General features: G+C 39.7%; 1 protein-coding gene across 1 annotated transcript; it reads left to right on the plus strand.

Annotated features, from left to right (window-relative positions):
• Positions 1 to 56916: 56916 nt before the first annotated feature.
• LOC311187714 (RNA polymerase II elongation factor ELL2-like) lies at positions 56917 to 108673 on the plus strand (the record flags this gene model as incomplete). Its single annotated transcript, XM_084259038.1, has 3 exons — positions 56917 to 56939; positions 57888 to 58037; positions 106783 to 108673. The coding sequence occupies 3 exons, from the start codon at positions 56917 to 56919 to the stop codon at positions 108671 to 108673; spliced, it is 2064 nt and encodes a 687-aa protein (XP_084115164.1).
• Between the last annotated feature and the right edge of the window lie 35506 nt (positions 108674 to 144179).

Here is a 144179-nt window from a genome sequence, read left to right on the forward strand (position 1 = left end):
AGAGTAGAGAGCAGGCAAAGGAAAACTGAGGTAAATATCGAGGTAGATGCTAGGATGACAAAGCTGTGGGGGAAAACGAGGAAGGCATGAGCAACGCAGGCGCGCAATTCCTAGCAGACTGCTCCGAGAAAGTGACACTGGAAGCAAAGACTTGAGGAAGGAGCTCAAGAAGCTGCTGTCTCGGAGAATATCTCAGGCCTGAGGAATTCAAAGTCATGTTGTTCTAGGGCGATCTGAAGGAAAGCAAGAGGGGCAGGATGGCTGAAGTGGAGAGAGGGAGGGAGAGACTGATAGGACCTGCAGAGGGACTAGGAGGGAGATGGCCTCCGGCGTGTGAAACATCACAGTGACTTGCACTTTAGCCGAGCGGCAGGGAGCAATGGGAGGACTTTAAACCCTGGAGGGACAGGATGTGACTTACGTGGAAACAGCGTCACTGGCGGCTGTGATGAGGCTAGATTGAAGGGGGTCAGGGGAGGAGCGGGGAGACCAGGGAGAGGGGCGTTGGCTGCATCGCGGCTGAGAGAGGCAGAGGCTCGGACCACGATGGTCAGATTCTGCGCTTGCTCCCAGCCGAAAGGCCGAGAAGCGATCGATGGTCAGGTTCTGAATATGCTTGGAAGGCAGAAGTGACAGGAGCTGGTGACACAAGCCCTGAGAGTTCTCAGGCGCGGCTCTAACACTTGGGGCCTGGGCGCCCAGCAGGATCGGTGTAACGCAGGAATGAAGACGGCAGCTTCTTTAGCCAGACAACCTGCGTTTGTAACTTTGCTCGGCAGTTTCTCTGTGAACCTTGGGACACATTGCTTCATCCCGCGGTACCTCATTTTCCTCATTTGTTAAATGGGGCTAATCATACCTACCTGGTAAAGTTTAGTTGTGAGAAGGATCCAGTGAGTTAAGATATATACAACACCAGACACACTGTTACGGTTTTGTTTGTTTCTCTTGTTACTGAAGCAAAGAAGCCTGTACAATGGACAGATGTGGTAGAACACACGCCACAGGGAACATTTTATTAGGAACCATGCTGCTCCCCTCCCCTCCCCTCCCCTCTAGAACTCCCAGTAACTATGAGAATTCAAGCCCCTGTAATGACGTCCATTTGCTTACAATAGCTAGCCTGGTTTTCTCTCCTTCTCTGAACCCTGACATGGAGATGTTTCGTTTTAGATGTCTACTAAACATCCAAGGAAGAAGTTGAGGATGGAGTTGAATATACGTATCTTGAGTTTAGCGTGAAGAAACGCTGGAGATTTAATCTGGGAGTTGTCTGTGTGTTAGTGTAGGGTAAGGGAAAATGTCTGGCTTTTCTGCCCTCCCGCCACCAGGAGAGATGGTGGATCCTGGCGGTCCTGAACGCATGCCTGATGGCGGGCACCTGGAGTAGGGTGTGGGCAGAGGTAGATGGGATTCACCTGGGCTGAGACTGGGCTTTTAAGGGCGGCATCACGGGGACGCCAGGAGAAGCCGAAACAGAAGCCAAGAGAGAAGTAGCAGAAGCCGAGAGAGAAGGCCGGAGGGCCCAGATAGAGTGAAGGCTTGCTGGGGGCTGGGAGAACTGCCAGCCTCCCGCCCCCCTAGCACCCCTGCCTGCCGTGTGCCTGGTAAATCTAGATAGAAGACCTGCAAAAACCATTGAGGACTCTGACTCCTCCTTGACCCGGTCTGCTGGATCAGAAAACCTGCACCATGCCCATCCCTGCCCCTACAGTAAGTGGACTTAAAGTTACAGAATGATGCGATGGCCAAGGGAGTTGAGATTAGGCAGAGAACAGTTTAAGGATAGAGTCCTTAGGTTTTCTATCATTTAGAGGTAACATTCCACGTGAATGAAAAAATGCTTCACAATAAAGGAATAATTAACTTTTCAGCTGCAGGGAAATGTAGATAAGGCTGAGAATTGACTATTGAATTTAGCTTTGTGCAAATTATTGGTGAGTTTATCAAAAGAAATCTGAGGGAGTGGATGTGGGATGGCAAGTAGGAAAAATCGCGATTGGTTAGAAATAGATACAATGGCCTGGAAGCAGAAAGTCTTGCAGAAGTGACGGGGATTGACCCAGGGTCACTAGGTGACGCTGCACATGATGCGTCGTGGGTTGTACAGGCTTGTGACTCAAGGGTCAAAGCTGCAAGGATTGGGGCGGGTGGAAGGAAGAATGGTAGGGACGCAGCGATGAGGTGGCAGAGATCCGCCTTGCCTGTCAGCCTAATAGTGTGGTGTGAAGGACAAATTCGACACAACTTGAGGGAAAGAAACTGCAGCCTCAGAGGGATTTCTGATTTCCCTGGGAACAAAAACTGAAGGTGAACATTCGGTGGCTATTACTATCATTGGTCTATAAACAAGTAGCGAGATAAGAATTTCTAAATGTATACAATTATATATATATAATATATAAGAAGTTCATATGTAAAAATCAGTATTCCAGTTCAGTGAAGTAATATGGATTATTTATGAAATGGTACTGACAGAATTAGTCTTTAGGAAGAAAATAAAAATGTACTCCTATCCTGTACCAAATACAAAAGAGAAGACTCGATCCAAGTGGATTTAGACCTTACTGTTAAATATTAAAATGATAGAAACTGCAAGAATATTTAGGGGTTATTAGTTATTAGTATAATCTAGAGATAAAGAAAACCTTAAATAAGATTATAACTCAAAAGCTATGAGTGAAAAAGTGGACATATTTGTTATGCAAATGTTATGGAAAATTGTATTTAAAGCAAGTTGACAATAAACTGGCACAACAGAACTGCCACACAGAGTTCAGAAACAGCAGTTACAGCTGTAATATATAAAGAGGTCTTAAAAAAGAGAGAATCCAGCAGAAAAATGGGGCAACGAAATAAATACGTAGTTTACCAAAGAGGAGCACCAAATGGCTGAAAATGAATTCAACAGCGTTCAAGCTCATTAGTCAACAAAATGCAAATAAAGTAACAGTGAAATATCTCCACTATCAGACTGGCAAAAATGTAAACACTAGCACGTACTGATTGTGGACCCTAGCGATAAGCGAACCCTCAGACATTGTTATTAAACTGTGGACTGTTACGCTCTTTTCAGAAAGAAATTCATATTCATTTTAAAATGATTAAATTATATGATCTTTGACTTAATTCTACCCCTGGCGCATCTACCCCAGTTTATATGGATGCGTATATATGTGTCTGTTTAGAAAACAAAGTGAATCCCCTGCAATAAATCAATGCTCAAGTAAATTGCATGTCATCCACACTGGAGCATTATGATGCCATCAAAAAGAACAAGTTAGAGCAGGACTTAGTGATAAATTGGGGAGATTCCATGATTTATTTTGAAAAGAGACCATTAAAAAGCATATAAAATCACGTTTTATAAAATGGGGATTTAAAACTCTTCTCTGTATGATTATGCAAAGATGAAATTACAAATGATTACATGGACCTGGAGAAAATTACAGGATGACATGCATGTGCTGGCTTTCAGCCCAGGTTGCTAGTGGTGGAAGAGAACATGGAGCCAAACAAAGCAGTAAAAGAAAATGATACTGGATGGAAAGCATGAAGCAGCAAGACACCAGAGAATGTATTAATAAAAGAAGAAAAGGAATCGTAAATGGGACATGTATCCTTGACTATACATTTCCTGGCATAACATTTGCAAAGGCATCCTGAGCATAAATTGCATTATAGTCATTAACGGCCAATGACTTATTTTTTCCAATATCACAAGATGTTCTCCTTTTAAGAGAAGAATCCTCATAAAGTCTTTTCTGGCCACAGGTGGCAGAATTCTGTCCCTTTCTCCAGTCAATGATTTTATCTTTCCTGCTAAAGGTTATTTAGGATCTTGTCTTAAATCCCTTCAGAGGAAAAGAGAATTGTCAAACATAGAGACATTTCTGGTTTGCCTCACCTAATAGGAAATTTATATACTATTTAGTGTCACTGATGACAGATGCCATGTTTGAACTTTTCAGCCTCTGACATGAATCATAGTTTTTCCCTCTTGAATTATATAGAAAAATTACACTGTTGCAGGGATCAAGCCTGGTTATTTTGCTTTCAAAGACATTGGGATGTGTTTTCCTCTGTGTGTAATTTTCACCATGTGCATATATTTCACCATTCCTTACCAAGAAGTGTTAAGTATTATTCATCTGTTGTAACTGTTTTCAAGTTTCTTTCCCTTAGTTTACAGTATAATCTCTGAAACCTCCTTTTGCTAATTTAATATCCACATTACTATTTTACAACCCTGATGTACTCCAGGAAACATACACACGTATGTATGCACACACATTTACAATTTTGCTTTCCTTGTTTTTTTCTTTACTAAAATCACAGTGTTGCCATTTTATAAAATATTTAGTTTGAGCATTCATTAATCTGGTAAAATACTTTTACATAATCCTTGACCTTTGAGCTATTCATGAGACATCTTTTTTTCCCATTTCAGAATCTTGTATTGTTGTTCTTGCCTTTAAGAGTCTTCTATAGAGCCAAGTCAATTCACATTATTTTTTTTTTTAAGATTTTTTTTTTTTAAGATTTATTTATTTATACAAGCACTGGGTACAGTCAGAAGCGCGGGAGGGTGAGAGAATTCACCAGAGCCAGAGTGGGGAGCAGAGCAGGCAGAAGGACCGAGGCACACTGCTGAGGGGAGCAGCGGGCGGCAGGAGAGGTCTGCACGCCATGCGGGACCCTCCTCTGGTGGCCGGGGAGCAGCCGGGGATCGAACCGCGGGCAGCCTCGCAACCCAGCGCTCAACCGCTGTGCCACCGGGGAGGCCCTCAATTCACATTATTTTTGGTCAATCCTATTGAGGTATCATTTATAGACTTGGGTAACCATCACCATAATCCAGACACACAATACCATCTTCAAATCAATCAATTAGCAAGGGAAAGCTATGAATGGCATACCATTTCAAGAAAGAAGTAAAACTATCATTATTTGCACATTACGTGATAATATGCATGCAAAATCCAAAAACTCCAATAGAAATTCTATTAGAAATAGCAAACAAATGCAGTCAATTGGCAGGATACAAAATTAAAAGAAAAATCAACAACATTGCAACATAGGGAGAAAGTGGAAAACCAAATAATAATATCCAGTTAGAGAAAACTTAAGTCCACAAATACTCTGTTAAATGAGTGTCCTTGAGTAAATTTACAGGTATTTGCAGGATGGCAATTGAATCTATATTCCAGAATTATCATACAATTCTGACATTTAAAATACAGCCACACATTACCTTCTGGCTTGAAGTGAACAATTGCAATGGGGACCATTTGAAAGCTATTTATGAGAACTCTGAGTTCCTTATGCAATCATTTTTCTATAACCAGACTCCCAGAAAAAGTGAGATACTTTCTATAAAGGCACCTTGGTCATGATTTTTAACATACTGATTTTCTTTCATATGGAAAGTTTGCTAGATAGCCACTTTCCTTTCTACTATGTCTCTTTCTCACAAAGGAGCCCATCATCATTTGCATATATGGTAACTGTGTGAATGAATGGATTGAGAATATATGAATAATATATTTAAGGCTCTGAGTACACTTCTGGATATACTTCAATTTCAATGGTACAAAAATATTTGTCTTCATGCATACATGGCTAATTGTGTACACCAGTCATTAGATACAGTGAGGTATTAGATTAAGAACATGAGTCTCCTATTCTTTCCATATTCCTTCAATCAAATATATAAGTGGCTTCTCTGTTAAGATGGGTGAAAAAGAAATCCAGCAACTCCTAGGTGATTCTTTGCAAGTCACTCACCACCAGCCCCAGTAACTACTTCTCTGCTTTCTCTCAATTTCTCTCAATTTAATTCTTATGAAAAAGAATTTCATAGGAATGGTATCATAGAGTACTCTCTTTTTTCTGGTTTACTTTATTCATGCATTTTTTTTTTTTGAAATTCAGTTTGTTGCAGGTATCAGCGGTTCTTTTCTTTTTGTATTTGAGTAGTGTGCAGTTGCATGGAATCACCACAATCGACTCATGTACTGATAGGCGAACATTTCATTTGTTCCCACTCTTAGGTTATTTTGAATAAAACTGCTGTGGGCATTCATGTCTTTGGACATATATGTTCGTTTCTCTTGGAGAAATATCTAAGGGTGAAATTATTGACCTATATGTATGGTATGTTTATTTCTATATGAAACTGTCAAACTGTTTCCCATTACCACACTATGTAAGAATGCCAGTTGCTCCACATTCTCATCAACATTTAGAATTGTCAGTCTTTTCAAATTTGAGCTATTAGAGCAAGTATGTAGAAGTATCTCATTGTCTTTCTCTCATGGCTAGGGATGTTGAATATCTTTTTATGTACTTATTGATCAGCCTTATATCTCCTTTTTGAGGTAGCCATGCAAATAGTTTGCCTATTTTTTAATGGGTTGTTTGTTTTAGTGAACTATAGAGGTTTTTTATGTATGGTAGATACTAATTCTTTTTCAGAAAGATGCATTGCAGCTATTTTCTCCCAGTGTGTGGTTTGCCTTTTCACTTTTTTTTTTAAATAAATTTTATTTTTAAATTCTCCATACAATTGCAACCCCCTTATTTTGACCCCAATCCCTCCCCTCCCCATCCCCACTCCCCATAGAGTGTCTCTGGTTCATAGTTGTTTGTTGATTTTCACTTTCTTATAGTTATTCATTTTCCTGGTCCCTTATTTCAGTTTTCTAGATTCCTGCTATGAGTGAGACCATCCGGTATTTTTCTTTTTCTTTCTGGCTTATTTCGCTGAGCATGATCCCTTCCAGCGCCATCCATGTTGCTGCAAATTGCATGTGTTTATCTTTTTTGAATGCTGAGTGCCTTTTCACTCTTAACAGAGTCTTTCCAATACCAGAAGACTGCAATGTTGATAAAGTCCAATCTGTCCATTTCCCCACTTTGATCTGTGCTTTTTATGTTCTAAGAAAGATGCTTAGCCAAGGTTGTGAAGATCCTCTTTAAAGAATTCTTTAAGAAACTTTTATTTTGACTTCTACTTTTAGTTATATCACAGATGTCTATTATTTGTGCATATATTTTTGTGGAATTACCTTGACACCCTTGTCAAAAATTCATATGTGTTTACTTCTGGAATCTCTAGTCTGCTTTGTTGCCTTAGTATCTCTGTCTTTCATTGATATCATACTATGTTGATTAACGATACTTTAGAGTACGTCTTGAAATCAGATAGTGTAAGTCTTCCGAATTAGTTCTATTTCAAAATTAGTTTGGCTATTTTGGTGCTTTATGGCTCAGTACGAATTGCAGAATTGGCTTATTGATTAATGAAATATTTTTTGCATTTTGAATGAGATTATATTGAGAGACAACTTCAGAGTCAATTTGTATCTTAACATTGAAATCTTCTGATCCGTGGCTATGGTGTATCTTTATTTGTTTAAAAAAAATCTCTCATCAATGTTTGATAGTTTTCATGATACCATTATCAAATATATTTTGTTGTATTTTCTGTTTTTTGTTGTCACTGCAAATGTTAGTTCATACATTTTGTTTTCCATCTGTACCTTCTTTGTATAAAGAAATAGTTAATTTTTTCTATTAACTTTGCAAACCTAAGTTTTGCTGTATTTCCTTACATTTCTGGTAGTTATTTTGTAGATTCCTTATAATCTTCTACATAGGAAGTAATAGTATCTATGAGTAAAACCAGTTTTACTTCATCCTTTCCAATCACCATGCCTTGTATTTACTTTTCTTTCCTTATTTCACTGCATAGAACCTCTAGTACAATTTGAAAATTTTCTGGAGGACTTTTTTAGTGATGTTGGTTAATTCAGCCCTGTTGAAACATGTAGGAACTTAGCTATGGAGTCCTGCTATGGATAACCTCTCAATTAGTAAGTTGATGGTTTACCTCACCAATAATCAGAAATTAAAACAACTAGTTATTGTTTTACATCTATGAGATTTGCAAAAACCAAATAATATCAATGTTGGTAAGGATATGAGCAAAACGATGTCTCATTAACTGTCGGTAAACTGTGGTATCACCATTCTGGAGAAAAATCTGGCTTTCATTGTGAAATTAATCAACATTTGTCCCCATTAGCTATATGTCTTCTGGGTATTTCCTTCAGAGGAACTTATCCAATTACAAATTTGTACATGGCTGCGGGGAGTTGTAGACTAGATGTCATCACTGGGGGAGAAAGTATACATAATGGAGTGGGTGTGCAGCTTAAAATGCTCTGCAGTATTTAGAAGTAAGGAAGTAGGTTTACACATGGTGGCATGGATAAATCCTGACAATTTATCATTGAGTGAAATAAAAAGAAATAAAAGGCATTCTATAGTATAAAGCAATGTATGCAAATTAAAGGTAACACACGCCCCACAATATTAGACCTTTAGGAAGGATGCATACATATCTGAGAGGAAAGGCAGTAGGTATCAGGGATAAGTAGGCATGCTAGAGGAAAAATAAAAATAAAATAACACAGGGGCCTGGAACTTACCAGATTGATGAAAGTATTCTGTGAACTGAGGAATATAGTTAGTTCTCATCTTTAGTCCTGAGTTTAAAGCAATGTAAAGAAAAACTTCAATTCTTGTGAAATATCAAATGGAAAATAGGCTGTACATCAGGTTGATTTTTATTTTTTTAAAGCTTTCTACAGATGCATCTAAAAATTGCTGTGAGGAAAACCACAAATACGTCAACAGTGGTTATCATGAGAAGAAAAAATGTCTTTCAGTTTTTAGTTTTGCCATTATACCTTTCTCAGTTTTCCAAATTCTTCATCATAAGAACGTATAACTTTGATAATGAAGAGTATTGTTATTTTGCAAAACCATATAAATAGGAAAATTATACTTAATGAATATATATGCAAATTTGCACAATTACCATTTTTCCGTTGAGGTAAATAACACCTCTGTTCCGGGTCACAGAACAGCAATACTCAGAAACACAGTTTGAGAGCATACCTGCCCTCCACCTGGTTGAGTTAACTGCTCTGTTATTGACAGCAGTTTCTTTGCTTCCTGAGAAAGCGCTGCTTCCCCACCAGTGCTTTGTGCTTTGAGGATGGCCATTGCTCTGATGGGTGTGGGCTCTTTTTTCAGACCTAGACTATCATGGTAATATTTACAAACAGCCCAAGTTAAAGTAATATGTTCTAAAGTGGAGTAAAGCTAAATTACTAAGGTCAAAAACCATTAAGAAATAATTGAAAATATAAGCGCGCTAAGAGGAGAAGCTGAAACCCAAATAATGGACGGTGGCAAGCATGAGAAAATGCTGCTAGTGTTACAGAAGGAGCAGGAGTAGCCTCCAGAGTAGCAGAATAACACCACGTAGAGAAGAAGAAAAACACCATCAAACACTAATAGCGGCAGTGACATGGGAGTGATAAGAAAATGTGGTCTTAATTGCATGAAAGGGTTCACTGAGGGAAGGTTGGAGAACAGCAGCCTGACCTTTCAGGGCTGGCACAGTTCTCCAGCTCCCCACTTTGCCAGGGTTTATCTGGACAGTGTGTGGCAATTTCCTGGTAGTAACTGAGGGAGCCATGGTGGTCTCTGCATTTCCCTAAAAGCCTACACAAGAGAATTATGAATAATTCAATGAACAATTATCACTATTTTTGAACTAAAATTTTAAATATTAAAGGGACTGTTTTATAACTGGTATGGATGTCTTTAGGTTTTCTAGCATTTGAACCCGGTGTGTTCTCACCTCTGTAAGTCTAACACGAACTGCATGTTCATCAATTCTAAATGAAAAAGCTCCTGGGCCTCCCTGGTGGCCTAGGGGTTGAGTCTCAGTGCTATCACACGATGGATTGAGTTCGATCCCCGGCTAGAGAGGTGACACACATGGTGCAGCAGACCTCTCCTGTCACACCTGCTGCTCCCCTCAGCAGTGTGTTTCAGTCAGTCTGCCTGCACTGCTCCTCACTCTGTCTCTGGTGAGTCCTCACACCTCCTGCACCTCTGACCTGCCCCCCAGTTCTTCTATGCAAAAATAAATAAATCTTTAAACTAAGACAAAAACAGCTCCTGTGCAGTTGAAGAGCCTCCGTTTGGGCAGTTTGGAACTATTGAATTCCTTTGCTAGCAGGCCCTTCCCTGCCTACTTATTGCCTCTTTTCTTTTTTTCTGAGAGTGGGATCCTGGACCATGACTGTATCAGTCATGAAAATCCTCCACTTTCATGGCAAGAAAAGGAGGGTTGATCTAAATTTCTAAAACTCAAAGGCACTGATTGGTTTCTTGTAAGGGCAGGCGGAGACACTGTGCCTTGTTCAAAGGTCTAGGGAACTTGGATTCTTTTCACTTCAGTAACCGAACTGACTTTCGCTTGCATTTTGAAAGCAAAGCACAAGACTGGCTCTGCACAGAGATGTTTGTGAAGACAGGCAGCAATCCGTTTAGCCCCCAACGAGGCTGGCAAAGTGAACGGGGCAACGCTGCAGTTAAAGAACAGGGAAGGAATTTGAGGGTGTGCGGGATGTGAAGAGCTTGGGAGGGGGGAGATTGGAGACTTTGCAGTTCCAGGTCCACGGAGGCACTGGACAGTCCAGGTGACATGAGTTAAGGGGCAGCAATCAGCAGATGCTTGTTTTTGGTGGAACTAGCAACACAGAGAATATCATTAGGAATGTAACACAGTCAACTTTCCAAGGTCCCAGAAATGCAGGTGGAGTCAGTGAACAGTTAGTCATAGGAAGGGGTGGAGGGAAGAGTGGACAAACAGTGGTTAGAGTATAATTCTACTTATCCCTAATTTTTAGTCTAGGGAAGTGTTTTCATTGCAAAATGGAGGTTATAAGGGCATCTTGACTCTTCCTTGCCTTCTTCCTCACCTAATCATGAAGCTGTTGAGACTAAGAGGGGCCTATGACCAGCTCCCTTCAAAGCTAGAGGCCTTGGCACCATGCCCCTGTTGTCTATCTCCTGTTTTTATTTAGCCGTGGCTGTAGCCTTGATTAGCTGTACTCTACACGGCTAATCTACCAATCTTTCTCTTCTACCAAGATTGGAAACTCAGGTGTGAGCTGATGGCTTTAAATCACAGATCCCAAAGACCCTAGTAACCTCTCTGGCACTGAAAGGGAAGATATAAACTTGCCTTATGACACTGAAAAAGAGGAGACGATGTAGAACAGTTCCTTCTTTAACTTGTGCATCTGTGGATTCATTCAGCAAACATTTATTGAACATGTACTATGTGTCAGACACCACACTAACAGCCAGGACTCAAATAATGAACAAGTTAGAAACAAAATACAGACATGAAAGTAGATCATAAGCCTTTGACTAGAATTCTGGAATATATCAAGCGTGAACTTTTCTGATTTATCATCTTCATTGTGCTCAGATACATATTGCCACATTGTAGCTCTGCCATTAAGGTCCAGGACAAGGAAATTAATTGTAAGAGGTTTTGTTTGCCTTGTTGGGTTATCCTGACTTTCAGTTACTGGTGAAATGACTCATGTACCTTTAATTCATTTAATAAATATTTATTATGTATTCGCTATGTGATAGGGACTATCCCAAATTCATTCAATTCCTGCAACAAGTGTTTACTGAGTGTCTACTACTCTGTTCAGCACTGGAATAGCTGTGCACCCATTTCTCCAACACATATGTCTGGAAGAATTACGGTGTGTCAACCATTGTTCATAATGCAGTTGACCACGCAGGCCAAAAAACACTGCCATAATGGATTTTAAATTCTAGATAGGAAAATAGAAAGAAATTAAGCCATGAAACAAATGCATGTATGATTTCTACTTACGATAGCTACAAAGGAACCACAGCAGTGTGATACATAAGGTGAGAGGCAGAGGTAATTGCATAGTGAGGCTCGAAGATATGAAGATTCCAGTCATGTGAGAGGCTGGAAAAGAGTGTGGGAATAGAATGTGTGTAGGCCCTGAAGCATGACAGAAATCAGCATGATGGAGGGATTGAAATGAAATACAGAAGTTGAGAGTGGAGGTGATGAAAGGAAGTAGACACTCCTTAGCTAATATTAGAGCAAAGAGGTTTGTAGACATGGTTTTGCAAAGTTAGGTCCTTACCAACAGCACTCTCACCCGCCTGTTTTTGGTCTTTGTAGTAGGAGGTGAAGGCAGTGGGGCAGAGGAGTTAGGAGAATGTGCACTGAACCTGGCAGCCTGGGTTTAAATTTTGACCATCACTTTGTGAACCCTTTGACGTTAGGCAAGTTACTTCCACGCTCAGGGCCTCATCGCGCTTTCCTGGCAGAGTTGCCATGAGGATCAAATGAGTCAGTGTATGCCAGGTGGTTAGAATAACACCTAGCATGGAGTAGGCACGTGTGTGTGTGTGTGGGGGGGGGTGCATGTAAGGAGTTTGTGCAGATAAAGTCCCACGGACTTTTTGAGGGAACTTTATGGATGTGGACGCACATGTCTCCAGCAGAAAGGAGAGCAGGCGCGGCATGTTTTTCTGCTGTGGAGTAAGAGACAAGTGATGTAGCAGACAAGGACTGGGCACACCAGGCGTAAACAAAGTCATTGTGTCGCGAGCTCATTCACCTGGGTCTCTTTGGGTGAGGTGGAAGCTTCCTTCTCCCTCAGTCCGGATCAATTGGCAGGTAGTTTGAGGGAGGGGAAACCAACATATCGACGTTCCTGTTGGCGCAGCTGATTCCAGAACAGACACTGAGGTCTGTGTTGGGCCTCCTCCTCCTTCCTCCTCTAGTTTCATCTCCCCCCTCACCCCATGACAGACCTTGTAGCTGCTGGAGGACAAGTGCACGCCTCCCCCACAAAGGGGCAGAACTAGCCCCAGATAGCGCACTAACCCGGCGGAGCCTGCCAGGGTGCGGGGAAGAACAACAGGCACTGCCCGGAGACAGCGGCCTCAGGGAATGGGGCCAGCAAGACAGTGGAGGCTGCTGCACAGCGAACCGTTTCCCGGTGTCCCAGAGCAGGTAAGTCACTTCTCCAACTAGTGTAAGTGAGGGGGAGGCTGGAGGCAGGGCCAAGTTTCTCAAGCCCTCTTGAGAGCAGGATTTTGGAGGGGGAAATGCGATCTTCCCCAGCGCAGGGTGGCTTTGACGATGCACAGCCCTTCTGTTCAAGCAGGTCCAGGTAGACAAGTTCACTCAAAAGGCCGATCTTGTAAGAAAAAGGATCCAGCAAAGACTCCATGTTAAAAACAGTCTAATGACATGCGCTTTAATACACAATACAGCTCACCCACTTCAAGTACATGTTCAATGTGTTTTTCAAGTCAGTTTGCACAGTTGTGTGACCATCATCACCACAATCTAATCTAGAACATTCTAATCGCCCCAGGAAGAAACCCATATCCATTCGCCGTCACCCTTCATTCCCCACTCCCTAGCCCTGACAAACACAAACGTTAATCTATTTTCTGTCTTTATGGGAGTCTCTATTCTGGACATTGAAAGTAAAAATCAAAACATATAAAACTGGCCTTTTCTGCCTGGCTTCTTTTACTTCATGTTCACCAGGTTTATCCATGGTGTAACTACTATATTCATTCCTTTTTATTCTCAAGGAGCATTCCCTTGTATGGATATACCACCATCCATTGTGGTAGTCATCCGGTTGACAGATACTTGAAATGTTCCCACTTCTTGGTCATTTTGAATAATCCTACTATGGATATTCATAAATACGTCTTTGTATAGATATTTATCGTGGCTTTTCATTTATCTTGGGTAAATGCCTAGCAGTGGAGTTGGTTGACTGTGTGATGTTTATGTTTAACATTTTTAAAAAGTGATGAACTGCATTCCAAAGTGATTGCACCATTTTACATTCCCACCAGCTTTGATTTCTGCACCTCCCCACTAAGAGGGCACGAAAGGACAGGAATGAAGAGGACTTTAAAATATATTTATTATTAAGGTCATTCCAGTGGGCATGAAGTGGTATCCCATAAGATTTTGATTTGTATTTCCCTAAAGACTGTTATGTTGAGCATCTTTTCATGTTTTTATTGGCCACTTGTGTAGTGAGAGCCTTCGCCTATATTTTAATTGGGCTATTTTTCTTTTTATTGTTACTGGAAAGAGATCTGTGCATATTCTGGACACCAAATACTTATCTCATATATGCTTTGCAAATATTTTCTCCCAGACTGTGATCTGTGATTTGTCTTCATTCTCTTAATGATGCCTTTTGAAAAGCAAAGTTATAAATTTCTGGTGGAGTTTTTTCATTCTCTTAAAAGTTTCTTTACAAGACTCAAAAAATTTAATTTATCAAGAAAAAAAACCTTAAGGATTGTGGCTTTGGTGTTGTATGTAAGAACTTTTTGCCTAACCCAAGGTAATGAGGTCTTTCTCCTATGTTCTCTTTGAAGAGTTTTATAGTTTTAACACCTCCAATTAGCTCTGTGCTGGATTTTGAATTAACATGTATGTAAGTTGAGAGATAAAGGTCCAGACTCATTCTTTTGCATGTGGAATTCCAGTTCTTCCAGCACTACTTGTTGAAGAGATGATTCTTTCCCCTATTGAATGGCTTTGGTACCCTTGTTGAAAATCAACTGATCATAGCTACATGTGTTTATTTCTGGATTCTTAATTCTGTTCTATTATTCTATGTAGCTAAACCTCAGGTCAGCACCACATAGTCTTGATTACCATGAGTTTATAGTCAATTTTGAGAATTAGAAATATAAATCTTGTGTTTAAGAGTCCCCTTTTTAATGGAAGGGTTCCATACACTTTGCTGACCACTTTGTGAGCAGTGTTGATTTTGAGCCTGCTTTATAGTGTTTTCTGATTCTTTACTAACGTTAGAGTTTTGAGCTCTGGTATGCTCCTGAGCAGAATAAATATTGTGGGTGACATAGAAATCATTTAAAGGTAGAGATCATATAAAATGTATTAACACAGATTCCTGAAGACAGCCTTGAAGAAATCCTATGGTATAGCAAAAAAAAAAAATGAAGATAAGCAATACACCATAATCATTTTTTATTGAGGCATAATTGACATGTAACATTATATTAGTTTCAGGTGTACAGCATAATAATTTGACATCAGCATACACAGCAAGATGATCACCACATTAAGTCCAGCTATATTCCATCATCATACAGTTATAAAATTTCAAATCTGTGACAACTTTCACATATGCACTGCAATATTATTAACTATAGTCACCAAAACCACAATCATTTTAAAAACTGATAACCTTTGTGAATATGTATAGATGGATCAGGACATGCAGGTTACTAGAGTTTTTTTAAATAAAAAAACTAAATAGTTTTTACTAGTATACACTCATATTTTTCTCCCCTAACATATTTTGCTCTGGGATATTGGAAATAAATGTCAAATCATATCCATTAAAGTCAGTAAAATAGATTGCATTTTGTATTGAAATGACATGTTTTAGATGAAGATGTCAATGGATTCTTTATACATTTTTTTTTCAAATAATCATTCCCATGTCTCTCCATTGTGGTGAACCATCTTGGGTGAGAGATTTTATTAGATGATGATAAAAGCCTAGCGTTTGCAGGGGAGGGGCAAAAGAGGATGAGAAGTGAACAATCAAAGACAGCGAAAATAGATAATTTTAAGTAGTTTCATTTGAAAAGAGGGTAAAGAAATGGGACAGGTGCTGAAAAGCGATGGGGGCAAGAAAGTGCTTGCTCTTTTAAGATGGAAACTCTTTTCTGCATACAGAAGGCTATTATCTGGTACATATAGTAAGTTCGTAGAAACTATGACTTTAAGTGAAACTGTGATGAAACCAGGTCATCAAATGTTTCATTTAACACTAGTTGGGATTGCTTTTTTCTCATCAATATTATAATGAAACAATGTTGTAACATTATTCAAGAATCTGCCATATAGTCAAATATCGATGTTGCAGGACACTGGAATTAACTGCAAGAGAAAAGTCCTTGAGTAGGTAAGAGGGTATGAGATGCCAGTGCACTGATGGAAGTGTTACTTTCCTTAGGAAGCAGAATAAATCCTCATCGAGGTAGAGTTTACAGGGAAAAGTGAACTTACTAAGGAAATATGGTTAGATTCTTGAGCAATGGTGAGTATAATATTCGTGACCCTAAATGTCATGGAAGAAGACTCAGTAGCATTGCTGTATTCCCTATGGGCAATGAAGAAAATATTATACATCAAAACTCATGGGACACAGTGCAAACAGCACATGTAAGGACATGTATAGTAAAGTTATAAGAAGAGTAGGATTAAAATGAAAGAGCTAAAAGTCCCAAACAAGAAGTTAGAAAAAACAAAAACAGAATAAAGAAAATCAGAGGAAGGGATTATTAAGTTAAAGCAGAAATGTATTAAGTGAAAACCTAGATAGGCCAAGATTTGTTTTGTGAAAGGACAACAAAAAGCGATAAAACTGACAAAAGTGAGCAAGTGCAAATAAAACAGGAGATATAATGACAGATACAGTAAAATTTAAAAGGCTAAGACAATATTATGAAAATTTTAATAACAAAATATTTGAAAATGTATAATAGACACATTCCTAGAAAAAGAAACATTAAATTGACTCCAGAATAGAAAACACGGTTTGTCTCAAAGGTGTTAAAGAAATGGAATCTATAGCTAGAAATCTGTCCACAAAGAAAATATCACTTCCAGATGGTTCTATGATGGATTTTTAGAAATCATTCAAAGGAAGGGGTAACGCTAATATTTAGAAAATATTTCAGTAAATGCAAACAAAGATAACACCCCCCATTCTTTTCATTAGGCTTCGTGGAAACATGATACAAAGCAAGCTAAGAGTAATGTAAAAATGATAAGCATAAGCCAATCCGACTCATAAATATAGACGCAAAAGTCTGAAAATACTGAAGTAGATGTTCAAATATATCCACTAATTGGCCACTTCTCACTATCTCCACCCTACCATCCTGAGACAAGCCATCCCTACGCTTTGCCTAAGTTAGTATGATAATAATATCCCTGCCGCTACTGCTACCCCACATTCAACACAGCAGCCAGAGGGATCCTATAAAATGGCAACCCAGTTATGTTCCTCTGCTGCTCAGCACTCTCCAAGACTCATCTCAGTCACTAAAAGGGGTCTTCAAAGGACCCTAGATCAGGGTCTATAAACTGTCCCCTGGGCCAATTCCAGCCTGCTACCTATTTTTGTTGGGCCCATGAGCGAAGAATTTTTTTTTTTACATATTGTTTACATATGTTAATACAGTGCAAATGAAGAGATTTTATGCCATGAAAATGATACAAATTTCAAATTTCATTGTCTTTAAGTAAAGTTTTATTGGCACTCACTCGGCCACACGCACGTTTAAGCACTGTTTTTGGCGACTTTTGTCTAACAACTGGCCACACTGTCACCCTTGTGCCTTGAAAATACAGGGACGCTTTCACACTTGCTGTTCCTCTGCCTGCATTGCTCTTCCAGCTACCAATGTGGCTCACTCCTCAGATCTGGGAGGTCTCCAAGAGTCATTTTATCTGTTTTGGCAGCACATATCCTAAGAGTCACTTTGTCACTGAGTCTTTCCTGGCCACCGGATATGAAATGGAGACTGCCTGCCTCCCCCTTCCCTGGCGCTCCCCCCTCCTTTCCTGCCTTGTTTTCCTCTAATGCATCGGTGCTGCTCGCCACCACCTAATATCTGCTCTGTATTTTGCTTATATATCTTGCTTACTTTTTGTCTCATGATGGGGGACAGATTTTTGTTTTTTTTGTTGACAGCTGGCCTGCACGTAGGATATACTCAGTAAATGTTAAATGAATAGACAAGTTGGTGAATAAACAACTGTCTAAATTATTGCATAATGACTCTCACTCTAAATTCATTGCCCTTAATTTGCACGATTATGTAAAGTAGGCACCACTAGCCCCATTTTATGGAATAAATGGCTGAGGTTCAGAGAGTGTTGTCACCTACAAGGGAGCAGGCCTGGAGCGCTTCATCCTGACCCCGCCCTCCAACAACACAGGCAGATGAGCTGGGAGTGAACCAGCTGTCAGCTGTTCCACCATCCTGAGTCAGAGGGGTGGACCCAGGGGCACTTTCCCAGGCCAGGGGAGGGCTCTTGAGACCCTCTGGTCAAGACTGAAAAAAGGCCTCTGCAGACACTGTGAGGGCAGGTGAACCAATAGCGTTTACTTATTAGGGAAAGAGTCTGGAAAGAGAACTCTGGGGAGACCTCTCTGGGTGTGAGAGACTCCCTGAGATGCAGGGGCTGGAGGTCTAGCTAGGTTTTAGTGCTGGGGTTTGAGAACAAAGGAATTAAACATTGTCTGTGAAAGCAAAACGGGTGGACTTGGCTAACGTCCTTTCATTGTTGCTAATTGTGGGCACGAATCAGCTGCAGCCCGGAGGCCATGAAGGGCTCGTGACCATCTCCAGGGCCAACATCTCCTGGACACTGTGATCCCGCAGCTCCAGTGAGAACCGGTCTGGTTTCAAGGTCTGTGACTCTTCTGGGTCTGTAACTCCCTTTTCTTCCCGTAGCAGCCCACTTGATAAGCAGTGGAAAGATAGCTCAGAAATGATAAAGAAAAAAAAAAAACAAAAAAAAAAACAATGGGCCAAGGAAATTTATGGCACCAGGTGTCTCAGCTTCAAGCCATCAGGGTTTTAGCCTCTTGTTTACCAGCAACAGCAAAACTGAATGGCATCATTTCTGCAAAGCTTTTCCCTTGAGTCTTGTCCTGCCCCTGTCCTTGTCCTGAGGCCCTTCCTGTCTCAACGTGATTTACCCAAGACCTAAAGAGGAACACAGGAATTCCCGGCATGGTGAGCTCTGTCGGCCTTAGAAGAAAGGCATGAAGAGTGGGTGAAATTATAGGAAATGTTGGGTTCACCAAGTCCCCAGGACTTCCTGGGCTATTTACATATTTCAGATGAGGAATTTGCTGTTTTGAGGAGTGATTTAAACTGGGACAGACATTCTTACTCTCTTTGCAATGAAGCAAATCTGATTCTATAGCAACTCAGAAGGAATTTAAGTTCAGAAAAAGACCTCTGAATAAATCAGTCGCTAGACTCAGATGGCAAACATGCTTATCATGTTTCCATAAGTACCACCTGTCATGGTCATATCACAAATGATGGCTATAAAATAAATATCACATGGAGTTAAAAGGAGCTATGGAGACAGAATGCATTGCTAAGACCTAATAACTAGTGCAAGTGAAATATTTTGTAGTATAAAGATGAAACTAATAACAGTCATTATGGACCAGCACTGCCACACTTAGGGATGAAAATTCCATTTGCTCTGAGGATTGAGGAGTCTAATTTTATAGTTCATAATTTTGTGCCTGCTCAAGGTTCTTTTATGAAACCATGTAGCAATATTTAATGTTTCAGAATCAAATATTGTATTTATTTGTTTCTCTTTCTTCTAGGGCAAATAAAATTGCAACTGTTCTTTTCTGAGATTTATCAAGGCTGCCAAGTGATGTTTTATGAACCTCATTTCTAGATGCCTTGGGGTTCTGCAGCAAATATCCCTAAGGTAAGTCAAACAAGGTGCATGGGGTTTTCTTCCCCGTGTGACCATCTATCCCTGCTCTCTTCACATTAAAGTCACCTGCCCAGTGTCAAAGAAGAAGGCGTGTGACTCAGGTGTGATACTGTGATTTAGAATTAGAAAGAGGTCTTGGAACTGCTTTTTCCTTTCTGGCCCAGAACATCTAAAACCCTTGGAATTTCCAAGGTGTTGGGAGCAAGAAAGTGCCCCTTGTTATGCTGATGAGCTGACTTTTGGAAAGTGCCTAAGGGTGGGCTGGTTGCCAGGGGAACCAACCTCCTTAGAACTTTCAGCTCTCCCCACCCCCAGGACTGCAGAGGGGCTGGAGGTTGAATCAATCACCCTTGGCCAGAGATGTAATCAATTACGCTCCTGTAACAGAGCCTGGTGAACACAGAGATGCAGGATGGTGGCACTCCTGGAGAGGGCACAGGTGCTCTGCTCCTTTTCCCCACACTTTGCCCCAAGCACCTCCTCCATCTGGCTGTTCCTGAGTTACATCCTTTTATAATAGGCCAGTGGTGTGGTAAGTGGAATGTTTCCTAGAGTTCTGAGTCACTCTAGCAAATTCATGGAACCTGGCGAGGGGCTTGTGGGAACTTCTGGTTTATAGAACCAGTCGATCAGAAGCTACTGGAGTGTCAAGTGAAGCAGCGGCAGGGGCTGTCTTGTGGGACGGAACCCTTAACCTGTGGAATCTGATGCTGCTTCTGGGAAGATAGTGTTGAATAATTGAGTTGAGTATCTTGGGCACCCTGTCAGTGTCCCATGAACTGCCTGTTGGTGTGTGGAACCTGGAATTGGGGCCAGGGCTACAAAAGACTTGTCTCTATAGCACAGCACTAGTATTGGCTGCACAATGAAACTTACAATTACTAAGTCTCCTTGGAGAGTACCTCCACTAACTCTCATCCACCCTGCCCCTTCACTTGGGTTTCCCGTGGACTGTATTGTAGCTGATGATATGAATGATCGCAGAGTAAGAGAAGTAAGGAAATCAGGAGTTCATTTGCTCTCCAAATTGCCAAGGAAAGAACAATGATATTCACATAAGTCCATTTCATTGCATTTCAACAGATGGTGATGGTTCGGAGAAACCACTTTAGAGTTACTAAGGGTCCAGGCTCTGTGGGAAAAGTATTCCAGTTCCCAGTTCAGCTACTAACAACTCTGTGGATTGTGATAAGTTGCTTACCCTTTCTGTTCCCTAGTTTTGTTGTTTCTTTTTCTAAGTTGAGATAACATTGGTTTACAACACTATGTTTCAGGGATACAGCTTCCCAGCTCCATCAATGTATATCTCTCTGTGCCCTAGTTTTCTTATATTAAAACCAGAACTAATGTTAATTTGTAAGATCAGATAAAAAGCATCAGAGGTTCAAATGGATGTTCCATTTCCTGAATGCCTTCTGTCTCCATTATAAGTAGTTTTCTTATGTTAAAAGTATTTCTACCACAAAATGTTTTCTCTATAAAATAATCTCATAATTATTTTTTGTTAGGTGAAAGCTACGGCTCAAAGGCTTAGTGAGGGTGATGTGGAAGTTTCTAAGTGATTTACGGGCCCGGGGTCCAGAAACCCTATTCCTGAGTGATCTCATTCCTGCAATTAAAGTAATTTTCACCTGTTCATGTACCTGAACAGCCATCTGCAGCCCAGTCCTCCTGTTAAATTCCAGCTCCACACAAACTGGTTCCTTTGGGTGCAAAGTTCTCTGCCACCCCCAGGCTGCTGCACCCCTTCCCTCTCAACACTGATTCAGCCCCACCACCTACTGTTCACCCACACCTCTAGCCAGCCATGTTTTACCTTGTTCTATTTTTCTTCCAATGTCTTTTCAATTAATTTCCCCTTCACCTTTCTTCTGGTATCTGCCTTATCCCAGACTTGGAAGGCAGCATTACAGAGAAGAAAGTGTGGTAAGATACTTACCACTGCTAAAATCATCTTGTAAAAACTACCTTTGGCATCCTGAGTAACAAAACGAAAAGAATCCAAGCGACTGGATTTGATTCCTGCTGTCACTTGCTGTGTTGCCTTTGTCCATAGTTGATTCCTCTATAAAGTGGTGATCGTAGTGCCCAGCCTGTGGGGAGCACTCTGTATAACGGGCATAGACACTCTTCACAAGGTGGAAGAGGCTTCTTTCCAGCATCCTGCCCAGCAAAGAAGCAGTGAGCCAAAATGATACCTGGAGGTTTAACGAAAGCCCTACCCGCCACTCCAGAAATCTAGAAGATGGCCAGTAAGGTTGACCCACAACTTGAAGGGAAAACAAGGGAGACTTATGAACAATTGGAGGTTGAACATAAAATTCAAGTGGTTGCTGGAGTGGATTACTCCATGAAGGAGTCAGCAGGTGGTAATTGTTACGTTAACCTGAAAGCATTAGAAGGTTTTCAGCAGAGTCAGTCTTCGTCACTTTCTGGATACCAGATTAACCAAAGCTGATGGGCTCTAGGGGCGGCTTCCAAGAGTGGACTGATTCCTTCCGCTGGCTACCGCTGTGACCATGGGTAGTAAAGGGAGCTGTGAGTAAAGACACATTCTTTGAAAGAAAAAAGAAAAGGCCGTGTCCTTTGACTCTGGGCCCACGTGCTCTGATCTGGTGCGGAGCAGAGGTCTGCAGCCAAAGGAGACTGGGGGCTCCTTCTTGACTAGCGTCTCCTGCAGAGTGTTGCTATGAGGCCCAACTCACAACCTGCTGTGCCTTTTAAAGCGTCCCTCTCACTGGCTTCTCTGGTATCTCCATCTACCCAGAGCCTTTCCCACGTCAAAACTCTCTCCAAACCTGACTCATTGCGATTAAAAAGTAAACAACTGAACTCGCCCCAACCCCCTTTTACTTTGGCTGTCATCTCTTCTGCTTCTTCAGTAGTGTCCACTAGCCCTTCCTCCCAGAGGCACGTCTTGTTCAGGTGGGGACAGGAGGTGAGCAAGTGGGTGGGGAAGGGAGGAGGGAGAGGGAGAAGAACCCGAGAGGGCAAATATAAGACTCTTGTTTCCTTGGAGCAGGTGGCAGCCTACAAAACCTCACAAGTCAACAGTAGTTACCTTGTCCTGAGAGCTGTCATGAAGGACAATCTCATCTTTTGCTTGGGCCATCACAACCCTCTTAACCTCGTTTTCTCCAGCCTTTCCGTGTCCGCTGTCCCCTCCTGGGCGACCACGACCGTCCATCTTTCGCACGGCCAGTAGAATTGTTGTTTCCTAAACATTTGCTCTCGCATTGCACATCTTCCTCTGCTACCCCCAGCTGTCCACTAACTATAGGGTCAAGGCCACAGTCCATAAAATAATCCACTTTTCCCATAAGTACACCCTCCCCTCTGCCACTCTCCCCTCCCCCACTGTTCACTCAGGGTACTAACTGGTGAGAACACGCTGTCCTCTCCCAGGTCTCAATGAATCTGGGGCGTTTTTCCCTCAGCCTGGAAGATTATTCTGGCTTTTTCTTAATGCGCATGTTTGTATTTACATAGTTGAAAGCATTGAGAAGTGCTAGAGTTTTTCTTAGTCACAGGGACAGCTATTTCTGGTCTTCTGTATAATGCATTCATCAGATAACAAACGATCAGCAATGACTTCATGTCCCAGGTCACGCAGTCCTAGGAGAAGATCCTGGAGTAGATACTTTGCTTCTCTTTGCCTTTCTGTTTCTGTGTTCTTTCCACCACCACGTACTGCTGTCTATGTGTCAGATGCTGTGTCAGGCACTCATGATGCAATTATCTTGGAATAAAGCTCCTTAGAAAACATACCATCGACTTGACTTGAGCTGGAGCTAGAGTTTTCTGACATCTTTCAGTGGCAGGAGGAAGCAGAGTCCTAGTGCCAATTCCCTCTTACAGTTTTCTATGACTGTGTCTCACCCTATTAGGCCATGTATTTAACCAAGACCAAGACATAATTTTGAACTTTTAAACTTGTGTTTACCTACATCCCTTTCTATGACCACAGAAAATGCACCCACAATCTGACTGTCCTTTCTAGGCGAGGAAAGAACCAGAATGACCTTGTACGGCCTTGGGGAGGGGAGTGGATGAAACCCCAGCTGTAGCAGAGAGTTCCAATTTACTGCCACTCTGCTGATTATATGCTTGTATATTTCCTGAAATAGTGAAAAGCTGTCCAGGCTGTAAAACAAATAGAAGACAGACAAGATGGCCGACTGTAGGGGGTTTGTAATCTGGGGGAATATATGAAGTGAGCATCTGGGTTTTTGTATCGATGCCCTCAAAATGTATGAGGGAGGGTTGTGCCACCTCGGAATCATAAGAGTATGGTAGGATTTCTTTTGGAAGACTTCCTAATTCAGGGTGAAGAGGTGAGTGTGGCTGATACTCTATCAGCTACCAGAAGTCAGACCAAGGAATGAGGATCTGTCGCATCAAACATCAAGTGTTTGGAAAACCTGTTATTATGGCACTCGTGTTTACCATGCTTTTTAGCTTAGAGGATGCTTTTATAAGCACTAGCTAATTTGATCCTAGTGATAACTATAATGTAAAGATGATTAGAATGATCATTATTGTCCCCATGAGGTAACTGAGACTGAGTGGAGGTGACTTGCCCAAGGTCACTCAGTTGTCAGAGAGAACGGGTCTGTCACTTGTAGCATTGTGCTGTTGACTTTCAAACAATCCTGTGTGTGTGTGTGAATTCTTGTTCCATACACTAAAATATAATTTTGAAATTTGTAGTCAATCTTGTATTGAGGTAACATTGGTTTACAACACTGTAGGTGATTTAGGAGAATAGGTTCTCATCTCCTCAGATAGGTTACCACCCCACCCTCACCACCCAAGCACCCTTAGCCCTTTACCACAGACCATTGGGTCCACTCTATCCCTTGTCTCCACTCTATCCCCCTGCTCTAGTTGCCTCAACTTTACAGCCAGATTTCCAGGGTTTGGTTTGGTTTGGCTTTGTCTGTTCCGTCATTTGGTTTCCCTCTGTTCCACACTTGAGTGAAATCATCCCGTATTTGTCTTTCCCCTAGTTTCATCCATGTGAATGGAAGGACTCCATCTTTCTTTATAGCTGAGCAGTATTCCTTTGTATACAGCCAAAGATTATTAGGCAGCGACCAAATCAGAGGAAGGGGCACAGATACATTTTGTGATAGCATTAGGTGGAGAAGGTGACAGAATCATTCTAATGAATACCCATCAGTAAGAGGAAATGTTTCATTTTAGACTGGTTTCTAGAATATGCTGATGTCCTTAAAGGGATTTGGGAAAATATTTGCTCAGTCATGAATCTTTCCAGATTTTAAATAATGCATTCTTTACAGGACCAGAGGGGGTTCCCAGGACACAGTGCATCCAGTGCCCACACCAGGAAGGCATCAACAACCAACACGAGGTTAGTAATATGAATTCCATTAAGCAATTGGGAAATCTGAGGTATGGTGTGACTGGGTAATTCCCCCAACCCCCAAAGTGTATTGTTTTTATGAGTTGTTTGTACATGTAAACAGAAGAGTTGTTCACTTATTTCCTCAATGAAATCCATGTTTTAGGGTCACGTTTGGTGGGAATCAATAACCTGCTTTGGGGAATCAAAAAGCAGAATCAATTTTAGAAAAAAAAAAGGTGGTTTGGTTTGAAAATACATTTAATTAAAAACTGAACAGTGGTGGCATTTAGAATCTGACTTTCAATTACAGTTTTACAATGTAAATTACAATAATATCCTATAGGAAGACATGCTATGAAAATTAAGCTTTCACAAGAGAAAGGCTAAAGAAGGGGTAAAATGGAACATGTTTAAGGAAATGATAAAAGGTTGCTTTTTAAAAATACTTTTAAAAAACTTCTGGTGGTAGAAAAGTTAAGATGGAAAGCCTTATTCAACAGTCCACCAGAAAATATAAAAGAAGTGCTGGATCCCTGCGGGAAGTGGGGAGAGCTCCAGCACTGAGAAGTGATTAGAACAGCACCGGGGGTGCGGAAGGGGGGGCACGGGCGAGGCTGGGGGCCTGCGTGTCTGAGCCTGGGAGCAGCCTGTGAGAATGGACTTGGTCTTCAAACTGCTTTTGCACCAGCAGAAGTTCTCTTTGCCTGGCTGCATAAGCAGTGCTGCTCGCTCTGGTTGGAAAATTTAAAGGTGCAGGCAGTCTCAACTCCCTGGCCTGGAAGGGCTGTGCATCCATTTAAAGGCTGATTAATAATGCTTAACCCACGAAGGCTAACCCCAGGGTCTCCGGCCATACCGCTTCCAGGAATCTGCCAGTCTCTGGAGCCTGAGTAGCTCTGACAGACTAGTCCGGGCACTTGGGGAATTCATGCAAAACTTATTTTCTGCAGGCATTCACATAAGTGACAGGAGACTGTCAATTTATCCCAGAAATCGCACTATTTATAAACTCCAGAATGTATTTAATTCTGAGGACAGCTTCAATAATACATGAATTAATAAAAAGAAGCCATCTGAGTTAAAAAGGCCTTTGTAGACCTGTTTGCAACATGAGATAATCAAATGTACAAAATAACAGTAAACAATTTTCATATCCTCTCCTTTTTTCCTTGTTTCCTGTAGATTTCTGGGTAAAGTAAGGCTATTATTCCTCACAGCTTTATATGCGAACTAAGCCTCCATTTCTTTGTCCAAGGACATTCTGACAGAAACCTAAATATTTTTGAACCTTTATAATGTGGGCACTTCCTTAACCTGATTAAGGATGCATTACATTAATTAGGTTATGGATAACATCCTTTCCTTTCCAATCAGCCTCATGCCTGGAGACTTCCATCCCCTCAGTAATGTTTCTGGCATTTTCTTTACCTGTCATCTCTCTAGAGAGCTCCTGTCAGTTTTCTTCGTCCTCTGTCAGAAAATGGAACCCAACCTCCTCTCTTTATCTAATTGTGTAATCAACTTAATCTTATACAAGACTGTAAACACCTCATGTCCTTGCTTTCAAACAATTATACCATAAATTACCAAATGTTTGCATTACTACTCTTGGCATGGTGAAGGCACTCAATAAATTTTCACTGATCAGTTTCTCATGGAATACAAGGGAGTGTTCTAGTAAAATCTACCTCCAGCAGCCTAAGGAACTGATGGTCTCACATAGCGCTGACTTCTCCACCTGGGGATTGCAAAATTATAAGGTATGTAGCTTTTCTGTCCAAGGATGGGTTCTGGAAATACCCTACACCTGGAACCTGTTAATCTTAAAACAAATATGTGGAAGTAGAGACCAAGTTGCAAAAAAGAAAAGAAATTTTGAGCAGACCCATCGGTGAGTTTCCTTGCACTTAGCTGTTGTGTGCTTGCGTCCTTTGGAGTGTCCCCATTCCTCGTTAATTAAGGAAGTGATTTGGGTCATTTGGGGGAGTTACTCAGTTTCTCTGGGTTTTTCCCATGTGCGCAGGAGATACGCATGTCATTAACCTCCAGTTAATCTCTTTTATTACATGGGTGGTGTGTTTCTGCCAAGAAGAAGCAAAGTAGAGGGAAAAGGAGAAGGGAGAGGACACGGGGAAGAGAGGGCAGGACAGGACCAGAAAGGGAGGACGAAGTTATAAAACCAAAAAGCAAGGCATTTTTATTTGGGATCAAAGGAAGAACTGCAATCCAGTGTACACAGATTGAGCTAGAACACCTAAAATGTACCCGAAGGAGGGTAAAGTTGGGGGTTTTATGGGAGATAAAAAGGAAGATGAGGTAAGTAGTTAGAGAAAAGTTGATTGTGTTGACAAGCTCAAACTATTCTTGGCTATACCCAATTGGTTACTGATTCTCTGGAAAGGATGAAAAGTGAACTGGCTCTGTCCTCCTGCTAAAAGTCCATAATCAAGAGTTCTTAAACCACTGTTTGCTAAATGGTTTCTTAAAACAATTCCTTTTGGCACACTCCAAAGTTCATTTGCCCAGTTCAAAGGTCTCTGACCCAATTCAAAGGAGGCAGGTAATGCAATTTCTCTGTAATGACTCTACAGCTTGATTTCAAAATGGGTTCACCAATGTGAACTTTTCATATGGCAGAGAGAGGGAGAGGTTCTAGAAACCTAGTAATGGTCCAGTCAGATCTTGGTTGCACTCTACCAGCTGTCTTGTTACCATGCAGCCGGTGAAGGACATGAACAAATGTTTAAAGTTCAGCTAAGCCAGCTCCTCATTATTGTTTAACTAGCAGAGTTGGGAGTTAACTGATATTTCATCTGCATCCAATATTTGGAAAGCCCTGTCTTGGAAAACCCAAATCTGTTTGGTATAATTGCATTTGAGAGGAAGATTTAGTAGCCATCAATTGTGGAAAACACTGTTGTTGTTTTTTTTAAGATTTATTTATGCATACAAGAACTGGGGTATAGGCCAGAGGTATGGGGGGGGGGTGAGAGGATTCACCAGAGACAGAGTGGGAAACAGAGCAGGAAAATCCACTGAAATACACTGCTGAGGGGAGCAGTGGGGAGATAGGAGAGGTCTGCTGTGCCATGTGGGTCACCTCCCTGGCCTGGGATCAAACTCATGCCACAGTGGCTGGCGATGACTTGATAGCACTGAGACATTAACCCCTGCGCCACCAGGGAGGCCCAAGGAAAATATTCATTACCTGTCCTTTCTGTCAAACCTCAAACCCCAAGATGGCATGGCATATTTGAGGGCACTTTGTATAAATATTTTAAATGCAAGTACATTTTTAAATTAATTTTTGATGTTTTAACTTCCAGCTGTAAGCGATCAAAGCTTTAGTAAAATCCAAATGTTAAGGACTTAGGTCTCTCTTTCTCTGGGGGAACACAGCTCGATGGAAATGACAGGTTGGCTGATGTTTAAAGCATTGTTTTGATTTGAATCACAATAGGGTGCCATGACCTAGGTCACCACCTGGCTTGGAATCCTAGCATCACCATTCCACTGATTATTGAATGACAGTGGCTCCACAAGGTGGAAAAGAGAGGAATATACTTAAAGTTTTTGCATATGTTACTGGTCAAGGATATATACTATTTCCTTAACTATACATTTCCAAGCCACAGGGCTACCGATTATACATGCTGGTAGCACAAACAGAGGCACAGGCCAAATGACTTCCTGAACACAGGCGTGTAGGGACTTTATAGTTATTAAAATATGATTATCTTCTGATCCTTATGAGAACACCATCCATTAAGCAGGACAAGTGTTTTTAGCCCCTATTATCTATTTTGTAGACTTTTAAAAAAGCTGAAAAATATTATCACTCAAGTCTCAGCCAGGCTTTCTGACTTCTGCTTCATATTGTGTTGGGGAAGCTTTTAGTATTAAACCTGAATCCTCCTTTGTGGAGGAAACAAGTTATTTGAACCCTTAGAAGATATAAAGAGAAGATAATATGACTTCCCAGGTTTGCTGGGGAGTGAAAGGAGATGATATATATTTAAATGCCTAGCTTTTTATCAAGTACATTTTAGACAGAAAAAAAAGAAAAACAGTAGGTTCCTTCTATTTCCAGAACATTGTCTCTGCCTTTAATGAAAAGTCTTTATCATTTAATAACACTTACTGGGATTTTGCCTAATCACTCTATTTCATTGTTGCAGATGTCTGAAATGCAGATGAGAACAAAGCAGAGATAAATCACCAATAATTTTACCAGAGATGCCCATTAACATTTTGGTACTTTGGTGTCATCGTCCTGGTCTATGTAATGTGCAAGGGTGTGCATGCACACAGGGCTGGCTTCAGGTGTGCAGCTGTATAAATGCACAGGCTCTCCACATTTAGAAGGTCCAGTACTGGTTTCAGGCTCACGTAGTATCTTCTTGAAATTCTTGCTTTGAGCAAGTTTTATTTTACACTTGGTCCCAGAAATGGTGTAGCTGGTCCAGTAGTCACATTAGTATTCCAACAAAATTGACTTGGGAATCAAAATCGGAACATACACTATTCAGTGACCTGCCCTTTCACATAATAAATTGTATCCTTTTCCCCAAGTCACAAAATACTTTTTTATAACATGATTTGTGTGATGTGTGGTGTTCTACTATACCATCCAAAGGGACCCCAATATTCATAGTTTGGGTCCATTGGCTTCAGCTTAGCAAGAATCTATGGTAAGTCCTGAAGGGACAAAAAACATTTTACTAAAAGTGACTTTCAAGATATATTTAAAATATACCATCTAATCAGCTAGTCAGAAAAATTAATTCTTACACTATGAATTTTCAAAGATGCTATGTCTTGCAAACTGTATCGAGGGTCCATTTTGCCCACTGAGATTGAGTAGTAGGAAAGAATTATCTTTCCATGTTAGTGGAATCTTGCACAGGCACCATGCAATGGGAAAGTCAGGAAAATCTCACCTTTTTTTTTTTTTTAATAGAAATAACATTTTACTTTTCCCAAGCATATCGTCATTGAGGGAGGAGTAAAGCATTTATAACTGATCTAAAACTTAGAGCTAACTTGGAGTGCCCTATGAGGTAGAGTGTGTAATACTTTATTCTGAATAAACATTCCTAGCTTTGATAATAAATATAAGCTAACTATTGTAACAAGTAGTTAAAAAGAGAAATCTTTCTCCCAGTATATCTGAGCAGTATAAAATAAGAAAAGAACATTTGAAAAATGAGGCCGAGAAAAGATTCTCTAATTGAGGAAGAGGTTCAAAAGTGATTTTGCAAATCAAAGGGAGCATTTAGGATTAGATCTCAAAATGAAGACTGGAGTCCTACGTCTTGATCACAGCAAGAATGGCAAGCCAAACGAGCTTAAAAGGTGGTCACATGGAAGAGGGAAGAGAATAGAATCTTGATTGTAGTAAATTTAAAATTGGCCTGACTAGAAATGGTAAGTTTAGCAGAAAGGCAACGGAAATTATACTGGAACTTGGCGTAGCTCTCAGAGAGTAGATTCGATGAATAATTACAGTCCCAATTTCATGGCTTTAAGAGCTCATAGAATCATCAAATGTACATGCATATGTCCTTTAAAAAGACTGTGCTTTCCATCCAGATTTGGTTTGGTGAATCTCTTTACAGATTCAGTTAAGCCAGTTTTATTAATCTGTTACAAATGGGATTAATGTTCAGTAATATGCCCTCTTGTTCCTTCAGAATTCTTGCTAAACTGGAGCCAGTATTGGTGTCAAATAACCAAACTATGAACATGGGGTCCCATTGGACATCACTTAGTTGTGCTTATCCAAGACTTTCACAAACATAGGAAAGGAATGCTTTACCTACCACTCATGCTTGTAGTGGGTGCAGCAGACCATTGCAACAATGTACAAGATAGAGATTCTTGTTTCTTGTATGAGAATCAATTTCACAAATTTGCCTGCATACATACTGTGTTCTGAACGCATAAATGTCTTTCCATACATTTCTATGCTATTAATGTTGACTTTGTTGTCAGATTACCCCTGGTTTGCAGTGCCATGTAAGTTTCAGGACTGTAGCTTCACACTTGGATGAGTATACATGATCCTGCAGCCCCCACCATGGTTCTAATGCCGTTCACCATTATCAAATTGACACCCTTTGCCATTCCTCCTAGACTCCCTTCCTCTCTAGGAACCACCATATTTTTTCCAGTCTGTTAACTTTTTTTTTTTAAAGATTCATTTGTTTATGCATAGAAGAACTGGGATGTGGGTAAGAGGATTCACCAGAGAGAATGGGGAGCAAGACAGGCAGACTGAAATCCGTTGCTGAGGGGAGCAGCGGGGAGACAGACGTGGTCTGCTGCACGCTGTGGGTCAGCTCCTTGGCCAGGGATCAAACTCATGCTGCAGTGGCTGCAGATAGCTTGATAGCTCTGTGTCTTTAACCCCTGCGCCACCAGGGAGGCTCCCTTTTGTTGTTTTTTATTAATTCACTGGCTTTATTTATATTCCACATGAGTGAAGCCATCCACTAATTTTCCTTTACTTTCTGACTTATTTCTCTTAGCTTAATCACCTCTAGTTGAATCCTTGTTGTTGCCAATGGCAAGATTGCATCGTTTTTCTTTTTTATAGCTGAGTTGTATGCCCTTAAGGATGTATATCACAACTTCTTTATCCAATCATTCTGTCAATGGGTATTTAGGTTGTTTCCATATCTTAGCTATTGTGAATAGTGCTGCAATGACCATAGGGAGGTGTTTTGAATTAGTATTTTCATCTTCAAATAAATGCCTTAGAGTTGAATAGCTGGATTACATGGTATTTTTGGTTTATTAAAGGAATCTAGAGTTTTCCATAGAGGCAGCATGTTGGTGTTGACTTGCTTAACTGAACTGTAGAAATTCCTGTTTTTGTTCATATAACTTAGTGTGATAGAGTAAAATAAAAAGTGTGTGTGTGTGTGTGTATAGTTTTTTTAGGAGAAAACTACTTTGACAGTAGTGCAGTGTGCTAGAGTCTTGTTATTCTGGGAATGGTTAGTGGAATAGAAATATCTGTATCACCAGAGAGCTTGTTAGAAAGCAGAATTGCAGACCCAAACATATCTACAGTATCAAAATCTGCTTTTTAACAGAATCCCCAGGTGATTCCTGTGTTCTTTGAAACGAGTTCAATCCCCGGCCGGCCAGGGAGCTACCCACATGGCGCAGCAGACCTCTCCTGACTTGCCTGCTGCTCCCCTCAGCAGTGTATTTCAGTTAGTCCACCTGACTGACTGTTCTGTTCCCCACTATGTCTCTGCTGAATCCTCTCACCCCCTGCATCTCTGGCCTGTACCCCAGGTCTTGTATGCATAAATAAAAATGAATCTTTTTTTTTTAAAAGAAAGATATCTGCAAGAAATCTCAGTGTAATCTCAGTGCACTTGAAACATGTTGCTGTTGAGTCCATCAGAAAGGGAATAAAATTAATATGATTATATTTTAGTGAGGCCATGCTGGCCCACAGATTTCCACTGATTTGTTATACCAAAATTAATAACATTAGCTGTGAAATTATAGATCAGTAAAATATGTATTGTTTTGTTCTGTTTGTGTATTGTTAAAATTCAGATAGTTGGAAAAATGTAAACGGAAAATTAAAAACCATCTATATATTACACCAAGAGATAATTGCTATCAGCATTTAACCCTTCGGGAAGGTTCAAGCGTTTTGCCCTTTTTTTTTCCCACTGAGCCATTAAGAGTACATTTGCCTGCTGGAATTTAGAGAAACAATAATAAAAAAAATTGATATGGCCCCTGCCTTCATGAGAATTATAGTCTAGTTGCAAGAGATAAATCCCAAGTGAGCCAGTGTCCCTACCCCTTCCACTCCTCAGAAAAGATATCACAAAGTGTGTTCAGTGACATAGTAAGGATCAGAGAATTGTGGGATAGAATAATGGGGAGACTGAATAATGGAGTAATAGACTGTCTTGAGATCTGAAGATTCAGAAAGATCTGAATCAAGGCATGTTCAGTACCATGTTCTAGGAAATGAAAGGGAGCCAGGGTAGTGGACAAGAGCCTGGCTGGAGGTGGTCTTTGGTGTCTAGCCAATTATAAAGAGCAAGCGAATGGCAACCCTGTGGGGAGCTATGATGGGAAGGGAGTTCCCCACTGTGCTAGGTAAACCAGACTTTTCACAGCTGCCACACTGGGTGCCACTGCAGGATGGCACGTGACCCCCTAACTTTCCTCACCTTGACGGTTGAGTCTCTGGAGGAGGTTTTGGGTCTTGTTGTGAGAGGTCTCCTACCAGATCCAATCTGCAGTTACTGGGAGAGAGAGGAGCGGGGTTGGGTTGAGAATCTAAGCCCATGAGCCCCACAAGACAACAAATGGACCCAAAGCAATGTGCCTGTGTATGTAAGAGCATATGTGTGTGTAGTGGCAATTAATAGGAATGTTTACTTATATTAATTTTATAATGGGTGATTTTGTGCTAGTGATCAATTTTAAGTAGTTGAAGAAGCCATCTGGTTGGTTTCTACATATTATAAGGAAGCCCGTGGAATGGAGCACAATTTATTTTTAAGTTTTAGATATTGTTTACCTGCTGCTCCCAATTTAGACAGCTGCACTGCAGTTACTAGTTTGTGACTCAAAGGGAAGCCAGAGTGTATAAGAGACAGGGGTTAAATTCCCAGCATAGACTCTATGAGAAATCCAAAGCGTGGAAAGGACAGTCCTCAACAAATGGCATGAGATAAACTGAATAGTCACATGCAAAATAATAGAATTGGGCCACTATTTTATACCACCCATAAAAATTAGCTCAAAATGGATTAAAGATAGTAATATATGATTAGAAACGGTAAGATTTCTAGAAGAAAATGGAAAAAGCCCCATGACATTGGTTGTGGCAATGTTTTTGGATATATAACATCAAAAGTATAGGCAGTAAAAGCAAAATTCAGTAAGTGGGACCACATCAAATGAAGAAGTTTCTGCACAGCAATAGAAGCAATCAACCATGGCCTCCCCAGTGGCGCAGCGGTTGAGCGCTGGGTTGCGAAGCTGCCCACAGCCTCTGCGGCGCTGGTTCGATCCCCGGCTGCTCCCCGGCCACCAGAGGAGGGTCCCACACGGCGCGCAGACCTCTCCTGCCGCCCGCTGCTCCCCTCAGCAGTGTACTTCGGTCCTTCTGCCTGCTCTGCTCCCCGCTCTGGCTCTGGTGAATTCTCTCACCCTCCCGCGCTTCTGACTGTACCCAGTGTTTGTATGAATAAATAAATAAATCTTTTAAAAAAAAAAAAGAAGCAATCAACCAAATCACCACAATAGAAGAAAATCATATCAGGTAAAGGGTTAATATCCCAACTGCACAATGAGTGCATAGAAATTAAGGCCCCAAAATGTAAGAAAAAAGGAAATGAAGATAGGTTGTTATAGGAAGAAATGCATGAGAAGCTAGAATATAGAACCTCAGGAGGAGGGAATAGAGATATTGTCTAAGAAGAGATTATAACTGATAATATTGCAGAAATGAAAACTTGAAAAGTGACATGTGCCCTTAGACTTAGCCTCAGTGTGTCAAATTCAGTTAGAAACACCTGCCCCTAAATACAACATAATGGGACAACAGAAAGGGAAAAATTAACATACAAAGGGGCAGCCTTTTTTCCTTTGCAGGTTCGGTTGTTTTCCCATTCATTGTTATATAAAGCATTTCGTTTTTGTAAACATCCCATCCACCTTTTGGACATGCTAGAATAAAGGGAACACAGACACCATTTGATCGGAAGGTTTTTAGGAGATTTTATATAACCATGACACATCATGACAAGGGAATTAAGCCATTGCTAAGCCAGATTTAAGAGAGACAGTTTCACAGAGTTTTTTGTTGTTGTTCAGAGCTGAAATACTCCAAGATTCCATCCAGTCTTCTCCCTGCAGCTCTCCACTCCCATTACAATGGTGAACACAGCTGAATTAAGAGTCCTTGGATTGGTTTGAAACACCAAGGTTATAATACCATGCATATAGTCTTATTTTACTTTGAAAATATCGATCACCTAAATGTATCATTTTTATTACAAAACAATTATTATATTAACTTATCAGATATATTTAAAAATAGCACATTTAGTGAGACACAATTAGCTAGGAATGAAATGAATAGAGAAGTCACTTTGCAAATTTGTGGCTGGTGTTAATTATTTGTCTTGAGATAAAGGGGGTAGAGGACTGACGCATGTTCTGCCTTTTAGATCTTCTTGATTAAATTTAGGACTCTGCAGTCTTAATATACTCCTATTATTGAACACCATGATAAGTTAAATATTTATCGATGTTTTCTGCAGGGTTTCATTGCTTCTGTAATTTACATTTAGCTCTTAAATCCATCTGAAATTTACCTTGCTTTTGATAAGAGGTGAGGATTTACTCATATGGTTCCAAAGAGTTGTCATCTTTTCTTGACACTTTAAGGAATATTTCTTCTCTGTTATTTTGTGGTAACTGATGTTTTTTAATGTGTTGAGTTTGTTTATAATAAAGTATTTCAGGGCAATCTTGTTTATTCAAGAGATCAATCAGTTAGTTCTTGTGTCAGTATCAAAATTCTTTTAATGCCTGTGACTTACAGTTGATTTTAATCTCATGGAATAAATCTTTCTGCAATATCTTTTTAATTGTTCATAACTGTTACAGGTGTCAAATGCTTTTTCCATAAATATTAGTTGAGTTTTTCATGTAATTGGTTTGATCTACTTTAAATTTATGAAGGAATTTTACAGTGTGAATATATTTTATGACATTTAATATTTATATCCAAGGGATCCTTAAACATATTGCTCTGCAGTTATATTTCCTTAGATAGCTTTCATATCTTTTAAATTCATTTTGGTCCAATAATTTTCCTTAGTGGTAAATCTAGTTTTTCTATTATAAATATAATTCTCTTTAATCATCCCATTTTATTTTCTAGATACTATTGCCTTGTACCCTTACTAGAGTAGGAAAACTACAAACTCTCATTTGATTTCATTTTATTATCTTTTGGTTATTTCTGGTATATATTCTAGCTATCTAGATCATTTTATATTTTTATCATTTTTACCATTAGATCATTTTATATTTTTAACTTTTTTTCTTTTTGCCAATTCTGTTATTCAGAACATTAAAGTTCATGGTTGCTACTTCTTTATGAAGGAATGTATGTTTTATCCGTGAAGGATATCTTGACTTGGTAAAGGAAACTTAGGTCACAACCTTTTCCCCTCAGAACTCTGTAGACATTACTTTCTTTTTGTGTCAAGCTGAAGTCTGAGACAGGGTTTTGTTCCTTTGTAAGCTACCTCGCTTTTCCTTGAGCTATATGTGGGATATATTTTTCTTTGTCCTTGTAATTCAAAAATATCCATTTAAGTCTAGATGTTCTGTTTTCATTAACTGAAATATGATGGACTTTCTGATCAGTAGACTCTTCATAGCTTAGGAAAATTTTCTTCTATTATACCTTTGATTATTATTTCAAGTCCATTTATTTTGGTTCCCTCAGGATAACCAATTACCTACAAATTGAATCTTCAATTTCTCTTCTCCTATCCAGTATTTGTACCATCTCTTTGGCCTTGTTCTCTGTAACCTAGGGGGAAATGAGCTTAGATAATTCAGGATCTGGCAAACAGTAAGGATCAGCAAATAATAATTATATAATTAGTATATGTTTAGCCCTCTTTTACTCAACTTTATTCAGTGGCTCAAGTTGTTATAATTTTCACTAGATAATTATATTTATAGCCCTCCTTTACTCAGCCTTTATTCAGTGCATGAAATTAATAAGTTTAATTGATATGACCTTTAGTCATTCCTTCAAAAGTTCCTCATAATAACCCCCAGAACTGAGAATATTATTAATTCTATATTACACATAGAGAAGCTTATGTTCAGAAAGATTGTGTAATTTTCCTAGCATGACACAGCTGGGCAGTGGTGGATATGAAAAGGGCCTGATCTTCTGGTGCATGCCCAGGTCTCGCCTCCTGCCTCTATAGAGCAGCACTGCCTCTAGTTATTGTCCCCTTCACTACACAAAATCCTTTAAAGAAAGTGTTAACTATAGAATTTCAGCTGGAGGGATTTGTGTTCTTAGGAAGCAACAAACATTATCACTTTTTTCTTTGTTTAGACAGACGTCATGGCATCTTCTTTTCTTCAAACAGATATTCTTAACACTTGAGCTCCTTTAAGCAATATGAAGCAATTGTAATCACAGATGTCCTTGATCCTTCTTGCCTTCTCATTTCCAAAAATAGAATCCTTGTTCAGGATTCCTCATAAAATTGTACAGTTGAGTCTTTGTGTTTTAAAATCCTTATTATTTGAAAACAGTTATATCTGCAAACCATAATACCAAAAAAAAAAAAAAGAAAAAGCTGAGTGCAGATTTTTGACAGTCTAGACAAGCTTTTTCTCACACACTAAATGGCAGTTGAATATTTAACTCTGAAATTCAGTGTTTCATTCTTATTGGTAGGGACATGATTATGTACTTAGTCTTAGAAAAACAGACACTTCATTAATTGTTAGGGTGTGAGGCACTGAGTTGCTGATAGTGGTTGTATGAATATTGCATGGTGAATTTGTATATGCAATCTTGCCACTGGTCTGGCTCTTGATCTCTCTGTATCTCAGTTGTACTTAGGTTTATGTCACACTGGCAGTGGGTCCTGCTGTTAGTCTGCACCCCTGTCTTCTGCCTCTGGGCTTTTGCTACAAAGTTACATGTGTGTGCACAAATCTGGAGTAACTGAGGCCAAGATTCAACTTGTATGGGAGATGTTATTACCTCCTTGAAGCGCTAAGGCCTGTTGCTGAGACCTCTGTGAAGCACCTGCTCACCTCCGAGTGCATGTTCCACTGTTTCTCTTTAGTCAACATTGGGAGCAGAGTTTTGCATTCTTTCCATCTGAGTTAATGTTGTCTTTCAACACTCTGAGGCATGTAGCCCTGCCAAATTCATTCTTTCATTTTGGACTCTAACAGCCTCTGAGGGATCCAATTCAGGTTAGAGTATTTGAAGATCCCAAAGGGCCTCAAATCTTTAAGAAAATTTTGATTTTTATTTGATAAACGTGACATGTTATATTTTATTAAAACTAAGGTGGGCAACATGTCACTTTCATACATGGAAAGGTTGTCATGTTACAAGTGCTGAGTTTCAGAGCCGTGCAAGCCTGAAAGTGTGAAAGTGTTCGTTCTAGGAGGAGGTTTTCTGAAGCAATTTTACAGGCCACCAAAGGAAAGTCAGGTAATCAGGCAAATAGATGGCTACTCAAGCTACAAGGGTGTGTAGACCTTGAGGATTTTGTGCCCCCCCCCCTCCTCCTACCCCCGCTCCGGCTTTTTCAGGCGCCGATCTCATTTCAAGGGGGAATGAGTTCCACAGAATGGAGATTAGGTAATAGTGGGTCTACACCAATAAGAAGTTGCTTGGTACATGCTATTTTTGTAGTCTTATAAGTCTCTTATGATCTCTTCATAACAGTGAGACATTAAATTCATCAAGGGTGTTATGAGCATAAATTATTTCTTAGCCAACCTGGTTTCCAGAAATAATGCACCCTGGACAGAGAAACCTCATTTTAAAGGACACTCAAGGCCAAATCAGCCATCTTAATGGGACAGATGTTGCTTAGCAAAGTGTTTACAGTATGAATTTTCAGATCTGAATTGTGTTGCCTTAACTAATCATCTCTGTACTGAGGAACATAAATGCAAGTCAACACAAAACTGAGCTCCTACATGTGTGGCTTTAAATAACTGGGAAGAAAGGGAAACCTGGGAGCTGGGCTGCTCTGGGAATTCCTGCCCCACTCCAGATTAGTGCCCACCCCCCTCTACCCCTAAGGGAGCACATTTACTAAGAGAATGGTGAAAAACAACAATGTTTTCCCAAATAAATGTCAGTGTTTTTTTTTTTTTAAATAGGAACGATAAAAATGGACAAGAAATGGTTGCTTGAAGCCAGAATGGTCTTAGAGCTCTTTCCTTAACATATCAAATAAATGCCAGGCTATTTGGGACCAGCAGTTGGTTTGGGTTTGTTGATAGTTTTGCTTTGCTTCTAGTAGATAGTTCAGTTTTATTGTACTGCAAATATTTAACTCTTCTGCTTATTTTTGAGTCCTGTGAAAGGAAAGCTCTCTTGGATAGTTAAAATCATATGCTATGCCATATTCCCCCTGGGAGCCTGAAGGGCTTAATTAGCTGGGTAGCTCCTTTGTTCGGGCACTCCTGTCTCATCAGGTTGGTGTTAAGGGCGAAAACCAGCTTAGCAACGGATGGTTACAGGAACGTAAGCTCACACTTCACTTGGATCATGCCTGCCTTGCTCTCATCCACACTTCAGCCATTCAGCCAAATGCTTTTATGACTGAACATAGGAAGGACCACAGTTTTATAAATGCTGTTACCTTGGGCTGATGCTGCATGTTTCTGTTCTCAAGTGCCTATTGGTGGAGATGCCACACCCAGGGTATTCAAGACAGAGCATATTTGTAACTGCCTGAACACCTGAAACATGTTTATTCACTAGATGTACTGACCGCACGTAGAGCAACTGTAAATTTGGAATGGAAAAGGCAACTGTTAGCTACATGAAGTGAACATGTGTACTGACTGAGAATCCCATAGAAGAAATGTCTGATCTTAGTGTCTGGGGCAACTGCTGTCTTTGTAACCCTCCTCTAGTCTCGTACCCCTGACTAGGCACAGCTCTAATGACCACATGGGCACTTGAATTTGCCTAATTCTTGATTAGTTTCCATCATTTCCCATACAGTAAATTCCATGCAATTAAACCTAAAGAAAAGAGGTTCCTTTACTAAACCCCATGATTTAAAGGGGCCTGAAGAATCACATAGAATCACATATACCCAGAAATTGCATATACCCATTAGACTCACATATACCCAGAAATTTATTTCAGAAAAAAACATGGTCACCTCTGTCATTTAAAATCTTGTGCTCAATGCTGGCACAGTATCTTCCTTTAGTGCTAAGTCTCCATTCTTTTGACTAACACTATTCAAGCCTCCTATCTGCTGCCCTATGCCCCCAAACAGAAAGAAACTGTGAGTAAATGCAGTTGATCCATTGTTCACTTCAGAGGGATACAAAGGGAGTCTGTTTCAGAGGACAGGGAGCATGTGAGTGGTAGGAGGACTTAGGTAACAGAAGAGATCGATTAGTTTGTCATCTTTCTTAGCATGAAAGCAATTGAATCTTCCATATTTTTTCCCCAGTGTTATCATGATTTCCCCCCCTAAGATCATGGTTCTAGAAAAACATGTTAGCATGGTATTAATAGTTACACATAGCTACTAGAGAATATTTTTCAACATTAAGTGACTTGTGCTGTCATAATTTTCTTTTTTATATAGTATAATATCAAGTCCTGACATGAGCAAAGATAAGGATATCAAACTAGAGTTGTAGTTTGATAAATCTAATAGCTAGTTAAATTTAAATATGATTTATTAAAATTTCCCTCCAAAGTGTAAGCTTTATTTCCGTAACTTTGATTTTACAATTTTATATTCATTACTGATCATTTATATTTTAATAGATAATTTTGAATATTTTAAGTAACTTTTATAAGTATGCTTTCAATTTTTTCTTTTTATAATCTAATTCATAGTGTTAGAAAGACATTTTCAAATGTATATGCTGAGAACAATTTTTAATCCTTTATGTCATTGTTTTCAATGAGTACAAATTATATAAAAATCTGGATTATAGTAGCAGAAGTAAATATTGTGCTAAAATAAAGGTGAGAAAAGCTTCATTCAATAAGTAATCTAATAATATCTTTTATTACATATGCAAACATTGCCAGCCAGTCAAAAAAACATGCATGCGTGTGAAATGGTATCTTGTCTTTGATATTTTGATAACTGTCAGTGATGCAAAATTTATGGCTTTATGCATTTTTTAATGATAATTATGGAACCATAGTTATCAAAATTAGATGGTAGACTTTTAAAAAAGATTTCTTTTTATTTATGCATACAAGAACTGGGGTACAGGCCAGAGGTATGGGGGTGAGAGGATTCACCAGAGACAGAATGGGGAGCAGAACAGGCAGATCCACTGAAATACACTGCTGAGGGGAGCAGCAGGGAGACAGGAGAGGTCTGCTGCGCCATGTGGGTAGCTCCCTGGCTGGTGATCAAACTCCGGCTGCAATGGTGATAGTGCCAAGACTTAGCCCGTAGGCCACCGGGAGGCCCCAAGATGATAGACCTTTTTAAACTAGTTAGAAGATTGGTTTTTAAAATAAAAATTGATTTTTAAAATAAGGCCTTGAAAATGGCAGGCCTGTTATCAATCCCCTTTTACAGGTGAGGGAAATGGAGCTTAGAAAGACAAAGACAATTTTCACCTAGTTAGTGCCATGTTTATAAATAGCAACTCCAAAACGAGTGATTTTGAAAAACTGTAATTTGTGGTGATAGTTTCTGCGATGTAAGTATTCTCAATATGGTCAACTTCAAGTTATTTTTCTTGAGCCAGTTCAAAAAATGGAAAAATTTAATAGGTTATCATAAGCCGATGGCATCCAGCTCCAGCACAGGACTCCCAAGTCAGAGAGTCAGTAGGTGACTGAAGCAGAATCCCGGCTATCCTCATACCCCCACCCTGGCCCCTGCCTCCCCAAGCTGGGACATCTGCTGCTTGGTCTCAGCTCCCTGGGCTGTGAGTTACTAATAGAGAGGTGACCTCACTGACCCTTTAAGCCTGAGAGTTCTTCACTTTCACCCACCTACCCACTTTGGGTTGGAAGAAGGCTACCACAAAATGTATTTAAATGCCCAGCTAATGAATGTGGAAAGTTGATTTGAAATTTCACATTTGTTTCTAAAATGGTTCTACTCACAGTTCATTGAGCCTTTAATGGGCATCCTTTCAAGGCTGTGATGGCTTACCCATTAGAGGCTAAGTGATTTGCCCAAGGCTATGGTGGGAAATCTCTTTAAATCAAAACTCCCTATGACAGAAATCTGTATTGCTAGAGTCTCTAGAACCCGAGGCAGCAGGAGGAATATATTTTACTTTCAAATACATTCTTGTGGGGGAATGAGAAATGCAGATAATTTCCTACAGAAAGGAGAGCCCTGCCAATGAGTCCATGGGAAGCTCTTGCTTTGAGTTCTAGCCGCTCCCCTGTTTGGAACAATGCCCCTCTATTCCGCTGGTCTTTCTGGCATTTGAAGAGGCATCAACACAATGAAATAGAACTGAAATAAGGGCACTGGTGTTAGGGTAGAATAATGTGCCTGTTCTGTTGTCTCTCAAAAGTAGTAACTTTCAGGCATCAGAAAAGTAGTTTTGCATGAATTTTGCTTTGTCCTTTTTTTTTTTCCTGTTGACCTACTGGAAGGATGTTGATGAAGAAGAGATAAAGTTTCTGGGGAGAAGCAGGTGACTGAGCTGTCAGAGAAGCAGACACGTGGGGGCAGGTCCTACTGGGGGGCTGATGTGGGTGCTGGAATTGAGGCTCCGTTATCTGTATTGATACTGCAATGATCCCGACTGATGGAGAGGTGGAGGCCGTTGAGATGGAGTGACTTCAGTTATCAATGAAATAGCCACCTGTCACTGATAAACGGACACGGGGGAAACGAGAAAAGATAAATGCCTCACTGTGCAGAGGACAAGCCCTAATTAAACTAACAGGTGGCCCTTTATCACATACTTCTGAAGTGGTATAAATATAAGAGCTAAAATAAGCCAAGCTGAGATGCTTTGGACTCTATGCCCATGGGGGTTCTGAAGCCTTCCCCAGATTTGGCATCTGCCTGCAGAAGCAGCACTCCACTTCCTGTCAGATGCTGCCACAAGAGATGCTTCGGACCCCTCAGGTAGCCGTTCTTGCTGGTCTCTTGAGCGCACCTGAGCTGTTCACATCCTGCCCCCTTCCTGCCAACTCACTTGTCTGCGTGTAACGTGGGTTCCTCCCCGCAGTAACATCAGAAACATCAGATTGTCTTTCTATGCAGTTGGCTTGAGTCCTAGGTAAAGGCTCTGCACCGGGAGAGAGGGGGCGATCAGTCCGCTTGAGACCTGAACCTCACATTACAGGTTCCTCTGAGGGAGTTTTCAAGGGCAGAAGCTGAATGCCGTGCAGACTGTTCTGCTTGTGGTGTGACTCTGAAATTCAGTGAATCTGAAGCTCAAGGCAGAGATAGCTATTCTATGGGGAATATGCATTTGGTATTTTACACTGAAGGTAGTAGCTGAGTCCCTGGAGTTTTTGGTGTGGCTGATGTACCCAAGGTACATCATGAATAATTATTTCGGCTATGAAAGTGCCCTCTTCCTAGAGCTGCGTGTTATAGAAAGAGTAATTCTGAAATGAATGGACGTGGATTCAAGTCGTACCTCTTAACACCCCCTGGATGCGTACTTTCGGGTCCCTTCCTTGCCCCGGGAGCCACGTGTGTCCAGAGGATGCACCACCTTGGAGTTTGTTACAAACGCAGAGTCTCAGCCCCCGTCCAGGTTCTGTGTGAGACTCTGCCTTTTCACAAGATTCCCCAGGTGGTTTCACCTCCGAGCGACCCTGTTCTGATCGCCTGTCACCGCCAAGTAATCATGTGACCTGGTCGCCAACACCCAGGAACAATTCCACTTGGTAGTCGTCTCAGGGAGGTGGGGGAGAGGACACGTACTGCTTTGGAAAAGCTTGGTGTGTGAAATTTTTTGTCTTAGCTTTTAAATCTGCCCAGTATTGTTGGGCTAGTGAGGTCATGTAAAGCTCCCCATGCAAGTGTCAACAGTGCTTCTAAGAGGAGAAAAGACTTTGTTGTGTTAAAGCCCACAAGAAGTCACCTGTGCTAAGCCCCATGTCACCAACCTGGGACTTAGGACCCAGCCTAATTGCAGTTACAGCCTCTCCCGGGAATGGAATCTTAAACCCAGTCTTCTGGAATTTCCTGGTCAGCGCTAGTGAGGTCATCTGCCTGATAGACCCCTTCTGTCCACTAGAAGTGACCTCGCCTGAAACAATTCACTCTTTCCTTATCTTGCCCCCTTTTGGCCTATAAGCACCTTTCATTTTGTTTAGCGCTTCAGAGCTCCTTGCTAGCTGCTAGGTGGTGCGCTGCCTAAGTCGTGAATTGTTGAGTAAGGTTTTCAATGTATGCCGTTGAATTTTGTGTTTTAACAGTTGCATGGTCAGGACTTAGTCCCCTATCTCCTGGCAGGAAGGTCTGCTGTGCTGCTTCTGAGGAGAGAGCAGAAGGCACCCCGTTCCACCCCGGTGAGTGAGGTAAGTAGGTGATATTCCTTTCAGCATTTCATGTGGAAGGTGGGGCGGCTGATGTTCTGTCGTGATCTTTGCAGTTCTTTGAAAATGGGCAACAGGGAGGCCCCTTTCCAGCGCGATGGGATGAGAGGGGGTGAAGTGATGTTTGAAAAGCCTAGTTTTCTTTATGAATTCAGTGAACAACAAGCCATCGAAATACAATCTTGTTCACAAACAATTTTATTTCTATAATCCTTAGTCACAAACAATTTGGGATTGAACAATTCCAATTTCATGCAGCTATAGTTCCCCCATCTTCTCAGTAGGTCTTAAGCATTTATTGATTTTCAGTCAGTCTCCAATACCTTTCCCCATCCACACTCAGCCTTCTGGTGCCAATATTTGCCATGATAATCAACCTACGTTGTAGGGATAGAAGATTCACTGTAAGTATAGGTTCTTGTAACAATACCTTTGGAGCTTGGCTCCTTAATTCCCTTTACGTTGGTATTAGAACCTCAGATTATTTTTTTTGGTGGCTCCAGAGGATGAGCAACATTGTTGAACTACAGTAGGTATAGCTGGCATATTGCCCTTTACAATTAAGAAAACATTTCAAATACTGACTCTTATATGACAATGGGAGATGATACCATTTTCCTTTCACTACAGATGACAAAACACAAAATTGCCACAGGCAAGTAAACTGCAGAATGAGGACTCCAATCCAATCTGGGTCTTCTTAGTCTCACCTGATGAGCTTTCCTACCACTCCAAGATGCCTCAAAAAGTTCTGGATGCTTACCTGAGGGCTGTGTTCTATTGGCAGAATTGTTTATCATTCAACTTTATGGCCACTCCTTGTGTTTCACAGCAGGCAAGTCAGCAACCACTCTTCCAGTGCACAACACAAGTCTCCTCCACATGGTACAGGGTCAAAGCACATCAACAAGAGGGTCACTCATGTACAATTTGGAATGCAGAAAAGAAACAGAAGTTATTATTTTCAGGAGGCAGTGGTAGACAGATATGCAAGGACCTGGGGTTTGAAACAAATTAGTGGGGAGTTTTCTTGAGACTCATTTGCATCCTGAAGAGGCTCCCTGGAAAGCACTTAAGAGCCACCTGCTTTGGTGTTATTAGCTCCAATGTCTGGTGATTTCCTTGACCTTTTCTCCTTCATCACTTTTAATTGTTGTATATGCTCCTAAAACTGGGTAGTAAACAAAATCGTCTTGCTTGATAGTCATTTATGGTTTCCCCTGAGTAAACCTGGATGGATACTAGTATTCTAGATGATAAGGATATTTGTTATGAACCTGATAGTTAACCTTCTTTTCAGTCATGCATATTGTTATAGGTGGATTTTTAAAATATGGTTTACACCACTATGGCGAGCTTCGTGCGTATCTATCTTGACCTGACTTTTGTATTTTCCTCAACACACACTCCTGCCCTGGTCATAAGAGCCTTTCATCTCTCCAAATCCTCTTCCCTTGCTCTCCATGGACACCTTGTGGTCGGCACCATGGGGGCGGTACTGAGACAGGGAACCTGCCCAAATGGAGTCCACAGTTTAGTCAGGAGGACGGTACAGTCGCTGGGCAAATAACAATGACTACCCTGATCTTAAGCAGAAGGATAGTAATACAGTGGAGCCTGGGAAGACTTCCCGGAGGAAGTGTGACACTTCCTGAAATTAAACAATGGATAGGGGGACAGTAGAAAAGTCTGGTGGTGGAAGCAGAAGCACATTCAAGGTCTGGAGGTGGACAACAGGTTAAGTCAAAGGAATGGAAAGAAATCAATTACCCAGGCAGCAGAGAGTGGCCGAATCATGGTAGGCCTGCTAGGCCAGTTTCAAGGCTTTTGCTGGAGTGTCATGAGAAGGCAGTGGAGAGCACTTGGCTGTGAGAAGTGACCTGGGCAATGTTGGATGTTGACATGTCAGATAAAGAGGTTGGCTGAGCAGAGAGGATAGCTGCCTTGGAGACATGTGAGGGGCGTCTAAGAGCCACTCCCTAGTAGAGGGTTGAGTACATAGTCTTGACCTCCAGAAAGATGTGATTAGACGTCCTGCTTCGGAAGCTATCATTGTGTATTTAGGAAGTGGGTTGCCTGCGTCCTCTGCCCACAGCAGTGTCCTCTGCCATCTGTGGGAAATGTCTGTTCCTAAACTTGATGCCAGACCTGATGAAGCAGGCGTTCTGTGGGAGGTATGTATGCAATTTATAATTAATGAGCTCCCTAGGTGACGGCTTTGCACATTAACCTGAAAAATCATAACCCAGGGAGGCCTATATCAGGACTCCTCAGCCCTGTCTGTGTGTTATAATCCCTTGGAGAAACTGAAAATATACTTACTTCCTGGACATTTGTTCTGGTTCTCTTCCACTTCCTCAGCCCCAGTTCACCCTGCATGGAGCAATTGTAATATTGGCTTACTCAGCTGATATTGGCATTGTACGAATACCAGCATTAACTGTAATCCCACACACGTGCCCAGCCTGCTTTACATCACCAGCTGTCTCCCTTGTGTGGTCCTATGAGCTTCCTGTTTTCACGTGGCCGGCCTCTCTGACTCAGTTCAGGCATCACCACCTCCAGGAAGTTTTCCATGATACCTCCCACCCTCTGGATTGGGTACCCCTCTTTGTGTTCCCAGAGGGTTGTATACGTCTGAGTGTTGAGGACTTAGAATGGCATTATCAGTTTTCCACCAGTGGGTGAAATCCTCAGGACTGTGTTTTTTAATTTATTCTTTTCTAGTTTCCCAACTAGACATGCTGTGTTTGTTGAACTGAATTCTGGCTCTACTATTTATTAGTTTTATTACAGTCAAGCCAACCCGTCTCTCAAAGTGCCAATTCCATAATCTATAATTCAGAGATATTTTTATAAAGAATTATTAAGCCACAAGTTGTCACAAAAGGATGGATTGAATAAAAATGTGGTCGTTGAAGTTTTCGACTTTGAGAGGCTGAAGGCTGGCATTGCCATTGCTCAAAATACTTGTGGATCTTGCCTCATGCGCTGTCCTTGTTGATGTGATAGTCATCTGCGGACAGTCACGATGGTGTCGGCTCCAGGGGTCCCCACCCAGTGCCGTGGCTGCGCTTCCCCTGCCACGGGCTCCCGAGGCTGACGCTGCTCCTGGGTGGCCATCCCACTTTCCCAGTTCTGAGTCAGCGCCCTTTTATGCAATTCCTGCAGCCGTGCTCTGTTCTCCCAAGGGATAGGAGGGCCTGGCTCAGGGGTCAGCCAACTTTGACCTGTATAAATAACCAGATCGCACAGGCTCTGAGAGTTTGCCTGGCTCATTCGACTTTCTCATCCCTTCTGTGAGTGAACAGAAATACGTGCTCTTGCAATACCGCCCTGGTGGTCTCCGTGTTCAGGTTCAACGTGGACCGCTATTCTCACAGGGAGCCGGGAGCGCACAGCCCGGCATTGCCAGGGTCTGCTCCCTCTTCCTGCTCTCCCTCTGTCAAACCTTTGATCTCTAAATTGCATGGTGTTTGTTCCATGTCACTTCAGGTCAGAGAATTGGGCTGAGTCATCTGTGTAGTCACTGTTGACTGGATGTTTGTCTTTCAATTCAGCAAATATTTAGCAAGCAGCTACTGGATGAATCACTAAAACGCCAGTCTCATTATTATGCTTCATATACTAGACCTAAGACCTCCCTTCTCGTTACAGAAACAATTTCAGTTTCACATTTTTTCAAAAGCTGAGGTTGAAATTGAATATTGATTTTTGTCCCCCAAAGCAGAGAACCCCAAGAAAAAAAAATGTGGTGTCCATTTGCTATTCAGATGTGCTCTCCATATAGACTGTTCTTTGCTTGTCCCAGGATAAGGAGGCCAAGTAGCATCTCAGCTTCCCAGTAAGGAGATGAAATATCCTCCATCCAGCCTCCCTAGCTTGTCTGCCTTCTCCCAGGGCCACTGGTTTGAGAACTGCTGTGTAGCAATGCAGAGCACTGCAAAGCTAATTAACCCAATGGGAATCCCGAGTAGCTCAGGCTCAGTGCTGTATCCCCTGGCCTCCTGGATGAAGAGGATCTATGCCTGTCTGCATTTCTGCTGGCGGGCTTAAAAGCTCATGCCAAGAAAGGTCACCTTCCCTCCCTAATACGAGGATACTACTTGCAAGCAATTGGAGCTAGAAAAAGAGTGACAGTAGGTCTCCCCATTCATCTTGTCTTTTGACCGGATTCATGAGTCCTTATGGGGTAGAATGGATCCTATAAAATGCCTGGCAGCAGTGTTTTCCATTGTGTGACCCACAAAAGCAGAACTTTGAATGATGGGTAGGAATTAAAATGCACGCACACATAGTCAACACGAGGAGCCATTAGGCCTCACCAAAACAGATGTGTTTTAAATAGTTGAGGGTTAACTGCCACCAGGAGTTAAGCAAAAACTGCACCAACAGTGGCAAGGGATCCTGTAGTCTGGGTTGAACGGATGTCTTTTTATATTCTAACTGTAAGAGGATATAATCCTGAGCTGATGAATCCATAAGGCAATGGATTCTCTAAGACAGCCACGTAATCCTTAGCAAATGGCGCCTGTATGTCTCCATGTCATCCAAAATTCCCGTTCCCCTTGTTTCTTGGTCTTCCAACAACAGTGGACACAGTGCTTCAGGAAGGAGAGGAGTAACTGCTTCTTCACGAGACTCCTAGGAAATCACTCTCTGCTAGCGTTCCTCTTTTACTTTTGATTTCTCCTTGTCAGTCTTCTGTTGTCCTGGATCTTCTTCATGCCCCCAGTTTCTGATCAGTGAAGTGTCCGACTGGGTCCTCATGTCTTCTTTTCTTTTCCATTTACAATCCTTCTCTGTGTTCATCTCATCCGGGGTCACACTTCCCATGCCACTGTATATTCTGATAACTCCAAGATTTATGTCTCCTGCCCTGACTCCTGCACTGAACTCCCAATCCACCCATCCAGGGGTTTGTTGGGCCTCTCCACATGGATGTCCAGACCTCTCAACATCAACATGTCCAACTCAGCCCTTTCAGGCTATTGTCATAGAATGCTACACTGGCTGCTTTTGCTCTTTCTCACAGACAATGTGCACATCATCCCACTGGCTCTAACAGTCTCACTGAGATGAGAAGGACAAATTTAACTTCTGGGAAGCTCTGTACACTGCAAAGTCAGAGGTTCTACTATAACAGAAAAAGGCTAGAAGAGTTATTGGGGACCAACAATAGTCTCTGGGTCTCTGTTGCACCCCAACAAGGATCTGAGGTAAATAGCCAAAGGGTTAGCTATCCTTTGTTCAGTTTGGGTATTTCTTGCTCTTTTTCATAATCTTGAAAGATTCTAGAATGACTAATAAACATTTTACAGGCAAAAAAGAAAAGCACTTTATTTTGAGTGTGAAACATTCTTCTCTACCAGGGTACAAAAGATTCTTGGCCATGGTTGGTGGCTTTAGACAATGCCAGTGTCTACACAGCATTTTTTCTGTCTGGAAACCAGCACTGGGTTACCACCCATACTTTTTCCCTCTTTCTTGCCCTTCCTTTCTGTCTCACACACTGGCATCCTCCCTCCACATGTGTCCCGTCACAGAATCTTCTTTCAGAAGATGGGGTGCGCACAGGCCCTATCTGCTGCTGGGAACACAGCCTTCCCTGAGATGGGGCTGTGTGTTCCCTCACGGGTTCAAAGCACTTTTATGAGCATCTACTTTTTTTCCACGTCCTCTGAAATCTGTTATGATCAAAACATCTTCATTCTCTTGCTTCCTAGAAATTGTCAAATGGTTGTGATGCTCTGCATTCTCTTCAACTTCCACCTGTGCCCCATTAATTGAAGCAATCATTTAAGAATGAATTGGCATTTTAACAGGTATGTATGTGCGTAGGAGGGATTGTGATCCGGGGTTTAAAATATCTACACCTTGTTGGAAACATAGTATTATATTAAATTGGGATGGAACAAATTGGCCAAACACAGCTGAAATTCCAAGGCGAGAAGAGATGATTTCAGGGAGCACCTGATGGCAGCTGTGCTCGTTACCACTGCACCCCAGATCTCCTGTGCAATGGTTTTCATGTGTGGCTACTTTACATATTCATGATTTCTTATGACTCCATCTGATGGTACTTTTCGTGGGGAGAGGAGTGCCTGTGGTGGTGAATGTTGAGTGCTGAAAAGGAAAGTCACTGACATGTTCTGCCAGCTGCATTATTACCCAGAATGTCAGGTTACCCTGGCAGTGCTGCTCTCCTGTGTGCCTACCAATGAAGCAAAACTCAAAATACAAATCCACAAAAGCACCCGAATATTCTCAGCCATCAGCTCTTGCCAAATCCCATCCTTCCTTTCTGCTTTCCTAAGGCAGTAAAACAGCCTTTAATGCCGTAATGTAATTTGAGTTGATTTGTCATTTGTTACCAAAAGATTCTTGATGACTCAATCTCTGTAATTGCAATCAAAGAGCAACAGAAAGTAAGGATTGATTTGATGTTTCAGTAATAAAGAGGTCACGAAGATTTCTGTTGTTGGCATTATGTCAGCACAAATTCGAATATTTTCTTAGGCATGAATTCATGGCCTTAAATATGAATTAATAATGGAGAAATTCATTTGAAGAAGTCATTATTTTAATAATCTTTAAAAAATATTGAAGCTCTCTTCATCTTGCTCACTGGGGTGCTGACTAGGCATCCTCCCACCTTCCTCCTCCTGCCACCAGGACAGCCTGCTGCTGTCCTGGCCTTGTTCTGCTAGAGGGTGTGAGGGAGGAACGGGCTGAACCTGCAGGGCATTTCTCAGATTCGCTTGCTTTACCCTCTTAGCGCCTTTCCTGTCGTAATGTACAGTCAGTCCTACCCTAGAGAAAAGGAGCTGATTGGGAGGGAGAGGGCAGCAAAAGGAACTTAATCCCCTTTTGGCTGAGGGAGATTACATCTTTTTCAGTATTCCCAGATACAGGTTGCCTGACAGGAATGGACTCATTTTACCGAAATGCAGTCTATGTCCAAATCGACAGTGGATAGTCACCCATCATGCCTCCGTGCATTTCTTCCACCTACCCCACACCCGTTCACCTAAGGTTGTTGTGTGAAATAGGAGCAAAGGTCCCAAGAGAAAGAATAGCACAATCAAGCTGGGTGTGTCTGCCTCAAGTCCTCATGAGAGTATGTTCCTTCCAGAGTCAAAAGTTGAGGTGTTGGTTTCATTCCAGAAATTTGTGTTAATCCAGATTTGAAGCTGAATTTGTTCTTTGACTCTACCCTCAAATTCTTTTATTCTTGCCCAGGCATTCTCTGTGAAAATTGCAAAAGCTCCCAATAACATTTTGTGACTTGATGGTAAATGACATATGATGTGGAGCTCATAATCCATGATGAAGCCACTGTGTGTACAATTTCTTTATTCAAAAGTAGCATCAATTGACAGCACTGTATCTCTGCAGAGGCTTTACACAAACTGGAAGAAACTGGTGAAATAGCAGTGCAGTAATTATCTGCCAGTAGGTTTGGGACTTACATTTTATACACTCTACATCCAGATGATAAATATTTTGATGATGAAATTCCCTCTCAAGGAATCCACAAATTTTTAAAAATTATATTTACACTGATATAAAAATTGTTAACTATAACTACCTGCAATTTCATTTCTTTGATATCCTGAGTTTCTCTAAAATATTAATAACTGAATTTACACATATTTTGAAGTAACTCAGGGAGTAAGATGAGTTACCAACATAGCTTAACAATTTAAAAATTTTGTATTTACAGGGTAATAATGTGAACACAAAGCTTTTCTTTTATAGAATAATACGGTGCACAAGAAGTAGATGCCTTAAAAAAAAACAAACTAAGGCAACATTAGTTTACAAGGCTGTATATGTCTTAGGAGTACAAGTTCACCCATGTGCCAATCTATAATACCACACGACACCCACCACCAAAGTTCTAATTACTAACACAAGCTAATGGACCCCTTTCCCCTCCGAACCACAGTTTTCAGAATTTAAGGATCTGTCCAGGAGGTAAGACAGGTGGGCTATGTAATTCAGAATAAAAGATGGCATTAAAAACAAAACATGAAGTGAGAACCAAAATATCACCGCTACCAGACAACATAAATTCTGTATCTGGGAGTGATCTTTGTTTTCTGAAATATCTACTCTGCTTGTTAATCTTAATCCAGGGAACAGTTCATTATTTGGATCTTTGTTTTCTTCTGCTGAAATCTCAAGTGAGATAAAATCGTTCTTCCAGACAGGTTCCCCAATGGGATCATAAACCCACCTGGAATGCCTCAGGAACCCCATCCTGTGCAGGTGATGAATTCTATCTCCTTCAGCTTTCTGCTTCTCCAGCATGCCCATGACAGTTGACATCGATTTTCAGGGTCAACATGATAAGACCCTCCCATATTATGTTCTCTCACTCATATTGCTGATCTGCCTTCTTACCCAAACCCATTTTATGAGCCCAAGTGTCTTCCCTTCCCTTCAAGTTCATTGCTACTTACAAATCAGCCTGACACTGAGGCAACAAACATCCTACTGACTGTAAGGTCTTGAGTCACACGCTTGTTTCCAACCTCTAGAAAATCAACTGCAAATGAAAAGACTAAGAGGAATGACTTATTATTAGACTCGTGGGCAAGAGAGTTTTACAAGCTTTAGTTTTGTCTGTGCAACAGTTCTATTATCTCTCCAGCAGATTATAGAGCTTTTTTTCGACTAAGCAAAATGGGTATATTGTTCTTATTTAAACACTGTTACTTTTAACTAGAAATCCAGCTCAAAATAGGCTCTTAAGTAAGCCTGTTTGAACTATTTATGAACAAGACAGACTTGAGAACATCTTCATGTATATTTATCTCTCCCAAAAGCCAATATGAGACATTCTTGAAAACAACATACCTCTGACTTATCACCTCTAACACATCTATTCTTTAACAGAATTTTTTTCTCTTGTTTATCCTATTAACTACATTTCTCTTTGGACAAATGTCTCTGGACCTATAGAAAAGTGACTTGGATTAACATGAGAAAGAGAAAAGCTGCCACTAGCATCCAGAAGCTTGAATGGTATGGTCCTTTGTCTTGGTGTGGCTGCAAGATGATCCACACTCAAATATCACAGAACAGCAGTGCCCAACAAGGCCACTCTGTTACCATGATACATTAAGATAAAAAGACCATTCTGTAATTGCGTTGCAACACTGACAAAACAAACACTATGTAGGCCACAGGATACCAAACTTTCTCCGATCCTGGCTGATAGGAGTAACTAGTGCTTACTTAACAGTTACAGCTTTGACTTAACTCCGGTCTGCCTTCTCCATAGATACTATTTATGAAACGACCAAATCCTAGAATCATCCTACTTCCGGATAGCATCTAATACAGGATGAAACCCTGCTTCCTTAAATTCTACACCAAATCACCTAACACAAGCCTAAATGCTTTGATATAAGTCCTCTCTAAGCCCATTCTAACACCCTCTTCTAGAAATGTGCGTCTCCGTGGTGTGCATTCTTCCTCCTTATTTAACCAGTGGTGTGTTCCTAGTGGCCTTTGGTTTAGAGGACTTTGACAGAAATGGAATTCCACTGAGCTTCAGCTGATTTGCTCTCTGCTTTGGATCAGAACCCTCAAGTCAGTGACTGTGGACATTTCCGCCATCCATGTGTTTCTCTGATTAGCCCCTATGCATGGCTGAGAAGTTAATTCCTGCTGAATTGAACTCTACTGCTCATCAAAACCCTCCCTCATTGGTTTTATTTTGCTGGTTTCTTTTTTTTTTTAAAGATTTATTTTTATTTATTTATACAAGCACTGGGTACAGTCAGAAGCACAGGAGGGTGAGAGAATTCACCAGAGCCAGAGCAGGGAGCAGAGCAGGCAGAAGGAGCGAAGTACACTGCTGAGGGGAGCAGCGGGCGGCAGGAGAGGTCTGCGCGCCATGTGGGACCCTCCTCCCGTAGCCGGGGAGCAGCCGGGGATCGAACCGGTGCTGCAGAGGCTGCGGGCAGCTTCGCAACCCAGCGCTCAACCGCTGAGCCACCGGGGAGGCCCAATTTTGCTGGTTTCTTGGGATGTATTTGTTATTCAATTGGGTTTGTATGATTCCCTGGTAAAGTTGCTTTAGAGTCTTCTAATTCCCTCCTCTTATTGTCTGTCTGCTCTTCCAGTGTCTTGAATGTTATTTGTCTATAAGAATAAAAGCCTATAGGGAGAGTATTGATATTATAGTGCAATGAGTTGTCTATGACCTGATTCTGGGGACTGAGGAGTTCAGAAGTTCTCCTTAAAGTAGCTTCCTTTGGACAAATGTAGCCATAGGCCAGTTTCAAAATCTTAATGGACTTCCTTTTCAGTCTTGCCTCTGTGTCCTTCAGAATTGCCCTGTTTAATTTCATTTACCCAAAATTGTCTGATTCTAGATTGGTGATGAGTGACCTTATCGGTGATGATGGACCTTTGACCAAATACTAGACACACCAGGTGAACAGGCACCATCCTTAGAGTGCTCGTGGGCTATTCCACAGTTCTTCCTTCTACAGGGGGAACACTTCCCTCCTGGTTTCTCACTAGACGTTTAAATTACATGCTTATTTTTTTTTAACTGGAACAATTTCTACAGAGACAATTTGGAGTAGCAGTGGCCACTTTCAGGAACTTTTGGCATCTGATGAGCACTATAGAACAAAAAGACCCTCATCAGGAAACTATCTAGTCTCAAAAAGATAATTTTTTCTTAAGAGATACCTCCTTTTCCGTACTTTGAGGATTTTTAGCTTTTGAACTATGATTTAAGATACTGCCAAGGGTCCAGGTTATGTCAAAGCCAGTTCTATGTCACTATTTTGTATCTAAACACTCTTCCCTCTCCTTGTAAAGAAAGCATAATTAGCGTTTTCCTATGATATTTCCATATTGTTCAGAGTTCACTCCCTTTCTCGTTCCCCACCCTGGAATTCTCTCTTCAACTTCTTATTAAATTTTAACTGATCAAAAATGGATTCAGTTATTTTGCAAGCTCTCTGGGGATATCTAGTCTAGATAAGCAATCAAAATTTTCTAAAAGGTTAAAAAAAAAAAACCCAGAAAGGTTTTGTAGAAACTAAAAATTATATATACATAATAATCTTTGTTACTCTTCCTATGAGGTTTTAGTTTCAAGATATTTAGCATGATTCAGAATATTTGTAAAATTAGCCATATAAAAACAATTTTAACATATTCTCAAATATTCTCATATATATCAGCAACTAATATATCTGTATATATCTCTGTCTAGACATATATAGATTTAGCTCAACAACTAATACAGATCTTTCTAGAAAGAGAGCAATAGATCAAACAAATATTAATAGAACTGAAGGGAGGAATAGACAACAAAATAATAAGGATCATAATACCGCACTATCAGCAATGGATACATCATCCTGACAGAAAATCAGTAATGAAACAGCAGACTTGAAGGCCACTATAGACCAAATGGATCTAACTGACAGACACACAACATTTCATTCACCAACAGAATACACATTTTCAAGCACCCATGGAACCTTCTCCAGAATAGATCGTATGTTGAACAACAAAATCTTAACAAATTAAAAAAATTGCAATCATATAAGTCTCCCCTCAGACCTCAATGGTATGAAGCTAGGAATTAACAAGAAAATAAGAATATTAGATGATCAGATTAGCAAATAAGAATATTAGATGATCAGATTAGCACATTCAACAACATGTTCCTTTTTTTATTGACTAAACTTTTTTATTTTCTGACATTTTTCATTTTTGTCCAGAATTTAACTTTTCCCTTCAGGTGTAGTGCCCATAAATCTCCCACCACCACATCACCATAATCCTTTGTGCTCTTCCCTCCCTGCTTTGACCCCTCTTCCCGCCTCTCCCCTGCTGTATGTCTCAGATCTATAGTTTGCCTGCAAGTTTTGTCCTTTTTTTTTGATCCTTTGTTTGGTTTCCCTATGTAACTCCTAGAAGTGAAACCATCTGATATGTATCTTTTTCCTTCTGGCTTATTTCAATGAGCAAAATCCCTTCCAGCTCTATCCATGTTGCTGCAAATGGCACAAGATTATCTTTTTGATTGCTAAATAGTATTCCATTGTGCATATGTACCACATCTTCTTGATCCATTCCTCTGTTTGGAGGCATCCTTTCAAATTACTGTTTTTGTGTCGTTTGGGTAGATTCCTAGGAGTGGAACCACTGGGTCATATGGAGACCCATTTTTAGTAATTTGTGGAACCTCCATACAGCATTCCATAGGGGATTATCCTGTGACAAGCCAATAAGGATGCCTACATGATGATCTAGGAAGGAGATGAAGGTGGCAAAGGGCAGGATGGTAGCAAGAAGTGACCATAGTCTGGATATATTTTCAAGGAAAAGAGGAGTCAAAATGTCTTCAGGTTTTGACCTGAGAAACTAGAAGGAAGAAAGTGTCATCAGCAGAGACGCCAGTGACTGCAAAGTAATAGACATGTAGCATGTGACATATTAAATTAGTGGCACCTTAGAAACCTAAGTGGATATCAGTCAAGGCTCCCCCAACAATAGGAATAGATTGAGAACAGGTTCAAGCACTCCAGACGGCATCATTAAGAGTTTGGAAATGGATCACCACTTAAGGACAACGAGAAAGATCAGCCAATAAGTCTTTTTCCTATGATGTCCTGGGAGCCAAACGGAGAAAGTATTTTAAATTGAGAGAATAACTACATCAAATGCTGTTGATGGATCCATAAGATAGAAGACGGAGAAATGTCAGTGGAATTGGGCAACATGTATGTCTCCCTGCCCCACGGGCCTGCTTCTAGTAGCAAATTTCCTTCCCCTTTCCAGGTCCTGTCTAGCTTCCTCTTGCCATTCAGCTCTACCCTTCCTTAGGTGGGGCAGGGAACCTGGACCCTCCCTTTCCATGGGGATGATACTCTTACAGTTGCACTTGACATAACCCGTACCTTACCAAAGATCATCAGATTAAGTGACTAGGTTAGTGATGTGCAGCTACTGAGCATGTCCTATTTTTTAGCTGGATGGAGTTAATGATTTTTTTTCCTCCCAGAAGCAACAGGAATACTTGCTAACATCATAAAGTTTAAAATAAAAAAAAATAAAATACTTGGAATTTAATTCCACATCTGCCACTTCCTAGCACCGTGGTTTGGAATAAGTCAGTCCTTTATATTTTCTGAGTTTTTCAGTCCTCTTCTATAAAGTGGACATAGGAATAATACCAATCTTGACTTCATAGAACTGTGGACATTAAATGAAAGCATAACAAACACATTTAGCTTTGGCTGGATCTAAAAGGAATTGTGCTAGTCTTATCAGACAAAATACAGGATGCCCATTTAAATTTCATTTATATATATGCCCCATGCAATATTTGGGACATAGCTGTAATAAAAACTAGTTTTTCCCTTAATCTGAAATTCACATTTAAGGGAGCATTCTATATTTTTCTTTGCTAAGTCTGGTCTCCCTACCCTGGCTCTTTGTGCAAGCTCTCGTTTTCTTGGAGAATACCTTGAGGAAAGTGTTGGAAAACTCATGTGGTGGGGCTGTAGCTTGTTCCTTGTGCATAAGCCACTTGCTTTTAAGGAGTCCAGGGGGGCGACCATCTGGCAGTGAGTAAAGTTCCAGAGTTGTCATCATGGAAAAGAAGATCGATTATTTTTGCGTGTTTACTCAGTGCCAGATTCAGTGTGATGCTTTCATATTATGTGCAGGTATAATGCCACGGGCACCCCCGCCGCCTTGCGTGATCAGTGCTACCAGTACTGTTGCTTTAAAGGGGACCCCGAGGTTCAGAGATGTGACCTCAGGGAGAAGAATCAGTCAACAGGGGACCATACAGTTGAAGCCCATTGGACTAAAGGGTAGCGCCAAGCTCTTGTGACATGGCAGCTAGTCCTGTGAGAAACTGCTACAGAAGCTCAGATTCTGTCTACACTGGGCGGAGTGGGCAGCTAGCCTGCCCTCCTGACTCAGGGTCAAGGTCTGTCTGGGCGCTTTCACACGGGTGACAGCCCGTGAACTCTGTTCTCTTCCTTATGTCCAGGCCCCGCTCATTTATCTCAGATTTTTTACTAGGTGGTTGGATTTCATTCATGAAATTCAGATGTTTGAAGAAGAAACTAGCCTTTTGTTATCTCTCAGCTTGATTAAGTACACTGGTCTAACATGAAACAGAGGCCGAGCAACAAAGTATTCTTTGGCATGCGTTTGGGATCCATTGATAGTGAGGAATGTAAACCTAAATTTTCTCTGGGTAGACTGTTTTGTTTCCTTAAAGCCAGAAGAAACATGTCTCATTTCAGCAGTCTCAGCAAGAGGCCTGCCTCGTCTCGAGGAGCCTCCAAAGGCGGCATTTTAAGTCAGGTTTCGAGGGGAGACCCTCTTCAGTCCTGTGTGAGTCACTTCACCCCACCCTTGCTGCTATCCATCCTTCCTTTTTTACAACCCTTTATCTTTCTGGCTAAGCGTTATCACACCCGGTTGCAGTGAAGCAGGTAAGGGGAGCGCCTGTCTTCAGCAGTCCTTATTGGAACCAAAGCCACTCAACCAAAGTTCTATGCTGTACGCCGGCTTCTGAAATTAGAAGAAGGCAAAAAACACAAGACAGGTCTCCAGCTGTAATACCTTCCCTGTCCTGCACATCAGTAATCTTTCTCTCAGGCCCTTTCTTCATTTAAATTTCAGACCCCATCCACCCTTGCCTGGGGGCAGGATACAATCTTCTTCCCACTCACTGTGAGAAGTATCTTTAATTTGTTTTAAGAGAATGCTTTGTTCTCAGATTATTGGTCTGAGCAGAGAGAGCATGATTAGTTTGCATTGCACACCATACAACCCAAAGACAGTTTCTCACAAGGATTTTTAATAAGGGTTTCCTGGCTTAGCTCCAGCATCCAAAGTGTCCTCAATTGCATGCTCCAGCCACGGTACTCGCCTTGAAACGTAAGCAGCAGTCGTGCAAGTGGACTCTGGGGGAGAGATGCCAAGCTGTGGGGGTGCACTTGTGTCCAGACTGACCCCCAGTCCTGCTGTGCTGTGAATTGCATCAGCTGGGGGCGTGAGGACATTTCACAGACCTAGCCCACGAATCTCCCATGTCCAACATGTAGCCTTCAAGTTGGGAATTGTTTTGGTTTGACTCGGCAATAGCCACTATACAAATTGAAGAGTTTTCAGTTCCCAGAACAAAATGCATCTTTGGAATTTAAAATCTCTGCAGCATACCCATAAGGAACCAATTAAATGCAAGCATTCGGGACACAGGGGTATTGCCCCTAAACACTGGAGACCGTGAATCTTAGATATTTTCACAATAAATGTGGTTTCCTCTTCCTAATGACACCCTTTCCGTACAACCTCTAATATTTACCCTCTGTAAAAACGTTAGTCCGAGACTGCAAATTGCGATACCTCTTTAACATTACCTGTGTCAACCCACCACTGAACTAAAAATACAATGGATATTTGTCTTTTTTTTTTTTTTTTGCTTCCCAAAGGGCCATGGATTACTAAATAGCCGTATACATTCAAGGATTTAGAGTTTCCTGTGAGTTCTTTGTGCCCACAAAAAGACACTGAGCGCAAGTATTCCTCTGAATTGGTAATTCATCTCTGTTTTCTCTGGGCTGGTTTTGATGATATTCATCAATTGAAATGATACCCTAGCAAACAGATCACAATGGATACTTTTTCAAATTCTATAGCTTTACAATTTATGATTAAGCAATACGACCATAAGGCATTTTTTTGTGTATACCATCAGACCATAACATCTACGAAAAACATCCCTCCTGGAGTTTAGTTACACATAAGAAATTACCAAAGGTTGCTTTAAACTCCTAATATAGCTCTGTGTGAACTTTCCAAGAACAACTCAGACACCTCTTCCTGCCACTTTATGCATAAATTATCCTATCAAAGAGCTGGTATTTATTCTGAGCTCTTTGAAATTCTAATCACTTGTATACACCTCCCCAGCCCAGTTGTCTTTTGAAATTTGGATTACTTACAATTGGCTATTCATAAGTATTGGAATATACAATGTGGAGTGCCACCCATTTACGAGCCTTTAAAGATTCATTGTTCCATTTTTCTTAATGGAAATTTAAATGTTTGATAATGATTTTAAAATGACTCCGCAATTTTCTTTATTTTAATATTAACTTCCTTTGTAATATTTTCTGTGCATGTTGAATAGCTTTTTAATTAAACAGATATGGTACCAAGAAATCATAGGCTGGAAATCTAAAGATATCTTCATGTTAATTTCTCGATTTGCTCTACTCAGGTTTGGAAGGTGCTGAGGGTGTGTGTGTGTGATCACTTTTCCTAAAAATATCTACTGAAGGCTTTATAATTTACATGATATCAAATTTCTGTTGCAGCCAGTCCTATTTTAGTAAATTCTTTCTCATATCTGCTTTGATCCCCTCTTCCAGCAATTTTGATTCTTGCCCTGAATCTGAGGTGAGATGATCCTGAGGCACATTTTGTCACTTGCTGGAGGACCAAATTTGTAATCACTTTGGTTCCCCCTGCATGCTGTGCATAAACGTCAGAAGAACCCTTAGTGTAGCAGCCCTCATGTCACCTCCCACTTGTGAATTATTACACGGGATTCTGTGAGATATTTCTAAGTTTTGTTGTGCACCTGGAGGTTGGTTCTTACCATTCCATGTATGGTTTATCATGGCACCGTACTAGTGCGTCTACTTTTCAGCCTACTCCCCACCACCCCAATGTCCACCTACCCGAAGTCCACAGCCAGGTAACCTTATCATAATGCCTTAGAGCAGATCAGCCTTCTTTTTAAAAGACTTCAATAACTCCCCATTGACTGTAGGTAAAAGCAATTCCCTGCACCTTGCCTTCTGAATTATAACCTGGCCCCAACCTGTCTTCCCAGAATTGTAACTCCGAGATCCTGAAAGACATGATGTTTGTTATCAGTGTCTTTACCTTTATACATGCTATTTATCCATCCAGAAATAATTCTCAGGCCAATAATTATCTTAGTCCTCTTCAATGTAAAGGGTCAGTTCCGCCTACCGTTCCCTGCATCAATCAGTATTTCTCTCCCTTTCCCTTGCCTTCCCTTTCCATGAAGGTTAGCACGCATCGTCATTCTGCTTTTGAGTAGAGATTTTATAATAGATGTTTATTCTTATTTACCGGCTGCATCTCCTCCCCAGTGAAGGCACACTAGATCTCATGGGCAGGAAGTACAGTTGACAGGTTCTAATGTTCCTGAATGCATCTCACACATGGCTTTGGTATTTGAACTTTCTATTGATATTAAATGAGCAACTGAGAATACAATAAGCCCTGTCTCTATATACACTTGTGCATATTTGATTTTTTATACAGATGCCTCATTTCAGCTATGAAAATTAAACATTAAAAATTATTTCTATCAGAATAACTCAGGGCTCTGAGACGCGGAATGCTTTCACTTCTAAGTCGTCTCTACTGTGAGTTCATCTACTGAATCAGAAAAGATAGCAATTATTATTTATTATTTTCCATTTTTCTGGTCTCTATTTTTTAAATATTTTTTTAAAGATTGATTTATTCATGCATACAAGAACCAGGGTACAGGCCAGATGTGTGAGAGGATTCTCCAGAGACAGAGTGGGGAACAGAACAGGCAGACTGAAATACACTGCTGAGGGGAGCAGCAGGAGAGGTCTACCTTGCCATGTGGGAATCTCACTGGCCGGCTAGGATCGAACTTGTGCTGCAGAGGCTGCGGACAGCTTCACAGCGCTGTGCTCAAAACCGCCTGCGCCACCAGAAGAGGCTCTTTCTGGTCTCTTTAAATTGCCCATCCCCATGCATACAAGAACACTCTCTGAGTGTTCTAGAAATCTAGCCCCAAGATCATCTCTCTTCTCCATAATGTGTATAGAACTCACATGGCTGCATTCATTTTCATCAATGTTTCTCATTTTCATTCTGCTTGGCATTCTCATAGTCACTTGGTTCTGCATATTGACCCAGGGGCTGAGAACTACATATTGGTGCCTTTAATACCTCAGTCGCTCATTTCCTGTTATCTGTCCTCTGTCATCATGTATCACAACTGAGGCAAGGCATGTGACTGGAACTTCAGGGAGCAGCTCCAAAGGAGCTATTTAAGATATATTTGGCCTATTTAATGTGTGAGCACAATCAGATAATAATAGGCCATTGTTTGTTTTATAGATATGCTCAATACTAGAACGCAGTACTTACACTGACATCATTCTACATGGCCAGAGTTAGCCTGACTTACGTGCTGTTTTATGTCTAGGATATAGTCCACACAGCATTGGCCCACCCAGTATTCAAAAAACTCATGTTTTCTGAATGATTTGTTATATAATGTTAATAGAAAAATTGATGCTGTGAATTACTCGCTTAAGTTTAACACAACTTAGGAGATGTTTCTGCATTTCTCAGATGGATTTCCTCCCTAGGGAAAATCAAGAGCTGCTTATTTTTGCACTTGAAGCAGAGAAAGTGTTTTATTTCATTTTACTTCAGCCAATGATTCTAAATTCAGTTTACTGTTCCTTAATGATTCTAAACTGGGATTATTTTAGGACATCACAAATATGATCTTGTCAGAGCATTGTTAAATTTAGTTCAATCTTGTTTAACCTGACGTGAAAAACCAAATTGTCAGGCATATTATCCACCTGTGCAGGCATGAAAGTAGATCTGGGATACTATAGCAAACTATCATGTTCTGATTAAAATGCTCATTACCTAGTTCAGTTCATTATGAGTTCAGTATAGAAATGAATTATAGAAAAGCAATTAACATTTTACAGACATCATCTTGGATTTCTGAAAAATGACTGAAGGATATATTTTCTACAATGCTAGATTTTGAGTAGAGAAGATTCGCTATCTGGGATGGTCAGGCAGGAAATATCCTGTCTTCAGTTACAGAATATATTTAAGTGTCTAGAAATTATTAATTTAGGTAGAACATTCACAAGAAAATCCTAAACTGAGAAGTGGGTATAACTAAACAGATCAGGATGCTTTTGGCCGTAATAGACTATCCAATGAAATGTGACTTAAACAGTAAGGACATTTATCATCTCGTGTAATATGTTTGGTTCATTCAAGATGAAATGACGACTTCAAGGGCCTAGACTCTATCTTTCTGCTCTGCCACCCTTGGCTTGTCACTTTCCCACTTCAGACTTACACTTTCATGGTTGTAAAATGGTTGCTGCTCATATTCACAGGCAGTAAATACCAATCACGTTCACAGACTGTGTCTCGTGTACCCCCTCTGTAAAGGAGGAAAATCTTTCCACAAACCTCCCAGCAGGCTTATCCCCAGGTAGCATTGTCTAGGATTTAGTCATATCTATGCTCTGCCGCAAAGGTGGCTGGGAATGTGAATCTAAACACATGTTTTTCCAAAGAAGATATACATTCATCTAACAGTGACATGAAAAGATGCTCATCATCACTGGTCATCAGGGAAATGTGAATCAGAACTGCAGTGATATGCCACCCATTAGGATGGCTGTTGTCAAAAAAGAAGAGAGAAATGGTGGTAAGGGTATGGAGAAAAGGGAACCTTTGTGCATTGTTGGTAAGAATATAAATTGGTCTTGCCACTTGCCACTGTGGAAAACTGTATGGACATTCTTCAGTCAATTACAAATAGAACTATTATATGATTTAGCAATCCCATTCCTGGGATTTATCTGAAAGAAATTAAATCATTATCTCGTGGTAGTATCTGCAACTCCATGTTTATTGAAGCATTATTCACAATAGTCAAAACATGTAATTGTCCATCAATGGTTGAATGGATAAAGAAAACGTAGTGTGATCTATATCTATGTCTATCACATATTCAGTGGAATCCCCATGAAATGCCATATTCAACCATAAAAAGGAAATCCTGCCACTGCAACAATATGGGACAATAATGGATCAAACTTGAGGCATTATGCTGAGTGAAATAAGTCCGTGAAATCAGTCAGATAGAGAAAAATAAGTACAGTGTGAAGTCTCATATATGGAATCTAAAAAAAAAAAAAAGCAAAATCATAGAAAATGAGTATAGATTGGTAGTTTCCAGCAAAGATGAGTGGAGGGAATGTTGATCAACAGCTACACAAGTCCATATGTAAGAGGAATAAGCTCTGAGGCACTGATGCATAACATGGTGACCAGAGTCAGCAACACTGACTTGTATATGTGAATGGTCCTAAGAGCAGATCTTGAATGTTCTTATCACATCATCAACAACAACAACAACAAAATGCTAATTCTGCAAGGTGAAGGATTGTTAACTAATCTTTTTGTGGAAGCCATTTCACAACACACATTAATCAAATCACCACATTGTACAACTTACTCTTACAAAATGTTAAGTGTCAATTATATCTCAATAAAGCTAGAAAAGGAAATGTGATAAACAAAACTCAAAGTGGTACTTCATGAAAATGATATCTGAATGTGCAATAAGCATATGAAAATGTACTCAATATTAGTCATTGGGCAACTGCTGTATACAATCATGAAGCCTTCATCTAAATGGCCACAATTGAAAGGATTCATAATATCAAGCCTGGCAAGGGTGCAGGGCAATGAAGTCCTCGGATACTGCTTGTGAAGTGAAAATATATGTACACTGTGATCCAGCAATTTTCTTTCTAGGCATATAATCAAGCAAAACGACTGCTTGTGTCTAACACAAGCACTACACTTGTGCATGAATGTTCTTTAGATTTATTCATAATAGCTTAAATCTGGAAACAACCTATCAGTCCATCAACAGTGGAAACGATGAATACATTTAACTATATTTATATATTTTTTAATGATTAGAGACAACAACATGGGAGAAATTCCCAGTCACGCTGAAAGAAATGTGGTGCTAAAGAATACATTTTGCATGATTCCATTTATGTATGTTTTAAGAAAATGCAGAAATTAATCTCTGGTCCAAGATTAGAAGTCAGAATAGTTATAAACTTTGGGGGAATTTTGGCTTGTAGAAACACAAGGGTAGTTTACGTATGGGATGCTCTAAATATTCTAGATCTTGATTTGCATGGATATGTTTACATGCAGACACATCAACACATGCACACGTAGGTGCATATATATGTATGTATGTGTCTATGTATGCATATCAATCCACAAAATGAATTTATTGGAAACACAGTTCAGACATTTCACACTATCACATGTTAAAAAATAAAATGTATATTAGTCCAGAAGTTTTCTTTCTTAACAAGTAAATTTCTGAGGACCTACTCAATACTGTGCAATAAGGAGAAAAACTATTCATATGGTGAAGCTGTTATAAGCTCTACCACACTCAACTAGAGGGCAAGAGACATGGATAATAATTCATGGAAGTGTTGTGGGCTTTATAAAACATACAGGTAGAACTTGCAGAAGTGGGAGATGGGTTAGAAAAAGCTTAACAGGAGGAGAAACACTGTTAAAAATGACCAGGTAGATGCTGTGGGCACAGGCATAGAGGAAACAATGCAAATTATGTAGAATTCAGGGCTCAGGCTGGGGCAGACTGAGGTAGGAGCAGAGGGATGAGGTGGCCCTGGTCCTGCAGAGCTTGGTACATGTTTTCCTGTCAAACAGGAGAGTTGGTGTGAAGTAAAAGCATGGATCTCTTGGTTACTAGTATCACCTGGCATGAAAGATCATTTGGCAAGCAAAACGTTAAAATGTTATTGCTACTTTATCTCCTGTCACATCGTAGTCAAATTATGCCCTCTTATTTATTAACCCCTCACCCAGGAAGGAAGGATTCCCAAATATTTCATAATTTTCAAATCAACATCATTTCCTGAAATTTCACTAATTCCATCATCCTCATGAAAAAATTTTAGTGGGACAGTGGGAAAGGGGTGGATTGGCAGCTCTTACTGAAGGATGACAACACAGTTAAGCAGAATTCTGGAATGTCCTACTCTTTCAAACGTCAATACCCCCAACCAGGCACCCCTGGGTCTATGCCCTGTCTACCATAATCAGTTAGCAATACAAAACGAACAAAGAAAAGTAATCATGTAGAAGTGATGCCATTTCTAGCCGTTCTGCCTTGAGACAAGAGAGCCCCACTGGGGAGAGAGCAAAGCATGGCGTTTTCTACCCTCTTTGAGTTTCCTGCTATTTATATTTTAACATCAATAATTAGTAATAGTATAGCTTCTTCTTAACCTCAAGCAAAATATGACTGAAATTGCATCTCCAAAAGATAATTCTAGATTCTTTGCAAAGATGGATAGCAGTGAGTCAGTGCCAAAGGCAAGGTGACCAACTAAAAGGTTATCAGAAAAATCTTGCTTCAAATAGATTTAAACTGTGTCTGACTTCAAATTCCAATAATAAGATTTTTCATTTTGGAACCTACATGGCATGCAATTTTACCACCTTTTACTGCATTTGGCAATGACACCTTCCATCTACCTCTGTCACATTGTATCCAAACAATACCTCTTCAACTGTTGAACCTGAGTCTCTTTATGGATCTCCGGAGGGTCCCCATCCAGCATCTCCAGCTTGTTAGAGCTTTATCTGTTTTTTCATGACAGTATTCAGGAAGTCTGTTGAAATGGGAGCGGCTCCAGAAAGGAAGGGTTTGTGGTGCATAGAGATGTTGATCTAGAAAAGGATCGGCATGGGTGATGGTTCTCAGGCAAAAGAAATGCATTTTATGGGGGTGGGGGGAGGGTTCATGCAGCTCATTTGGGACTTCAGCTTTTCCAGTTATTACTGGATTGACTCCATCCTGGAGTGGGTTTTCCGTCCTCAAATTATCTTCAAAATACACCTCTGGCATTTCTTCTTTACTGCTACCATTGGCCATACTTCGTGAATTTTAAAAATTTTTGTAAAGATAACATGAGCTCCTTTAGGAATATCTTTTGTTCTTCTGTGGGTAGGCGACTGGATGGGGACTGGACACCAGTAAGACCAAGCCGTAATTTGAAACTTGGAGTATTCAGGCACACCCAACCTCCCCGACAATCCCTAGGGAGGATGGAAATGGCACTGACCGTCATTTCTGTGTGATAAAGCCTCATAAGGGTTCCAGTAGTGTGGGGTTTGGGGAGCTCCTGTGTTGGTGAGCAGGTGAAGGTACTAGGAGAGTGGCAGACCCAGAGAGGTTCCCCCCCATATGCCTTGCCCCCCACATGTCTTCCATTTCACTTCCTGGGTTAATCCTTTTATAATGAATTGCTAATCTTGTTAGTAAATTCCTCCTTGAGTTCTGTGAGCTGCTCTAGCAAATTAATCAAAGTGGGGCCTCTGATTTATAGCCAATTAGAAGCACAGGCAACAATTTGGACTTGTGATTGATGTCTTAATGTGGGAATAGCGGGAGTCTTGTGGGACGGAGCCCCCTAACCTATGGGATCAGGCACTATATACAAGTAGTGTCAAAACAGAGTCAAACTGTAGGCTACCCAGCTGGTGATTTAGAACTGTCTGATGTGTGGAAACTCCACACATCTAGTGACAGTAGTGAAGGTAATAATGTAACATGAGAGTTATGGAACACAGGAGTGTGCCTTTCCTTCACAACATTTTTTTTTAATTTAAAATGTTTCCTTTACAGATTTTAGGGATGTGTACTTAAAAGTTTGATATTGCAAAATTTATCTTCTAAAATATTGCGTGATTTTTTTTTTTACATTCCATCCATTGTGTAACAGAGGTCCTAGTTCTCAGGAATACTGCTCAATAATCAAAGCTTGTATTTGCCTCTCTGATATAGAACATGAAACCTGACTTTAACACTGCATTTCTAATAGGGATTATTTCACTGATAGTTATAACCAAATGATTACATCATCTTTCTTTGACACTCTAGCTTTTTGACATGTCCTTTCCAAATATCTTTGTTAGATATTGACCATATTGCTTCAATATTACAAACCTTTAGAATGATGAATCAGTCTAAACACTGTCACTTTCTGGTCAGAATTGAGAGTTGTGATGCCCTTCTTCATGCTCAATGTTTATTATTGTTCTACAATAGCATCCACTACCCCATCGTTGTTGTATCATCCTTCAGTGGAGGGATGGATTCCCACCCAACGTTCTTTCCAACGTGGACACTGGTAATGGGTACCAAGAACATCAGGAGAGATTAATGAGTGCCATAAGTTGGCTTTCTGGGGAGAGATGCATGGCTCCCTCACAAGTTAGAAAATGGTTTGAAACAGCTAGGTGGGGCAACTGGCTTTGGCTTTTACTGTGGTTTGGGGGTGTGACTGGGTAAGGATTCCCACAAGTGAGCTTGGCTTGAAAGGCTTGGATTTCCTGCTGATGCCAAAAGAGACAGCAACCAAGCTTTCTCATCTGCTTGTCCTGCTTTGGTACTACAGGGGAAGGAAAGGGGTAGAGTTTCAGGCTTGTCAGGAAACATCAAAAATGTAGTCAGATGCCTTATTACATCCTTCCTAACATATTGGGATATACAGTTAGATATTTCTCCCTCCTCTGAACAGTAGCTCTTGTTACTCAGAGGAAGCTGGTCCTATCCCAAATCCAGAATTGGTTTTGATCAATATAGAATGATCTCATTTCTTTTTCCAGTTATGAGTTTAGAAAGCAGGCCTATGTCAATTAGCACTAAGAATGCCCCAGTCATAGAGAATTTATATGTGACCAAAATTTAACCTATCAGATGCCAGTGGAGTATTCTTTTTTTGCGGGGGGAGGGGCAGTAAGGAGGCTTTCAGGAGGGCAATTCTGGAAAAGTCTTCTCCAGCTTCATAGAAAACCAATATTAGAGATATTCTCTTCCTTGGACACTGCCATGTGAGGTCTGAAAGTACAATAAACACCCCATTTTCCCGCCTGCTACTGTGGAGAATAACAAGAAACAGAATCCTACTTGTTCAATGTCTGAGTCCTAGCCAGCCTCATGACAGTTTAAGTCAGCAGTGTCAATCAATCGCCTGTGTTTTTTATACTGATTTTCTGTTAATTCACCTCAAAACAAAAAACTAGTCTGATACACGTCCGCTTGTCTTCTGAGACAACAAATTTTTAGCAAAAAAATCTTGTTGAGTGCTATACTTTTAGAAAAATAAGATACTCTCTAATGTATAGACAGCTAGAGTCCCCTCACCCCCCTTCTATCACTATTGGGTTTTTTATTGTATGTTCTAGATTCCAATATCCCTATGTTCTTCTTGTCTCAAGAGTTTATACTCCAATCTGTCTCACAGTGATACACACGTTGGGTCTTTCATTTTCTCTTCACTTGAGGATCCCCCCTGGACCTGAGGTTTTCTTTTGTGGACAGCAAGAGGCGATCCTTCGCACCACTTATATCAAATAATGCAACCCCTGCGTTGTCTTTTTTCATTCATGAATTACACTTTAGGAATCGGCCCCTTCCTACCGAATTTTCAAGCATTTCAGGAGTTGGGGAGATATATTAAGTCAATTCAACCTGATAATACTCTGATAGGTCCTTTTCCTTTGCTGACATTTGTCTCTGACATTTCACATTTTGTCTGCTCCATAAACACGTTGGTTTCCAGTGTCTCAGATTATTCCTAGGAACATTGAATTTTATACATTGTACCATTTTCCTCTACGTGATTGTGACTTTTGGTCATGACCAAGAATTTATTAGCTTGTTCATCATGGCTGAATGGCAACGCCTATACTGCTCTGGGAAGCAAAAGGACTATTATGTGATCACTTTAAGAAACAATACTATTTAGTGGGTTTTTGCTTTTAAAAATGTATTTCCACATATACTTTCACAGAAGCAATGTCTGTTTTCCAGGAATTATTAGATTTATGCTGCCCAAGTCTATTTTGAGACAATGTGGAGAACCCACTGTCAATTACACTGGTGCCTTTGCTTTATGTAAGGATACGCATTAGTATTATATACAAAAGAATTTTTAATGTAAAATATTGGTCATATATTGATATTTAATGCTTATTAAAATGTTTATATGATGGTGAGATACAGGTTTTAGTTCTTTTTTAGAGGTAATACAGATGTTACTGATATCTAAAGATTTTTGTGATTAATTCAATACCTATATATTTACATTGAAAATATTTTTACATGGTTTCCCTTCTTTACTGTGCATGTGTGTATTTATGATAGTAACAGTATCCACTTTGTTCCTCTCTAGAACTCCTACCCTATATTACCCTGTGACAGGCAATTAGTTCCTGTTGTATAATTAATTATTAAAATAGTCTATTGCATTTTTAAAAACTGGCACACAATATAATGTAAATCACTGTAATTTCTAGTAAAGGGTACAATGCTATTCTGTCTAAACAAAGAATATTTGTACTTAATGTAAAGGAGAAGGGCCATTCTCACAATGTGAATGCTGCTATAATTTTCTTTAATATCATCTCAGCAAATATTTTAGCAAGGCTATATCTATACTGTTGAAAAGATTTTCCCAACTTCATAAATGTACATTTATTGCTAATTGATAAAAGTTCAGTTCAAACATATTGACACTCGGGCCTCCCTGGTGGTGCAAGGTGTTAAGCACCGCACTATGAAGCAATTCGCAGCCTCTGCAGCATGAGTTCAATCCCTGGCCCTCCAGGGAGCAACCCACATGGCGCAGCAGACCTCCCCTGACTCGCCCGCTGCTCCCCTCAGCAGTATATTTCAGTCAATCTGCCTGTTCTGTTCAGTCAATTCTGTCTCTGGTGAATCCTCTCACCCCCCGCATCTCTGGCCTGTACCCCAGCTCCTGTATGCATAAATAAATCTTTAAAAAAAATAAAAAACAAACATATTGACACTTGCTGAAAATTGCAAGGTTTTATAAAGATCAGTTAAGAGCAGTCCTAATTTTCAAATATCAGGTAAAACTATCGAAAGTGGAGGTCATCTCAAACTTTTAGACATTCAATTGTTTTAAATATAATCTTCAAAATGTGTTTTCTGCCGTTTCTGACTCAGAGGTAAGAAAATGCAAAGTCACAGGGCGAAGATGGTTGCCTAGAAGCCAAGTACAGAGTCCTGGATCACAGCTCCTCCTCCCAGCCCTCAGAAAAACCAACCCCACCGATACCTTGATCTACGACTTCCATCCTCCTGAACTGAGAAAAGAAATGTATGTTGTTTAAGCCACCCAGGCATAGTATTTTGTTATGGGCACCCAAGCAAACAATGCAAGTTGCAAGTGGAAACTGGCAAGAGAACTTGCATGTCCGGGCAGTGTTGCTCAGCAGTGTGGCAGGGAGTCTGCATCAGAGAATTCCAAGGGACAGTAGTGCTTTGGGGTCTGTTATAGAAGTAATTTTGTGTGAATCTATGACCAGCTGATGTGGGTGCAGTTTTTAAGAGATTCAAAACAGTCACACTCTAAACGGCAGACAACATTTTTCTGAGGACTATATTTAAAACAATTGAATGTGTAAAAGTGTCATTTCCATGCTGGTATGCTCCCTCGCTTGCTGTGAAGTAAACAGTAACGTGGTCATGGCAGAACTTCTCTCTTCCCACACATATGGCTAGTATGAGGCTCACTCTGTATTCTTATAACTAGTCTTAACAAGTTGACATCCCCTTGTGTTCCTAGCTTGTTGGGTGTTTTTATCATGAAACATTGTTGGATTTTGTCCAGTGGTTTTTCTGGATCCATGGAGTTGATTACATTGTCCTTTATTCTAGGAAGTTCTATCACATTCATTGACTCTCCGATATTAAACTGATGTTGCCTTCTTGGGAGATATTCCACTTGGTCACTGTTTATAGTCCTTGTTTATGTGTGGCTGGATTTGGTTTGCCAGTATTTTTCAAGTTTGCACATCTGTATTTGTAAGTGATAATGGTTAGTGGTTTTCTTTTCTTACAATGTCTTCATCGGGTTTGCTATCAAGGTAAAACTAGCCTCATAGAGAGCGCTGGAAAGTGCCCCAACATCTTCATTTTTGGGAAAAGTAAAGAATTAGTATTAAGTTGTGGGGAGACTTGACATTATGAATCCTATGTCTTTTCTTGTCCTGTTTAAATTTGGTCCGTTCAGATTTCTACTACTACTTATACACATTTTGGTAGCTTGTGTTTTTAATGAATTTATTTCAACTAACTTATAGGCATTTAGTAGTTCATAATATTCTCATATATATGTATATATATATATAAAATGATGCCTCTTTTATTTCTGATTTCATTATGTTGAGTATTATCCTTTTGCATTGTCAGTGCAGATAAAGTTTTGTCAGTTTGGTCTGCTCAAATAACATTTTTATATGTTGTCTCTATTTTTTCTATTGTCTATTTCCACTCTAATCTTTATTAACTTTCTTTTGGTTGATTTGTATTTAGTTGTTCTTAATATTCTAGTTTCTTAATGTGAGAAGTTAGGGTATTTATTTGAAATTCTTTTTCCTTTTCAAGATTGGCATTTACAGGTCTAAGTTTCACTTTAAGTACTGTTTAGGCTGCATTCCTTAATTAGGTATGTTGTTTTTATTTACATTCACTAGCAATTAGGCAAGACAAAGAAATAAAAGGCTTCAAATAGGAAAGGGAGAATTAAAATGGTCTCTGCTTATGATGTGATCTCACATATTGAAAATCCTTAAGATTCACCCAAGACACTGTTAGATTTAATAATTGAATCCAGTGAGACCTAATAAATGATTGCAGTATTTAACAGACACACAATCAACATACAAAAGTTATTTCTATTTTCATATTCTAACAAATAACTTTCTCTAAAGGAAATAAGGAAAATTCCATTTATAAGAACATCAAAACCAATAATAAACTCAGAAATAAATTTAACCAAGGTGGTGAAAATTGCATATATTTTAAACCATAATATTAATGAAAGAAATTGATGAAGACACTGATAAATGGGGAAAGAACCTATGTTGATGGAGCAGAAGAATTGATATTGTTAAAATGTCTATACTACCCAGAGACATCTATAGAGTCAATGCAATCTCTATCAAAATCTCAGTGACCATGTTTTTCCCCCACAGAAATAGATCAATCAATCTTACAATCTGTATAGAACCACAGATCACTCTGGACAGCCAAAGATATCTTAAATAAGAAGATTAGAGGAATCACACTTTCTGTTTTCAAACTATATTACAAAGCTGTGGTAATCAAACTAGTACAGTAGTGGCACAGAAACAGGCACCAATGACTGATGGAATCAAGAGCGCAGGAATAAACCCCCAAATATACCATCAACTAATATTTTAAAAGTGAACTAAACATACAATGCAGGAATGATATCCATATATTGGTCCTGTATCTCACATTATTCTTGAAAATTCACTAAGCAGATCAAAAACTTCTATGTAAGACCTAAAACCATAAAAGTCTTGGAAGAAAACATAGTAAAGAGCTACCAGACTTTGGTATTGGTGATTTTGTTTTTGATATGACACCCAAAAACACAAGGAACAAAAGTGAAATTCAACAAATGAGACACATCAACCTTAAAAGCTTCTGCACAGCAAAAACAATCAACAATTTGAAAAGGCAACCTATAGCATAGGAGAAAGTATTTGCAAACCGCAAATATTATAAGATTGATATCCAAAATATGTAAGGGATTCATACAACTCTCTCTATAAAAACCCAATTGGAAACCCAATTGAATATGTATAAATGCCTGAATAGACTTTTTTCTAAAGAAGACAAAGAAATGCCCAGCAGGTGCTTGAAAGGATGTTTAATAACACTAATCATCAGGGAAATGCAAATCAAAACCACAGAAAGATCATTACCTCTGTGGATTGACTATCCTGTAAATGACAAAAGATAATTTTGTATAAGGTGTAAGATAGTGATAGTATTCATTCTGTATCACACCACACACAAAAAATTAACACAAAGTGGGCTAAAGACTTGAATATAAGACCTGAAGCTACAAAATACATAAAAGAAAACATGACCTCAGCTTTTAGTGATGTTTTTGTGGATACCACTCCAACAGTAAGAGAGACAAAAGCAAATGTAAACAAATGAGATTACATCAAGCTAAAAAGCTTCTGCACACCGAAAGAAACCATTGTTAGAACAAAAAGACAATCTATTCAATGGGAGATATTTGTAAATCATACATCAGACAAGGAGTTAACATTTAAATTACATAAAGCACATGTAAACATGTAAAACTTAACAAAAAAAAGAACCCAATTAAAAAATGGACAGAGTCTCTTGAATAGACATGTCACAAAAGAGGACTTACAGATGGCCAAGTGGCAAGTCAAAATAAGATATCTGTGAAAATGCCTGTTCTCAAAAAGATAAAAACAACCTGTGTTGAGAGGATGTGGAAGAAGGGATGCTAGTATACTGTTGGTAGGAATATAAATAGGTGTGGCCATTATGGAAAACAGCATGGAGGTTCCTCAAAAATTTAAAAATAGACATAACATAGGATCCAGCTATCCTCATTTTGGGTATCTATCGGAAGTATACAATGACATAAATTAAAGAGACAGATGCACCCTCATGTTCATTGCAGTGCTATTCCCAATAGCCAAAAGCAGGGAAAAACTAAGTGTCCTTTAATAGAGGAGTGGATCGAGAAGATGGGGTCTATGTACACAAAGGAGTACCATCCCGGTGTTAAAGATAACACCTTATCACTTGCAACATGGACAATCCTAGAGGGTATTATGTTCAGTGAAATAAGTTACAGAAAGACAAAAGACCACATGATTTCACTCATGTGATATAAATGCAAAGAAAATATTGTTGAAATAAATGAAACGAAGTCTTTTAACCTGTAAAAAGAAAATAGTAGTTAGCAGAAAGGAAGGGGGAAGCTGGGGAAACTGGGTAACAGGAACTGTACGTTGATGAATGGAAAGTAGCAATCTGGTGGCAAACATAGGTGCCCAAAATTATGCCAATGCTGATTCAAAAGGTACGCCTGAAATTTATATAATATAAACCATAATTACTTCAATTTCAAAAAAGAAATCGTTAAGTACTGTGTAGGTAAGAAGAAAAGCAAAACCTTGTGTATTGTTGGTGAAAATGTAAATAGGTATAATCATTATGGAAAACAGTGTGGAAGTTCTTTGAAAAATTAAAAATAGAACCACTATAGAGAAATCCCAATTCTGACTATATAGCTGAAGAAAAACAAACTGCTAACTTAAAGAAATACCTGCACACCTCTGTTCATGGCAGCACTAATCACGGTAATTTAGCTGGAAACTCCTGAAGGGTCTGTCAGTACATAAAGAATATTATATAAATATAGACAATGGAATATTACTCGGACATAAAAGGAAATGCTGACATTTTCTATATCATGGATGAAACTTGATAAAAATGTGCTAAGTGAAATAAGCCAGACAGAAAAATAAATGTTCTATGATCTCACATGTCGAAAATGTGAGAAGCTGAACTCACAAAAACAGTGAAGATGGGTTGCTAGAGGGTGGGAGAAACGGGAAACATTGGTCAAGGGTTATAAACTCTTGGCTCCAGAATGAATACATTCTGGGGCTTTAATTTTCAGCATTGTGATTGTAGTTAACAGGACCACGTTCTATACTGAAAGGTGCTAAGAACTGAAACGTTCTCACTAGACACCAAAAACCTTACCGTGTAAGATGACAGAGGCATTAATTACCCTATTGTAGTAATCATATTTTAATATATGTGTATATAAACAATGATGCTATATACCTTAAACTTAGTGTTAAATATCAATTACGTCTCAAAGGTGATAATGTGATAATGTTAACCCCTGTTTGGGGGCAGGCTATTTCCAGTCTCTGAGCCTTTCTCTCACTCCAGAAGAGCCCTTCTTAATTTTTATCTCTTGTCCCTTCCTAAAATTCTAGCTGTTTTATTCTTTCACGTGTTCCTCAGCACCTGAGTCTCCACTGTTTTTGTTCTTATTTCAATTCTCTTATCCATCAATATTCTCACACTCTATTCCAAATAAAGCCAGTCTCCTTAGGAAGAGCTATGCAGTTCCCCGTTTTAGGGCCTGCCTCTCCCCCAGAGCAGAACTTTTGTGCCACTGCACCAGCCATAGGGTCAAGGTCACTGGTTTGCTTCTTGAGTGCACTCTCGGTCTGAGTGCGGACTGGGCTGTGATGGTGGGCCTGGGTCTTTCCAGTTTGCCTCTCCTGGCATGAATCTTCACCCTATCAGCTGGAGCTGGGGCTACTGGATCCCCATAATCTTAATCTGTTTTACTTTGGGCAGAGTTTCTACTCAGTATATGGGGGCTGATTCGGTGAAGGGAACCCTGACCCTCTCGGCTGTTCCTGTCAGAAATAAAAGTTGTGCAATACCATGGTTGGGGAATGAGCAGTGCTGCCAGCCTGATCCTCCCATGGGGGACTCTGTCACAATGCCATCAGTTATAAGGTTTTATAACACTAAGATCATTTAATATTGGATTCTTAGAAACGGAAACTGTCATATTAAATTTTTGGTTTTAGAAGTTTTAAAATATATGGTCCCAAATCAAGTAAATATGAAATTGTGGATAATGGAATCCAGATAGAAGATAGAACTCCACGTGGTTATTAACAGTTATTTATCTGGAAATAATTTTGAATGAAGTAATATCCTCTGTAATGCATGTTCTCTTTCTAACATACAAATGGTTGCATCTTCGTATCCTGACTTTTAATAATTACCATGAAGAATTCTATGAAATGCCCAATTTTTATGTCTGCTTTCTTAGACCCAGATACTTTATCTTTAATTGCATAGAATGTAGACCCTCTCCCTCTCTTCCACAATACCCTATGAAATATCTTTTATCTATAGATAAAAATTTCACCCCGCCCCTCACCCAATACACACACAGCTCTGTTGTGCTGTGTTTCTAGAATTTGAGGGGTGTTGCCACTTTTATCACTCCTCGCTCTGATGCCTCATGATGAGAATAGAAACTTCTAGATTGTCTCTTACCTGGAAAATGTCCCCAGTATTATATAATTTAACAAATGCTTCTGTAGTTCTCACTAGTTTCTAGGCAGTTACTTAATCCTCCTGACAATTCTGGAAGTACAAGTTGATGCGTAATTTTCATTCACATTAAAAGATGTTCACTTATTTGCTACAGGTTCCGTGGTTGACAAGTGTCAAGGCTGGAGTCTGAACCTGGAAATCTGGCTTTCAACTCCACACCATTAACTACTGTAGTCTATGAGGAAAAGCGAGCCTAAAAAAGGTGGAGGGATTTGGCCAAAGCTTTGAAAAGGGAGCCAGAATTTTCTTCTGTTCTCTTGACTCCTTGTCTGGTGTTTCCACAGCTTCCCCCAGGCCCCCTCCCCTCCATTAGTTTTTTCACTCCACAGTAAGAGGCTGTTATAAGAGGTTGGAATCCTTTCTGGACGGCCTCCAATGGAAATCTACTTAACAGCAGAGAGCTAGAGGGAAGCTTGTGTGTATTGGTTCCCAGGGTTTTAAGCTTTATCTTTCCTGCCACTACTGCTCCTGCTTCCATTCCAGCTGGCTCCTCCACCCCTCTTAGATGGCTGCCTTCATTCACCTAGCCACTGAAGAATCACAGCTGTGCCCCCTTTTCATAATCCCCAAAGCTCCCAAACCAATATTCACTTGAACGAGCTTCTATCACTGTACACACACACACACCAGAAGCTATTCCTGGGCGGGATGAATGAAATCGTTCTTTGTTGCTATGACAAGTTCACAGGCAGCCAAGATTTCCCTATCCCATTTAGAAACAGAGGCAGGAAGTTACTAACATCTATATAAGTACTGAAAATGAACTGATTTCACGTTAGATGCCCTTGAGGTACCCAGGCCTCCAGCCAACTTAATTCCCATTGCCCGCCCCCCCCCCCAGCCTCAGTACCTTAGACTTTTTGCCAAAGCTGCTTGCTCAGCTGTAAGACCTCATGCTGTGACTAAGATAACTGACTGTATAAATTAGAAGTGGAACCTCTAGCAGGCACAATGAGAGCTAAATAATCCCACAATCGAAGGGAATGTTTCACACCTATCTTGCCAAAGTGTGTATGTGTTAGTCAATGAGGGTACTCTTTGACAATAAAATCCCTACTTCTGCATTACCATATTACACTTATTTCTTGTCCTCAAAAGGGTTATTTCCCTTTTGAGGGGCAACCTAGAAAGAATGGACAAATTCTAAGAAATATGAGAAAAATATACACTTTAAGACTGAATCAGGAAGACACAGAAAATTTGAACAGACCATTCATGAGGAAGGAAATTGAAACAATAATCAAAAACCTTCTGAAAAAAGCCCAGGACAAGATGGTTCCAGGAGTGATTTATACCAAACTTTTAAATAACTAATATGTATGCTTCTGAAACTCTTCCAAAAATATTTAAAAGGAAGAAAAGTTTGCAGACACATTTTATGAGGCTAACATTACCCTGCTTCCAAGCAGACAAAGATGTCACAAAAAAGGAAAATGAAAGGCTAACATCTCTGATATGCATGCAAAAATGTTCAACAAAATACTAGCAAAAGATTTCAACAATAAAACAAAAGAATGGTGCATCATTATCAAGTGGGGTTTATTCCAGGGATACAAAGGTAACTCAACATGTGGAAATCAATAAGCATATTACACTGCATCAACACAAAGGACAAAAATCATATGATCATCACAATATATGCAGAAAATGCATCTGATAAGATTCAATATCCTTTTATTATAAAGGGCCCTCAACAAAATGGGCACAGAAGGAATTCATCTCAACATAATAAAGTCTATATGACAAACCCAGAGCCAACATCTTAATCATATTCAATGGTAAAACACTAAAAGTGTTTCCTCTCAGAGCAGGATCAAGACAAGGATGTCCACTCTCACCATTTACCACCTCATCAAAAAGAATTAAATACCTTGCAATAAATTTAACCAAAGGGATGAAAGACCTATCCACTGAAAATGATAAGACATTGTTGAAAAAATAGAAAAAGACAAAAAGAAATGGAAAGACATTCCATACTCATGGAATGCAAGAATTAACATTGTTAAAATGGCTATAGCAGATTCAACATAACCCCTATCAAAATCTCAACAGCACCCTTCCCTGAAAGAAAAAACAATTCATAAAACTTATTTGGAATTACAAAAAGACCCCTAACATTAAAAAGAAACCTAAGAAAAAAAATAATATGGAGGTGCCAGGCTCCCAGAGTTCAAACTAGACCACAAAACAAAGGTGCTCAAAGTAGCATGATGTGTGAATATACACAGACACATCAATGGAACAAAATCAGAGTCTCGAAATAAACCTTCAAGTATGGACAACTAATTTCTGTCACAGGAGCCAAGAACATAAAATGGAGCAAGGAATGTGTCTTCAATATATGGTACTGGAAAAACTGGACAGGCACATGCAAATGACACACCATACACAAACATTAATCATAGTGCATTAAAGACTTGCATGTAAGATCTGAAACTGTAAAATACATAGAAGAAAACAGGCAATATGCCCCCTTGATGTCAGCCTTAGAGATGTCTTTGTGTGCACAGCCCAAAGGCAAGGGAAACAAAAGCAAAAATAAACAAATAGAACCACATCAAACTAAAATGCTTCAGTTAAGGACTGTTCACAAAAGGGTTGCCAAAGCCAGACCATCCTGGGCCAACCCTAGATGTCCCTAACAAGTTTTGCTTGGGAATTTCTCATTGGATGGTTGGAGATTTCTCAGTACTGTGTTGCAGTCACAAAACTGCATCAGTTGACTTTTCTTACCTATTCATGCTCCTTCCTCCTTATCAGTTTACATCTTGCATGTATAATCTCAACACACAATTCTATACAGCGCAAACGAAACTTCCAAAAATGAGGAAGATATAAAATAGGTTTTATATTTAATAAGGTACTTTTTACTTATAGAGATATTACTAGTAATAAAAAAAAATTTAAGGTTGTTCTCTAGGTAAAAATATGATACTGGAGAGAAACTAAGTTATACAAAGAAATAAAGAACTCCAGAAGTGGTTAAATGAAAGAAAATGTAAAAGATAATTTCTTATTTTAACTGCTTTAAAAGATAATTGACTGTCTAAATCACAAATGATAGCAAAGAATCCTGAATTTATAGCATATTAAAAATAAAATGATAAAAGAGGAAAAAGGTGAAGAAATTCAGAATATACTATTAGAAGATTTTTATATTCACAAGAAAGAATATATTATTTCAAGGTTGGCTGTGGTGAGAAATATGTAATTTAAACACAAAGGAACCATTAAAGAGTAAAAAATGAATATAAATAATATGCAAAATGAATATATTATAGAAGAATAGTATAAGTATTAGTATAATTAATCAATTATACTATTTGTATTTCTCAATACAAAGTAAGGAAAGAAAAGAGGACAAAGTTGCAAATTACCAATGCAGCTATTGGAACAGACGGAAAGCAAGTAAGAAATTGGTAGATTTTAATCCAACTACTATGCTGCCAATAAGAATTCCAATTTAAATATAAAGACCTAGACAGTTAAAGTCAAAGGATTAAAAAGACAATACCATGTTAATGCTAAGCTAAAGAAAGCTAGAGTGACTATTAATATCAAACTATGTAGACCTAAGGACAAAGAGTATTACCAGTGTAAAGGGGGATATTATATAATGCCAAATGGGGCAAACCACCAAGAAAACCTGAAGAACCCTAAATATATATAAACATCAGCCAAAAACAGTTTCCAAATATATGAAGTAAAAATGGACAGAATTGAAAGGAGAAATAGACAAATCCACAATAACTGGACAGTTCACCATTTTCCTTTTTAGCAGCTGATAGGACTTGGAACTAAAACAACGGCCCCAAATAGAAGTAATACTGAGCAAGGAGAGAAATGGAGGCTACTTGTTTTGGTAGGAAAATAGAGCATCTGACACAGAAATTTGTGGGCGAGGGCAAGCTATCCCGGGCATTATTCTAAATATCAAAGTGTATTAGCTATATGAAGAGAATGGGGAAATTTAAGACAAAAAATGGAGCTTACACTAAAGCTTCATGGTGACAGAGACAGAAAATACGAAGCCCTGCTTGGTCTGTATCATTATTCATTTTGCAGATTTCTCCTGAATCTGTGCCTAATCTTTTTTGCTTTGTATTTCAAGAAGCACAAACATGCCATTGACTCATTCTTAGTGGTGGAAGGCCCCCCAAACTCTGTACCTGGACCTTAACCTATGTTGACAATTGTCTTACTCAACAGCATGAGTAACTGCATGTACTAGATCATCAATCAAATCATTAGAAATTGCTATAAAAAGCTATCTCTCCTTTCACCCTACACACTTGAGAATCCATCTCTTTTCCTTAACACAAAGTTATCCATTCCTTTGTTCTTGCAGAAATTTTCAGGCAGGATTCATTCAGCACATTATATATGAAAAAACAATAAGGCAGAATTTTTGAGGGAGTAAATCTCAAAAGATTTCCTCAAGAAGCACAAAAACCAAGGATTTATTTGTCAGTGCTGGATAATAAGAGCTACTCATGGATTTGACTGAATCTTATTACAAAGGGGGCTGATTAACTCATTTACCCTTCATTCACTAGAGTCTTGGTAGCAATATTTTACCAATATTTTACTATGAGATCAGTTGGAGAAGTGTATAAACTAGATTACAACACATATATGTGAAATATTTTATATTGCATACCATACACACACACACACTCTTCCAGTCTGGGTCAATCCACAGTTTTGGTGATGTGTTATCCATCAGTTATCTTCTGTGCCTCATGCTAATCAGCATTCTGGTGCCATCTACATTGGTATGACTATATGACATCCTCCCCATACTGATAACAAAGAAATCCTTGGTCATTCTGTCCACAGTTACCTGAGGTCATACATTGATTGCAGATTCTTTATTATCTTTTTATTTCTATGGTTACTTTTCCTCCAGGGAACATTCTCTAAAATTCCTACTAGTCAATTTTGAGCCCTCTCTGATATTCCCTAGCTCCATTTCTCAGTGTAAATGAGAAGGTTTTGCTAATTTTTTTTATTTTGAGGAAGATAATTCTTAGAAGTTTTAGTATAACCTGAAAAACAATCTCCCATTGCAAAGACAATACAGAAGTGAGGATCCTTCCTCTTTCGCCACATACTCCCCTGACTACAAACATCCAGTGGTTTCCAGCTTAGGACATTTATGCTGACTGTGAAATGACTTCATGCACTTGACACAGGCAAATTCATGAGGCAGAAAATGATGGGAGAGACTTTTCCTTGATTTTGTCTACAAGCCATCCAATAGCCCTTATTCTCCCCCCAAAGTCACCCTAGAGAAGTTGCTCCTTAACCACTGTGAGGTCATTTCTCACTTTTGATTTGTGGCACTAAAAAAAAGGCAGCACTGTAAAGGAAGTAAACACTTTGTACAATATATTTTACTGAATTATCTTAATTTTTTTTTTCATTTTCAAAACACATCACTTTATTTTCCTCACAAGGCACCTTCCTGGGGCTTCCAGGCACAGTAGTCAGGAAGTCAAACACTAAAGCTTTCTCCACAGCCATATGTTCCTTTGATGTTTGGATTATTGAACACAAACTCACTGGATAAATTGTCTTCAACATAGTTCATTTCTGTTCCTAAAACTGTTAACTGTGCTTTCTTTTCAATGACACTCTGACTCCATCTTCAGATTCCATATATAATCATAATGTGGTCCATGTCAAGCCATATTGTCACAAAAGGCAGGATTTCCTTCTTTTATGGCTGAGTAAATTCCAGTGTGTGTGTCTGTGTGTGTGTGTGTGTGTGTGAGAGAGAGAGAGAGAGAGTATTGATGTATACACATTGTTTCCATATCTTGACTATTATAAATAACACTGCAATGAACATGTGGGTGTCTCTTTTTGAGTTAGTCTTTTTGTTTTGTTCATATAAATACTCAGAATGGAATTTCATTCTATTTTATTACATCTATAGGTGCATAGAGGCATCTCATAGTGATTTTAATTTGCATTTTTCAAATTGTCAGTGATAAAAATTTTAACACATTTGGCATCCCAAATGCCCCAAAATAGATAACTGGATCAAGAAGATGTGGTACAGGGGGCGGAGCAACATGGCGGCAAGGAGACGCTGCGAGTAAGATCTCCCATTAAAAAAAGTTAATAGGGAGGAAAAGCGGCAGGTCCCAGTGAGAACTGGGACACGGAAGATAAACGGACGACTCCAGCAAACTGCCCGAAGAAGAAAGTTGCCATAAAAGAGGACGAGAAGGGAGGGAAGCGCAGAACCCTGCTCCCCTCCCCCGCCCACAGAGGCGGCACTCTCCGACCGGCAGAGAGGAGGGAAACAACAAACCAAAACGGCCAACAAGAAAAACGGACGCAGCAAGTGGGACTGTGAGTGGAAAGGAACTATTGCAGCCACCACACCCCGTGAACGGGAGAGGCGAACCCTGCAGGATCTGCCGCGGAGGTGAGCTCCAGGCGCCATTAAAGAGAGCCACGCCCCCCAGGAGGAGACCAGCACCAGCACACAGCCCCGGCCGCCCGGTAAGGTTGCGTGCGGAAAGCGGCGCGGATCCGGACCGGATCGCAGCTGCCCAGGGCCCCGCGCCTGCGACCTAGGCTTGCGGGGAGACGGCGGAGGCCCTCCCTGAGTGAGCAGGAACAAGGCGCCCAGGCAGGGGAGCGGGATTCAAAAGGCGCCATTCCCGCGCCACTGATCTGGGCTACAGCCCGCGTCCTGGAACTGAGGGCTTTGGAACTGAGACCCGGGGCACAAAATTAGGGGGAGACTGCGGAGGCCCTCCCTGAGTGAGCAGGAACAAGGCGCCCAGGCAAGAGAGCTGGATTCAAAAGGCGCCATTCCCGCGCCACTGATCTGGGCTACAGCCCGCGTCCTGGAACTGAGGGCTTTGGAACTGAGACCCGGGCACGAAATTAGGGGGAGACGGCGGAGGCCCTCCCTGAGTGAGCAGGAACAAGGCGCCCAGGCAGGGGAGCGGGATTCAAAAGGCGCCATTCCCGCGCCACTGATCTGGGCTACATCCCGCGTCCTGGAACTGAGGGCTTTGGAACTGAGACCCGGGGCACGAAATTAGGGGGAGACTGCGGAGGCCCTCCCTGAGTGAGCAGGAACAAGGCGCCCAGGCAAGGGAGCTGGATTCAAAAGGCGCCATTCCCGCGCCACTGATCTGGGCTACAGCCTGCGTCCTGGAACTGAGGGCTTTGGAACTGAGACCCGGGGCACGAAATTAGGGGAAGACTGCGGAGGCCCTCCCTGAGTGAGCAGGAACAAGGCGCCCAGGCAAGGGAGCTGGACTCAAAAGGCGCCATTCCCGCGCCACTGATCTGGGCTACACCCCGCGTCCTGGAACTGAGGGCTTTGGAACAGAGACCCGGGGCACGAAATTAGGGGCGTGGGTTCCCCACGACGGTGGGGCACAAGGCAGACACAGCACCCCAAAGCCGTTGAGGTGTACCCTACCATCCCCACTCTGCTCCCTGTCCCACGGGGTGGAAAATCAGCTCCCCAAGGGCTCTAGGAGAGATCTCTGGCACCACCTAGCGACTTGAAGCCAGCAGAGGCTCCTGAAGGAGCTAGTGGCCAGCTGGGGAGTTTGCCCACACCGGGCCCCTTCCGAACAAGTAGTCTGAGCCCACAGGGAGAGCGAGCACCCACAGCCAGGGCAGACCAGGTGCGCAGAAGAGTGTGCCTGAGACCAGACACGCAGGGAGTGTGTCCCACATCACCATTTTAGAACAGGGACATTTCTTCAGTAAAGACTACCTGCAGAAGGCTTCCTCAGGAGCCAGAGGTGAGCGGGGGAAGTTCGCCCACGCCAGACCCCCTCTGGCCTGCAGTCCAAGCCCAGAGGGGAGCAGGAACCCACCGCCGGGGCAGACCAGGCGCACAGGGGAGTGTGTCCCTACATCGGCATTTTAGAACAGGGACCTTTCTCCAGTAAAGACTGCTTGAAACTGACAGATGACTCCTGGAAGAACCAGAGGGGAACAGAGAAGCCCACCCAAGATGCCGGCCAGTCCCAACAACACACTGTCCCAACGCATACGGCAAATTAGAAAACAGACAGTAGGGAAGAGAAGAACCACACGCAACCTAGCAACTCTCCAGAGAAAAAGCACACCACAAAAAGAAAGCCAGCCCCCAGATTGCAAAGACAATAACTTGGAAGAATTTCTGAGCCTTCCAGAAAGAGAATTTAAAATTGCCGTGATTAAAAAACTGACAGAAGTCATAAAGGAAAACAATGATAAGGGAAAAATAATCAACGATCAGAAGAATGCAATTGAGTCCCTAGAGAGGGAAAACAATGGTCAGAAGAAAGAAATTGAGTCCCTAAAGAGGGAAATAAAAGAAATGCAGGAGATCAAAGAATTAATGGAAGAACTAAAGAATTCTGGGAAAAGCAATGAAAGCAGAATAGATGAAATGGAAGAACGAATAAGTAATCTTGAAGACATAGAAATAAAAAGAACCAAAACAGAAAAGGAAAGAGAAGTACGAAGGAAAAAGAACGAAGAAAGACTTCGGGAACTATCTGACTCCATGAGGAAAGGAAATATAAGAGTTATAGGAATACCAGAAGGAGAGGAGAGAGATGTAGGAACAGAGAAAATATTCAAAGAGATAATTGAAGAGAACTTCCCAAATGTGAAGAAGGAGCTGAAAATTGATATACAAGAAGCAAGAAGAACACCAAACTTCCACGACGAAAGGAAAAATACAGCAAGACACATAATAGTAAAGCTCCCAAGAATCCAGGACAAGGAAAAAATAATGAAGCTGGCAAGAGGGAAGAAACAGATAACATTCAAAGGAAAACCAATCAGGCTGACATCAGACTTCTCCGAAGAAACACTACGGGCAAGGAGAGAGTGGAGGGACATAGTCAACAGACTCCAAGAAAACAGATGCCAACCAAGAATACTCTATCCCGCAAAGCTCTCCTTCCTCTTTGAAGAAAGAATATGGACCTTTCCAGACAAACAGAAACTCCGGAATTTCATTGCAACTAAACCCCCACTCCAAAAAATACTACAAGGAGTCCTAAAGCCAGAACCTCAGAGGGACGAATAACAATGAAAGAAGGCCAAAAAAAAAAGTTATTAAAAGAATAAATAAATAAAATCAAAGGAAAGACAAACACAATGGCAAATACAGATGTTAACATATCAATAATAACTCTGAATGTAAATGGACTAAACTCTTCAATAAAAAGACACAGAGTTGCAGCCTGGATTAAGAAACAAAACCCAACCTTTTGCTGTCTCCAGGAAACACATTTAGCTACAAAAGATAAAAATAGGCTCAAAGTTAAAGGATGGAAAACAATCCTACAAGCAAATGGACCAAAAAAGAAAGCAGGAACAGCTATACTTATATCAGATAAAACAGATTTCAAACTCAAAAAGATAAAAAGAGACCCCAAGGGTCACTACATTATGATCAAGGGGACAATACTTCAAGAAGAAATAACACTCATTAACATATACTCACCAAACGAAGGAGCACCAAAATATATCAGACAACTGTTGTCCTCTCTGAAAACAGACATCAGAGAAAACACATACGTAGTGGGAGACTTCAACACACCACTATCAACAATGGATAGATCAACAAGACAAAAAATAAGTAAAGAAACTAAAGCTCTAAATAAGGACCTAGAGCAATTGGGCTTAACAGACATCTATAGAACACTAAACCCCAAAAAAACGGAGTACACATTTTTCTCAAGCGCACACGGATCATTCTCCAGGATCGATCACATACTGGGGCACAAGACAAACATCAACAGATACACCAAGATTGAAATCATATCAACCATCTTTTCTGACCATGAAGGCATCAAACTAGAAATAAACCATAAAAAGAAGGCAAGGAACTTTCCTACCTCATGGAGATTAAAAACCACACTACTGGAAGACCATTGGACTAATGAGGAGATCAAAGAAGAAATTAAAAAATTTTTTGAATTGAACGACAAGGAGGACACCAATATCCTAAATGTATGGGATGCAGCAAAAGCAGTAATAAGAGGAAAATATATAGCAATAGAAGCTCACATCAAGAAACAAGAAAGAACGCAAAGAAACAACCTAATCTCGAAGCTCAAAGATCTAGAAAAAGAACAACAAAAAAACCCCAAAACCAGTAGAAGAAAAGAAATAATAAAAACCAAAGCAGAAATAAATGAAATTGAAACTAAAAAAACAATCCAAAAGATCAATGAAACCAAGAGCTGGTTCTTTGAAAAAATCAATAAAATAGACAAACCCCTAGCCAGGCTCACAAAGGAAAAAAGGGAGAAAGCACAAATAAACAGGATCATCAATGAAAGAGGAGAAATCACAACGGACACAGCAGAAATCAAAAGAATAATCAGTAACTACTATGAACAGTTATATGGAAACAAGTTCAACAATCTAGAGGAGATGGACAAATTCCTACAACTCTACAATCACCCAAAGCTAGATAAAGAAGAAATAGAACACCTAAACAGACCAATTACAATTAGCGAAATTGAAATGGTAATAAAAAACCTCCCCAAAAACAAAAGCCCAGGACCTGATGGATTTACAAATGAATTCTACCAAACATTCAGAGACGAATTAGTGCCTATCCTTCACAAACTCTTCCAAAAAATTGAGAAGGAAGGGACAATACCAAACACGTTTTATGAAGCCAACATTACACTAATACCAAAACCGAACAAGGACAACACAAAAAAGGAAAACTACAGGCCAATCTCCCTAATGAACACTGATGCAAAAATCCTCAATAAAATTTTAGCTATCAGAATCCAACAATGTATCCATAAGATAATTCACCACGACCAAGTTGGATTCATTCCAGGGGCACAAGGATGGTTTAACATCCGAAAATCAATCAACGTTATCCAACACATCAACAAAAAGAAATATAAAAACCATATGATAATATCAATAGATGCTGAGAAAGCTTTCGACAAAGTGCAACACCCATTCATGATAAAAGCCCTTGAAATTCTTGGGATACAAGGAACATACCTCAACATCATAAAGGCCATCTATGACAAGCCAACAGCCAGTATCATTCTCAATGGTGAAAAGCTGAAAGCAATTCCATTAAGATCTGGAACAAGACAAGGATGTCCACTCTCACCATTGCTTTTCAATATAATACTGGAAGTCCTAGCCAGGGCAATAAGACAAGAGAAAGACATCCAAGGAATCCAAATAGGAAAAGAAGAAGTCAAACTATCACTATTTGCAGACGATATGATATTATATATAGAGAACCCCAAAAACTCCACAGAAAAGCTAATTCAACTCATCAATCAGTTCAGTAAAGTGGCAGGATACAAAATCAACACGCAAAAGTCAGTAGCCTTCCTATACACAAACAATAAATCTGAAGAAGAAGAAATCAAAAAGACCATCCCTTTTGTTATTGAAACAAAAAAAATCAAATATTTGGGAATAAATCTAACAAAAGAGGTAAAGGACCTATACAAAGAAAACTATAAAACACTGTTAAAAGAAATAGAAGAAGACACAAAGAAATGGAGAGACATCCCCTGCTCATGGATTGGAAGAATAAACATTATTAAAATGGCCATCCTTCCAAAAGCAATATACAGATTCAATGCTATTCCAATCAAAATTTCAATGTCATTCTTCAAAGAAATAGAACAATTATTGATGAAATTCATATGGAATCACAAAAAACCCCGAATAGCCAAAGCTCTCCTGAAAAAAAAAGAAGGGAATGGAGGCATCAGACTCCCAGACTTCAAACTATACTACAAAGCCATAATCATCAAAACTGCATGGTATTGGAACAAGAACAGACATACAGACCAATGGAATCGAATAGAAAATCCAGAAATAAACCCACAGATTTATGGTCAACTAATCTTTGACAAAGGAGCAAAGAATATGCATTGGAGCAAAGAAAGTTTGTTCAATAAATGGTGCTGGGAAAACTGGGTCGCTACATGCAAAAGAATGAAGCTTGACCACCACCTCACACCATACACAAAAATCAACTCAAAATGGATTAAAGAACTAGACATAAGACCTGAAACCATAAAATATATAGAAGGAAATATAGGCGAAACACTACGTGATTTGCACATCAAAGACATCTTTACAGACACATCACCCAAAGCAGTGATAGTGAAGGCAAAGATAAACAGCTGGGACTACATCAAATTAAAGAGCTTTTGCACAGCAAAAGAGACAATAACAAAAACAAAGAGAAACCCCACCAACTGGGAGAACATTTTTGCACCCAACACTAATGATAAAGGACTGATCACAAAAATCTGCAAAGAGCTGATGAGACTCAACAACAACAAAGAAAATAATCCAGTCAAAAAATGGGCAGAAGAGCTTAAAAGAAACTTCTCTGAAGAGGAAATGCAAATGGCCAACAGGCATATGAAAAAATGTTCAACATCACTTGTCATCAGGGAAATGCAAATCAAAACTACCATGAGATACCATCTTACACCAGTGAGAATGGCACATATTAAAAAAACTAGCAACAACAAATGTTGGCGAGGGTGTGGAGAAAAAGGAACTCTTCTGCACTGTTGGTGGGAGTGCAAACTGGTCCAACCACTGTGGAAAGCTGTGTGGAGATTTCTGGACCTACTAAACATAGAGCTTCCATATGATCCAGCAATTCCACTCCTAGGTATTTACCCAAAGGACACAGAAACATCAATTCCAAAGAACACCTGCACCCCTATGTTTATAGCAGCACTGTTTACAATAGCTAAGCTTTGGAAACAACCCAAATGCCCAAAAATAGATGACTGGATCAAGAAGATGTGGTACATATATACCATGGAATATTACTCAGCATTCAAAAAAGATAAACACATGCAATTTGCAGCAACATGGATGGCGCTGGAAGGGATCATGCTCAGCGAAATAAGCCAAAAAGAAAAAGAAAAATACCGGATGGTCTCACTCATAGCAGGAATCTAGAAAACTTAAATAAGGGACCAGGAAAATGAATAACTATAAGATAGTGAAAATCAAAATCAACAAAAAACTATGAACCAGAGACACTTTTAGGGGGGCGGGGGCGGGAGGGGAGGGATTGGGGTCAGAATGGGGGGGCTGCAATTGTATGGGGAATATAACAATAAAATTTATTTAAAAAAAAAAAAAATCTGCATATTAAAGTGCACTTTATATGCACAAAAAAAAAAAAAAAAAAAAAAAGAAGATGTGGTACATATACACAATGGAATATTACTCAGCAATCAAAAAAGATAAACTCATGCAATTTGCAGCAACATGGATGGAGCTGGAAGGGATCATGCTCAGCGAAATAAGCCAGAAAGAAAAAGAAAAATACCAGATGGTATCTCAATGACTTTTTTGGTGAATTATATGTTGAATGTTATTCGCCAACTTTCTAATTGAATTAGTTTGTTTTCTCACTGTTAAGTTTATAGATTTTTTCAAAAATATATTAAATATATGCCCTTTGTTAGATATGTGATTTATAATGTTTTCTCCCAGCAAGTGAGTTGTTTTTGAACCTCTTAATAGGGTCTTTTTCAGAACAAAAGCTTTGCATTTGATGAAGTTCAATGAAGTTGAAATCACTAACTTTTTCTTTTATGAATTATGCCTTTGGTACCATGTCTGAGAATGAACTTTAGGTTATGAAGATGATTTCTTTTCTATAAGTTTTACAGTTTATTTTTTTATATTTAAATCTATTATATGGCCTGTCTTGCTGACTGTTCCTTGTAGACTTTCGAAGAAGTTGTATTCTGCTATTGTTGGGTGGGGGTACTCAAGCATACGTCTTCATAAAGGAACCTTCTGAGATTGCACATTGTGTATAGCATGATGTGTCAATTCCTCGGCATGCCATTAAAGGCATGGGCCTCCTTTCACACTCCAGTCCACCTGGTTCTACTTCCACACCAGGTAACTGTCCTTTCATCATCAAAGCTCAGAGTATCCCTGTTACCTAGACTACCTTCCTTTCACTCTGACAGATCCCACCCAGACTTCAAGTTTTGGTGCAAATATACTATCCTCCGTAATGCTTTCTTGGTTGTTTGGTAATGTAAATTTTATTTACAAATTTATATTCATTTTTCCATTCAATATGGAAACTGTTTCACTTACATGTAGAATAGAGAGAAACAAAATAGTCAAAACTAAATAAGAACAAACCCTAGAAATGTGACTATAGAATTGAGGCTGCCAGAAGGGGAAGAGGTATTGGCAGCAAAGCGGGGAAGGGGCCCAGTGGACTGTGGTGGAGGACAGGGTGCTTTGGAGGTGGGTGTGGTGCCGTAACAGACATCTGAAGAGGTGTGTGAACCCGCCTCTAAATCATACACTGTGGTGTAAACCAGGGATAACTCTATATAATTTAAAAATGTAGAAAAATGGGTATATGTTAGTCATTTTGCTGTATTCTAGGAAAAATAAGCCTATGTTCCCTGATTCCATGGAACTCTTATTTTTATTTCAAAAATTTATTAACACTCTGCCCCGTTTCACAAGGATATTTAAGTGCTTAAATAAATGCATTTACTATAAAGATATCAAAATAGTGGCGTAAAGAGACTGTTTGATGCAAATAGAAGTAAAATTAAGTGAATGGATTGCAGGACTTTCTACAAATAAAAGGTTGTTTACAAATGTATGTGTTTTGCTATCATTTCGGAGTGGCTTAAGCCAGACAGATATGTTAACAGATAAAATTATAATGCACTCTGGTAAATGCTCTAATACAGCGCTATACACGGAAAGAAGGTGGTGGGGGTCAGTTACTGCCTGTGAGAAGAGGGGTGTGTTTCTGGTCACTGATGGTTACATGGTCATGTGCAAAGGGAAGGAGATGGGTAGTAACTTTAAAAGCAAAGGAAATAGCACACGTAATGGCACAGTTACAAAAAATAGGACGAATTTCAGTGGAGCATGATTCAAGGGCACAGATAAAATGACTGGCATGGATGGAGTTAAATGAAAGATTTTTACTCCTGGCTGTTAGCCCTTTATACACCGGTATTCTGTCTGTAATTAGTATTCATATAAGCCGTGTTGTAACTCCATGACAACATTAATAACACTCTCTTATATTTAATTGAGGACATGTTTTTCAGTCCTCACAAGACTATAGGCTCTTCCAAGGTAATGAACATTTCTCACTGATGTTTCTATGCCCCACAATTAAAAACCATAGGTTATGCAGAATCTGTCTGTATGCACTGGCTGAAGCAAGGCGATCTGTGGCCAGGCAGAATGAAAGGATTCCATGTTTTCCCTTCCCTTTGCTTATAAGGATTTCATTTTACTGCCTCTGGTGCAGGAATGCTGTCTGCCTGGTCTTGGGATGGTAGACAGTGGTAAGATAATAAGCATCTTCATCTGTGTCACAAAGTAACACGATCCTGGTAGTTGCTATGGTAGAGAAAGGTTTCCTGCTGCAGAGCTTGTTTTTGAAACTATTTTTACAGATGACTCAGAAACTGAAATTAAATATTTATAACCATTCATTGTATTGCCGAACTAAAAGGGTCCACATAGATCACCTAGAGGAACCACCCGATATTTTAGAATCTGAAACTGAGTCCAAGAGAGGTTTCAAAAATCCACCTGAGTTCACTCATTTAGAGATTGGGAGTTGGGAGCAAAACTAAGACTCCCAGCATTTTGTCCATTGCTTCTTACTTTCAATACAAAGACTTAAATTTCCTCTACTGGGAGGAGGTGGGGGCGGCAAGGAGTCATTGCCATTTAAGAAGTCACCAGTGACATCAAAATCCAAAAGAATACATTCTTTTCTAATTGGCTATCAAAGTAAATGATAAATATCTACAAACAGGGATTCATATCATATCAGAAAAATAAATGATCAAGCTTTTACTACCCCATGTAATGTTCCCTGGGTACTTACATGAGGATGATTTTGTATTAATCATTTCCCCTATTCCAAAAATTTCAAGTACAAATTATGTATTTTTAATTTGTACTTTTGTTTCCTAAAAGATTCACTATATTGTAAGTGATGCCCTGCATGCAAGAAAACACAAGAATAACTTTCCTGATTCAAAATGAGAGGACTGAACTGGATAAAGACATTGTGGTAGGGGCCTCCCCGCTGGTGGGTTGAGCACAGCGCTGTGAAGCTGTCCACAGCCTCTGCAGCACGTGTTCGATTCCAGGCTGGCTGGGGAGATTCCCACATGGTGCAACAGACCTCTCCTGTCGTGCCCACTGCTCCCCTCAGCAGTGCTTTCGGTCTGTCAGCCTGTTATGCCCCCCTACTCTGTCTCCGGTGGGTCCTCTCGCCCTCCCGCACCTCTGGCCTGTACCCCAGCTATTGTATCAATAGAAAGTGAATGTTTAAAAAAAAAGAAATTGTGGTATATATACTCAACACACACTACTCACTCAGTACAAAAACAAGAAATAATGGTCTTTGTGGCAATATGGACAGAACTTGAGGTGATGAAACTCAGTGGAAAAAGTCAGAAAGTAAAAGGCGGTTACTGGATGGCTGTATTCACTTGCAGAATAATGAAAGAAATCAAACTGGGAAAACAATAGTGAGCACATGTGGTGACACGAAGACTGAGTGCTTCCCTTTCAGTGTTTCAGTGTCCCCTCCTGTAGTCGTTCTTCAGTAGCAGGTGAAGTTTAGACCATTAACACTGGGATCCAAACTCTCCATTGCCATTTGGGGTATGTCAATTTCCAAAGCGCTAGTTCTCCTGTTCATTTTGCTGTATCCTTTGTGGGAATACTTTTAGGACCTCAGCAGCAGCAGCATCAGGGACTTCAGAGATCATACATGTAAACACTGATACACAAATTCTGAAAATAAAGATTTGGATTAGAGTTTGAAGTCCACTTTTCAGCCAGGAGACAAGAGGGCCAAAATTAAAGCAAATGAATGGATCCCATCCCTAATCTAAAGAGCTAGAAAGATCAGCTATGGAGTTCTTTGCCAAAGTGTCCAATTTTTTGTTTCCATTGGGAATCTTTTACTAATATTAAGATCTTGGAGAAGGTTGCAAGGATGCAAGTTCTATAATCTTCTCCTAAAACAGCGCATGTCCTTCCTTAAAAAAAGCCAGTATCACTTTAGTGGCTTATAAAAATGTATTTAAGTTTCTCCTTGATTGGCATTGCTTAAAAAATAATGAACTGCAATTGACAGATATTTGTTCTGTTTTTCAACTTTATATTCCTACCAAATTCTTGAATTTGTCAAATTAAAATATATTGCCACTGTTAGATTTGCCAACTTAGGGCAGTAAAAAAAAAAAAAAAAAAAGCCAGTATCATGCCTGAGGCAGGGCCATTTTGAACCTCCATGGCCCAGTGTGTTGATGGCATTGTCTAGCGCCCAACCTGCCAGATCCTGTCATTCTTTTTTTTTTTAAAGATTGATTTTTATTTGTTTATACATACAAGAGCTAGGGTATAGGTCAGAGGTTCTGTGTGTGTGTGTGGGGGGGGTGAGAGGATGCACCAGAGAGTGTAGGGAACAGAACAGGCAGATCTACTGAAATCCACTGCCGAGGGGAGCAGCAGGTGAAACAGGAGAGGTCTGCTGTGCCATGTGGGTCCGTTCCATGTCCGGGGATCGAACTTATGATGCAGTGGCGGCCAATAGCTTAGCTTGATAGCAATGAGACTTAACCCCTGTGCCACCAGGGAGGCCCAAGATCCTCTCATTCGGGAAGAATGCACCTCAAAGAAATCCAGGATTAATTACCCGTCAGTGGTTAGGATTTGGGGTCACCTCTCTCCTTTTTGAATTAAAGGCCACTTTTTTTTTCTTTCTTTAAGTTGTATAAAGGTATCTTTTTCCTGTAGGGTAAGATGATGGCTCAAATTGAATCCTGGTTTATGTCATGGCCTCTCTGAAGGGAAGCATCATTTTAGCGAGTTAAGTTGCTATCTGCTTTCTAAGTCGCCAGCAGCCTTTTGGCCGAAATTCAATACAAGTCATATGAGGGACACACCTAATGATCTGTTATTGGCCAAAACACCTCCAGGTGCTGTCAAGCTGTTCTAGTCCTTTGATGCCACACAGCAGGACTGCTCTGGCTTCAATCAACAAAAAGTGTAGTGTTGAGATTATTAGGTAAATTCAAATCAAAAGAGTCATGCCTCTTACTTGTAAGATCTATGAACACAAGAAAGCCTCCAAATATACACCATCTGTTCCCAACTCTCTTTATTTCTATTTCTGTGAAAGTTGGGTAACAAAAGTTGTTCTCACGAAAATGTCCTCATTCCTTATTTTCTAAGTATGATGTGAGGAAGATGTTGGATTTTCTGGATGGCTGGCTTGTTTTGTGTTTATCATCTAAAAAGTCACTGAATGCCCAGGAAAACAACTGATTTCCTACCAGGAAGTAGTATTGGGAAGCTAGGTGGTAACTTAAGGGAAGAAGTACACAAATCCAATAGTCAGTTTGGTTGGATGCATTACCTAGTTCGTGTGTAAATGGTAACAGGGTAATGGACTCACACCAAAAAGTGCAAAAAAGATCACTAAGTAACATAGGTAAAAGTAGCCTTAATCCAGTAAAAGAGGGGCCTCCCCGGTGGCGCAGCGGTTGAGTGCTGGGTTTTGAAACTGCCTGCAGCCTATGCAGCGCCGGTTCGATCCCCGGCTGCTCCCCGGCCACCGGAGGAGGGTCCCCCATGGCGCGCAGACCTCTCCTGCTGCCTGCTGCTCCCCTCAGCAGTGTACTTCGGTCCTTCTGCCTGCTCTGCTCCCTGCTCTGGCTCTGGTAAATTCTCTCACCCTCCTGTGCTTCTGACTGTACCGTGTTTGTATGAATGAATGAATAAATAAATCTTTAAAAAAAATCCAGTAAAAGAGGACAGATGATAGCTAGGGAAATCACCCCCCCCCAAAAAAAAAAGACCAACTTCTTTTTTCCCCATCACCATCCCATGTACCCATTTGACCCTTTCTCCTCTGTATCATTTCCAATTTCTAGCTTAAGACAGAATGCGAACCTAACCTATTTGTATAAGACAGATTTTTTGTATAAGACAGATTTGAGTTAGGCTACAAAAGAGTTTGTTCAACACTAAAAGATTTTCTAAACTTCTATAGAAATGGATTACGAGAAGGAGTTGAATGGATGATGTCACAGTTTAAGATTACATGATCTTTACAGGCCCCTTCACATAGACTTCGTATGGAGAACTTCTGGACTGTACCTGGAGCTGCAAAAGTGAATGATACTCATCTCTTTATAACAAACTGATTTCACCTTTCTATTTTAATAAGCACAAAACTTAGGACCACCATTGGAAAACAAAGATGAAGCCCTACTTTCTAATTGGCTTTCTCATTATTTCTTCCCAAAGTAAGATTTTAACACTGAATGATGTTGTTCTCATAATGAATTCTCTTAGGACATTACATAGCCTATGAGAAGTGCAAAGGGAGAAGACACTTTAACTTTCAATGCCTCATTTACAGAGTAGCCCTCCCTAATGGAATATTAATCTGCTCTTGTTCTATTAAGATACAAATCAGCCCAGCTATTGTTTCCAATATTTTAAGTTGTAATATTACTTACGAAAAATATTTTTGTATAAAGATGTGTAGGTATTGTGTAGATACCTCAAGTTAAAGTTAATGCATTTATGTATTAAAGTGAGTAACTCAAAAAATAATAGTATCCTTAGTTATAACACAGATGACAATTGGCTTTGCTGTTAAGTGTCATTTTGTACTCCCCCCACCCCATGCTCTCTGTATTATACTAACCAACCTCCACATCACTGAGCTGCTCCTAAAAAGAGAACAGAGGGGTAAAGTAGGAAGATGAACAGGATCCTTGAGTCATTGCTTCCTCAGGGACACCGAGGATAGGTACCTGCAATCGGCAGCCACATCTGGAATGGAGCCGAGGACATGAGGACCAGTATCTTAGCAAGGAGGAAAGGCAGAACCCCTCAGAAGGGGGGTTGAAGATTGAGAAAGAGTAAGTCGGGAATGGTGCCGGTTCCCTGGGAAGGATGCCTTGGTTCCCCCGCTAGTCTCCCGAGGGACGCCCATGGCGCAGCCGAGGTGGAGAGCACGGACTTCTGCTGAGAGTCGGGTCTGTTCAATTGACCAACAAGGGGCCCCCAGGTGTCCAGTGACGGGTTTCAGCAGTGCAGAGAGCCACTCTTCAGTCCCCCAGGCAAACTCTGGGCTCCCAGGACTGTCGTTGCACAACCTGGAGAGCCAGGGGTGGCCATGCATCCCTCCCCAACTACGCCAACTCGGGCCTGCGCCTAGTACATCTAGAGTGCATGCAGGAAAGCGCAGGCACCACAGTGAGCTCAGTCTTCCCACAGGGATTTTTGTGCCTTCCGTGGGAGTCACCTGAAGCCTAGGCCTGGAGCTGGCAGAGCTTCTGCATGCCCTGCTAGGGGGTTAGGGGGATTGCAGGTCCTCCCACCACACAAAGCACTCTCTGCAGGGGGCAACTCCACAGGCTTCAGACATGCAGGGAAGTTCCACACCCTCCTCCTCTGGTCCTGCACTCTGAGTGTATAGTCAAACCACCAACAAGCACAGTGAACACAGCCTGCAAATAGAGGGTATCCTGGTGGCTGGTGGCCAGTGTGGGGAGTCAAGAACACAAGTAGAAAGGGAGAATTACATTTCCTCTCCTACAAAAGGAAAGAGTAGAGAAAAAGGAATAAAGCCTGACATCGCAAACATCCTTTGCTTATATTGCACACAGTGATCTATGTGGTGCAACTGAATGGCATACATTGCAAAACCTTGAATTAATATTGCTAACGGGCAGAACTGTACAGTGGACCCATTATCAGGTTATTCCCTTTATTGTTCCTTCTGCCATCCATATTAGCAAATAAAGTGTTATTCCATTAATCAATTGTGATTAAAATTATCAAGTGTTTTTTTTTTGCACTAACTAAAATCTGTTATGTGAATTATGTCTATCCAGACAAGTAACACTGTATAAATATTATCAAGTAATTTGGCTAGAGTATTTTTAGGTGTTGAATTAAAAGCCAGACATTCAAAGTGAATTTAAGATTAAAAATAAAGCATATTTTCCAGGCAGTAATTCTTAATTTTGTAAATTTCTCATTTCTCATTTTAGGAATTGAAGTCATTTCAGAGTTTTTATTTCAATTTTTGTCTTTGATCTTATTCACCACATAAATACATTGTCTAAAACTAGAAAATTCAGATTTTTAAATTTCTTTTAAGAATTTGTTTAAAACTTGATATATTATTTTTATAAATAAGCAACCTGATCTGTCACACCTTACAAATAAAGCAAAGAATGGGAGAAAATATTCCCAAATCTTTTATTTGATATGGCACATGACTCTAGATAAAGAATTTTCTAACTCAGTAAAAATACCCAAGCGGAATACAGGCAAAGGATATGAATATACATTTTTTCAAAAGAGACACACAAATGTCCAATAAACACACGAATAAATGCTCAACATATTGGCCATTGGGATAATACAAGTGAAAATAAGATCACTTCATACCCACAGGATAACTTTAATTAAAATAACTGTTTGTGAGGATGTAGAAAAATCAAAACCTACCTATAATGCCAATAAGAATGTAAAACAGTGCAGCTTCCATGGAAAACAGTTTGGTGACTCCTCAAAAATTTAAAAATGGGAGTTACTCTATGACCAAGCAATTTCACTTTCAGGTATATTCCCAAGAGAACACATTCACACAGAAACAAATTTGCCCCATTCAAGATACTTTGTTATGTAAGGTGACAAAATCACAGGTCCTAGGTATTAGGATATGGCTATCTTTGAAGAACCACCTCTATGCTGACCACAGTACACAATAAAATAATAATTTTCCTAGTATCTTGCTTTATAACAAAAAGTAGAAAGAACACAAAACATCAGAGTGAGTAATAGCCGAAGCTTCTACAATGCCAGCTGTAAAGACAGAAGATGGGGCCATGACCCCAGGAATTGGGCAGCCTCTAGAAGGTGGTAACCACTAATGGTTCCTCGTCCTGGTTTCTCTTTTCAGAATGTCACAGACATAGGATCATACATGGTTTCCAGAAAAAGGCAAATAATGTCATACCAAACTTTGAGAATAAGTGCTGTGGATAAATCATTGTCCATAGACTCTGTAAATGGAGTGGTAACTTTCAGAAAGTAATGCAACACTGATCAGCAAATAGAGAGCAATGCCAATGTACTAAATATATCTAATCTGTATTTTATATATTTTGCATTTCCAATACCTTTATTTCTGTGACTGAGATGATGTGAGAATGGTCTAATTCTAGTCTATAAACATGATTCACTTACCATTTATTGAAGAAGTCAATGTAAAAATGCTATCTGTGAGGTGACGTTAGTATTTCTGCTTTATAAATGTGGAAGTTGGGCCTCCCCGGTGGCGCAGTGGTTGAGCGCTGGGTTGCGAAGCTGCCCGCAGCCTCTGCAGTGCCGGTTCGATCCCCAGCTGCTCCCCGGCCACCGGAGGAGGGTCCCGCATGGCGCGCAGACCTCTCCTGCCGCCCGCTGCTCCCCTCAGCAGTGTCCTTCGGTCCTTCTGCCTGCTCTGCTCCCCGCTCTGGCTCTGGTGAATTCTCTCACCCTCCCGTGCTTCTGGCTGTACCCAGTGCATGCATAAACAAAACAAACAAACAAATAAATAAATAAAATAAAACATGCCTCTATTAAAAAAAAATTAAAAAAAAGGAAATGCCTTTAAAAAAAATAAATGTGGAAGTTTTAGTTCAGGGTATATAATTTCATTATATAGACTGATGTCAAAATTTAAGTCAGGTCTTCCTGAATTAGATATCTGGGATCTTTCTGCTATATTATGCTTTCCTCCCATAATATAAATATTCACTCTTGGAAATAGTGGAGAGATAATAATAATAGAATTCAATAAGTAAATTGTAAGCAGATATAAATACATTTCTATGCTACTTTATATAAAGTATTGAATTATATGTTTTCCGTCAAAGAGCTCTTTCATGATTGTTACTTAAAATTTCTCTGATTCATATCTAGTTCAGTTGGAAATCTGAGGCTTCTAACAACTGTCATTTGATTTAACCAGTCACAAATTAGCTAAGTCAAAATCAATTAATTTTTGTCAGTGTCTTTAATCTTCCCAGTGTCTCCTAATTAATCTCCTTGTCATTTGTTTAGATTATGGAAATTGCTTGTGGAATTATGTTTGTGATCTCTCCCAACAGAGAATTTCATCAAAGAATTGCATTTGAAAGAAATTATTTACATCATTTAGAGACATATTAGGTTCAACTTTCCCATGATTCCAGTTCATATCTGAAAAATTATGGCCATATCCTTCTGATACTGGCAGAATTGGACATGGTGTAAATGTTTATTTGACCCAATGTTTTGTGATTACGATGACCCCAGCCATAGCAAAGTGGGTATTACTACACTTCACTGCTCATGGGTGCAAACAGGTATGTGTATCACAGCAACTAAATCATTCATGCGACTGGGCTTGAAACAAAGGGTGAGGAGTTGGGAGTATTGACTGAAATGATCTCCTTCCATGCTGAATGCTCTGAACCAACTACAAACTCGAGTTCCTCATCTTAATTTTACGACTTTACCTTTCTTCTCTATCTGGTGGGTTGTCTGTTCCATGCCCTAAATGTGGACATTGGTATAACGGAAAAAACACTAGGGAAGGAGTAGGTTGACCCAAGATCTGGCAGACATTGTACCCTAGGTATGTCTTTTCTTCTTTCTTGGCCTCAGTTTCTTTTAGCTGTGAAATGAAGAGGTTGGGTAAAGTGAATTGAACTCCTTTCAAATTCTCTCTCTCTGTGAGTATAGGACAGCAGATGACTTGTGGCATAATATTCACCTACAAAACCAATCAAACTAGGAACTTACGAGTGATTCTGAGTAATTGCTCTCTTTTAATAACCCCATCAGACTTTTGTGGTCTAGTTTATCCTTAAGGTAAGAGACATACCCTGATTCTTTGAGGTTGCTCTTAGAATGTTCCATACAATATGTTCCAGCTAACTGCATCTAAAACCCCACCAACATGAGCAATCAGTTCAATGGGTGGAAATTTCAGTTTGACTTCAATTTTAAAATATGGCTACTCTTCAAAATTATCTGGATGAAGTTAAACCTCTTTAATAGCTCTATTACCCTGGTAAAGATGTAATATCTGAAAAACATATGTATTTATGTTCATTCTCAATGGAGAGCAAAACTACTTAGGCAGAAATTAAAAAATGATCACTGCCACTGAGGAGATCAGAAGAAGGCAGGAGTATGGCTACTATCTCAGGTTCTGGGGGTGAGGGGCAGGGAGGAGTTCTTGATATTGGAGTTTTGTCACTCTCTTCTTAACCAGACAGAAAGGTACAACATGTCTTTGGGAGGATCAAGACTTCAGGATTAAATACAAAGGAATTTCAGGGATGTTGGAAGGAGGGAATGAATCTTCTCTTGAAATCTTTACACAAGGGAAATTCTGAATTAATCATACTCCACTTGCTATTTTAATGAGGACATTTCCAGTTGATTTTGTGGATTTACAGTCTATTTCATTTTATTCTGAGAACAAACAAAACACAGGAAGTACTGCTGCAGATTATGGGAAAATTTGAAAGAAGAAATTTAAATGTCAAAGAGATTATTAAAAAAGGCTATGAAGTCCAGAGTCAAAAAGTTAGCAGCGCCACAAAGTCACTTGATGAATAAGGTATATCTGTTCTCAGTGCAGACAGACTCATAGCAGCGTGGACTGGAAGCCAGAGAATAATATGTGCAAGTCTGTGCTTTCAAATTTTAGTGGAAATATTGTCTGTCAAAGTCATTAAATGTCATTAGCATAATCTATAGTGTCATGGCGGTTACTGGCATACGTGTACCCACAGAATTGTGACTGTTGCCCATTTGTGCTTATGGGCTACAACTTGGGGTGATATAAAATATAAAAGCCATACTCTTCCTTCAAAGAGTTTAAAATCTAATGATAATAGTGAAAGGAACTGGGTGTAGGTTTAATTCTCTGAAAGAAAATAGTGCTACAATGCTGTCTCACAGGGAAAAGTGACTTGTTTCTGAGTGTCAGTGGACATTTGCTCTGTTGCAAGACACTGAATCTGTGGCCCACTGAGTGTTCTCTGACTTCCCGTTCCGACTGGCCAGTGCGGTTACTCGTAGATCAGATGCAGAGGGAAAAGAGAGCTGTTCATTCCTCTAGCTCCATTGCTGTGTGGCCCTCTCAGCCTGGTTTTGCCCCTTCCCCATCTGTCACTGCATTTGTGCTTCCCACGCTTACTACATAATTCTTTCCTGCACACATGCACGCGTACACACACACATACATGGAGCCAGAGGAAGAGATACATGTGTGTGTATGTATGAATGTATAGTTCAAAGAAAAGGCTGATCAGGAAAGGAGAAGACGCAAGCAGGCAGAGGGAGGCCATGCTTACCATACGATTCTCTCCTTCCTTACCGCCAGGCTTGGGGACATGCAGTCTCTTGATGTTTCCCTATAAGTGTCCACATTTTTGGAAGTAATATCTTAGCTAAGTCATCCTTTAATTGTCCTTGTTTGGATTTGCCATCTGTTTCTTGCTGGGTCTCTGACTGAAGGACACACTATTAAGGGTATTTAAAATTGGAATTAGGAGGAGGAGAAGAAGGAGGAGCTTCATCAGCAGAGACAGTTGTGTGTGGAGGCACAAGAAAGGGATTGGTAGAAAGAACACTGCAAGCATGGGGCCAGCATACACGAAGTCTCCAAGGTGGCAACGAGACTAGTGCGTTTTCGGGATCGAATAAAGCTCAGTTATGGTTGAAGGCCCTCGGGGAAAAGAGTGATCAAATGTCAGAATAGACCAGTGAGCAGTTCGCTGGTATGAGGTTATAACGAGATGGTTTGTACCACCCAAGAAGAATAATGAATGTGAATGAATGATTGATTGTTCTCATGATATCACTGGAAAGCAAGAAAACAAATGTTTTTACTTCCTAACCCTGAGGTATGAAGTGTCAGAGAAAACAAGTCGCTTTTGAAAGGGTTGTAGATAGTAATATTCTTGGGGAGTTTCACTTTAAGGTGGAAGGTGGACAGTGTCAGAAGGGATTGTGATGTCATAGAGCTAAGACTGTGAATGTGGGTAATTACAAGGACAGGCAATTCAGGGCAGTGAGGAGGCACATGAGCAGATGACCAGGACCAATGGATAGGTGAGGCCCCCAAGAGCTTTAATACCTGGCAAAGGTTATTTGAATCAGATTGAATTGGTTACTGTTGTGTTTTATTACATAGCCAACAAACAGGCCACGGAATGGCTGTCAGATATCCAAGGACACTTGGGATAAAGGGGCAGGCTGGCTCCTGATCTAGCTCGGTGGATTGGTCAGAGTTTGGGGTTTGGAAGTCTCATTCGCTAGATTTGAATGATCAGAGTGGTAAAGGCGTGATCACCCTTTCTACCTTGATTACTGATGGTCTTTTACACCATCTATGAACCCCTGGGACTGTATCTCAGATTTCTGCTCACATTCACTCACTTGCTATGTCTCCTTGTACTAGTTCCTCACTCTGAATTATTGGGGTTTATATAATACCAGGTAGGGGTAATAGTCACCTTAGTGAAGCTCTTAGATCTTCTCACAGCTGACTTTTAGAATAGTTATGGCAGATTTCAGCCAAAACTCCTGTTCATCTTCAGTGTAATCATACTAAATTCATATAGTCATCTGTTAGCATTAGGTGTCCTTACAATATTCCTTTTTCTATTCAGAAATCATGAAATCTTTCTTCAAATTGTTCAAGCCTTCTGCCTATTAATATAGTTCTACACTTCAGTCCTAATGTGTCCCCTTCCAGTTTCCTGCTAAGGCACATATTTTGCTATTTCCGCTGGGAATATAACTATTTGGAAATTCTTTATTATTCTTTAGAGGGTACAGAGTTAAACATACTAAAGGATATACTTCTTTCTGTGTCTAACAGAGGTCTCCAGGAAGATTCAAAGCATTTGTGCATACATTAGAACATAATATTGCTGAATATACTTCAGTGCTTCCTTGGTTTTTCAAAGTATTTTGCATCCTCTGTAACTATGATTTCACTCTGAGATACAAATATACTGTGAAGTTTAGAGGAACATGAAAAAAGTCTAGAACAGAAAACCTCTCTGACATTAACAGACTAAACATAACCCCTTGATGTGATGGTAACATATCTTTGCTGAGAGAAAGGCCAAGGTGTTATTATTATTCATGCTTCCTACAAATATTTAGAGCATGCCCTCTGCTATACACCTGCCACTTCTAGAGTGTGTTTACTGGGGACAAGAAGCAAGGGTGAAATTTGAGTAGACTGTACTTGTCATGTATGTAGCGTTTCATCACAGAGATGAACACATAAGTAATTATGATGCCCCATGTCCTAAGTATTTTTCATAGAGGCAATGCAGACTGCTCTGGAATTACAATCAGGGGAAGGATTTGTTTTGACTAGAGGCAATCTTATATATGATGCAACTCTTGAGCTGGGTTTCTAAGGCTGAGTAGAAATTGAACTGGCTGAACCAAACATGAATGAGATTTAAAAGTAGAGAGCACTGACACGTTCATTAAGTCAACACACATGATTGAGTGCTTACTGTGTATGCCAGGCACTGTGCTAGGAACAGGAAATGTACAGTACAAAAGACTTGCAGAATCCAAGCCTTCATTAAGTTCATATTCTTGCGAGTGTGACTTACATTAAACAAACATGTGATATAATTTTAGTAGTAAATATTCTTTAGGCTAAGCTGTAAGCAGGATAAAAAGGGTCTTTTATGCCAAACCAAGCAGTTAATTTTTTTCTGCTTTTTCTGCATGCTTTGAGATATAATTGATATATGACACTGTGTAAGTTTAAGGTGTACAATGTGTTGATTTGATATATTGTAAAATAATTACCACCATAGCATTAGCTAATCCTGTATCACATTACTAATTGCCTTTTTCGGTGATGAGACCATTTAACACATACTCAGAAAATTTCAGTTATATAATACAGTATTATTAAATATAATTACTGTACATTAGATCCCAAGAATGTGTTCATCTTATAACTGGAAGTTTGTAGTCTTTAAAAACCCCCCTTTTCCCCTAACTCCTCAGTTCCCAGTACCCACTATGCTACTTTCTCAGATGTGAGGTAGTGCCACTGTGGCATTTGACTTGCATTTCCCTGATGATTACTGTTAAGCATATTTCCATTTATTTCATCCCTTAAGTGATAGGAAGCATCACTTGTTGTAAAGCACAATTGGAATCATTGTTGATAACTTAGAAAATGCTTTAGAACAAAAAAAGACTGGAGGCAAGAAACTAACCTAGGAAGAATACAGTGTAATACCTGGGATGTTATTGACTTAATATAGGACAATCGCTGTGGTGTGGGAGAGCAAAGGGTTGGTTTAATATGTTATGAAGAAAAACTTGACAAGAATTGTAGGCATCATCACGTACCAAACTGAGTTAAAATCAGTCTACACGAAGGGGCCTCCCTGGTGGCACAAGAGGCTAAGTCTCAACACTATGAAGCTATGAGCAGCCACTGTAGCTTGAGTTTGATCCCCAGCCAGGGAGGTGACCCACATGGCATAGCAGACCTCTCCTGTCTCCCCGCTGCTCCCCTCAGCAGTGTATTTCAGTCAGTCCGCCTGTTCTGTTCCCCACTCTGTCTCTGGTGAGTCCTCTCACCCCCTGCACCTCTGGCCTGAACCCCAGTTCTTATATGCATAAATAGATCTTTCTTTAAAAATCAATCTACACAATTAATGGAGGGAGAAAAGGATTATAGGCATCAAGAGAGCAAAATTTTTGATTCTGTTTTGCTCATTACAGCATCTCCAAGTATCTAGACACTGTCTGCACATAACAGGTATCTACTGCATGACTGAGAAAGTTGGTGGCTGACTAGATATTTTAGAGGGAAATTAATGAAAAATATGTGAGGAAGAAGATTCTGCTGAGATTTCCAGTTTGTGTGACAAGGTGGAAAGTGGTACCATCATTTAAAGTAGTTTTCTGAGAATAGGATTGACTGGGACTGCCAGGAGAAAAGGTGAGTGAGTTAGGCCTTCTATTTTTTGGTCTTTTCATAGTCTGTGTACTCTCTGTAATTAAATTGCATACCCCTAGTATAGTCTGCTGCACGATTTTTTTAGCAGTGGCAATTTTACCTAGCAATCCTGTGATTTGCTGAGCATCCTCTGAAGCAGGAGGGCAAAACGGCAGAATGACACTCCTAAGTGGCAGCAAAGGAGGTGGAAATTGCTTCCATTCATTAGCAATGGGTAGAAAGTCAAGACAGAGAAACCAGAAACTTTGAAATGTTGGCTTCTACATGCCATTAGCACAAAATAATATGTTTCACTATCAAAGGAGAGAGAGGCCAGCATTTCCCCTTTGGGGTTAGCAGTTCCTCCCAAAGAAAAGCTAAACCTCTACTGTCCACGGTTCTGTCTCCATCTGGCAAGGCCTTTGTGCCCTTGGGACAAAACCTGTTAGAATTAATTTTACAAAAGGCAAGGCCAATCCCGGTTCTGGTTCTGTCTCAAGTCTCACAGTTTAAACTTTGATCTTTACAGATACGACCCCACGGCAGCCTTCGAGGCGGTGGGCGGAATGATGTACCAGGATGGAGAGCTGCCGTTGGAGGAGCTGTACTGGGCAGAGCCAAGGCTGGGCAGCACTGAATCTGAGCTCTCCATGCAGCTCACCGGTGCTGCCCTGCAGCCACCGGACTATTACCAATACCAGGAAAACATAGTCAGTCCTCACACTTCCCTGCAGTTTCAAGGGTTCCCAGGGCTTACTGACCCCCCCTTGGACAATTCACCCAGTTCCATGTTCAATATTAACTTTCAGTGGCCAGGTATGAGTGGAGAATACTATCCAGGCCATAGCCAACAAAGCATCTCCAGCGACAGTACCTCCCAGGACAGCAGTCTGCACTTCATGCTAGATAACACCATAGCGTGCCAGCCAAGCAGTTCTTACCCCATGGCACAGGCAGGGAAGGCCCAGGGAAGGGAGGAATCCGGCAACACAGAGAAAATGATTCAAAAACCACGTGCAGGGATAAGGGTGCCAATTCGGAAAGCAGCTCAAACCACTCCTGATCCCGTGCCAGAGAGGAAAAGAACAGCGCCCATTAACCCGGCCTACACAATTCGAAAATCTAGGGTTGCCAACACTGTGCACCAGCGCTCGTATAGGGACAGGGTGATTCACTTGTTGGCTTTGAAGAACTATAAGAAACATGAACTGCTCGTTCGACTTCAGAAAGATGGCATTCCCCCCCATGACAAGAATTCCCTTGCAACAATTCTATACCAAGTAGCTGATTTCAATACTAATGACAGTTCCTATAGCTTAAAGGATGATGTTTTTAAAGAGCTCCAAAGGGACTGGCCTGGTTACAGCGAGCTAGACAGGCAGTCGCTGGAGATGGTGCTGTCCAGAAAAGGCACTGGCACCGATGCCCCATCATCTCTTTTCGGTTGCAGTATAGACAACACAGTCAGTCTTTCCCAGGCCCAACTTTACGAGTCACCTTCAAGGAGAAAAAAAATTAGAATATCTCACCTGGCAACGACAGACCAGTCAATGTGGCGAGGCGCTTTGAATAAGAGCAGTGAAAGACCTGCTTTGGGTCTCTCGCCACCCTCTGTAGCTACTACCAGTCCCTCTCCGCCGCAGCCTGCAGCTGCCCCTCCCACAGCTCACCCTCCTCAGCCTGCAGTACCTCCTCACCGAGGTTGTCCTCGCACAACAGAAGGACCCAGGATTCAAGATTCATGTGGTGAGACTATTAGTCACAAAAGGAGAATCTTCAAGCCCCAGAGGTGTAACTGTTCTGACATGGAGCCAGCAGTCCCTCTTGCGCATCCAACAAAGCATTCCAAGGTCAGGGGGAGAAGAGGGGCCATTTCCGAGAAGAAGCACAAAGGTAAATTTGCTGAAGACCAAGGAAAGGGCCGAAAGCACAATCCTGAGAGGGTGCAGAAACGGAAGACACATCCTGTGAAAGAAAGTCAAGATGCAAAGTCGAGCAGCCATGAGGAAGTCAAGGGCATCTCCCTTGGCTCTCAGCGGCCCGCACTGTCCGAGGATTACCTGGCTGACTATGTCTTGGTCGTCAACTCTGTGCAGCGGCGGCGCTACGAGCAAGACTTCAAAGTCGACTTCGATGAGTATCAGGCCTTGTATGCCAAGATGCTCACTTTATCGGAAGTGTTTATCAAGCTGGATTCAGAAAGGAAGCAGCTTTCAACAGATTCAAAAGAATTTCAGGATATTAATAAAAAAATCACCCTAGAGTATGAGAAGATGAAGAAGGCCAACCCCAATTACAATGCAGAAAAACACAGATGCAAGTATCTTTACAACAAGCTGGTTCACATTAAAAAATTAGTAACTGACTATGACCAGCAACAAGCACAATGTGACACTAGAACAGGGGTACGGCCAGAATAAATATCCGTTTTATCAAAATGCTAAATTACATGCTGTCAATTTTTAAGCCATGGAGACTTAGTCGTTGAAAAATTCAGTATTCCTGTTTTCATTTCTGTCCTTTTGTGTTCCTATTTATTTTATCTTTTTGGTATTTATTAACTGCTCTTTGTTAACTTTTATTTTCATGTTTATATTTAGTTTATTTTATTTAGTTCATTTTTATGCTTATCGTTTCCTTTTCATTCCATTTTACCTAGCTTTCTACTTTGAAGCTACTTTATTTGACCCTTCTCATCACCCAAATTTGTGTTTTCATTCCTTTTAAAATCAATGTCTTTGAATCAAAATTTTATACACTTATAGAACAAAAACCTATGACTAATGAGAACGGCTACAGTAAGCGTAACCTTTTTTTAACCTTTAAATCAAACTCATCCTTAAATTATAGAAATCTTTACAAACACCACACATTTTAGTCTCATTAAGTTTGTTTGCTGACCTTGATTGAAACTGTTACTTGTGTTTGTCATTGGGAACACAAGTTCTGTGGTCAAACACGCAAAAGCTTTTGATCAGTTCAAATTGAATTCGTTCCAACGTACTGCCATTTCAAACAGGAAGCATTATGTTTACATATCTAAGTTTTTAAAAGTTTTCCAAAATTTGGATATTGTCCTTAATATTTATCTCCACTACCCAAAAGAAAATTGGTGCATACACAAGAACCGTAATTATCTATGATAGGAATCCTAATAATAAAAGGAGCACTTGTGAACTCACTAACCAACTTAGGGACCAGAAAACTCCCCCCTCACCACTGACCTTATCTTTGTTATCCTCTCGATTAAGCTGAAATCTGGCCTTCCCACCATGGCTAAACACCTCGCCAAATTTACTTTTTAGCTTTTTCTTGCTTTTCTGTAATACTATGACTGTATTTATAAGCATCCTTAAAATGGTATATTCAATTTTTTTTATCTTTATGATAAAGATGCCATACTACATGTAGTTATATTTTTAAAATATTTTTAATTTTTATCAAGGTAACATTGGTTTACATTGCTGTTTGTATTTTGGAAGTATGGGATTCCCCGCTTCCAGGGCTGTTACCATAAGGTCCCTACCACAACCTTGTTTCAGTCAACCCAATGCTTCTAGGATTTACTAATGCTGACATATAAAGTTGTAGCTTATCCATGTCCTTGCTTATAAGGTGGGTCATCAGGACTTCAGCATCATTATCCCTTCCCTTCTTATTGAAGATTGGGTTGTTTCTCCAATTCATTTTCTTGTTCTTAAATGTTACTGTGAACATTCTTTACACAGTTATCTCTTACTTTCATCTGAGCTCAGGTTTTTATTTTCTCTGTATTTTAAACCCCATGGGAGTTTATTATTGTTTTTGTAGGGTCAGTCTTCAGACATATGTATTTTCCATTGATTTAAAGATTTCTGTCCACCTTATTTCTGATGGAGATTATTTTTCTTGAAAAACTCCCTGCTATGTGGGTCTGCTAACAATGAATCTGCTCAGTTTTTTAGTGTGCATGTTCTGAATTGATTTTTACTTTTGAAAGGTATGTTAACTTAGGTATAGAATTCTAACTTGGTGTCTATTTTCATTGGCAGTATAAAAAAATTCTCCTTTTTTGGCTTTTTCATTCTTGTTGAGGGTTTAGCTCTGATGTTCTTATCCCTCCTTATCTGGCCATATGTCATTTGTTATGTATGTTTTACATTTTTCTTCTTGTGTTTAGTTTCTAGCAGTGTTATTTAGAGATATCTAGTTATGATTTTTGTTATTTACTCTGCTTGGGGTTCAGAGCACTTCTTGAAACTTGGATTGATACAATTCTTTAGGCTTGGAAAATTCTCCAGTATTCTGTCAATATTGCTTCATCCCATGCTTTCTAATTTTCTTTTCATTTTCCTTATGTCCTTGTGATCATTTCTGTCATGTTTATCATCTTTTCCCCTTTCCATGTTTCATTCTATTGTTGTCTAATAACCTACCTCCTAGCTGTCTTATTTTCCTTTGGGATGAACTCCATATTTGGTCAGAGGCAAGTATTTTCTTTGTAATTAATATTCTAATAACTCTTATTAGAGGTATTTACACTTAAAATGGCAGTTAGAGATGGTGGGGTAAAAAAAAAAAATCCCAAAATCATCATCATCATCACCTCCAACAGAAAATGTCCATAGGTAATGTTTACACTAAAATAGTATTTACAAACTCAGGATGGTTACTGGCTTTATTTGTATTTCATAAATTTTTTTTTGAAATGAAAGGCTAATCAATCTGAAATCAATAAAATAAAATTTAGGGCCTCCGTGGTAGCCCAAGGGGTTAAGTCTCAGCACTATGAAGCTATCGGCAGCCACTACAGCACAAGTTCGATCCCTGGCCAGGGAACTGACCCACAGGGCACAGCAGACCTCTCCTGTCTCCCCGCTGCTCCCCTCAGTAGTGTATTTCAGTAGATCTGCCTGTTCTGCTCCCCACTCTGTCTCTGGTGAATCTTCTCACCCCCCGCTTCTCTGGCCCACACTCCTGTTCTTGTATGCATAAATGAATTAATCTTTAATAAAATAAAATAAAATCTAGTAGTTTAGTACACATATGAAGAAGTGTTAGATTAGACATGGGAAAATTGATGTAGTTTTACCTGTTTTATGGAATATTTTTGTTTTAGTCATAAATTCATTCTCTTTCATGTTACTTTTTAACTCAATTTATTCTTTCAATGCTAGATATTGAAGAGAAGAGATCATCAATATGGACTTTGGATGTAAGCAGTTACACCAGCCTTAGAAAATATATTTTCTGTGCCTTTGGCTATTATATGGAAATAATAGTCTTTAACTCACAGTTATTTTGAGTATTTAGCAAGAATCTTCCATACAGGTAGCTGGCTAGTTTTCTGTATTAGCACTTAGAGTGTAATGGACACTTACTGAACTGCCATCATTATTATATTTATCTGTCATCGTATGACAGTGCCACAATCCCAGAAACTCACAATGTCATTTATTGTTTCACAATTTCTGTGGATCACTAATCCTGGCATTGTTTGGCTGGGGTTTCTCATGAGGCTGCAATCAAGACGTTGGCCAGGGCTAGAGCCTCACCTGCAGCCCAATGGGGAAGAATCCCCTTCTAAGCTCACATACGGTGGTGCTGTCAAGATTTGGTCAATTCCTTTTGGGGCTTTAGACTGGAGCCTCAGTTGCTTCCAAGATGTCAACTGGATACAAACTTCAGTTCCTTGCCATGTAGGCAGCCATGACACAGCAGCTAGCAAGGGAGAGTTTGCTAGCAAGATGGAAATTATAATCTAATATAACATAGCCATGAAATTAACATCTGATCACCTCTGCCTTACTCTGTTGGTTAGAAGCAAGTCACAAATTCCACCGAAGAGGGAAAGGGTTGCACAAGGACATGAATATCAGGGGGAGGGACAGTGGGGGCAGAGTCTGTCTGCCGCAACTATCAGCTTTAAGGAGCTCAGAAATCATTCTTTTCCGATAGTCACATTTGAGTTACCCGTAGTTCATTAGAACTTTCTGTCAACATTGCATGGGAAAAAAAAAAGGTTTGTTTTCTTGTGCAAAAATGAAAAATGATGTAAAAAATATATATAATTAAAAAAATAAAAGAAGAAATAGTAGAAATCCAAGTTTTTAATGAGAAATATATTGTTAAATAAACTAGAATATTTGATTTTTAAAAAAAAAGGTTTGTTTTCTTATAAAATATGTCTGGATAACACATGCTCTAATATGAATTTGCACAAAGTCAATGTCCAGCAAAAGATGTCAAAAAGTAGGAGATGGTCCTCCCGCCTGCTGCTCCCCTCAGCAGTGTACTTCGTCACTCTGCCTGTTCTGCTCCCTGCTCTGGCTCTGGTGGATTCTCTCACCCTCCCGTGCTTCTGACTGTACCCAGTACTTGTATAAATAAATAAATCTTTTTGTTAAAAAAAGTAGGAGATGGTCTTTGAAAAAGCAAACATTTTGAGTTAATGTTCTTTTTTTAAATCACTATATAGAGATATTATTAAATTCTTCATTAGCATATACTTGGTTAGAACTGGCCTTCAATTTTGAATGAAAATAGTTTCATTTACTGATTGAGTCCATGAAAAACAGTATCTTCCTGAATCACTTTCTTTCATTTAAGTCACCTGAATTCCTCTGGGCTACATGTTTATTAGCATTTATATTTGACCTTAAAATGATCTTTTTAAATTGTTTGATTATTGTTAATTTTTCATTATGGAATATTTCAATATATACAAAATAGATTAATACATAAAGGCCATATAGTCACCTAGCTTTACTACTTATCCTTTCAGGACAAATATTCTTTCACCTATATCCCTATCCACAGATCCCCCCCAAATACCCTTGATTGTTTTGAAACAAAGCAGATAGCTCAGGACATCCTTTCCCCCTGACAATAATATCATTTCCTCAGTATATATTTCACTCTGTATTTCTAAATAATGAATTTTTAAAGACATAACAACACTATTTTATCACAACTAAAAATAAAGAGTTCCTTATAAATCTCCAGTTTTGTCACCCCTCAATTGTCTCCTAACAGTTACTGTACAGTTTGTTAGAATCAGGACCCATTGGACTGGAACTGATGGTGATGTGTCTTTGGTACTGTATTTCAGGGGTAGCTACAACTGGTCAGGAAAGCCCAGTCAGGAGGGACTGGTTGAGCTTGTCAGTGTTGAATACTGTAGGTTTCATTAGCTAAAAGATTGGGAAGCCAACAAATGCCTACATGGGTAGCTATTGACTGAATTATTGAATGAATAGAGGTGGAGTCTTCGTGTCCAGTAAAAAAATGTATTGAGTGCCAGGCAGTAGGCTGGATCCTTGAGACACCTGGTCAATAATTTGGTTCCTGCTTTCAGGGAGATTTCATCAAGTTAAGAGGTGATTACGTACATACCGCTATGACAGCGCAGGATGGGCGGCCGATGAGTCTTGGGACAAAAGTGAGAATGGTCCTCTAAGAACACACTTCCAGGAGCATATGGCAAGCACTACCATACTTTTCTGACTTAATCCTCACCTCAGCACTGTGAGACACATATTAAGACTATTTACAGAAGAGGAAAACATGGCTTGTGGAATTGCAGCAAAGCTGTGGGACTAGGCAAGGAGATTTGAGATTAAAACCCAGTTCTGTCTACCATACAATGTCTATGTGAGGAAGTTCAAGTATGCATGACATAGACTCCAAATGAGTAGATGATCAAAACAGGTAGGCACAGTCTCATTGCTTTCTGTAGCACTGTGGCAGGAGGCGAGGCTTTGAATTCATCACTGGCATTGAGTCCTGGCTCACACTGTCTGTGTAACTTGAGAGAAGTTATGGATCATTGTGGAGACGAGTTTCCTGACTATATGTTTGTAATAGCAACACCTCATAGGGTTATTGAGCCTGGTGCAAGGTAAGCACACATTAAGAGATGATGATACGATTGTTTTCCCAGTTAAATGTGGGCAACAAAAGTGGGAGCAGGACTGACTTCAGAGTCATCTGTAAACAATGAATATTTTTGTTGACTTGGAGTCTGTAGAGAAGTACTTGAGTAAGCAGCATGGGGACAACATCAAATGGACTGTCTGATGAAAGCAGGTACATGAGGGCTTTACGGCCAATATAAATGTGTGGAGGGAGGCTTCCCCTCGGCTATACAGATAAAATAATCAAAACATGTTCATGACCAGAACCAAAGCAAAGCATACCAGACATTTTCTAAGCATCAAATCGCCTCTTAGAACCAGTATGATAAGGTTGACAGTCCAGCTGATTGGTGACTCAAGGCACCAGCATTCTATTTTCCTTTGCTGAGTTTTCTTCAAGTGATGTATTTACCAGGGAAGTGTGGACTGACAATACAATGATGAACACGTTTGACAGAAGAGCTAGCAGAGATACATTATCTGTGTCAGAGGCATGAAGTATGGAACTTTAACATTAGTGGTAGATGGAGGTGGGCGGTAAGAGAAAGTAATTGCTAGGGAGATGACATTGGGTAAGGAGCCAATGACTTGTCCTGTGTTAGGGAAGGCACAGATATTTAGGGTATATGAGGAAAACAGAAGCCAGCAGAAAGGCCAGAGAAGGAGAATGAAATTTCAGTGACAGGTGGGAAGGTAATGTGGGGAAGTCAAAATACCAAAGTTCAGCTTCCCACAGAGCAGCATGAAGATGCATAACTTTGGGATTCCATAGACCTATGTTAGGATCCCTGAGCCCCCTCCAACAAATCGAAAACACACACTGACACACTGATTTCAATTCCAGAGACTTTTGGTTGTTTCCTTAATGAAAAAGGCATGGAATATCTGTCTTTCACATGAAATACTCAGGAATTAATTGACAATAAATGGTTATTCTTAGGTGGACTAGATCCTTATGCAGTAAGAGTCTGGAATGTTCTGTGACATTATCACCTCCATTTCAAGACTATAAACATAAGGAATCTTTAACTATTAATCTTTCCCCTGATAGATAAGTGTTTTTCATAGATTATTTTGATGACCAAAATGAAATTTATTTAATGTCTAGAACATTCATGCTGTTTTTATTTTTACATAATGATAATCAATTGAAGTGAATGAGTAATCCTGATTTTTCATATACATTTCACCAAAATTTTACTTCAGTCTTTAAGAAATTGCTCATAAAATTTGGCACTACCATCTCTGTAATGTATCACTCTCACCAATATAGATTGTTTTTGTTGTTGCTGGTGTTACATTCTTAGGATGAAATAATGTTTTGTAAATCCTGAGGCTGAAGTATGAAATAAAAAATGTTATCTAATTAACAGAAAGTGAATTTGAGATATTAGGAGAATACACACCTAATTGTATCTCTTGTTTGCTAGTCACATATTAGCTTTCATTTTACTTTCTTGCTCCTTAAATCAAAGTAATTCTAATATGAGTTGAACATACTGCCTTTCCTGTGTTTTGCAAGCTTTTAAGGCATTTGAGCTACCTGCATGCTCTTTTAGTCAACGCTTCCTGTGTGAGTTCCAAGAGAATTTAGTAGTTAATTACTTCTTAATTTTATTTAAAGTAGTCTTTGATCATACACTCAATGAATTTTTCCTATTTTCTCTTTGGACAAAAATAAATCTGTCCCAGGTATAGGTGTGGTTTAGGGCACTACATCTCGGTCAGTCCAACATGCTGTCCCTTCAATAGACTGTGCTCCTCTCCAGAGGATGAGGTGTCCTGACTACAATCACCCTTCCTAGATTTACCTGCTTACCCACCATTTGTTCAGTTAGGTGCTTACTTGATACAGAACTGGCTTTTCTCGCTCATTAAAGGTGTTGAATGTAGAAAGTGTGTGTTCTGCCTCTGCTTTTCACAACATCTCAAATTAACCTCCACTGCAAAATAAAAAAGAGGTGGTGATGGTCTCACCTACCTGCTCCAGCGACACATTTTGTCAAATAAAAGTAAAGTAGCAATCTGAACACAGCACTGAGGTATACAGCAATGGAAGGGGTGGGTGAGCAAAACAGGGGTGGGGTGAACACAAGGGAATATGGTGATGGTTCATGGGTGATACGGTGGCGGGGAAACTAAGGACCACAACGATGTAAGAAAAAAAAAATACAAGAAATAAAATTCTGCTGAATAAAAAAGATCAAGTAGAATAAAATGCAATACAGTTAAATACAAGTAACTTTCAGATTGCAACCAAGTGTCTGGCATAGCTAGCTCAGGGATATCTGTGATCTCTGACTGGTATGGTCTCTCGGTGGCACTGGCATTTTGTAAGGGTAACTCAGCTCCAACAGAGATGCTAATTGGTAACCTTTGCTTCCTGGGAAGCCATGAGAGAAAGGTGGTTTGCCTTAGACTTCCAAATCCTTCCCATATGTTTCTCACAACAGATTCATATATAAACAGCGCACACGTTTTCAACAACTAACCATTGTATTTTGTGTCTTCCCTGCGCTTCTGATGGGACCATGAGGGAAACCAGTCCATTTAAATTTATTCCTCTTAAAGTGCATTTTAAATAACACTTTATAGGATCATGTAGATAAGGGTGATTCCCTAATAAGTAATTAATCAAGTCAGTACTAGATGAATAAAATATGCTATACAATGTTATCGTTTTCCTTAAGAGAGCTCCATGGGACAGGAAACTTTTGATACTCATCTGTAAAGCTCAAAAGGTAGATCTATGCAATCAATTATTTAATGTTGCTGTGACTTGGGATTTATAGAGAATACGTTTGAGTTAGCAACAAAGAAGAAAATCAAATGGACTGTTTGATGAACTCAAGTGTCTCAAGTCTCTAAAGGCAAGCGAAAATGAATAGAAAATCTTCATCCACACTCTAACAGATTAGATAAAAACAGGTTTTGTTGTAGTTTGTGACCTAAACTTCAGCAAATATTTCCAGCCAGGCATTTCTCACGATGACACACTGTCTCTCGGAAGCTGTGTGATGAGTTTGACAGTCCAGTTGACTGTGGACCCCAGAGACCACCATTTTATTCTTTTGCCAGATTTTCTGAAGTCAGTCATTTACCATGTCTCTGCATCAGAGTCTTGTGAAAGGGGTTTGAAAATAAATGCTGTTTCTAAATCATCTTGAACCGTGTTGGATGCCTCGCCCCTTCTGCCTTGAGTGCTGGTCATTATATTGAGCTTATTAGTGGAGGGTCTTTGAGACATGATTAAAATCTTTTACAGACAGGGAAGCCAAAAACCTAGAGGACTAAAGTGATTTGCTTCATGTGGGTTTTTTTCTCTGTCTCGGTACTATTGACATTTTGAGCTGGTTAATTCCTCAGCCCAGGGCGGAGGGGGCGGGGGTCCTGCACTTCGTGGAATGCTGAGCAGTGCTCAGGCCTCTACACATTTGATCACAGTAGCAACCCCCCAGTCACAACTGTGAAAAATGTTTCCAGACCTTGCCAAAAGCACCCTGGGAAACAAAATAGGCCCCAATTAAAAACCACTGGTCTAAGTCATATAGTGAGATAGTAGCAAGAGTCAGCAATGGAGTCCAGGCCTCCTATCTCTGACTCCGGGGTTCTTACTCAGCTCCACTGCCTTCCCATGAGTGGTAGTTTGAGGGTACACATCAGTAAGCACCCTTAGCGGGCTCAGAGGAAACCTCGGGAGCTTGGTTCATTGTGTGGTTGTGTTCTGCTGCCCCCCACACACACGATGAAAATGCATAAGTAGAAAAAGACCAAAATGACAAGCGTGAGTGATTTATTGAAAAGAGCCCTGATTATTTTCCATGACTAAAGTGTAGTGTCTCATTAATGAATATATTCAGCAGCGTGTGTCTGATAATTAGGCATTACAGCAAACACTCATTTCAGCATACAGAAATCTAAATTCCATAACCACTTCACAAATACCTTCAAGTGATCAATTTCATCACTTATTAACAGTTGGATGGCTTCATAAAATGCACACAAACATTCCACGCCTGAGCCCGGGGGTGAGCCTATGGGCCTCTATTGGACAGTTTTATATGCTGAGATGTGAGCCGCCACAATTTTAAAGGACTGAATGATGTGGTAAATTACTACTTATTTACATGGAAAGATTTTCACCACATATTGATGGAAGAGTAGGTATTAGTACAGTATCTAGGATGGAATCCATTTTTGTAGCATGTCTAAAAGTGATATTAGAGTGGTAAGGTTACCTTCTTTTGAACATTTTCTTCCACCTATGTTTTCTATCTTAGCTATACTGTTTCTAGATATACACACATACATATACGCGTGTGCACACACGCACACACACATATGTACATATATATGATTTCATGGTGAGAGGTGAAGTGGGGGAGGGGTGAATGGGGGAGGGGAAAGTAATTTTAATTTTAAATAGCAGGGTTGGGGAAAAGCTGACTGACGGGTTGGCATTTGAACAGGACTTAGAGGCGGCCATGCCACACAGGTGTCTGGAGAAATGCCACTCTTGGGCACGGGGAAGGATACAGACAATAGTCACAAAAGAGAGGGAAATTTGGGAAATGCCCAAATAGCATCAGGGAAACCAGTGTTGCTGGAACAATTGAAATAGTTGTGATATGGGAGCGAAAACAGTGCTAGCTAGACCACGCATGAGCTGTGGTTTTTCTGAAATGAAGGAATTCTGAAAGATTTATGTAGAGGAGCATCATGATCTACTAAGTTTTACATTTACTTTGCCTGTTTTGTTTAGATATACTGTAGAGGGGACAAGATTTAAAAGAAGCTCAGCAGTTAGGATTATTTTTTTTTTAATAGAGGCATGCTTTATTTATTTGTTTGCTGGTTTGTTTGTTTTATTTATACATGCACTGGGTACAGTCAGAAGTGCGGGAGGGTGAGAGAATTCACCAGAGCCAGAGCGGGGAGCAGAGCAGGCAGAAGGACCGAAGTACACTGCTGAGGGGAGCAGCGGGCGGCAGGAGAGGTCTGCGCGCCATGCGGGACCCTCCTCCGGTGGCCGGGGAGCAGCCGGGGATTGAACCGGCGCTGCAGAGGCCGCGTGCAGTTTCGAAACCCAGCGCTCAACCGCTGCGCCACCGGGGAGGCCCACAGCAGTTAGGATTCTACGAGGAGAATCCAGTCAAATGAAATCTTTGGCCTGAGAAATAAGAAGGATGCTGCTGCCATGGGGAGATTTGTGTGAGAAACAAACTTGGGGCGAGGTAAGGGGTGTGGTTTGGTACAGAACATACTTGAGACATGAGTATTTATTGAAACGTATATATGCTTTTGATTTCAGAGGAAAGGAACAGAATGGATTTATGTATTTTAGACTCACCAGTGTATAAAAAGTTTAAAACTGCAAGACTGGACAAAGCTACCAAATAAATGATATGACTTTCAGGAAATAAGTCCAGTGGTGGTCATACCACCCTTGGGAGTTCAGAGAAAGGGGAAGGAATTGACTGAGGAGACAGGAGAAATGGTTAATCCCATAGAAAGAAGCGACACCAGGCTAGCCCGAGGCCATGGAAATGAAGACACCAGGCAAAAAACATGAGTGTGTCACATGCTGATAGGACAAGTAAGATGACGAGAGCAACAATGCTAGGGTTTTAATACATGGAGGTTATTTGTCACATCGCCTACAATGCTTTTGGCATAAGGTGGGGCTGAAGATTTGGTTGCAATGGGCCCAGGAAAGTATACAAGGAAAGGAACAGGAGACCTCAAGTCAGGCAACTCATCTGAGAACTTTGGGGTGAAGGGGCACAGAGAACTGTAGTTAGAAGAACATGTGGGGCGAGAAGTGTTTTAAGATGACAGGAGAAATGACAGTATGTTGTATGCTGACAGGAAAGATCCATCCGAGAGTACATTGTAATGACTCTGGAAAGAGGGTAGAATTGAAAGTGAGATGTTTTTCTAAGTCAGGGTCTTGAATGAAAGTGGCGAGGACCTTAAAGCAGAGCACAGACAGTGGCTCTGTATTAGCAGGAAGAAAACAGCCTATGGGCACACCTGTGGGAAGTTATCATTTGTGGCTATTCCTTTCTTAACTTCTCCCTCCCTCCTTCCAGGCATCTAGGAGTAGAAGAAAACCAGATATTAACAAATAGCTGTAATGTCTATCACGCTGATGACCGTGGAATTAAGTTATGGGGAAGTCAGGGCACGAGAGGAGAGGAAGGTATAGGGAAAAGTTACTAAGGGAGTTGGGGTACAGGAAGAAGTGTATCGACTGATGGTCCAACCATTCAGGAGCTTCTAGTCAAGAACAGCTGCAATTCCAGGGGCTGGAGAAATTTTTGTTGGAGGGTTGATGGTGTGTACTCATTTTGCCCCTTTCTTTGCTATGTTTCTTTATGCAGAATCATTTTTTAGCATAAATCATATTATTAACAACCACGGACATTACATATTTGCCAATCAACATTTATTGTCTGTTAAACCTTCTTCTGCAACTATTACCTGGTCTCTTTCAGTGACAGAACCCTTGGTTCCACAACTATTCAAGCTACTTCTAAATGACTGACCACATCATTACAGGTTACAACTCTCTCCTGGACAAAAATCAATCCATTTAAATAGGAAATGATTTGCTCCCAGATTAACACTACATTAACATTTCCAACTATTGACTAAAAATGTCAGCCTTTCACATTTTAAATGAATAGACTTATAGTTACCAAAATAATGAGGTAGCCAAAAAAATTGTGGTTTTTCTTGTTATTTTCCCACAAATAGCATTCAAAAACAGATATAGCATCTATTATTTCTTTGTTATTAACTTGGCTTTACTTATGTGTTCTACTTAATTTGAGTTGGGATTAATCAATCATTGGTATGCTTTTTCTAATGCCCTCTTGCAAATTCTCAAAATTTAAAGGCATGAGGTAATGTTTTATTGTCTTAAGATACTTTAAAAATTGGTGATCATTTACAAATTTCAAATAAAGTCACATATGGCAATATTTGAATATTAACTAGCATGCTACAAACTTCCACTAAAATGAATTAATACCTAAATTGCCCAGTAGTACTGTTAGGTTTTTTGAAATTGCTACTAACCTTCTTATGTTGATCATAACTTTCCCTTTACTCCTGTTCGCATCCAGATACCATTTACTTCTCATAATGAAGCTGAGTCATTATTTCAGATGTCAAAGCTGAAGCTCAGATAGTTAAGTAACCTGTCAAGTATCAGGTAGCTGGAAGAAATGGGTTACAACGTCTAAAACCTGTGATGTGATTGGTGACGTGTTATGCAAGATGATTTCTGATTATTCTGGAAAAAAACTCTCATCGTTACTAATAGACAATAACTTATTTACATAATGCTTTGCCATTCTCAAAGTACTTTTATTCATACTGCCTTATACTAGCTCAATTTCACTTTAATATCAACCATCAGAGATGGAAAAGGTGAGTATATTCAGCTCAGTGTTACCAAGAAAGTAGCCAAGAGATTAAACGATGTGGTGAAGGTCATAGATGAAGCAAAAGAGTAGGAGTCAGATCAAGATCTTGCCTCTAAGATCGTCTACCTTGAGCTGATGGCATGCTCCAGATGCCATCCTCACTGTACGCGACCTCTGACCACCTGCACCAGGCAGCCTGACCCTCAGTGGGTCAGCCCTTCCATGGCAACACGTACCTCACATTGCTCAGAATCTGACACTGCTCCCTGTGCCACCATAGTGTCTTCCAGACCCCAGGCATAGGCTCTGCCTTGCTTGGCTCATCTAATGTCTCTAGGAACAGTAAGGAATTATGGTTAAAATCCTCCGTATAAATTTAGGATGCTCCTTCTGTTCTGGAACAGAAGAGGGAACGACCCTTCAGGGATATGTTCCCTGGAGAAGGAAAGCCACAAGAACAGCAGCACTATCGCTGCACTTTCTCTTCAGGTTGCTGAACACCAGCGGCCATCTTACTTGTGGGCTGGTCAGGGATGGTTGGGTCACTCCAACAGCACACAAAAGCAGGGTGAGACTGCAAGGACCCGAGCGGAGGCCAGCCACCGGAGGCTAAGGAGCTGAACACCAGAGTGCTCGCCACTGAGACCACCGCATGTGCAACTCCCTCTCTTCCTGCTGTCACGACTTGTGTAAGGGCTGTGCTGATGTGGTGACTTTCCAGAGAAGACTTCTCTTTTTCACCAAGACTCCAAATGAGACAGACATTTCTCTATTATCTTCATCTTCCTTTAGCATCTTCTGAGATTTCTGCCTAATCCATATTTTCACCGAAGGTGTAACCTTTTCATCATCCTAAATTTATACAGAGGATTTTAACTACAATTCCTTACTTATGGGGCTCAAGGCTTGAATCCATCCCTTCACGTTGCTGGTTAATAAAAAGCCTCTTCATGGCCCTGACAGCCAAACACCTGTGGCAAGCCACCACAGAGGCAGCTCTGGCGTCAGTTGAATAACTGGTTCTCAGGTTCTTTCATTTACTTCTTCGTTTCTATCTTGTGAGATCAGATGTGCGCTAAGAAGTTGTATTTGATATTTTATTGGACCTATCTATCCATTTTATAGTGCAGTGATTTTTAAGTTATGTCACATACAGCCAGAAAGTACTGTCTCAAAGTTCTTTGTAGAGGCTAGAATGAGTATGTATTTGCAAGGTTGTGGTGAAGAGAATGGCTTCTGAGCTACCTATGGGGATAGAGTGGGTACACATGGGTTTTTAATTTCTTCACATTAACCTTCAAAATAACAAACCACTCCCAAAAAGTTTCACCATCAATGATCACTGCATTCTAGGTGCTTAGATGCTTAACTCAATCATCAGTTTTGTCATTGTATGCCACGAGGCACTGGGTGATTATCCATCAGTATTAATGGGATCTTTAACGGCTATCAATCTATACTAGGATAATTAATCCTAGCTTCCCCTGTGTCCCTGGTTATCTGCAGTATGTAACACACTGATTGTAAGGCTTAAGAAACAGGAACCAAGGGAGACTAGGGTTCGTCTTAGGTATGTTCAGATGATAGTTGAAAACAAACTAAGAAGTGGACAAAGGACAACCACAGTGAGCAAATCCTACTCTGCTATGTCGTGTCAGGAGGGACTGGTTAAGAATTGAAAAAGCTATACTTTAAGGTGACTATCGGGGAAGAACCAAACCAAACAGAACAGTAGCCTATGTACAAGTAAGAAGACACAGGTCACAAGGTGAAGCTCAATCCAAATTGCAAAGAAAGGCCATTGGGAATGCAGCCCCCATATCAAGTTAGCAGGTTTGCATCAACAGCATGTTAGGGCCACATCTACAACAATGGCAAAGCTTTGCAGGCTTCGGTTCTGATTTCAGAATCCCACTCTACTTTGCACGGGAAGAGAAGTGACTGAACACTACAGTCCAAGGGAGAGGCTACTTGAGGGCGCTCTTGAGACTCCAGCCGTGACCCAGAAGGGTGATAAAGCCCGTATAGCAAGAGGCTTGGTTCAGTTAGATCAGTATCAGCATTTGCTCCTGACATTAAAACTTTCTTTCTTACAAAGGACCATGAAAACACGAAAATCTCTCCTCTGTATTTGTTTCAAAGCTCTGGCATTTTGGCGTTTTCAGTTTCATAGCTTTCCTTTCTAGTTAAGTTCTTCACAACATACTCAAGCACTTACTTCTCAATAATTACCACCTGCTTTCCCGTTTGCACTCCCTTTACCTAATTAGGTAATGTCTTTGAGCTCCATCATTCTCAGCACCATGAGCCCGCTTATTAACCTGCAGAGGGAGAAAACAGCTGAAATCATGGCTGCTTTTCTTCCTTTTGTCCGTTTGTACAGTTTATTCCAATTAGAAGAGACCTTTGTGGGAGATGGCTGCATTTTGAGTTCAAAACATGATATTTGAATAATACAGCATTTGGGGATAATAATAGTTTTTCTTAACAGCCTTCTAAAGAGCAAATATAAAGCCTATTTAAATTGGAGTATTTTCAGTAAGCAAAACAGAAACCAAGTTAATTTTAAAATCTGAATTCAAAAATATCGTTGCTGTTTCAATCTGTCAGTTCTGAGAGATAGGCTAGCCTCAAGCATTTTGTTTGACTTTTTCAGTGTCAACCTCAAATGTCATCTTTTCTAAGATTGATATTAAAAATTTAATGTCTGTCTTGCCAAGAAAGATACAAATATTTGTAAACTTTTTTTTTTTTTTTTTTTTTTTAAGATTTGTCCGCTCTGTCCTCAAGCAAAATTAGGATACGGTCAAAGATTTGGAGTTTTCTCACCCTTATATCTTAAGTCTTTAGAGCAGATTAATTGGAAAAGTTCAGTTTTCTATAAGGATAATCAAATGTAAGGATAAAATTTGTAGCACTTATCACATTGGATTGGAATGACAGGACTGAGCCATCTGAATGGTAAATAAACCAAATTTCAATATGGCTCCCAAAGATCCTCGCATCTTGTACACATGCTCCTGTGTTGTCCCCTTTGCCATCCTGAATCATGGTTGACTCTGTATAACCGATAGACTATGGTGAAAGTGCCAATATATGACTTCCAAGGCAGTAATAAGCAGTGTGGCTTCCACGCTGTTCTTTCTCACTGTGGGGAGAGCCAGCTGCCATGTCAGAAGAACACAAATAACCCTGTGGAGAGGCCCCCCTAGACAACTCTGCCCTCCTTTGCTCAGCCAGCACCAACTTCCAGCCATGCACTTGCCTGACCTTAAAAGTGTCTCTCCCAGCCATAGTCAAGCCTTCAGAATTTTGCAGAATATTGATTGACATCTGATTGAGAAACAGAGAGCCCAAATTTCCCAGTGAACTACTACTGGAATTTCTGATCCAGACAATCAGAGGTGATAAAAACTTATTGTCACTTAAGCAGAGAAAGTTTAGTGCTACTTGTTATGCAGCAATAAATAACTAAACCACAAGGGAGTGTGCCTCACTTATGAGCAAGTGCTGGTATATCATCCCCAGGGTGAGGTTTACAAATTTACTATTTACATATGCTTATATACAATATGTGTTATTATTGTTGTTTAAGAACATATATAAGTGTGATGAAAACTGGGCAATAAAAACCACAGCCTCTTTAGATCGTTTTTAACCTTTTTATTCTACATTATGATTTTAAGAATTACCTATTTTGATTCAAGTTAATCTAGTTCACTGATTTTCATATATTATTTAATATATACCAGTATCTCAGTTTATCCATTCCTGTACAACAGACATTTGATCTTTTTGACTATTCAGATAAATGTGCAGTACAAATCCTTGAAAATGTCTCCTATGTATGTGCACGAGTTTCTGTCCAAATATCCTGCAGTGTGAATACTCAAAGTAGGATGTGTGTTTCTTTGTTATAACTATGTATCGGCAAATCTAGTCTCATTAAAATATGAATTCTCATTTTCTCACATTTGTACCCTAAATTGTTATTGTAAGACCTTTTAATCTTTGAAAGTCCGATGGGTATGCTTTTTCTACTATGAAGCAATAAAGATATTATTCTATACTTTCTGCTGTGTTTCAGTTTTAACTTTTCATATTTGTCTAATTTTATCTTCTCCCATATGGATAACTACTTATCCAAAATTTATTATTGAATAGTTCTTGATTTTACTATGGAAGTGGAGGATACACAAATTTCCCAGTGTATATGCAGATCTATTTCTATGTTCATGATTTCATTGCATTTGTCCTTGCTTCTCTATTTTCAAATGATGACCTCTTTGTTTAAATGTCTATTGCTTTATAAGAAGTCTGGATTTCATTGAAGTCTACACGTTTCATTTTTGAAATTGTGTGGACTGCTTTTGGCCCTTCATTCTTTGACTAAATAAGGCTTCTTTTACCAACTTTTACTTTCCTAGCTTTCAATTCCATCCACTTCCTCACATTCTGGAATTCTGTGGCCCAGGTAAGCGAGTTTCTTGACTTTCTGTACTGCTGGTACCTTAATCAAGTCTTTCCATTGTATCTACTTGCCAAGTTTCAAAATTTGTTCCTTTTTAATTTTGTAAAAAAAGTTTTACTTTTGAATAGACAATATATTCATACAATTAACAAATCAAAATAATATAAAAAAGTAAATTCAATGAAAAGCCTCATACCTTCCCTACACACACACGTAACTACATTTATATATATATATATATTTGTCTATCCTTTCCATTTTAGTAGGTAAAATGAGCAGATGTGAATATATGTTCTTATTCTTACTTTCTATTAATGGAAGAAGTAGCATACCTACACATACTATACCACTGGATAATGTTTTCTTCTCTTTTAATCTCACATTGTATATTGAAGATTTTTCCATGTTGGGGTGTGTGTGTGTGTGTATATATATATATATATATATATATATATATATATAGAGAGAGAGAGAGAGAGAGAGAGAGAGAGAGATTGCCATTTTTTTAATTGCTAAAAATACTACATTATTATGATTGTACCAGCTCACTATTCCTTTTGGTTGTTTTCTTATATGCCACGTTGTAACTGCAGCAGTGAATCAATTTATATATGCATGAATTAACTAGAAAAGTATGCGTTGAGAATAATTCCAAGAGAAAATTTGTTACATAAGGTAAAAGCATATGTAATTTTAATAGATATTTACAAATTGCCCTTTGGGGGGATTTTACCATTTTGTACTTCCATCAGCAATGCTTGGGGATCATTGGCCTTGCCAATGGAGCTGTCAAACTTTAGATTATTTGTCAATGTGACAAGTAAACTATGTTAGCTCAACAAATTTTAAATTATAATGTGCATTTATTTATCTTATTGGGTGACACCCCCCTTTTCTTATTTTTAAGGACAATTTGTAATTTCTGTAACCTGTATTTTCATATGCTTTGCTCATCTGTATGAGGTTATTGAATTATCAGTCTCTAATGTTACCTTAGGGAAATAAACCTTTGTAATATGATTTTCAAAAATCATTATCATTTGATAGTGATGGTGTTGTTCTTTGCAGAAGTTAATGGCTTTTTTAGTAGTCTACTTCATTAATCTTTGATGGCTTCTAGACTCAGAGCCATTAAAAAGGTTGTCTTCACTCTAAGGTTGTAAAGAAATTTGCCATCTGTTCTTTTATTACTCTTGTGTTCTCTTGTTTTCTTTTAAATGTTTGGCACATGCACAGCTTATCATGATATTTTATGTGAGAAGATGGATTCAACTTTTCTTTCATACAGCTGCATTGCTGTTTCAAACCCATTTACAAGAGTCCTTTTCCCAACTGCTAGATGATGTGGCTCCCGTATACATCTTTGTGTATTTCTAGAACTTCTATTCTGCCACACCGTTCGATTTGTATACTCCCTATACTGTTTTTCATCATTGAGGCCGTATATAATGTTCTATTTTCTGGTAGGGGTAACTGCCTCTCATTGACGTCCTTTTCAGGATTCCACTGTGCACCTTTGCTGTTTTATTTTTCCATGTGAAATTAGAATTGGCTGGTCTAGTTGCCAAAAAAACCTGTGTGTGGTTTTATTGAGGCCATGTTAAACTGAAGATGTCTCAGCAGGACTGACATCATAATGCTATTGAGTCTTCTCTCACTGTGGTATGATAAGGGCATTATAAAGATCTCTATAACTATTAGAAGAGTACATATAAAAATAAGTCACATATATGATGTATGCACAAATGACAGAATAAATATCATACCTATCTGTCACATCATTAAATTTAACTGGGCATAATTCACCAAGAACAAAAAAAAATACACTATAAAGAAACCAATCCAACTCTAATGTACACAAGAGACATTTTCAATGTGATTCAAAAGGTTAAACTTAAAATGGGCAAATCCATACTAGGTAAATACAAACAAAAAAAATCAGGTGTTAATATTAAATAAGTTAGTGTAATTCAAGTTTATGGAACATTAAAACAAAGGATACTATAATTTCAAAAGTATGACCAACAAGAAAGTTGTTTTGTATGTTTGGGTGCATTTTCCTATAAATATTCTTTTCACCTTTATTCATAAATAACTTAAATGAGTATAGAATTTTAGGAAAGCAGTTATTTTTCTTTATCACTTTTAAAAGATATTTTTCTATTATCAGCCTCTGTTCTCTGACATTTTTAATGCCATTGACATAACTACTGTTGGTTTATCATTCTATATACAGATAATCTTTTTCCAGTGGCTTTTCAGTTTTTCTATTTGTCTTTGGTGTGCTATATTATGTTAAATCTGGATTTATTTTTGTTTACCCTGCTAGAATTAAATATTTTGTTTCTTCCTTCCTAAAGTTCTTTTCCTTCATCAATCCTGGAAAAAAACACTTTTTTTTGCTACTCTTCATTCTGGGATTTTATTAGAGTTAAGTTTTTCTTCTGAATCTCTCCTCCATATCTTAACCTCCCAGCTTACTTGTTCACCCTCCACTATGCATTTTGCATTACTGAATCACACATATGTTTAACTTCAATATTTTCTGTTCATCTGTGTTTGATAAGTTTTAAATTTTAATTACCTCTTTTAATTTGAAAAGATTACACTGGTTGTTTCCATATCTGACTGTTCTTTGGAGCACTTTAAAAAAAAAAAAAGATTTATTTATGCATACAAGAGCCGAGGCACAGGCCAGAGATGCGGGGGGTGAGAGGACCCACCAGAGACAGAGTGGGAAACAGAACAGGCAGGCAGTCTGAAATCCACTGCTGAGGGGAGCAGCGGGCGAGTCAGGAGAGGTCTACTTTGCCATGTGGGCTTCTTCCTGGCCGGCCAGGGATCAAACTCATGCTGCAGAGGCTGCAGATTGCTTCATAGTGTGATGCTTAACTCCTTGCACCACCAGGGAGGCCCAAGAGCACTCCTATGTTCTATTGTGAAAGAGCACAGATTCTGGAGCCAAAGTCCCTGTTCGGCATTATGTTTTTACACTATGAGAAGGCAGTCAGATAATTTCTGTTGATGCCTCCATTCTTCAGCCATAAAATTAAGATGCAAGTGGTTCCTGTGGTAACTAAACTTTTAGTTTACTCACCTACCCCACTTGTTTTTCAGCAGGTTCATCCCTAATGTAATCTTTCTCCTCATTCAATTACCTTTATTTTAAATAATGGTTTCTGTTTTCTTTAGTGGACTCAGCTCCCTTCTAGTTATTGAATTACCTATTCATTTTAGCACAACATATTTCCATTCATTTCTTATAAAATCAGCTATGCATTATTCATAGAATTGTTTATTCTGTTTGGTATTTCTGGATTTCTGTCATGAGAGAATTTTCAGGTTACCTTGATGGGCATTAGGTGAGATCTGTGCAGTTATATATTGGGCACCAAAAGAGGCTATTGTCATATTATCACCAATGTTTACACGCATGGAAATAAGTAGGAAATGATTCAGGTACATAACATTTGATCTTTTTCTCAAGTTCACTGTATTATTTTCTCTGGACTTACATGGATTAAATTTCTAAAGGAAATTGCTTGGAAAGTAGAGTGGAAGTAACTTGGAGAAATAGAGGAATAACAGTATGAAACTGGGAGGATAACAGAAGAAATGGCAGAGTTCATTTTTTATTTACCTTGAATGGAAAATATTTGACTAATTTATAGATCTTACATAATTGAGAATCCCAACCATGGTTGACCATAAGGAATTATTAAATAGGACATGCATTTTGTGTTCACAGATATCATGGGCCATCCTTTCAGTGCAGAAATCATTTCATAACAAATGAAGACATGTAATGAAGAAATATTAATGTTAGATATTGTTTCGGGTACCAATGAAGCATTGAAGAGGAGTATGGACAAAAATCACTGAGGAGGTTTTATTTCAGCAAGGACTTGAAAGAGGTGAAGGAATTAGCATGCTCAGAAACAAGTCTTTAAATTCTTTTTAAAAGGATAGCCTCATGCAATGAACACATTAAAAGCAAAAAATGACTTTGCAGATCTGGTCATGAAGGAAATTTGTTTACATAACCTGTCATTAATTATTGCTGAAACTAAATAGGGAGAGTGGGCTGTGATTCTCAGAGTTATGCTTAGATGAGACTTGTTAGAATAATTGGGGAAGAACACAACCCAGAGGAATAAACATTACTAGGGGTTGTACATATTGGAGTAATTAGAAAACTACTAGAATAAAAAAGTCACCTTTTAAAATATTTTTGAAGTAGAAAATGTAAGATACAGCCTGTCACCCTTTGATTGATGGCTTTAGTCAAGACAACAATTCACGTCCAAACAGATTAATAGGAAGTCAGAGATTCTCATAAATGAAACTCAATTATCAAACATATATAATGTCTATCTGATTATTGCATGAGTTTTTTTATATTTATATCAATAAGAATACATAGTAAGAGACATTTAAGGTTATTGGCCCTTACAAGAAATCTAAATTTCAGGACCAAATATAAACCTGAGATTTTACTGGTGCTGAGGTTGCAGAATAACTAGGAACTCTTATTTTCACTTATTTATGAGACTAGAACCTGATACATTGCATGTTTTTGAAATAACTGGATCTTTCTAAGGAATTCAGAAGTTGTTTTCCATAGAAAAGAGTGCCCAGTGCAATTATCCCTTCTTTTAGCATAGACTGTGCTCACTTAGAGATGCGCTATAACCTTTTTCCCTCTCTAGAGTTGTTGGATTTCTTAGGCAGCAAAAACATGCTGGATTAGCCAGAAGAACAGAAATATTTCTTAAAATGCCATATTTAGGGCCTTCTCAGTGGCACAGCGGGTTGAGTGCAGTGCTGTGAAGCTGTCTGCAGTCTCTGCAGCGCTGGTTCCATCCCGGCCGGCTGGCGAGGGTCCCACATGGCGCGGCAGACCTCTCCTGTCTCACCCGCTGCTCTGCTCAGCTGTGTATTTTGTCAGTCTCCCTGTTCTGTTCCCCTCTGTCTCCAGTGAATCCTCTCACCCTCCCGCGTGTCTGGCCTGTACCCCGGTTCTTTTATAAATAAATAAAAATCTTTTTTAAAAATGCCATATTTATAAAGCAGAATTAAAGTGAAAACAAAATGAGTTTGAAATGTAAAATAAAATCATTTAGCAAATGGGACCGAATGCACTTGTATGGCTTCTGTGGAATGACTGTTTTTCTATAATTAACCTTTTATCTTGCAACTAAGTTTATATAAATGCTCAGGTTCTCAGCTCATTCTATGGAGTTTCTATCCAAAGGTCTACATCAGTTTCAATTTCTTTTTGTTTTAACTCAAGGATTTTTTGACCCAAAAAATCTATATCCTTAAATTCATTATAAATTATCACCTCTATGAACATAATATAGGTCTTCCTAAGTTATCAGGTTAACTTCAGGCAATCAATGAAATATATATTTCAAAAGTGCTACTCAGAAATTTAAATATTAAGACTTCAAATCTTGTGAAAATGAAGGAGTTTTCATGGAAAATGGTTGCAATCTGAACTGAAAGACAGTTTTAGCTGTGATTTCTATCATTTAGATTGGGATGAAAAGTTTGTGTGCCATTAAAAAAGCAAGTCATTAAATAATCAAAATAATCATGGTGTGCAAGTAGTTTGATGCTTTCAGAATTCTAGCAGCAAAAGCAGCATTGTGTCTGTGTATTAATAATGTAAGAAAATTCGATAAGGGATGATGGACCAACTATGTAATTAATGTCATGTGGCCATGTTGTGGATACACAACATATTTAAACTAATTGGACAAAGTAGACGTGCATTTTTCATGGTAAGGTCATAACACCGGCTTTTTCAGGATTGAAATCAATGCTGTTATTTTGCCAGCTGATTAAACAACAAGCTCTATCAAAGTATGTACCATCATGAAAGCCCCTTTTGTGAGAAGTTAATCAAGACCCAGATTTTACAGTAGAGCAAGGATTGGGGTGCCTCTAGAAAGTCTGCCCTTCTGGAGAATTCCCTTAACTGCTCTAGTCAGAACTGTAGGGCAGGCTGGAGAGGCAAGGCCTGCAGAGTGCACTTGCATTTGCAAGGATTTAACATTCAAGCTTGTATTGATCAAGAAAATAAAATGCAAAGTGGAGTGCATTATTGTTGAAGATTTTCAGCCATTATGCAGTATTAAAATTTGGCAGAGGAAATCATCATTTTACATAACAATGTCAGTTGTCTTCCTGGATCTAATGTGGGTAATCAATTGGAATATGGAGGGGTTTTGAAGAGAGACCTGGATTCCTATCATCATTCTTTCATTCATTAAGCAAGACTCAACCTTGAGTGATCTTGACCACTGGTCTTGGATTTCCTATCTGTGTGATAAGAATACCAGTGACCTCACATTAAAGGAGAATAGGCATATAGCTTTTGAATACAGTGCCTGTATAAAAGAGATGCTCAACAACATTAGTAACCTGCTTTTATTGAGTCTTTTGCCACCAGGCAACTTAATAGTTCCCTTTTCATTCTCCTATCAATGAACCGGGCTGACACAGTCACCTACAATCCAAGTCCAAGCATCATCTTTTTTGTCTAAATAAAGTTTTATTGGAACACAACCATTGCCCATTAGTTTATATATTGACTGCCAGCTTTCATTTTACAATGACATCATTGCAACGGAGATCATGAGGCCAGCCAAGTAGAAATTTACCCTCTACAGGAAGACTGCTCACCCTGAGTACAGCATTCTGTGGCTATAATAAATTTGAGAACAACTGGCATGAACAAACCTTAATTGTTTCAAGCATAAGAAATATGCCCATAATTCTGGATGAACACCAGAGACGTTAAGATTTCCATGTGTCTATTATTGGAATGTTTTGACCTCAAATCCATTTTAGCTTTATTCTAATCTTAGGTATAACTACCATGTCCTCCAAATTTTATCTTACTCGCATTTACCACAAGCTGCTGCTCTAGGAGGGGTTGAAATGAAAGCAGGGTAGAATTTTGTTTCTAGAAGGCAATGAGATTCACACAGAAACTTGACTTTTTTGTCAGCCATTTTAAGAAGGCTGCTTATGAATGATTCATTCTTTGTCAAATTTGAGGAAATTGGATTAAAACTAATTTGGAAATACATACTTTTATTTTAAAATGTTAGTTTATGAAAAAAAAACTGCTTAACATTTTTCTTGTCGTGCATGGGTGGGAAATCAGTCACAACAGGATTTAATTGGAGCGATTTTTATACTGGAATAGTTTCTTCCAAAAAATTATATGTGTGTGTGTGTATTTTTTTTCTAACTGACATACAATAAATTGGACATATTTAAAGTGAACAATTTGATAAGTTTTGCCTTATATGCACACCCCTGAGTCCATCCCTGCATACCCCTGAATCCATCACTACAATCAAAAGTTTCCTCCTGTCTCTGGTAATCTTCCCATCCATCTCATTCCTTTCTACCGTTGCCCCATTCCTAGGTAACGAGGGGTCTATTTTCTGTCATTATGCACTGGTTTTCTTCTCTAAAATTTTGTAAATTTTGTATAAATGGGAATGGGACAATATAGATGCATTTTTTTTGTCTTTTTATATTCAGCATAATTTTGAGATTCATCTGCACTGTGTATATCAGTGATTCATTTTCTTGTTGCTAAATGACATTCCATTATATGGATATGTGACAATTTCTTTAATCACTCCTCCACAATGGTCATTTGAGTTGTTTCCAGCTTGAGAATATTACAAGTCAACCTCCTACCAACACTCATATACAGGTCTGCCCACTGACACACATGTTCTTTCTCTTGGGTAAGTAACTGAGTGAAATGGCTGGATCATATGGTAGGTGGGGGTTTACCTTTGATAGGAAACTGCAAAATGATTTTCCAAAGTGGTTGTGGCATGTATTATTTTCTACCAGTCATGTATGAGAGTGTTTCTTGCAAATTTTTATTTTCTTTTTATTAAAGTCATTAATAATGGAAAACCTCTGATTTTTTTGTTGTAGGTCCATATTCTTTTTCTTTAGGGAAAAAGAAAACATTTTAGAAGCTAGAATTGCCCCCCAAGACTGATAATGTTTGGAGATAATGGTTTGCCCTTAGTAGACAAAACATTTAGAGATTATTTTCAATTTACTAAAAATCTTGTGTATTTTTTCTGTTTTATCTCTACATAAGAAAATATTTTCTAGCTTTTATATAATATATAGCATTACGTAAATTTAAAGTGTACAGTCTGATACATGTGTATATTCTGAAGTGATTGCAGTAGGGTTAAACATCTCCATTACCTCACATAACTGTTATTTTTTGTGTCCAAGAATATTTAAGGCCTACTCTCTTACAAACATTCAAGAATACAATACAGTATTGTTAACTATACCACACATTAGATCTCTAGAACTTATCATCGTACAATTGAAAGTATGTAACCCTTGATCAATGTCTCCCTATTTTCCCCATCACCCAACCCTTGGAAACTACCAATCTATTCTCTGGTTCTATGAGTCTGACTTTTTAAATTTGACTTGTAAATGAAATTGTGCATAATCTGTCTCTGTCTGACTTACTTCACTTAGAAGACACCGAATGTCCTCTAGGTTCATGTATGTTGTTGCTAATGGCAGGATTTTCACTTTTTCTGGTTGAATAGTATTCCATTATATATACATAACCATACATACATACACACACACACACACTTATCACATTTTCATCCTCTATCCATCAGTGGAGAGAGAGGAAAAAAATAGTCATATCCTCTTGGTAGACTGACCCTTTTTAGCATATAATTACTTTGTCTCCTGTTAGAGTTTTTTTTTAAAGTCTAGTAGTAATTTTCCAATTTCAGCTTGGTGTCAATGAAGCCCTCTTGTTCATCTGATATACCTTTCTTTAGCTGCCTCCTCTAAGCTCAATTATTACTAAAATCTTTACCACTCTTGTCAAGTCTCCATTCCTAATCTCAACCCTGATCATGCTTAGCTCAAAATCTAAACTCATTTTGGAAAAATTTAGATCAGTCTACTAAATATTATGTATGCAAATTCTTGGCATGCCCACAACACCATCACCAGAGAAGTAATTTGTCTATACTTATCAAGCCACACAACCACTCTGCTTCTTTCGGAGGCCGAGAGGTCCTTTTATTTTTTTTAAAGATTTATTTTTTATTTATAAAAGAGCTGGGGTACAGGCCAGAGTTGCAGGAGGGTGAGAGGATTCACCAGAGACAGAGCGGGAAACAGAACAGGCAGACTGACTGAAACACACTGCTGAGGGGAGCAGCGGGCAAGACAGGAGAGGTCTGCCGCACCATGTGGGGTTCTCCCTGCTGCATAGGCTGCGGACACCTCCACGTGCAGCGTCCGGAGATGTCCTTTTAACTGTGCCTTTGACTTAAGTCTTTCCATTCTTCGGTCCTTCCTTCTTCCTTTCATATTTACTGAGACCGAGTATCCATGTGGGACTATAACAGGCACTATGTTTAAAGGGATTCAACATTGCTAAAAGTAGGGTATAATGTTTTCATTCTAATGATGTTAGCTGCGGGTTTATCACATATGGCCTTTATTATGTTGAGGTATGTTTTATCTAGCCCTAGTTTTTTGAAGGTTTTCATCATAAATGGATATTGAATCCTATCAAATACTTTCCCAGCACGTATAGATGATTTAACTTTTTATATCTCAATTTAATTTATAAAGATTAAGTGCAGATAAAAAATGAGCCATGTAATCTAACTTGTCTTGGAAAAGCACCAGCATGCCACATACTGCCCAAGGTCTGGTCAGTACTCACATTTAATATGCATTGTTCAGAATCTACATGCCCCACACTCCCCTGGGACATCTCCACGGCATCTTTATAGCCTGATTTAAAGTGTTCAGTTTGCTTTTATTTGGATGTGCAGATTCAGATACTAAGATGGAATTGTGTTAAATCTGAAAATACAGATGCTGTTTATGTTTTAATTTTCCCACAATTAAAAGGGGTAAACAATTCATGATAACCTTATGATTAGGTCATACAAAATGACTGGATCTAAATGAAACCAAATTAATAAGAACTGATCATTTTTATCCATTGTCTCAGAGATTCAAGATAGATGAGTAAATGGTAGCAGATGAATGATTCATTGTCTGTGTGATTAATGAAACCTTTTATTTTTTCTCAGGCTATTGAATATATTGCAGACTTAGTCTTTAGCAGTATAGGGTAATCAGAGGGAGAAGAGGAATGTATAGGGGTGATACACCTGGTCCATATTTTTATAAATTTTATGATAGAATATCTTCAGCTGCAAATTTAAACTGAAGAGATATGCCAGCTTACAAACAGAACTTCAGTCTTGAAGACAATCGGCTCTGCCTGATATCAAAGAAAAGGGGTCACTAGCAATTTTAATTCCTTTCTGTCTGTAGTTCCTGGAGACAGCTGGATGAATGGCAGGGCAGGCTAAAAAAAAAAAAAAAATCATTCATCTCCTCTGTTGATATTGGACTTAAGCAGAGCTCAGAGAGTGCCACCAAGCCATTTGGATGCATTTTCCCTGAGAAGAAATTACATCACTTAGGATTCCAGGCCAAAAACAGAGGAGAGAAAACCATGCTGTCTGAGCTAGAGAATTTCAAAGGTAATTTAATCTCCAAGGGAAATCTCACAGTCTGAATTCACCACATCACTTAGCATATGCAGTCATGTTGTGCAGCTACTATATCAAGAAGATTGCTTGGGCTAATTGAAAAGGAGGAAAAATATCGCACCATTTGCCTTAGTCACCTGCTTCTTGTGTGTTGATAATCAGTAATGATGCCAATTGGAACTAATAGAAAATGTAGCAGAAAATTTTATTTAACCTCAAACTCCCTAAATAAGGAATTGTTGAGAACAATGAAATACACTATATTTCACAGTAATATGTTTCAGAAAAATATGATATTAAAGGATAGCACAGTTACAGGACATTTCATTCTAATGTCCAGTAGAAATATAATGTGAGTCTCATATATAATTCTCAAGTTTCTAGACACCCCATTAAAAAAGGTAAAAAGGAAATTATTTTATTACATTATCTAACTTATTATATCCAAAATTTCAACATGTACTCAGTATAAAAATGAGATTATATTTTGCATTTTCAGCACATCTCAATATAGACTGGCCACATTTCAAATGCTCAATAGCTATGTCACTAGTGGCTGCTATTTTTACAGCAAAGGGTTAGATTGTTTTATAAATTCTACAGTGGGACATCTCATTTAACATCTTCAATTCTGTACCTTTCCTTGGCCAGCATCTGGCTATGGTGGTAGAGCACATTTGCTGGATTATGTGACAAAGTTTTTATCACTGTTTTTGCAGTGACCGACTAGGAAGATGATTCAGAAAATAAAATTACTATTTTGTGACTCAATTCTTGAGATGTTTTCTGATAAAGTGACAAGACAGGCTGTTTTAGAGCTTATTTTCTTCCTGGCTTAGTTGGGCTAAGTCTGTGCTGCTTACTGATAGTAGCAAAGACAGAGTACATACCATACTAGGAGGTCTTTTTATTTTTTGATTATGTAGAGACAAAAGCATGGGGTACCTCTATAGGGTAGTCACTGGCTCCCAAAGGTGGATCCTGGATTTGTAAACTTTTTCCTTTTTCATGTTTTCTGAAGTTGGTCATTGATACCTATGTACTCAGTACTGGAGTCCAAGGCATTTTATGATTGATCAGTGGCATCATAAAGATGGGCAAGCCTTAAAAAATGGACATTATCAGAAATGCCAGGTTTGGGACCAGGCAAATAAATGGTAGTATCGACTTTGAGCTTGCATTGTGCCATCAAGCAGGCTGACAGATGAACTCCTCCAGGGATTTCGTGAATTTGCTTAGTCAACATAGATAATAGTCTGAAAATCAGACTTTGGGCCCTCAGAAGCAGACTGAGCATAAGTGGATTTGAGAATTGTTTGGGGACAGAGGTCACAGTCCCCAGTGCACTTCATTACACAATACAGAAACCTAACTGTCACCTGTAACGCTAAAGCTTCCCTTTTCTACCTCACATGCAAATCACTCCACTCCACGGCCCCCAGTTGCTTCTTTCACCAAAATAGCTCTCATTTACCTCCTTCTCTCATCTCTCACAGCTCCTATTTCAATTTAGTTGCTCATTTTCTCTCTAGGTTGACTAATATTATTTTCTTTGTCCAAAGACCGATGAATAATAGTCTGCATCTTCCCTCATACCTCTTTATAGAAATATACTAGATCTGAATTTTGGGAGGAATTTATACAAGTTTTCACTGAAGTTGATATTTGATATGAAAGAAGATGGCCCAATCTAGTTATACTGGAATATAGTTGTGTGGATTAGTCATCGATTAAATGAATACATAGAATGACTAATATTTTTGACGTAAAATACAGCACAGTCTGAATTGTTTAACCCTAGTTCCTGTCTAAATTATTACACGAAGGCTATTTTACTGGAAAAGGGAAATATATAGGCTTCAGTAATTATGCGTAATACACGGAGTTAGAAGAGCTTCTTGGCAAGCTTGAGGCTGAATTGGCCTGAATGCTTTATGTGTTAATAAAAAAAAAATGTACTGAATCAGCAATGGCATTAGACAACTAGAACCTTATTAATAAGAACACGCCTTGGTCAACAAGAACTGAAGATGCAAGCAAGACAAGGAAAAAGACTTTCTACTTCCAAATGTGTGTGTGACCAAAAAAGCAAAGTGAGACAGGAGCACAGTCAGAGACTAGCAGAAAAGTGGTGATCAGGGATAAACTCTGCACGCACCATCCCTGGTTGCCCTGGTTACAGCCCCCCTTACATGCTCATGACATGATAATGGACAAAGCTTTGGGTCAGTGATCAGTGATGAGTGTGAAGCCACACATATTTCTTATAAGTTTTCATCAAGGGGGTGAACTACAGTGAAGTTCAAGTGAATATGGTTCTTATTTTCCTTTCAGCTATAATCTGCATCTAGCTTCTCGACACAGCTGAACTAACATGGCAGACAGTTTAGATTATGACACTATAGAACTACTGCTTGTAATTATTATAATCAATTGGATTATTTTGTTACTGAGTTTGTTGATCTACTGCCTAAAATTGAGTTTCTCCCTTTTATTTTCATGAAGACCAGACCCACCCGGCATTCACTAAATAAAGGAAATGCGACACATGGAAAACACCAATACAAGACAATACTGGATGGAGTCTTTCCAAGGGCAGAACCCGTAGGTCGGTATCTTATTTGTTATTAATGAACCAAGAACACATTATGTTTCCCAGAGGTTACAGTGAGCCAGCGCTTAAATATGCAGAAGTAGGATTATATTTATGAAAGGGATAAGGCAACAGATTTTTAATGGTTGGTTTTAGTTGAATTATATATTGGGGATGGCCAGAATCTGAGGAAGAAAATTTGGTGCAGGGCTGGAGGAAGTTTCAGATCATTAAAGACTTGAATTTAAGGCATATAGGAATTTAGAAAATACATCCTGACCTTTTTACAAGTAGTTCAACTTTCAAGGGAAAGTGGGGGAAATTAGGATTCTTAGTGCTCTAGGAACTGTTAAGGCAAAGGGCAGATTCTGATATTTTGAAGTTGTACCATCAGGCACCCAAAGAGACAAAACGTTGAAGCCAAATCTCTTCAAGATGGGAGGGGAGTTTTTCATTGACTATCCCTGGAAAAGTGGTTAAAGAAGAATAAATATCAGAATATACTTAATAGTAGAAAAAATTAATAAAGCTAGGCCTGTAGTCATTATATATATTATATATATGCATGTTTTTAATTTGAGTAACTATGTTTTAAGTGTTTTATTTAATCTTCTCTTGTAGGAAAACTATGGGATTGAAATAAAAGCATCTAACCATGAAACTGAACTTGGGTCAATTTACTGAGTGCTAATTGGTTAAAGAATATCTATAAAGACATTTCAGATTTTCAAATATAATTGCCAACTTGGCAACTACCACTTCAGCAAACATTTAAAGCTACTTAATTGGGAACATAAAGTGTTCATTGATAAAATTTTAAAAAATTGATACAACACATAGTTCCTAGAACATATTGAAATAACTTGCCCAATTTGAATGCTTAGATCCTGTGTCAGATAAGGTTATATATTCTCTTAGTCTGAGGATTCTGGAGAGTTATGCTAAAATAGAAAAGAATCAGGATGATTAACTGAAGTGTTACTATAAATTAACTTGTCATTTAAGTCATTAATCTTTGTATTCAATTTATATACAAAGGCTTACCCAAGTCAGAAAGAATATAATATTTCTGAATTGTAACCCATATTTCAGTCTGCTTGTTATCTTCCTTTGAATATCTGCTCACAATCTGAAGTTAATATCTACCAAGCCATGTTCTTCATATTCTAGTCCATGTCAATACCCCCTCCAGTCTTTCTCACCATAGATAATGACAACTTTAGCCCTCAGGTCAAAATATCTTGCTGTCATTCCTTTTTTTAAAAAAAAAAAAAAAGATTTTATTTATTTTTGCATAGAGGAACTGGGGTACAGGCCAGAGGTGCGGGGTGGGGGTGAAAGGATTCACCAGAGACAGAGTGGGGAGCAGAACAGGCAGATCTACTGAAATACACTGCTGAGGGGAGCAGTGGGGAGACAGGAGAGGTCTGCTGTGCCATATGTGGGTCAGCTCTCTGGCCGGGGATTGAACTGAGGCCACAATGGTGCTAGCACTGAGACTTAATCCCTAGACCACCAGGGGGACCCTCTTGTTGTCATTCTTGATCTCTCTCAAACCTGGATCTTGTCTATCAATAAATCTTATCAGTTCTATCCCTGAAATATCTTCCAGACTGGAATATTTTCTAACAATTCCCAAAGCCATTTCCCTGTACTACACCACCACTATCTCTCCCCAGGTTATTGTAGTAATCCTGTTATGGGGTGGGGAAGAAATTTTCCCCTACTCCCATGGGTAGGTCAAGTAATCTAAATGGCGTCAGATGGGTTAGCAGGAGTAAAAGATCAATTTAGTTACATATATACATATACAATTTAGTTACCTATATCTATATAATTAAGAGGATTCCATGTTCAGTCAGGGAGAAGAAGGTATTTATATCCTGAAGTAAGGAAGGGGGTAAGGTTTTGAGGTCTGTCAAAGAGAAAGGGAACGAGACTCATGATGGGGAAAGTATGACACAAACACCCGGATGCTCCATCGGTACATGATTACCCTGGTGTACAGATGCTCTTCTTAAATGAGAAAAGTATTTCTGGAGATAATCCTACATCTGGGTAATACCCCCATCTTAATTCTCCTAGGTAAGTAAGGTAACGGTTTCTCCTGAGCTTCCAGGGGCTCATTTAACTCAGCTGGAAATAATCCATGTGCCGAAGTGCCATATTCGGAATAGGACTGCTCTGCATCCCTTCGCTTTTCTCTGCCTTCCCTATGTCCTTGGACAACTCAAGATGTTAACCAGATCGCGTCACTGCTCTGTTTCAAACCCTCCCACGACTTCCCACTCACTGAGCAAAAACAGTGTTTGCAATGATCTGAAAGGTTCTGAATCATCTGGCCCCCTTTCCTCCCTGACCTTCTAGCCAGATACCTTCCATTTCTTTCGTTGAGGGGTGTTACAACTCCCCATGATGAAAATTAGGACTAAACAAAATTAAACTCTAACCACCCTTTGTTCTCTTTCCCTCCCTACCCCTTGTGATTAACCTTTTACTCAAAACTAATGCAGTGAACTGCATTCCGAAGAACTTGGAAAATTGACTGTTACATCTCTAACACAAGTTCTCCATGTTCTCCTGAGTAACATCAAGAATAAACATGTGCTGGTAGCCCTGAAGAGTGAAGAGCACTCCTTGCAGAGAGAGCCAAACACCATGACACCTGAAACCTAGACCAGCCAGCACCTCCTCAGACCTGGAGATGCAAAGCCCCCAAAACCTTCACATCCCACACTCCCTTACTCTCCTCCCCTGTCATATAATCACAGAACTCCTGCCATTCAGAGAGCCAGTTTTTAGGATGTCAGGCCTGCTGACTCCTGTGGCGGCCATCTTGAATGAGCGCGTGTGTAGAGGCATTCTCATGGTTCAGAGTTAGGCTTTGTGGGCAGGGAGGGAAAGCCTTGACTTCATCTTCTATGACAGCCCTGGTTCACTTCAGACACATGATCTGACTATATTCTGTTTTAGATATTTTTATATATTTAATTATTTCCTTTAGTCTCTTAGGTTTACATTTCTTTTTCTAACTTGAGCTTATTTACTTTCTATTTTTAATTTTAATGAAAGAGTCACTTTATTAACAAGTTTTGGGATTTTTCTATTTGCTCTTTTCAGTATCTACTTTTACATATTTTCTAATTTCCATACTAATATGGTTTTGACATGTGTTTTTCCATTTCCAAATGTTTTAATGTCATCTTCATAGCATATGTAATGGAATGCATCATGGTCACACGATAGTCTGGATGACACGGATATGAGGTTAACGTTTATAAATTTTCACATATGCTTGAGAAGAATGAATTTTCTAATTTGGGAATATAGGAGTAAGCTTATAAATTTTATAGGTCATATCCTTTGAAAGCCAAAAAGTAAAAATGGAATATTTTATTTTCTATCTTAATTTCTATTTCCTTATAATTTTTCCTTGACACTTTTCCTTCCTTGCTTGCCTTTATTTAAATTGGTGTATTTCTTAACTGGTTTAGAAAATAAAATTCTATAAATTGTGATACTTGTAATCTTTAACATGCTTTGCGTTCACGTAACTTGAGTTCTAAAGTTGGTCATTATCTTGATCAACCTTTATAACAATGCAATGTGAAGGCAGGAGAATACCTCCCCCTAAAGTATGTCTTTGGCATAACTATTATTTTGGTCTGATTATTTTAAAGAAACATCAGACACAGAAGCAGCTCTGAAAATTGTGCAAAAGTTACCCTTCTAAAAGGGAAATCTCCATTTGTAAGGATGTCTCCCTCTAGTACCAAGAATTACTAAATATGTAGAAACTCTTATCAATGGAGAAGACTGGCTTAAATTTGCATAACAACCAACTCCTCATTTAGGGTGCTTTACCTGGTAACCTCCCAGAATAACTCAGAGGGGGGCTCAGAACCCAGAAAGGTAGAGGGAAAATTGTTTTTCATCCCCTACACAGGACCTTAAATGGTTTAAAACTGTCTATCGCCCATCTTAACGTTCTGTGATGAAACAATAGACTCTTAGAAGAGACTGAGTTTTAAGCTGAGTTAACTGCAAGGTAAGGCATACAATATCTGCTCCAACATGAAGGAGGCAGGCTATGAGATAGTATCATCAGATTAACTGCTGAAGAGTACGCCCAAGATAGTTCAAATATTGGGGATTTACATTTAGGCATGAAGGAGGGGGAGCAGCCCTTATGAAAACTGTCTCCTAGAACAAAGTCTATGTAAAGAGAGACAATCCTAGTGGCCCTTGAGGTTCATAGGGAAGTAGTTCTGCTGGAACTAGTAACTGGCACTTGGTTGTTCTCAGCATCCCTGGCTGGAAAAGTTGTTGCCAAGGCCCAGAGTATGCAGATTTTGGCTTTTGACATGTATATTACCTCACATTGTTTGGGCTTTGTGTGGTTGGGCCTGAGCCAAGGATGAAGACTTGACCCTTGCCATAACCTTTAACCTAGCAGTTTAGGCCAAGGTAATGGGTTGCTTAATGTTTAACGAGATTCTTCTAAGGATGCTGATAACATGAGTGCCTGACAAACATGTGAGGTGTCATTTTGGTAGTGGTCAGGCTGAGGGGCACCCAGGACTCTCAAACCTGTCTGCTCTAAATAGGTTCTGCCATTCACTCCGTAATGACAAAACATACTCTTAATGCATAAGAACTTCAATAGAAAAGAACTCTAATACAACTAGTGTGCACAGAGAGAAGAAAAGATAATTGTTTCCAATAAAACCCCCAAAGCAACCCATCCCCTTGTGGGCAAATGCCCAGCAAAACAGGGTTGGCCCAAAGCAGGGTCACTGAGGCCTGAAAGCTGTAAGTCTAAGACTTCTTCCAGTGGGGACCCATAGGAAAGGGGCAGAAGGGGCCAGGTAAATAATAATAAACCCGCTCTTTTAAAATGTAACCTTTGCCTGCCCGTGCC

This window comes from Talpa europaea, assembly GCF_964194135.1.
Source record: "Talpa europaea genome assembly, chromosome: X".
Lineage (NCBI taxonomy): Eukaryota > Metazoa > Chordata > Mammalia > Eulipotyphla > Talpidae > Talpa > Talpa europaea.